The sequence below is a fragment of the Poeciliopsis prolifica genome, unplaced genomic scaffold (assembly GCF_027474105.1).
Source record: "Poeciliopsis prolifica strain line A6 unplaced genomic scaffold, Auburn_PproV2 SCAFFOLD009, whole genome shotgun sequence".
Classification (NCBI taxonomy): Eukaryota; Metazoa; Chordata; class Actinopteri; order Cyprinodontiformes; family Poeciliidae; genus Poeciliopsis; species Poeciliopsis prolifica.
This window is the reverse complement of record NW_026562384.1, coordinates 9,813,916-9,931,631: the sequence shown is the minus strand read 5'-3', so window position 1 is coordinate 9,931,631 and position 117,716 is coordinate 9,813,916. Positions and strand designations below refer to the sequence as shown.

Here is a 117,716-nt window from a genome sequence, read left to right as displayed (position 1 = left end):
CAAAATGAATTTTAAGAATCATTTCTCCAATTAATTTTTCTTTTTAACATCTCCTAATTTAAAAGGTCAAGAACAATAAGGGCAGGTAAATTGATTGCATTAATGGTAATTAAAGTTAATTAATGGCAAAGCGTGAAATTTCTAAGAGTCTGCAAAGTATTCACTTCCAAGTCTTCAACAGTTTCAGTAGGAATATTATTATAGCAGACGTTCAGGAGGAACTTCTGCTATTTTTGGCTTGAAGTGCAAACCAAACAGCCACATAACTTGACACAATTAGTAAAATGATGTCAATGTTAAGATGTTTTACTGTTAGACTTCTAATGTTAGTACCACAGCAGATGGAAAAAATACTGTATTAATTATTTTGTCTATAAATGTGACTTCTCTATATATTTTTATATTAAGCTGTGAGCCATCAATGACACGTTTTAGTTCTAAAATCAGAATACAAATTTATTCAAACTACAGAAAAACAACTTTATTTGACCTAATTTATGTAATGTGAAGAGTTAAGACTGACTTTTACCGTGCTGAGGTGATTATGCCACCATGTCTTCGATCTACTGCCGGAATAAATGCCGTTAGAACTGAGTGTACCAGCATTTATGTTGTGTTCAGACAAAAATATTAACAATTTCAAACTGAAGTTAAATGTAACTAAATATCCTCTGATTTCACATTTTTATCCCCTTTTCTGCACATTTAAAATATTTTTAAATTTCTTAACATAAAAATCTCACTAAAACTGTTCATATGTCATTTACTTTGAACATTTATTTTTTCTTTTAGTATTAAACAACCTGAATGTTCCCCTCTGCTGTCATCGTTTGTTAGTTTTCAGAGGTTGTAAAGTTTTCAGAGGAAACTTTGTCTGATAAATTGATTATTTGTGAAGTTTGTGAACTGAGATACCAGATAGGAAGTTCTGACTTTTGCTAGAATCCTCCCAGGTTTTTCTGATTGCTCTCTTCCGGTTGATGACACAGAAGACAATGAGACTATCTGATAGGAAATGCCAACTACTTGTTGATGAGCTAATTTCCGTATTACTGATAACATTTCGGAGCCTCTTCCGGAGCTTTTAACAGCACAACCAAGAAATTCATCTAATTTTATTTGAGTTAGCAGTTCTCATAATAAAAAGAAGAAGTGATTCTTTGCGTCAGACACAGCAAAGTTTCCTTTTATGGTGATATTTGATTGCAGATGTTTCGGTGGGTTTAAAAATAAAATCCTGTCAATTTGCAGATAAATTATGAGAAAGAAGACAAAAATAACAGTCAGTAAAAAAGTCATCTTTGTTTTTGTGGAGATAAACAGAGGGAAGTTTAAATTCTAAGTAAAATAAAAATGGAGTTTATTTTGATCCTTAATGCATCAGAGCCGATTTGTAATACATGCTGTTTTGCAGAAGAACTTCTTTTACCAGTTTAACAAAATCAGAATCAGCCTTGTTGAATTCACCTAAACGTTGAAGTTTGTCAAGACACAAAATATCACAAAATACATTAAACAAAAACAAAACATTTAACACAAACTGTAACTGGTAAAAACTTATGCAAGGCAAGTTGTATGTTTATTAATTTTTGATTTTGCTCTTAATATAAACAAAGATCTCTAATTTGTAATGAGCACAAGCCTTTGCAGTGTGTCCACAAGGATGGACCGTATGCATGCCAGTGGACCTAATCGTCACTTTATTGTCAACTGTCCTTACAGACGGTTCCTGTGATTCCAACAGTAAGCTTTGCACAGTTATGAGGAGAGTTCAAGCTAAGTATGTATGTCTCGTCGCGGAGATTTGTTCTAAATGAGGAACAAGACTTTCACTGCCACAGTGTTTGATAAAACTGCAAATTGAAAATCATCATGACCTACACAGACAGAAGTGCAACACACTGGTCAGGCTGTGATGCAAGGGCAGGCAAACATGTTCCACTAATCAGCAGAACGTTTTAGACTCAATTCCAGGACATATCTTACAAATCTTAAAAAACCCATTTGCAACTTTATTACCATATATAGTAATTCTGACTTGCGACTTATGATGCTGATCCTTTAAGAACTAAATGAAAAGATTAAGAAATGTTCTTTTCTTTTTCTCTGGGAGGCACGCCAGAGATCCAGCTCCTTAGAAACAGATTATAAGAAGAAAATTATGTAAAACTCGAACGAGAATTAAATTTTTCCATAGTAGATTCTTTAAAACACAGTTTGTGATCTTTGAGAAATTAATCAATTTGTAAAATAAAAACATTTGTAGTTGATCCCCCAGCTGCATTTCAGTGATTGTTTGGTTTTCAACCAAACCTACAGTTGGAGATTATTGTTCAGTGACAGTACATCTGCATGCTTCAGGAAAGATTATACTTAATACCTGATCTGAGCTGTAGATGCATGAAGGTAAACAATTTACTGGCTCATAAAACCTACTGTAAAAGCATATATTGACCGTCTTTTCTCTGTCTGGGGGATAATGCTGCCAGTAGACTTTGGCTGGTAGGCTGCATCCTGTCTGACTGCATATGATGCAACTACTTTGTGGTTAGTTTGTAAATCTGACTAACATAATTGTATCTACATCTGTGCTATCATAAATGACACTTCTTGGCAGATCCCCCATCGTGGATACTGGCCAAAGAAAGTGCTGGCACAACAAACAGAATGTATATTTATAAAATGTTTTGTGACAACTGCAATGCACTCAATTCCATTCTGCGCTGAAGAAATTCAAGCCTAGAGTTTCAGGGAGTGAGGAGAAAAAAAAACTGACACTCAGCCATAAACATTACAAAGAAGCTGACCTCAGACAAGCTGCCATAGTCATTAAAACCATGACCACTAACCAGCGTCTTAAAAAAAAAAAATGCAAGAGTTTGAAGATGAGCTCCCCCCCCCTTTTTTTCCACAGGAGATACAAGCTCTTGATTTAAATTGGATAATTGTATATGCAAACACATTTATATACAGTAACATTAAACTGCCACTGTGAGCGAAGCACCAGAAACCAAATTTAGATTTAAAGAGGTATAAAAAGCTCTGTGCGAAGAGTAAGCGTCCTTCCCAGCCACATAACTCCTCCAGCAACAGAGACATGCTTCGGGTTTATTGTCTGCACAGGAGCCGTCAGCCGAGGCAACGTGGGGCCTAAGCATCTCCCGCATACCGCAGAGGATACAAGTTTCCATCATACAGTTTATCCCTCAGGTGACAAGTCTGCGCTCCACTCGGCGACAGAGATGAGCGCAGGGCGTCAGGATGGCTCTGTCAGATGGATGAGTATGGGAACTGTGTGTGCTGATGGCGGTCAGTGTTTGGGATGAGTGGTGTGGATGTCACTGGCAATGGAGTGGAATCTGAAATAAAATCAAACAAGCCCTAGGGCTGACTTTGAAAAAAGAAAAAAAAAGTCTATCATGGTACTACTCTGCAGAAAAATTTGCTGGCATAGTACTTTTCAACCCAAGTGGGGTGTGACAGCTCGCAACACGATATTAATAAATTATTTGATCCACCCGCCCCCGAGTAATGGAGCCATAATGCATTAAGAACTCCAGTGAGGCTGAAGACCCTGAGCAGTAAAACATTTGACCACTTCTCATATGAGATGACATTCGGGTCATGTGAGGACAGTGAAGTGGTGATGAGGTTAATATTACTGTTACTGGTAGCCAGAGGGAAGGAGAAAGAAGAAAATGAGAGGACGGAGAGTGAGTGCAATGCATTTCGCTTTTTTGGCACATCAAATTACCTGCTTTGCAAAATGCAATGAAGAAGCAGCCCGCCCACTGCTAACAGCTTCTCTAATGGTGTTGCCTTTAAAACCTTTATCATTAATTCATTGCCAAGAAATTTCCAGAAGCAAGGGTTGGAGCTTTTGTTTTCAGCCTAATAGTGAACCAGAGCACTTGAGATCAGTGAAAGTCCAAAAACAGCTTTCTTTCTGAGGATGTTGAAATAATTATAAAAATGGAGTTATAGGGTAAATGAGCTCAAGTTTAATTTCAGACTATTCAGAATGGTAATTTGCTGAGAATGGAGCAAGTAGGGTGGTAATCAATGCTGGCGTTTTCCATTGTGTTTTCTGTCAGAAATGGATGGTTTGATTAAGCACATGGCACATTCGAGACTAGAATCTGAAATTACTTTCTGTACCACTTCACGAAAATTGAACATAAAGGAAAAAAAAGTAATTTCTTTCACTGTATTTTTTCAAAGCTATCGCCACACCCCAGCCACACCTTTGAAGACAACAATCCCAATCACCTCTCATCTGTGTTGCATCCATCAAAAACTCTTGTTCCTGCATCAACATCGCACAAAAAAAAAAAAAAATCATCTTCCAAATCAACACAATTAGGCGTGGAGAGAAATGTGAGGCACGTCGTCACATCTCAAGAGCTTCATTAGTCCTCGCAAAAAGACAAGAAGATGACAGATGGGATGCTGTGTGTGCAGATTTGGGTGGAGCCTGAGCAGGTGTACTTAGCAAACCAGTTACCATGAAACCTAGGTAGAGCTTGTCCTCGATAATACAATATCACTGGGCTTATTGTTGACTGCAGGGTTTACAAAAACGAGCAGAATGGCCTGTTAATGTCAGACGCAGACAATGTTTGGCTTTGTTTACCAGTGGTTTGACCTCAGTGGCATCATAATGTCTACCACCATAAACAAAAGCTTTTTCCATCCAGTAGGTCTGGACAATAATAGGGTTTATTTCGATTGTTCCAACAATGCAACATTAGTGCTTTATGAACAGTCTTTAAAAATGGCATCAAATTTGTCGTTAGCCTTAAGCAAGCAAGTTACAATTACGCTAAATTTGTGTTAACTTCCTGATCAAAATTCACTTTGAACCCATTCCTGCTGTGAAGGTGTGCTACTTTTTCAAGTATCAGCCGATCCTTGAAAGATGAGACTCCAGTTAGTAATGGATAAGAATAGTCACCGTCATGTTGGCTCCCCAGTTAGTCTACTTAGCTGCCATTGCACAACTATTTCCAGGTATCAGGTAGTTTCTATGAAGCCTTTAATAAGATCCCTTACTTGTAAAAGAAAGGCATTATGTCACTATTAGGCCATATTCTCAATTCCAGTCCTTAGGCCTCACTGGTCTGCATGTTTTAGATGTGCCTCTATGCCAGAACAGCTGATTCAAATGATTGCATGACCATCAAGAACCGCAGAAGCCTGATTGTCACCCAGATACAATCCAGGTGTGTGGCAGTCAAATAAACAAGTCATCAGAGCAGAGGAAGACTATTTGTTACTGTGATGGAAAATCATCACATGATTTTAGGCGTTTAAACCCACTCAAAGCGAAATTACTCCAATCTGTGGGGAAAGCTGCAGTATTATTGAACATTAAACAATTCCAGCTAAGTTTGTGTCTACTTTTTCAACCACACAAGGTCGGTAATATTGCACAATATTACGCTGCTGGCTGTATGAATCTATATAATCAGCTGTAACTCATCAGTCCACTTTAACAACTGGTTTTACACTCACTGGTTTTGTCTTCTCAAAAACGCCGTTTCTAGATACAAGAGCACAAACTGTTGGTAGAGAGCGTGTTCTGTCATGTCTTGCCTCAATGAAGGATATGAAAGTCAAAAATACATTCTCCATGTCCAAACTCTTTCAAGTTGAACAGGGTAAACATTTAAATTTTGTGCCAGGCTGCCATTCTGACTGAGGCATAGTCTCATAGTTCTTTGGTAATTATCCACACAGACTAACAATCAGATGATTGGTGCTCAGGAAACATCTTCCAGTTTACGAACAGTCTTTTCCCAAAGCATTTGCGGTTAGTTGCTACAAGCTGGCAGAACAGTTTAAAGAGGAAGTTAATTTAGCTAAAAAGCCTACTGTTCTGAGGACTTCTTTACTTTTACTAATTCTTCATTACAAGAACACAATGGGCCTTTTATCACCATTACAAACTTACCATCAGAGATCTAAAATTAAAGGATTACAGTGCAAGCAAAAACCTGAATATGTTATCAAAATGTGAAAAAAAAATGGCAGAAGTGGCAAATTACACAGAAGAAAGAAAAAACAATGAATTGTTTCATCACCAGCTCCCCTCCACTTCTGCTACAAAACCATCTCTGGATTGATTCAGTAGCTGGAAAGTTTGCCACCTGCTGTGACCCCAGCTGGCATCTGATGAGTCTAATGCACTGGTAGGTCAATATGGAACAGGAAGCCTTTTACTCCAATATCATGAATCTCAAAACTAAGCCTTTACCTTTTTATTATTTGCTTAGATCGACATGTTCTTTGATGGAATTTGAGTGGGGGGGGTGGGGAAGCATGTGGTGCATCTTTAATGTAACAATCAACGGCTCTCCGGGGAGTTATTGAATACCTCAGACTGCTGGAGTACTTCAGGAAGATTCCGCAGCTTATAGAAAAATGGGTACAGCCAAGTCTGTGACCCAATCAAGTTTAACTACGACTAAGACTCAATGGCTGGCTTTTTCTTAATTTTCCAATGAAAATAAGAAATGGTCTGAAGACTTGAAGACTTTCCGATGTTTGAAGGAATAGAACAAAACCTAAAAGAGTCAGAAATGAGAGGTAATAATGTAGTTTGATACGGACCCCGTTGAAAACAGTCCATAGTTTCAAATTGCTTCCAGATGCTCAGTTGCCTTGCATATTTTGGCCCTATTTTGCCATTCTTTCAATCTTTGGGCTTCCTATTAGTTCTCATCTGCCAAGCCACCACCCAATGCATTTCTGGGACTGACTGCACCATTGGAAACTTTGGGTACTTTTGTCTTTTATTTTAAAAAAAAGCACAGCTGAACCACAGTTTATGCTCTGTATCAAATGCCTGAAAAAAAAAACACCAAAAATAAAAATACAATCTTCACACTGCTCAACTTTATAGCAAAACCTGGCTGTTTCTTCTAAGACAGTGAACACATCTCCAGAGTGAGGATTTTCATGGCAATTCAGTTACACATAAGGCTGAGAATCCAAACAGGATCCAATGTATGTTGTGAATACTTTCATCCCTACAGCTGTTCAACAAACGTCATAAAAGTTTTGTACAAAACCTCAGCAGAGCGGTGATGGACTTGCACCCTGAAATGCAGTTCACATGCTGCACACAGATACAGACAGCTGTGATGGAGTCCAATGGGACATGCTGGATGTGGAAATGTTGGTAGTGCACACTTTCCATGAAATACACGATGCTCGAGATAGTTTAACCCATGTCTTATAATCATTGCATCTTTATTTTGAAATAAAAATGAAATTATGATAAATTGAAGAAATGTGTAACACTGACTGTTCTCACACAAGATAGGATGTCTTTTCTGCTTCTAGCAAAAATAATAATTTATCACAAAAAGAGTTCTTCAGGCGCCTGTAAAAATCAGAGCTTTTCTTCCTTTCAAATATTGTTTTAAACAAACGTTACGATGAACAATACTTGTAGGAATTGGTCCATGTTTATGGGAAAAAAATGTTTATGAGAAAAGGAGATTTACTAGAATTCTCTTTGCTGAGTTTTATTTGCACAAATCCCTCTGTTCCACAACCTGGAGGGTTTTAGTGTAGCAGTAGATTTTCAGTGATGCACAGACAGCTCTGTAACCTTGGGCTGTTTGGAGGAAAATTGTTTTATCTGCAAAAACATCTCATCGTTATAGCAGTTACATTCTCAACTTGTCAAGAAAGTTGAAAAATTGGATGATAGAATTTGTTAAAAATTATTGTCAGGGGGTCGGAGCTTTACAGAATGCATGATGGGGAAAAAAAAGTCTTTAAAAAAAATTTGCGTACATTTATATGGGTCTACAATTTTCTATGATTGACTTGTTTTGTTTGTGTGATACTAAGAGGGAGCAAAGGTCACTGTAGGACAATTGGGAAACAGTACTGGGGATTAAAAGAGCATTAGTGGAAAAATAATTGACCTGAAATCTTTAAGCCAAGACTACAACAAGCATTCAAATCTAACAAGTCATGAATGATACAAAAATTGAATGAACTATAACCAATTATGTACAGATGCTTAAAAAAAACACATGATCTAACTGTCACACCAAGTCTGTGCTCTTTTCTGCTTTTGATTTCAGCAAGTGAAGACTGACAGTGCAGTGAAACAAAGTTCTGCTCCACACAGCATTAACAAAGATGTTGTAAAACAGCCTTCGAGATTTTTATTTTCTTGCTCGGATGTTTCAGGAATGTTTTCATTCAGACGTCCAGACCACCTGAAGGCTACCACCAGGAGAAAACCCTTTCACTGCCCTCATAACAGACATGGAGGGGAAAGGAAAGACATCCTCATGATCGCGATACGCTGTCAACTAACATTAAAGCGCACAACAGACATGTACAGCCCTCTGGAAACATCTGTGGATTTGTTGAGGATTGTCAGAGAGGAAGGATAAACAACATGCTTACAAGCGTCTCAAACCTCCATAACCAGAGCCCTTGTAATGCATAAATCACAAGGTTGTGGCTGTGGATTAAAGAGGACCAAGCGTTGCATGGTGCAAGTTGCAGGAAGTACATGAGTCAAAAGAAAAACTAACTTTCTTTGAGAAGAAAGTGGAGCATGAGGAACACTGAAGAGAAAAAAAAACAAACGCGCAGCTAATTGAGACGTTTAGTTCAAAGAAATGCTTCAGCGATAACTTGAGCTCAGAAAAACACGAGAAGGTAGAATAATGGTCGCAAACAAAGTGGAGCAGAGAAGAAAACATGCAAATGGGGGAAACAAGAGAGCCAGAAGAGAGAAACCCCTGACAAAGGCAGCAGAACACAGTGAGAGCACAGCGGTGCCGAGCACAACACACCAGAACAGGCTGTAATTGTGTTGTGCGGGACTGACCCCAGCGCATCCCAGCAGGCACTGCATGATGAATGGGCCTGGCATGACTACATCCCACACATCACCCTCCCTCCTCCACCTACCTCCTCCTCCTCACATGCTCTTTTCTCTTCCTCGCTTCCCTGTCACCACTATTAGCCCTCCTTCTGTCCCTCCCTTCTCTCTCTCCTCATCGCCCCCAAAAACCACACTCCATTCAGCCGCTGCCATCCCGCAAGATTAATTTGCATTCAGGGTACTTAGTCCTCGTATTGTGTTCTGACACAATGACATATTACAGTGCATGGCACACCTATTAAACATATAGTCTAGCATGAGGAACAATGCTTTTTTTTCCCTCCTTTTTTCTTGTGAGATATTATGATGGAGTACAAATGTGTAGAGAAGGAAGCATACCAGGGTATGGCTTGATTGGTTAAGAACACAGAGCGGCTGACACAGGAGTCACTGCAGAATCATTACAAGAACAGTTAGATAACCTCGATTAATGATTCACTAGAGCCAAACTAATAAAGTGGGTCAGACTGTGTGTTGGCAGTGGTAGCGAGTGCGCAGAGACCTTCAGGTTAGGGCCGCGTGTGAAGAACAGCAGCAGCGAGATAGAGCTAGGAAAGGAAAATTAAAGAGGGAGAGAAATGCAATAGAAGTGTTGGTGTAGCTTGACTCGAGGCCCTGAGGAATGAGACAGTAATGCAGTGGAAATGGGCTTTTTCCTCTATCTTTGCACACTCCCATTCTCCTTCCACTGATCCATCGTGCCAAAGTCCATAGGGAGTGAAAGAAAATAGGGAGGGGGGGTGAGACGAAATTTAATTTGCTACACGGTCTGTAGCTATCACCCACTATGCCTCGGGGCCCAAAAAGAAATAGATTCTGGGATTTAAAAGAAAGAAAAAAGTTGAGCGAAATAGGGAAATAAAAACAGAGGCATTTGGAGACAATGGCGCAGAGGGTGGCTGGGAGAAATGAGAGCAGAGTTTAAGAGGGGTGGGGGGTAAGTAGGTAGGAGGACGGTTATGTAGGCCAGATATTAACTACATGGTTATCATAAACCGGCTCTGAGGCCCGGCCATCTGGGGAGGCCATGGGGTTGTTCAAACAATCACATCAGCGTGGAGGACAGTCGCCGCTCCTCACAATGCAACAATCAAACTGAGAGGTAGCTGAGGGGTTAACAAGCCATTACTTCACCCTGTTGCTCTCCCAGGGGGGGAGGTGCAAGATGGAGCTCTGTTGGTTCTTCAAACCCCACAGCGCACCTTCGGGCTGTTAGTTGACAAAGAGGAGCTTAGTGGATGGACGGCAGCACAGAGGCCTGCCTCTGTTGGGGAGAAAAGAAAGAAGCAAGGGCGTTGACTATAGAGACAGTCGTGGATTATATTCGAGTCCCATTACTCGCCTCTAGCTTTTCACTACCTGTCACACAAGCACTCGGAAAACTAAAACAGTAAAGCCACAGTCTTACTGACTTCAAAAGGCTCCTTTACTGTGGTAGATGAGCAGCAAAGCAGAATAAAGGAATAAAAGAAGAAAGAGGAATGTTAAAAGAAAAAAAATGCTGTAGCAATGTGTGGTGGAATATTAACATGAATTTCAGTGTTAGGGTTTAGACTTGAGAACAGTGCTGCACATTTGCTGGTGTCCATCTGCAGTGGTCATTGGGCCAGAGGCGCAGTACAAAACAGTAGTGTTTTTGGACTGTGTGTGGAATCTGGAGAGAACCAACACATGTGCAGGCAAAAATGAGCTATTTTCATGCAGAAAGAAGTCAACTTTTTTTTTTGTTGCAACTACTTTCTTATTGTTCTTAAACTTGAATAAAAGCCATCTAAACTGATATTGGTAAAAATGCAATCACAAAAGTTATTTCCCCCCACCCCCCGTAACAATACACAATCTAATAATTGCCCACCTCAAATAGCCAACCTAATAGAGTTAGGTTGTGGAATTACAGAATGAATTAGTTATCAGATCTCTGAATTACTGCCACAGCTTCACCTCAGCCCATTGAGATCCAATAAGCCCAGGTTGGGCTGCAGCTGAGAGTTTGGGGGCCATTACCAAGAGAAAACAAACACAGACCTTTGGCTGGGCTCACACAGCCTGGTCCAGACACCTGTGTTCCATTCACCGCTTATATCCGGCCACTTAACACTTCACTGAGGGGGTAGACTGCTGTTTGTGTTTGCAGGCTTGTGCTGCTCACTGAAGTTCCTTAAGTTAAGCTTTGCACGGCCTAAAAACTCCTCTGTAAGGACAGAAAGGTTCTGCTGTTGGGTTCTCGCGCTCAGGGCAGCCAGCTGTCGAACTACCCGACTGTCATGACGGACCCCACTTGTAGCTGCCCCTCTGAATAAAAGTGTTGAAAACCTGGCAAAGCGACTCTCATTCATCCTGCTGTTGTCTTTCAAAGTCTCCAGTCTTCCTTCTGCCCCATATGCCTGTACTGACCTCCAGGTTGCCAGCACCTGTCCCGCAGAGACAGGGGCAAGCACTGCACACACACACACACACACACACACACACACCAGTACCACCCAGGCTGGATAAGACAGCATTGTTGCGGATCACTGGAGGGGTGCACTTGAAGCTGCCAGAACCTCCATCCTGGGGTCTGCGCTTCTTTCCACCCCAGCAACTCAAGCTAGAAAGCGGGTAAGTCATCAGCTTAAGTCCATTTGCACATGAAATACACTGATCTAAAATGGGGATGATCCATATCTCTGGCTAAGCACTTATCTTTGCAACACAACAATTAGGTTAGATTGAAGGCTGAGCTCTTCTTATGTATTAATGTCCATTTGTATCCCAGGATGACTCCCACTGTTCACAAACCAACCTCGCTCAGAAACGGCAGCCGACTGGACATCAACCAGCGAGCCGGCGCTTTGGCCCAAAGAGGCAGGGGAGAGGGGAAGAAAGGGTGAGTGAGAGAAATTCAGCTACATGTTTACAGCCCTGGTGGGACCGTAAAAACGCTCGCAGATGAGAAACTGAGTGAGGTCAGAGACATGCATGTTTTTAAACAAGCGCAGTTGTCCTGCAGACAATCAGTTTCTGTCATCGCAGGCTAACAAAGGAAATCCAAAACCCCTGCTTGACCTTTGCGTAGGCGTCTGCTCCTGGCTTTCTTCTGAGTATCACTGCGAACTAACTGCCAGGTAAACACTGAGCGTCAATTTCCACCAAGGCAGCATCTGTCCATATCAGAGAGCTCTTTAAAGCCTCAGGATAAAGAGTCAAACAATGCAAAACTGCAAAATAGGAAGACGAGTCACACTCTCACTTCTCACTAAACCAGGTAGAGTTCTAGGAATCCAATAACTTTACAAACACTGAAATGCATCCTTTTATCACATACTCCACAGTGTGCCTTTGAGGCTATTGAAGACTATAACAAAAAGTTGAATTCAGCAGATGCATTTTGTGGTGCTGTGTAATCCCTAAGAGCAATGTCTGACCCAATCCATTAAAATCACAGAGGTTAAAACAGTGCAATAAAGCCCTTCTTGGTGTGCAAGAATACAATACAAGAGTTTATTTCAAAGACATGTCTCGTTACAAGTTATTAAGAAAAGGAGGGGGGAAAAAATTGATTTTGCTTATTGATAAAAATATGTAAACATGAATACCATAACAAGATGTGCTGGTAGATTTTATACATTTTCTTCATTGATTAAGCCACAGAAGTTGAATTTCCTTCAACAGAAAATTTATTTTTTACAGTTTTCATTTTTTGAGACACCATTTTTTCAGGTGTCTATTATAGAATCTCTAAATATAGTGCATGTTACAGGATTTATTTTCTCCACTCTAGAAAATATTTCATCAAAAAAAAATCCATTGGTATACTCTACAATGAACAGTCCAGTTACAGTGAACCAGATCTTTTCCCCTTTAAATAAAACATGTATCTGACATCTTTAGAGCAACTTACAAAAAACACAATAAAAACTTTGTAAAGCAATCATAAAACTGTGTATTGGCTCTTCCTGGTCAATATACATACTAAAATTCAAGATAAACATTCCTGCCATAAGTGTTTTTTTGTTTTTTTTTTTAACAAGATAAGAGCTGACTTCACCAAATCTGTGTGAGAAAAGTTTTAACTTTCATTTCCTTTTCTGATTTTCTGTCTTTTTATTTGTTTTTTTTTTTTCCCTCCAGACCATAATCAAATGTGATATTTGTTGAAGGATTAATTCTCCAGTAAGTCTCAAGGTGTAACAGAGCAGGAGTGTACACCACAACAGACAAAGAACTTGATGAAGTCCAACCTGGGACACAACACATTTTTTGTCATTGATTTTATTCAAAGTACATGTAAAATAAAAGCATTGTAAATATTTTATCTCATACTCCACAGAGTGCCTTTGATCACTTTTATGGCCAGTTGCTCATTGAACATGTGAGACCCTCTTTTTTTGAATGCAAGAGGGACGAGTCATGAACTAATTGTCCAGGACACTGAAAGCATTAAAGGGTTCACCGATGTAAAATTATAAGTTACTGCACTTTCAAATGCTTTGTCTCCCACCGTTGGTCATCTTATCTTAGCAATCTGCATAGCATTAATGGCTAGAATAATTGAAATTGCACTTTTCACGTGTATCCGTTAGAAAATGTAGATCCTTCTTATAAAGGTTTCAAAAACATTTTCAAACCATGCATTTTTCACAATAGACAGGTTAAAAACTCAACGAAAAAAGAAGCCATCGAAAGTCACAAACAGATCAACATCAGCCTTGATGTTATCTGTGGAAAGTCTTGCTCTCTCTTTATGCCCTGAATATCTTAACATGTTCTAAAATAGTTTTTTTACATACTGTTTTATTTTAAAACACCGAGGACAGTGTCAACTAACATTGAGTCTTTTTCCTCCCAGTAATATGTTCCACAATGAAGAGTGTTGTCAGGACCAGGAAGTGGTCCTGACACTTCCTGGTCCTGACAACCAGGAAGGGTTGCCAATTGGCAAATTTTTCCAATTCGCCGATTGGAAAAAAGAACCTGCAAAATCAGCTGCTTTCAGTCACCAGCCCATTTCTCAGCACATCTCTAATTTTTGAATTTTTTGCAAACCAGAGCCGTAACAAGGATTAGCAACTTAAACTGGTTGCCAGCTGATCGGTGTATCAACATTAGTAAAATTAAAAACTACATCCAGATTACTTTAGTTAAATCTCACTTGTTAAACTTTGCTCTCGTGTGTGCAGGATCGCATTCTTTTAGCGTGAGCTTTTCCAACATCCTATTTGGAATAACATTGCATTCAGCTTGAGGCATGGACAGGAAAGGTTGCACACAGTTTGAAGCTAGGTAAGAACACATGTGTGGTATTTGCACTCGGCCGAGGCCACCAGACAACTGCATAAACACACAAAGGCCCTTCCACCGATCTTCTCCCTATGTTCAGTTCACTGAACTTTAAGTCTGATAATACAAGGTTCAAGGCCAACACGCAGAGATGGAAAATATTTGCTCATGCACTGCAACAACATTATCAAAGCTTCCTTTCCCACAAAGTGGAAAATCTGCACCCAAAATGCGACTTGTTTGACGCTCGCCAAAATAAAAGCTAGGGAAATCTTCATTAAAGCAGCTCTCAGATAAACATCTCCGACTCTGGGTCTGATAAAGGACCCTTCTAAACAACTAAAAGGACAAAGGAAAAAAAAAAAAAGAATCTAATCGGATCCATTGAATGATGGCACTTACGATGAGGATGGGGTTAGAATATCCTGCAGTGGAGTGGTGTGTTCCCATTACCGCATCTCTCCATCTCTGAAAATGGCTTCATTAACAGGGCTCACAGCCGAGAGCTCCCTAGCCGAGCTCATGAACGCGCAGTAGCCCGAGGGTCTGTTGGAATGGCTGAGGTGAAGTCCATTAACACCCGACAGCTTGTTTTTTTGACCGCTAAATAAAATGGGGCGTTTTTTTTTTCTTTTCTTTTTTTCCTGTCTGCTGTAAAAATAGCCTTTAGCTCAAGAGCCTGAGAGCAAGGAAAACTCTGTTCAAAGAGCAGAAATATATGTGAAATGGTGACATAAAACCAGGTGAAGCTATCAAGTGCAGTGATGTGGCTTCTTTTTGTTATTCACCTGACATCACCGGCTGGAGAATTGCTGATCAATGTGGCTGCCACGAAGGGCCTCATTAAAACAAAATGGAGGCTAATGCGGTAAAGAAATATTGAAAATAGAGCACCTTAATGGGTGACATAATGCACCTAACAATGCTGAGGGGGAATGGATGCGATAAGCTGAGCTGCTGTATTCACCAGATCATCTTCTGACAAACATTAATCCATATCTCACATAACCTCTGGCACATTTCTGATCTCTGAAGCAACCAGAGCTGGCCAACTGTGAGCCCCATGACACAGTGCTTCCTTTCCCAGCACTTAAGCTCCAATCATGTGGCACCTGATGAAACGCTACACGCCGGTCACCATTATTGGTCTGGATACAGGAGCCCGTGGAATGTATCAGATTCCTGCCTCGGGGAGGAGATATGCACCTTGGAAACATGGCCGCATCTCCAACAGCTAGCCTGTCAAAATCCACACCTCTTTCTGTCTTGCTTCCATTCACCAAAATGACACCACTGGGCAGCTAGATTTAATCTGCCTCATCGCCCCGTTGTCAACAGGTTTTCTTTCCCCGTCCTTCATCTCCATCCTAATTGTTATGGCAAAGCTGCTAAAACGTTAAAAATATGCCTTTCATTAGATTTAAAAGTCCCTTTAATATGATGCCACAAAAAAACTGGTGGAGTGGCCAGAGTTTTTACCATGAAGTACCTCATTGTTGGCACTTTCCCGGATCTTGCTGCGCACTGCCGGTTAGCTGGCAGGGGGAGAAAAAGAAATGCAAGTTTGGAAGAAGAAGTTCTTTAAAGGGAATCTAAACTGAATTTTCTACGATGAGAAGTTTAGTTTATATATGCTTTGAGAGAATGAGTTCAAGCATGACTTTTGAGTAGATAACAGGAAGGCTGAGGAGAGAACAGCTAAGTCTGTCACAATAAGCAACTGACCATATGATCAATTAAAACCAGCTCAATAATTTCCATTTGCATGATTGTTTTTCTTGACTGTCTATCAAAGACGGGATGACAAAACATTTAAGTCTGGTGCACTGATCTCAATTGGTCCATGTTTGTTTACAGAGATTTCAGTATCCATTTTATGTGTTATTTAGTTTATTTGTTTTGAACTTCAAGTTCCAATGTTAAATTTTCATTGGAAATTAAACTGTTAACCTTTGGCAGGGTGTACATGCATTAACATGCCATTACCTTTATCTTACTTAAATCTCAAAATAACAACATTACTATTTATCACAATAACTTCTAGGACAATTTATCGCCCAGCAAAATTAGTTATCTTGACAGGTCTAAGTACAACAAACATGCTTTGTTGTTTTATTCTTTTGACTTTTTAACTACTGTCATGAAGAATGATGGATTTCCAGTAAAGGAGCTGCGTTCTCCAGCATCTACACACAGAGATTGTTGATCTAGCAATCAAAACTGAAATAATCACAACGATTAGATGCCAAATCCAGTTTAACAAGTCAACTCAGCAACCACTGTAATAACAAATCATATTTCAGCGATACACACACACACACACACAAACACACACACACACAGTGTGAGAGTGCTTTGCTGCTAACGCAAATAATTAATGAGCACTCAAAGCATGAAGGCTACGGAAAAAAAATATTCTAAATGCAAATCTTCTTACAGCTCCAGAATCGGCTAAAATCTGTAACAGCAGGTCAAAGCTTTACGAGAAACCAGATGATCAGAAAATGGCAACAGGATTCTGAACAGTGCATCTCTGTTTAACACTATGAATAACTGCAGACTTTATGTTTCAATAAAATTTAATTACACAATATAAAACATTCCTGTTTTATACCTTTGTGTAAATATCAATAAAATATCTTAACTGCATTTTTACTTAAAGTTGTGATTAGTTGCTCCAGCTCTAAAGTGTACCCTTTGCTCATCTGCTGAAGGAAGCTCACAATGATTGAAAACTACTTTGCTCTCTGGTGCAACAATGGCAGCGCATATCTCCTCTTCTCCAGAGAGCAACAGTTATGCCACGCTGTACTCTGGCCCATAGTATGGAGTATCTGTGAGTCACTGGCCTGCGTAATTCAGTCTAGGGAATTATGACAGTGGAAAATCATTTCCCTGGGCCACGGATAGGAGGCCACAGCTAATCGTTCAGTAATCTGATCTGCCCGCATATTGCGGCGTTCAGCCTCGCCGTTAGCCTGGCCAGCCGGTCACACATGTGGACACCCCCCTTAGTGCCTGCCAACTGTCTGGTGGAGACTAGCACCATTCAAAATAAAAAAAAGACAACTCTCCAGGTTTTCCTGAGGATTACAGATGCTATCGGATCATTGGCTAATACTGGGTTTTGCTGAGCTGTTTGAAATGTATTTACTCCTCTGCACCCCTCACGACTGTTAAGCCCATGCTCAGGAACTGAAATACAAGCTGCTTCACAGGGAACAATATTACAGCCTGCCTCTTGCATTCTGGTAGATTAATCCAAGAGTTTGATTTTTAATGAGGAAACATCTGAGTTTGTCAAACAGCGGGATATTTTGGGAGAGCTTCCAGTCGTAGATACTACTATCTAGCAGAGCAAGAAGTGCTGTAGTAGTATATGAATAAGACCCATCGGAGAGGAGTAGCGAGGCACAAAGCCGCGCTTATACCCAGCAGAGAAGACGGAGGAGGGGGTTCAAGTTTTGGAAAGATGCCTGGCTTCAGCCACACTCTGTAGAGAGGTCTGCTCCCCACACACTGAGAGTGCCTACAAGGGGCAGTGACATGGAAAAATACAAGAGCTGGCATGTTGTGGGCCCTGTAGCTCCCAACAATTACTCTGCTTAGCATTAAATGTGATGGTAGAATTACTGCACCTGCACGCGATTACACCGACATCCTGATGTGGAGATAACAATGACAGACGTTTTTCTTTTTTTTTATTCTGCTTCCCTTTCAGCTGCAAGAAAACATCAATTTCTTGTCATGCCTCTAGAGTCTGACAACCTATATGTTTAGGTAAGACGGTGCAACTCAATTGCATCACATCGCCGGTCTATCCAAGTAAAGAACATGCCGATATATGATCGAATGCTTGCAGCGGCGGCAGTGGCAGCCTTCATCAACTAATAGCGCCAGACCACAGCATGCTTGGCAGCTAGCAGGAGCAGTCAGATGGAGGTTTAGAAAGACCAGACAAACAGTTGGCACGAATAAACAGACCACAACTTGAGATTCGGCTCTCTGCAAATTTGACAAACGAATGACAGTAATCTCCAAATGGAATAAGCCCACATGCCCCCCCTGTCCGCTCAATCCCCTCCAGCCCCAACACTAACAAATACAGGGAGGAGCATGTGATATACGACACATGGCTGGAGGATAACAATAATGTGAAACACTGATCAAATAATAAATCTTATGAAACCAGAGGGACGAGCATGTTGCGGTTGCAAGAATTTGCTCCGCAGCTGAGGGCAAAAACGCAGGGAAAAGTCCTTGTGACTTTGCCAAATATATTTTGAGCGTGAGTCATTCTTCTTCAGTAATCTCTTACAAGTGTACGCGCGCATACACTTGGTGTATGCGCGCGTTTGCATGCGCATACACCCCCAAGGCAAAAGATTTCAAGCAGGTCTGGACGGCCCTTTTTTTTTTCCTCCTACAGAGCAGAGTCAAGTGTTTGTAGTGTTTAATAGATGCAGCTCTAGGAGGAGGCAAACATTTGCTCATATTTTGAACCACAAAAAAAAGCCATACTGCAGGTACTTATCAACCTGTAGAGACACAGACAAAAAGAGATTGCAAAAAACATATTAAACCTGGATTTTCTTTTTTTGTTTTTGTTTTGAGAAACAACACTACTTTCAAAAAAAAAAAAAAGAAGAAAAACTCATGAGGGGGAATCATGTTCTATAAACAGCAGTTATTTGTGATTTTGCCTTGCTCATAAGCAGGGAATTTAACTGAAATCCAAACTTAATAATTATAATCCTAAATTCATAATTCATCTATAAGATTATTCAGCAGCACAGAGTTCAGGTACGCTGTAATCCACACATTATTTCAGGAGAAATCCGATCATTTGTTCATTCTTGTACGAATAGAAATGAGAGTTACATATCAGATATTTTGCTTCCTATCTATCAAATGCATCAAAACTAACAACTGGGGGATTTTCGGTTAATGAATGCATTAATCAACCCCGTCTGGCCTGATGCAGCCGAGACCAGAGAAAGATTAGAGACACATGCTCTCATGCTTGTAATTCCTTCCTTTTCTGTGGGATCGAAAACTTTCTCAATCAAAAAATCTGCAGCCAAATCTCCTCCCATTTATTTATCACAGTTAAAAGAAAAAAAAATCCACATATGTTATCGGCCGGGAAACTCAAATCAACGCATCTCCACAAAAAAGAAAAAAAAATTTGGCATGTGAGCATATTTTACCTCTTGTCATGTTTCTTTTTCACCTTCATTAAAAGCATGAAAAACTCCAGCATATTTTAGTCGATAAACACATCCACCACCAAAAATACCTCAATGTCAGTCTATTCATTTATTTAATGTGTGTGATAAAAACAAGAAAGATTGATACTCTAATGGTGCCAATATTAAAACTCAATAATTAGTGGTTAGAATCAAAACTACTGTCTTATATGCCACATAATCTACGGGACATTTTCTTCCTCCTTGTAGATGTCATAATCTGTAGAAGAAGAAAAACACTTGATGTATAAATGGTGCTGTTCTACAAAAAAAAAAAAAAAAAAAAAAAAAAAAAAAGCCAATACTAATTTAAAAGGCAATAGTGCAAATTAATGATTATCTTGAAGTGTTGGATTGTATGATCTTGCTATTATTTGGTAGTTATGATAATCCTTTGTATTAATTATAGTGTTCTGACATAAGACCCTGTTAAAAATGCAGCCAACATCCTTTCTGTTATCATAGTTGATAATTGGGCTAAATCCCCCAGATCAATCCCAGCCTAATGGAAAGTTACAGCACTCATTGCATTCCTTTTCTAATCTTTTGTCCACCTCTTTCATTTGCAGGCTAACTGGATGTTAATATGAACACAAAGCAGTTTCTCCACCTATACGGTTACACTGTGTCTCGGATTCCTCGCCCTAACTCGAGTCGAGCAGATAACGCTGTACACATCCAGGCTGCAACAAAGTTGCAAAAACAAGTTGCTCGGGTTGTCGCGTTGCTTTGATTCGCCCGGGCTGCACTACGGGGGACTCGACTCCATAAAGGAATCCCGACGATAAATCACGGAGCGCGGCAGCCGGACACGCAGCTCTATCCCGGGGCACAGACAGACGCTCCGACCCGACCAAAGCAAAAACAATAACGCTAGGCTTTCCCCCCACGGATCACGCTGCCCGCCGAGGCAAACCGAAAAGCCGCGCCGAGCCTCCACCGTGCCGCCGGGGCTTTTGTGTTTGCAGCCGGGGAGAGTCGGGCCGAAAAAAGCTGGCCTCACCTCCGTCTGCGCCAGACACGAGCCCCGGCCTCTGAGACCGAGCGGCGGAGCTGCTCCGTGGTGTAGCAGCCAAACAGGAGCAGCCCCGATCGGGCTCGCCTTGTGTGTCGGTGTACTCGCCTCGTTTAAGTAGATTTCACTCCGGGCGGAAGCTGGCTTGGTTGAATGCGGCGTTAGAGGACGCTGGCAGCATGTCGTCGCTTCGGCTCGCCGTCGGCTGTGTTGTGGAAGCGGCACAGTGGCGGTCTCGGCCGGGAGAGATCGGGAAATGTGAGAAAGCCCCTCTCTTTCTGCAGCTCTGAGCACCGGCAGTAGCCCATAACTGTCTTCAGGAGGCGCCAGCGCGGCACATTTTTTCCTTTCACGTACGCATGCAAGCACACTGAAGTCCTCCGCAGCTCTGGCTTATCTGCATCCGCTCCTCGTCACTGCTCAGATTATAAGGGCCTGGACGTGCTGTGTATCCCACTATTGTGGGGAAGCATTTATGGCAAATGAATGCAGGAATTACCCCCAGAGGTTTTTTTTTTTTTTTTTTTTTTTACATTTGCGTTTCTCTTGAAAGTGCGTTAATATACAGACTGTGTCAGGGGCGCCACCAGAAAGCTTCAAAGGGGGCCACCAATACTTTGTATGTCAGCAAAATTTTCATAAAACTAGTTTTTTGCAAGCAGACTATAATTTGTAAACAAAGCCATGCGGGGTGGGGACCATTGCTTCTTCGGGACAGAAAAGACAAGTGCGGGAGAGAGCACATCCCTGCACAAAACAAAATCTGGAAGTCCTACTGTCTGAATTTCTGTTGTCCACGTTTGTGCTGTAATTACAACTGCAATGCCATCTTGAATGTCGAGAGCAGCTCATTGAGTGCAGGTTTTGCAATTTGATATATCTGATGTTGGAGCAGTGCCAGCAAATGTGTTCTGCAAGCTGAATGAGACGAGATGCTCTGCGTGCCCTGACCCACAACATGCTGGCAGCAGCATCGCTAAGCAAAAAAAAAAAAAAAACAAGGATAAGGTACGATTTCAGCACAGCCAGGTCACGCAGTCGTCGTGCAAGCAACTCTGAAGGGCTCCTTTTTACCACAGTTTTATTTTTCCTGTAGATGGTTCAGTGTGGATTCATTGCATGCCGCACCAGAGTTTATTTGGAAGCGGACCAAGACCACCTCAAAAAGTGGGTTTTGGTCTATTTTCATATGGTTTGAATGGATGTCATTGAATTACAATGAACAGTAATTTTATTCAGCTGAAAGTTCACATTCATGACTGCAGAATCTGAATTATTCGTTCAAAACAATAACGAAGAATATTCTGAGAATATTTGAGTCAGAGCAACTTTCAGTTCAACAGAAACAAAGCTGGCATGATTATTTTTGGACGTAAAGAGGAACAAGCAAAAGTCAGTGCACAGTTGCAGTTATTACAGATGCTAGTGAACAGACCCAAACTGTGTCTTCATGAGTCTGCCTGAGACGTCGATCGGACAGCTGCAACTGATCCAGTTCTAAGGCCTTTACTCTGGCTCCCTGTAGCTCAGAAAATAGACTTTAAAATCACTGAATGGCTTATGACCAAAATACATTAAAGACCTGTGGTCATTATGTCGACATTCCAGATCACTCAGGCCTTCTGATTCAAGCCTACTGTGCATTCCCAGAATCGGATCTATACACAAAAAAATCAGCATTTAGCCTTTATGCTCCAATATACTGGAACAAATTTTAAAAAAACTACAAAATTGTTGAACCCTGGGTTCCTTTAAATTGCAGCTACTTCTTATTAATCACTCTTCCTTATTTTGCTACTGTAATGCAATGGGTTTTTTGTTTGTTTGTTTGTACATGGTCCAGTGATTTATACAAATAAATCTCACTTAAAGAAGATGAACGCAAGGTTCTAACATACTGAAACAGCAAACCTTGTGACTAAAGAGGTGTGTGTCTTTTATTTTTGAGAGATTAAATCCCAGACAAAGTCTTCCTTGAAAACAACTCTGGCTGTCTCCTCCATGTCACATGACACTTTGGAGAGCGTCACATGACTTTTGGAGAAGGCGATTCCCAGGACTTTTATTTCGGTGCCATGATAAAATGAGATCGAAATAGTTTTTGTATTTGTTCCGTGTCATTATAGTATTATTACAGCCAAACCAACAGTTGTCAAGTCTGTTGCAGATTATTTTGACAGAGAAGACTCTTTGACAGCTCCCTGGGCTTGTATCTAATAATCTTTGCCCTTTGACTCGACAAAGGGCAAAGATCTAAACTTAAGTAAACTTCCAGGATTTAATGCCCTGCGGCTGTAATCTTTGACATCGTTTGCCCCTCTAATCTGAGGTTTGCACAAAAAATACACTCTGACCTGAATTAGTCCAGGTGGACGGATAAATGGCAAGAAGATGGCTAAATTAAAAATAGACGACATTACCTCTGAGGGACCTGTGAATACATCTCTTCCTCTTGTCCATCACTTGCATGAAAGTTGAATCAGTAGTTGAAACTAGCCTGATTTCTCTCTAATATCTAAACTTAGCTTACATAAGTTGTCACCAATGGACAGCTTGTCATTTTTCTCCGTTAGTTCTGCTGCATTGTTGTGCACTATCAGAAAAAGAAGATATCTAATAAAAAATAAGCTCCTATGAACACATTGCTCTGACAATGTCCCATAAGGTTTTTCTCTCACCCATTCATTCTCTCGCTTTCAAAATACAAATATGCAGACAGACAGATAGGGAAAATCTCTTTGTATTACATTTGTATAACGATGAATAAGGTTACGTTTATAAATTCATGCTTATAAAGATTGATACGTAATGTAATTTTAATTCAACGCTTCAGATAGCCATATTTGTACAATTATTTTTGAATCAGAGCGACACCTGAAGGCAATGTGAGGTACTGCGGCTGTGATTTCTCTAGCTTGAGCTGTTTAGCTGTGAAGTTTGGCTAACACTTTCCAAAATGGCGACCTCCCTAGGCTCTAACACCTACAACAGACAGAACTGGGAAGACGCGGTATGTCCAATCAGTGTCATGTTTTTCTACAACAGTGAGTAGGAATGAATGAAATATGTAGCAGCCAAAACTCAACACTTAGTAGCTCTTAAATCCACATCAGTTTGAGGAGTAATATTCGCTAGCCATTGTCGGCTAGCTATTGTAGCGTGGCTGCTATCTTGTTTAGCATCGATCCGTATGTCGCGGTTGGCTGCTATGTGAATGTTAACTGAATAGAGATGAAAACGAGTCCATTGTCTCAGTGATAAACAAGAAAATAAATAACTCCCCAGATCGATTTCTAAAGAAATATCTTGGGATTTCTTATGAACGCGGGCTGTATTAGAGCTAGCTACTTAAGCTAAAAAGGTTAGCGGTAGGAGGCAGACAGGGCTAAAATAATCGCAATCTGGTAAAATCTCACATTCAGAATTTGTATTTAAAATACTGAGCTCACAAATGTGCAGTGATATTATAATTTAGTCAGATGAATTAATAATTTTGACCTAGAAATGTAAATATAGTATCCGCGTGGCCCTGAGAGGGAAATACCTAAGCTAACAGTTTGGCATTAGCACCAACTTTTTCAGATAAAGCCGCTAAGCAAGATCTCGAGTTTAAGTCTGTTAAAACAAGTTAGGGCATAAAACACAGCAATACCTTTTTGCCCGCTTGTTGCAGTACTTCTTACAGCAGTTAATACGTTTTTTTTAGCGGCCAGGTGTTTGATATCTTAGTTTTTTAAAAACACCAGACTACTAAGGGAGTAACCTTAGAATATGTAGTTGACGTTTTAAATCCCTAGAGCCGCTTATATTTAGATGTTTGGCTGATGGTGTGAAATGGATGGATTAAATCCTGGTCATGTTCAGCTGCAAGCATTTTGACTGAAACAGCATCCTTCAACAGATGGCAAAGTGGAAGAGAGCTTGAATCAGGACTTGTTCTGGTCACTCATTTGAATATGCCTTGATACTGAAGCAAAAAGTGAACTCCGGAGTATTGACAAAATATAAATAAATTAACAGGTGAAACGGACACATTAGTTCTAGCTTTGCTGAAGACAGAATCTGGTCCATAGTAGAGATAAAAATGGAAAATGTGGTTGTTTTCTTGCACAAAGATCCATTGTAATTTTTCTGTTCTAGGATTTCCCAATTCTGTGCCAGACATGTTTAGGGGAAAATCCTTACATCCGTATGGTAAGATTTTATGTTCCGGATGCTGTGCTAACTGAACTCATGCTTATAGCTCTAGAGATGTAAACATGTCCGTGCTTCGTTTTACAGACCAAGGAGAAATATGGAAAAGAATGCAAGGTATGTTTTGCAACTCTGACCTTGTATTACACTATGTAATGAGACATTTTTATAAACCAACATTTGGATTGTAAGAACATGTCTGAGGTTTTCATTTTCAACCATCAGATCTGTGCTCGGCCCTTCACCGTGTTCAGATGGTGCCCAGGCACACGGATGCGTTTTAAGAAGACGGAGGTCTGTCAGACCTGCAGTAAAATGAAGAACGTTTGTCAGACATGCCTTCTTGACCTGGAGTATGGTGAGTCTTTGATTACATACTCTAAGTTTGACCAATGCGATATGTTTTAGACAACATAAGTTGGTTTTAACCCTTCTGTTTTATCTTGTGACTGACAGGTTTGCCTATCCAGGTCAGAGACACTGGCCTCACTGTTAAAGATGAGATTCCTAGGTCTGATGTGAACAAAGAGTACTACACACAGAACATGGAGAGAGAGGTAGCCTTGCAAAATAACTGCTCTTTCAAACAAGTTTTTATAAATGCAGTAACTATAATTAAGCAAAATGTTTATTTTCTCTTAATTTCTGTTTATAGTTTACCATGTAGTATCAGTGTCAGAATTTTTTTATAATTTCCTTTTTCAGTAATGATTTTCCTATTAATATAATTTGTCAAAATTGCTTTATTGTACACTTTCTAATTTGTTTTTCTGACTTTTCAGTTTTCAGTGATTGATTCTGTTTAAATATGTGTTTTCAGATAGCCAATTCTGATGGCACCCGACCAGTAGGCCAGCTTGGTAAGGCTCCAAGCTCCAGTGATATGTTGCTGAAATTGGCCCGAACTACGCCGTATTACAAGAGGAACCGGCCTCACATTTGCTCCTTCTGGGTGAAGGGGGAGTGTAAGAGAGGAGAAGAGTGTCCCTACAGGTGGGCTTTATGGCTAAATCTTATGTTTTTTTTGGTATTTTTTTTCACTATTTTAAGTAGTCAATTAGGCTCTCTTTGTGATTTACTACAATCACAAAGAATTGTAGAATTGTCATAAATGAAACCTATTTTAAAGTCTCTACTCTTGCTGCTTGGTAAGTTGAAGATTTTAAAGTCTTTTTACTTGTTTTCAAAGCTCTCAGTGGTCCTAGCTTGTTTATCTTGTATTTCAGTTTTTTTTTATTTTTTTTTTACTGCATTAGCCCTCCAGAAGAATCTTTTCTTCAGGTAGCATGTGTTTAAATATTTCAAAAGTCCAAACTAAAACAGACAGGGAGACATCTGTTTGCCATTTGTTGACCGAGGGCCTTGAATGACCTTCCTGAAGACAAGAATGGATTGGAGCTTTGTAGTTTTACTGAATAAAGTAACATGCATTTATTTTTGTACTTTTTTCTCTAGATCTGTAATCCTCAGTCAATTTGAAACTACTTTTTGATTTATTTTGTTATACAAATAACTTTTATTTCTATATTTTCACTTTATAATATTGCTATGCACAGTTTTAGTTGGTCTTTTTATAGCAATCCTATGTTGATTATTTTCAACCATGTTCACTTGTAAAATTATCAGCATACATAAGTACACTACTTTTATCATCTACAATATCATTTTTAAGTCATTTGTCAAAAAAGTTTAATTTTTAACTTTGGATCTAGGTTGAAGTAGTGAACACACTTTTTTGGTGTGTTAGCATTGTATAAAAGGTTTAATACAAATGTTTTTTTGTTGTGTGTCGTGTTCAGTCTGACATTTATTTTCTATCTTTGTGGTACATTCTTCAAACTTTTTTATTTTACCTGCAGGCATGAGAAGCCTACAGATCCTGATGACCCTCTGGCTGACCAGAACATTAAAGATCGTTACTATGGCATCAATGACCCAGTTGCTGACAAGTTATTGAAGCGGGCTTCAACTATGCCCCGACTTGACCCACCAGAGGACAAGTCCATTAGCACTCTTTACATAGGCGGCCTGGGAGATACAGTAACAGACGGAGATCTCAAGTGAGTATTTTATTGCAAGAGCTGTTGAGACTTCAAATAGTGAATTTTATATTCATAGCCTTTAGGTTACATTATCTTTTGTTAAGCAAACAGTTTTTTTTTTTTATCACTACAGGGGTCACTTTTACCAATTTGGAGAAATTCGCACCATTACTATCGTCCAAAGGCAGCAGTGTGCCTTCATCCAATTCGCCACTCGGCAGGCAGCAGAGATGGCTGCAGAAAAGTCCTTTAACAAACTAATCATTAATGGACGGAGGCTCACTGTCAAGTGGGGAAGGTAAGTCGCTTCTGAACTCCCGTGCAGCCGCACCGAGCAGAGCCACTTTGAGGGATGTGCTTGTTAAATGCCAGGTGCTTTTCAAGGAGAATGAGAGTAGCAGCCTGAGCTAATCCCAGCATTGCTGTTACAAGTGTCAGTAAATTGGTAACTACAGGGCTGTTAAAAGGTGACTATTACTGACGCAGTGAGAGTCAAAGATTGTCTGTGGCGAATGCTGCTTTCAGCTGCTACGCTGTGTTTAATAAATGGGCGTCTAATGCAGATAGTGTGACTCTTTAGGTCTCAGGCAGCCAGAGGAAAGGATGGTGTGAAGGAAGGAGTGAGTGAAATGGGAACCAGACTGGATCCTGTCCCTGGCCTGCCTGGAGGTGAGTGCAGCCACCGGAAGAATTTGTCTGTAAATATGTTTTACCCAGAACTGTGTTACAGCATGTTGGGCATCATGTTTAAACAAGGAGTTTGTTCTTTCTGGTCTTTTAATACATTTCTAATATTGTACAAAATGTGGCAATTTTCTTTCCAGATTAATCATTAATACTCTATTACTGAAATAATCATTAGGTACAGCCCTAATACATGTAGACCATGACGGGCTTTGTGTCCCCTCTTTCTATCAGCACTTCCTCCACCACCAGCTCTCGATGAAGAGGCTCCAGCAAACTACTTCAACCTAGATCCAAGCTCCTCACCTGCCATTATGAACATTGCTTTACCACCACCTCCAGGAATAAACCCCCCTCCACCAGGTAGAACGAGTGGATGAACAGTGTTAATGATGCAGAGTGAATGCAGATGCCTAAGATGGCAACTTGTTTATTTTTCTTCAGGTTACGGACCTCCGATGTTTCACCCCATGGGTCCCATGGCCCCACCTGTCCCCCCTCCCCTGACAATGAGGCCCCCTGGTACAATCCATTACCCGTCCCAGGATCCCCAGCGCATGGGTGCCCACTCGGCACACGGCTCACGCCACACCGAATAATTGCGAGCGAGGAGTGACCTTAGGCTGTGATTAGATTTCTCTGGCTTTCTCATGTCAAACCTGGTTGGTTGCGTGCATGTTCAAGGCTTCTACGGGCCAGAGGACTGCTTCCAGAAAAAAACACGCTGCACAGGAATTGATTATCTCCTGTTAATACAACCTACAGAGTTGCAAATGAGAGGTGACAGTCAGAGTTTAACTCGATGACTCTGGTCGTACTAGGGAATATTAACTAATAGCAAGCAGTTAAAACAGCCTCTGAGCATGAGGCGGATATGACCAGGACCACATGGAATCATTGTACATATAAGAACTTAGCTTTTGGAGTAAATTTGTTTCTGTCTCATTTTGCTTTTTTCACCTTGAGTTGAATACTGAGAAGTATTTTAAAATCTGTTCATTTTCATTTAGTTTGAGTTATATTTTTTTTATTGGACACCATCTCAATTTTGAGCATCATATTGACTTTATTGTAAAATCTTTGTTATATATTTTCACTTCTCATTAAAATGACACCCCTGTCAATAATTATCTTCTCATACATTTATTACTACATGTTGTTTATGACTATTCACAGAATTAAATGCACAAAAGAAAAACAAGAGAGGACAGATGGGTTTTGATGAGTTGAAATACGTTGGGATCACTTCATACAGTACCTTGCAAAAGTATTCATTTTCGTTGAACATGTTCACATTTTGTCACAACCATGAACTTTATTGTGATGCAATTTTTATACACTGACACAACACTTCATATGTGTGAGATGGCAGGAAGTTGATAAATGGTTTTAAACTCTTCACAAATAAAATCTGAAAAGTGGAGCATGTGTTTCTGATCGACCACCGACACTGACAGAAACTAGCTTTGCACATCTTGATGTTGATACTTGTTACTACTCTTTGTAGCTCAGTCAAAGTAGAAGGAAACTATCTGCAGATGGTAATATTCAAATTTTACCGCAGGGTGTCAACTAGATTCAGGCCTGACCGTTGACTGGACTGTTATAAACACATGAATTCGCTTTAAAACCATTAAAGCTGAATATTTAGGATCTTTCCAGTGTCTATATCCCAGATGAAAATAGCTTTGTCTCAGCATGGAGTTGGTGGTTAGGTCTCCACCAAAAATAGCTTTTTGACTGTAGGTGAAACGTATGTCATGCCTGATCTGACCAGAGTATGCTCTTCCACATATTTATGTATTCTTACTTGGCTTTTTTAGCTCCCCTTCCTGCCGGTCTTCCTTAAAGGCCAGATGTGCAGTGCATGACCTTTAGTTGAATAGTTTCCTTCACCTGAGCCGTCACTTTACAGCACGTCCAGTTACAACGAGACTCCTTGCTGCTTCTCTGAATCATACTTCTCTCTTATGGCCTGTTGGGTACGTTCGATGGCTGTGTCTTGATAGATCACCTCTTACATTGAAAGAAAGTGGATTGGTCAGATCTTTCTTGGACGTACAAAAACTTAGGATTTAGTTTTACAGCCTATCCCTAATGGAGGTGAATACTTCTGCAAGGCATTGTGAACATGTGACTGCCCATCATTGCCTGCCTGCCTCTGTATTCTCACAACACTCATTAGTAGCAAACCACTATTATGCTGGAGTCTTATTTTTTTTCCAACCTATTCTTTCGATTGTTGCAATCAACAGAGGGACTGTTTCAAAGAGAGAGGGTTTGTGCTTCAGGTTTTATCTCATAAAGTCACTCTCATAGCTCATTAGATTCAGGGCTATAGTCTATTCCCCATCCTCTTGGCGCTCTGTTGAAGTTTGGCCGTCGACACATATGGTCTAGGGCGACGCTGGGAAGCTTCTGGGGCTCCACGGCCTCAAAGCCAATAACTGGGATGACTCTCTTGCTGGCCATTGTGCCGCCAAATGGCGTCGGAGTTCTGTAAAATGGGTGGGGGATAGGTGGGGGGAAAGAGGGTTATATCAAGTAGCTCTCCTTGAGGTAACAGGGAAAATCTTTTACATGACACATGATATACACTGCTTCAAATAAGGTTTTTATTTTTTTTTAAACCCACCAGGGTTTAACACCATTAAAACTGGGTGCGCCCTGAACTCAACCTCTCTTCCCCACGATTAGAGTTCAGCTTTAAGACGCTGTAATTTCATAATAATCTTAAGGATGTAAGAGGATCTCTCCACAGGGGGTGCAGTTCCTCACAGGCGGACTGAATCAGTTTGACTGACAGCGTTTCTTTCAGTTTGTCTCGCCTGCCAGCCTCATCTCTGCATCTGCCTTGGCTTCACATTTGCTCTGTCTTGCACGTATGTCATGTGAAAGACGACTCCCTTTTCGTGTGCTATATGTCTTATTGGGTCTTGAAAGCTTATAGACCCCTCTCCCCTCCTTCCTGTGGATCATCTGTCAAGGCCCAGAGATGAAAATAACCATCATGCTGCCACAGTCCAAGGAGCTGAAAGCCAGTCTCTGGATTCATTTTCAACCTGTGGAAACATGGACCGGAGCCGGGGGAACAGATGATAATGGATCTCTTTGGTTAGGTCATCTGCGGGTCTATTTGGAGATAGACGGGCCTCAGCGTCCATGCTTAAAAACTTATGTGTTTGATTCACTTGCAGAGACATATCAGATGATGGAGGAAAGGATTTACCTGTTGAAGCACCTGTAGTTAGCAGGTTGTAGTCTTTGTGGTTGTGGCAGCTGGGTGTTGAGTGTATTCAGAAGCTCTTCGCTGCCTCCCAAAGCTTCCCTCCATGGGGAACAGTAGGATTTGGGGATTACCGTTGTGTTGAACTTCTCATGTGGAATTTCCTTTAGGGGTCCAGAGTAGCCTGGCCAAGAAAAAAAAGCGTGATAGCAGTGAAGCAGGATCCAACCCAAAGTAAAGTTGAGGATGTATTTGAGTAATTTTCAATACTTTCCAGTTGAGAAACTGTTTAATTAAATTCAACCCCCGCCCTCTGAATAAAAATAACATGCTGTTTCGAAGCGGATAGGGATAAAAATTTACATACAAATCTCTCTGATGTCACTCCTGTCAGCAATAGGAATGACAGTAATGAGATCTCAGTGTGAATCCCTGATAATAAAGGGAGCTTAGTTGCTCATCAGTCAGACTGGAAGCAGTGCTTTCTGCCAGGCCAAATATACAACAGCCCTCAGCAAAGATGCTCACACGATAATTGCTTTCCACAAACTGCCAGCTCCCCTGGCTCTGATTATAATAAAACAAATTAATGTGCTGGGAGTGCGATTGGAAAGGTGAGTTCTGGCATATCGTGGTGCAACAGTGTCCATGCATTTCTCAAGTGCTGGCAATGCTGAAAGCCAGACAGCGCTTGTGGCAGGCCTTTCTTCACAGTGTACTACCATTTACCTGGAGCGAGGACATTGGGATTGCCCTTCTTTGCTACAGTCTTCTGAAGGTTCATGACCAGGCTGTGCTTACCGGGGATGGAGAAAGCCTGGTTCTCTTTTCCTCCCTGCGGCACGGAGACTGACTGCAGGGGGGGGCTGAGCTCAAGACGAACCTGCAGGATACACACTGGTTAAGGTTCCTGTAAATTTATCTAACCCTCAAATGGCAACACAAGACCGGCTTTACGCTTTGGCGGTAACAGAGGGGGTAACTGATGCTACTCTGCTTGAGACAGCAATTGTGGGAAAGCTTATCAAATGTTTAACCTCGGGAATACAGTATCCCTACTGAGTGTAATGTACATTTGTATGTTTTTTTATTATTATTTTAATATTTGATTGGAACATAGCTGGAAAAACATCTGCTTTGTTAATAATAAGCTACCAAACAACATTTAGAGCCTCGTATGATAAAGCAATAAAAAATAGTTTGCAATAATGAAGTAATAGGAAAATGACACATGGTTTTCACTCCAGTTCATCCCACACTTTTAAAGATCAGCTTGGAATTCATTTGTGGAGTCTTATTCCAGATTCTCTATTGCATTTATGTCCGGACTGGACTGGACTAAACCAACACATACATGACTTAAGCTTTGATCTGATCATTTTCAGGCGAACTTCTACCCTTCAATCCGTTGCAGCCTCTTGCTTCCACTCATATCCCATCAACTCTGATTAACTTCACTGTCCCTTACTGTGACAAAAAAATACCCACTGTATGACGTAGCCCTCACCCTGGTGGAGGAGATGGACAGACTTAGTTTTCTACCATAAATAGCACGTTGACCACAATTTTCAGTTTTGGTCTAATTTGACCGGAGTACTGGAGCTTGCTGTGTGCTGACATCGCATGCTACAAGCTGAGAAGCAAAACAGATTGTCCATGAGGTGGGATATAAGAGAATTCTGAAATTTGGGTCAAATTCAAAAGTGGTCAATCTACCAAAAAAAAAAAAAAAAAAAAAAAAAATGTAAAAACGTTTTTTTGAAATAAAGGCAAGGCAACTTTAATTATACCTCACCTTTTGGCCGAGGGGAACTCAAAGTGCTTAAGTGAGGCAGGGGACTAGTCAAGGGCAGAGCTAGATTTTAGATGACAATCTTTTAGGAAGATGTCGTCTATATGAAAAGGAATTAATTGCATAAGTTCATTTGTGGATAGACTGGATAATGGTGAAATGAAAGCACATGTAAGTGTAAATTATGTGGAAAATACTGAGATATTCTTACTCTAAATGCATCATTTATAATGGATGGGTCAGATAAGGGTAGGATTTAGCAAGCATTGGCTTCTCCCTGCTCTTCAAGCTGAATAACAAAGTTTTATTTTGTAAAACTTTTAAACTATTCCTATTCCTATTTTATATATTTATTAGATTTTTTTTCTGTGTAAATTAAATAAATATTTTATCCATTATTTTAGTCTTCTTTCTCCTCGCCCACAAAGACCAGTTTTATGGAGTGAACAAACTTAAAATTGTTTATTTTGAGCAAAAAGAATGAAAACTATGTGCTATTTTTCCTCTCAAATTATAACAACAATGCTCTTTGTGCAGTTTGTCACATAAACTCTCAGGCAAAAAAGAATACTTTAACATTCTGTGTCTGTTCTTTTCTATTTCTTACATTGGGATTATAAGGTCCATTGGCAGCGTTCTCCAATGTAAACTTCTCGGCTCTCTTCTGTCTCTCCTGAAACATGCGAGATCCTCGATTGGAGGAAAGGTTCAGCTCTTCCATCATCACGTCTTTTGGTACACTGATCTTCTTCCCCAGGTTCAGACCTGTCAGAAGGGAACACAGTAGTAAGTGATTCACTGACTCATTGTGTGTGTGTGTGTGTGTGTGTGTGTGTGTGTGTGTGTGTGTGTGTGTGTGTGTGTGTGTGTGTGTGTGTGGGGGTGTGTGTGTTCAGTCATCCTCTATTTGTGCCTCTTGATTCCTTCAGCGTTTTACTTATAGTCATTGTACAGTAATACATTTGTAGAAATTCTGTTCATTGTTTTTAATTTATGTTGTTTTTGCATCATTATTTCTTTATTCACTCATATGTTGAAGATTCTCTGTCCATTTTGTTCTCAGAACACAGATTTTTGTTTTACTACTCAATAAGCCACTTGAGGAGTATATTTCTTGCCTTATCCTTTCTTGGAGAGCGTTGCTTGTCTTAAATGTAAAGCAGTTTTTCTTTTAAATTTACAAATAAAACAACAGGATTAAAAATGCTTTTTTCCCCCCTGCTGTCTTAAATCATTTAAAGCTTTGAAAAAGTCAGACTTCTCTCATATCACCACTACTTCCAAATTTAAGTTCATAAATTTGATTCAGCTTTAGCTTCAACAATTTACAAAAAAGAAGGAAAGCAGAAAGAAAAACTAAGGCACTTGGCCAGTCATGAAGTCCCAAGCGCTCTTCTTGTGTCTGTCAACATGAAACAGCTGAGCTGGACTGATATTTAAAAGCTAAAGCATGTGTGCCGTCACTAAGTAGCCATGCAGTTTTTGCTCAGGGGGTTCCTTCTTAGGTTGTATTGCGGCATGATGGATGGCCTGAAATAGCCTCGAGATGATGTCAAGTGCTGTGTAATGTTTGTTGTGCTCCAGAGTTAAATGGGAAACTGGGCATATAAATAGGATCTTTGGATGAAAGACTTGTGTCAGAGCAGATGGTCCTTTTTTACTTGCACATGATAAGTGTTGGGAGAAGTCTGGGCCCATGCCACCCTAGAGGAGCTGCCTTTGATCGGCCTGTGTATAATTCAGCGGTGGGAGTCACGTTTTGCTGAGTTTAGGAGAATAATTTTCAAAGCCTTACTAGCGGACGGGGCGGGAGTACCGAACAGCCAGCTGGGATAGTCCCAGCTGGCCATCCACACATTACCACTCCAAGGATTTCAGAGTATCAGTGTCCACTTGTTTCCGAGAAGACAAGCTACACACTTTGATGTTTGGTTCACACCCAGCTGTGATCTCGCTTTTTGTCTGGCAGAAGAAGGAGTTAAATAAATTGTAGCCTTTTTAGTGTCGAGTTGTCATACGTGTTCACAGGCAGCTGTGGTTCAAGTCCCTCGTTACGTGCACTGAAAGTGTTGACCTGATCAGCTTTGGCTCTTCCGATTTGCAGAAAGTAATCTTCAGGACAGAGACAGATTAGTTCATGTGTTTTTGTTTTTTTTTTTTATTTGTGAATTGACGATGGATGACCATATGCAGTTCAGTCTCTATAAAAAAAAAAAAGTAATTTTCCATTAATTACAACATCATCTCAGCCAGCTGTGGTGTACAGCCATGTATCCTCAGTTTGGAAATTTTTTTTAAAATATTCCTACTGACCTGATGTGGACATAAGTTGTTTGAGCTGCAACAGAGAGAGGACTTCTTTGTGTTTGTGTGCTTCTGCTGCCCTCCTGGCCATATTGTCCCAAAACCTAACAAAACCCCTTGTGTCGCTCCTTTAAGTTCTTACCTCCTCTGGCCTCCTGAGACAGAGCTTTGGCTTGCAACATCCTCTGCCTGGTCAAACCATCCACTCCGGAATGCATCTCCAATGGCTTTCCCTTAATCATGATCAGCCATATAATAAATATTCAGTTGTTTATTTGCATATTTCAAACATGATAGAAGTATAAAATGACACACACGAACAGAGAATGCAAAAGACGGATATTTTTGTACCACGATAATCTTAACATGCTCGAAAAGGAGAATGAAGAGGTAAGAAATTTATGAACTCCTTCTCCATAAACTCATGCCATATTTTCAGATATACCCTCATTATTAAATCAATTAAAAAACAAACCCAGGTTAATTCATTTTCCATTTTATTTGTGTTTACGTTTGTCTAAATGTAAACACCTATATACACTCATATGCCTCAATTTACATGTAAATATTGGTGCTAATTCTCACATGTGTTTCTATATCTTGTGAAAATGAAAAATCCTTATATTTCCTTTTAAATTGTATTAAATTTTGACTTTGTTTTAACTCCTCATTTAACTTGTACCATGATTTAATACCATGAATTGAAATACAAAAGCTCCTTCCTGTTGTGGGTAAGTTACGAATCTTTGAGTTGGAGTACTTGTTTAAGTTCTACCTTCCTTCTCTTACAAAAACATGCCCTGCATGTACTCAGGTAACAGTTAATTTGATGCCTTAAACATAATTTGAGCAAATTAAAATTTTTAAAATAGGATTTGTGTTACATAAATACTGAATAATAGAGCAAATCTTTTAACAATTTCAAGAAGAATGGCACTATTGTTGGTGCCAAAAACTTGCCTCCGGTATGACATTGCATATCAGTTTTAATTTTATTTAATGACGTGCATGTTGTCAGCTCTGACCAGATAGTGTCAAAAATTACACATGGTGTCCCTTCACTCTGTGAAGTCTAATCGTGCCTCATGTCAAAGCGTTGAAATGATTAGAAAGCCTTTATTACCAGCCTTACCTGTGTTTTCTTCTCGTTTCCTTCTGGTTTTGTTCCTCGTCCCCCTACGGATGCGTCTCCTCTCAACTCGGACACTCCTCAACCCTGAAGGAACAGACTGTATAAAACTCATCTCAGGATGCCTCCGGCACTTACCTCACTGGGTTTATTTTAGCAGAGAGCTAAGGCAGTACGGACAAAATGAGGGGGTGTTTTTGTGGGGTTATAAAAAGGTGATTAGGGGGTGGGGGCAAGTGCAAAGATTTACATCCTGACCTCGGGCTGCTTTGATTGTAAAAACCGGATCTCCTCTGCGCGCGTGCTTGTGTGAGCTTGCAGCAGTTGTCCAGACACTATCAAAGCAAGGCCAAGCATCAGGCATACCCACTGCAAACATAGATGCAAACAAGCACACAAGTATTTTTGTGGAGGCACCTTTGAAACTGATGAAGTTGCTATCATGATCATCATTCCTGTGTTTTCTTGTTTAGGACCAGAAGTTGAACTAAGCAGCAGGTTGGTCCTCCATTTTCTGACCTTTCCTACCTGAGTTATTGGGATTACACAGGCCACCATGTTACAAATGCAGATTAACTCCAAATTTGTTTTAGCTTCACCTTTTCAGTAATGACTTTTACATTTGGTTGCCTTATTTAAACTCAAGTGAGTTTTTTTTTTTTTTTTTTCTCACAAATTGATTCCCTGAACTTAACAGAAGCCTTGTGGGGGAAAAAAAACTCTGTCTTTATCTCTGCTGAGATTGGAAATTGATTTTACCCTTGCCTACCTCTATCTCCCGGTGGGAAGCTTCCTGGCCTCGGAAAGTAAACGTTAAGTCATCCTTAGTCACAAATATTCGTCTGCTGATGCACAAATGAGGCAGAGAGGCGGCTGCTCTTTAACGGTTTATTAAGGAGAATTGTTTAGTAGAGAAAGCATTTTGACAAAGAATGCCACTATTCTTTAAACCTTCAATTGTGATTTTTATTAGGACTTAATAATTGCCAATGCTAACGCAAAATAACGATTAAACAAAATAGGACGAGTTGCTTCAAAAAGTATTTCCTTCTGTATTTATAAACTAAAATATTTATGATCATGTTCTTGCCAGATATTGCATGGGGCCTCAGTGAAGCATAGAATAACCAAGATGATCTTCACTGACGGCGATGAGTGCTGGCTTTATGGACATGCCAGTCATGCTAAATATGAGAGAGGAGGCTCCTTATTTCCATGGATGAGATGCAGCTTACTGACAGCCTCTAACAGATATGTAGCTTGACCATCGCACTGCACGCTATAAAAAGGGACTTTGTTGACACTGGAGCCAACGCAGCTCTTGGAACGTAGTTGGCAGAAACTCAAGGTTGACATTTGGAGGAACTGTGGAGACGGCACCAAAAAATAACTGGCTGAGAAGAGATTGTGGATTTCATAGTGCCTTCTTTTGGAATGTTATGTGATAGACCAACACAAAGGAGCACCAATGTAAAATAGATGGTAAATGAGTTGAGTTTAGTTATTTTTTGCAAATACAATCTATATCTTGGGTTTTATTCAACCCCACATCGAATATGAAAACCTCAAATAAAAACTAATGAAATCACCTTATTGGTAAACATATTTATGTGTGTCTATGGGTATGTGTCTCTATGTTGTCCAGTGATGGACTGGCTCCCCGTCCCACTGGACAGAGGCAAAAGCCCCCTGCAACCTGCCTGGACCTGCGACTTTAGACAGTGGAGCTGTTGGGTGGACGAATGGAAAATAAGAACATTATTCTCCTTCCTCTTATTTTTTGTTTTGTTCAGTTGCATAAATTGCAAATGAAGTCCATTGACATTTGTGGCTGTAATGAGAAAACGTGATAAAATTCACCCAGAATACTTCAGTAAGGCCCTGTGAAGGATTGGTCTTTTTTTTTTAGCTGACATCTAAATATGATCATAATTGTTAGAGATGAGAATTTGCTATGTTTACTCACAAGAGGATAAAATAAATAAAACAGAGTTTGTTCCTGAATAAATTTGCATCTATTTAGCATAACATTTATTCACAAAAAGAATGAAGAGCTTATGCTTTTCAGTTTATCTCTGTACCAGAAAAAAAAAATCACATACAGCATTTAGTGGAGAAAGCCAATGTGTTTGATGTCAGAGAATAAGCATATGGAAAATGAATAGGACTCTGTGTTCATGTCCCATAGCGAGCAGTGAAAAGCCACCGGGCACCGACATCTGACACAAGAACAATGAGACTGAAGCGTCTGCAATGAGACCACCTTTAAAAGGATTTGCCCTGCTGGCCATGAGATAAGACCTTATTGGCTGCTTTGAGAGCAGGAGAGAGCAAAAGCTGAAAAATTAAGTGGGCCTTTTATCTCTTTGCATTGAGAGCAAAACTCATTAAAATTCATTTTGCAGCACTGAAGAAGTCATCATACTCTGAACTTTTCCTCACTGCCTTTGGGAGAACGGCTGGAAGTCAATCAGATGGGGAGTCGGCTTGACGGTGCTCAGTTTGAGCTTCAATTTAGAGCCGAATGATGTGCGAACTGCTGTGTGAGAGTCTCATCACGGAGTCACACAGAGCTGATGTCTGCATGCTTGTCAGAGTAGGTACCTACCAGGTAAAATGTTCACAATGAGAAACGACATAATGTACACGCATGGAATATGAATCTCTCTGATGTGTGTCTACAACCCGGCATGGTACGGTAACGTCTTAACTTTCATTTTACTCTTTCAATGAAAGAACCTGGTTTTCAAAGTGTTTTCCTCTGCAGGTGTACAAAAACTGTTTGATTTCCAGCAACACGAAGACAGCCGCGAAAAAGACTCTGCAATGAGCTAATGAACTCCCGCTGAATTGGATTCCTCAAGTTAAAAGGAGAGTTTGCTTATAAAATGATCCATAAGGTTGAAAAAGAAAAAAATATTCAGTGCTTTCTGATGTATGCTACATACATTAGAAAGAAGTCAATGTGAATAAAAACGTCAAATGGTTATACAGCAGGTGAGTCTGCAAAAGGGCTGAGTGAAGAAACCATGAAGAAATTATGTATATAAATGCATTTTTAAAAATATTTGATGAGGAGCTAAAATATTGTTTCTTCCAAACAAAATGGTTCAGAGTTGTTGTCGTGGGAGGAGACAGTTCAAGTTTGTTTCCCTCCAGATTTTTATTTTTACCGACCATTCAAACTGTTTCCCCTCCTGGGTTGAAGGATCCAGTTGACTCTACTTTTATCTGCCGGGGGACATTTTCACTAAGTGAAAATTGTTATGGTTCTCTAACCTTGACCCTTGAAGATTAGGCGGTGAAAGGATCTGCAGCACATGATTATTGGCATAATCATGTGAAGAGCCGAACCTTCCGTAGCAAAGTCATCTTCAATGCGCCATCTCATGCTGCAAGGAATAACACTGTGTCATTGGCTGCTGTGGGCATAAAAGGGGAGAAACTCATGGTGGGGTCACCGTCCTCCTCTGACCTCTGACCCTACTGAGAACCTTTGGAGTTTCCTCAAGCAGAAGATCTGAGGGTGGGATGCAGTTCATATTAAACAGCAGCTCTGGGAAGGTTTTCTGACATCCTGCAAAGAAATTCAAGCAGAAACTATCCACAAATTGTTCCGTTGAGATGTGTTTGATTGAAATAACTTTTGATTCAAAGAATGACCGTTTGCAGTTCTTCATAATCCATGAAATGTTCAGAAAACCCGCTGTGCATAATAATTTGGAACAGTGCATTTTGCGTTTTTTATTTTTTGAAAAATATACTGTTCTCATGGGGAGCATTGTACAGGAAAATTTTATTTTTACTGTAATAATCTCTTTTTCCAGCGATGTACAGAAATCTCAGCAAAACTGCATATCTGTGCTCTCCATACTCAGAATCTACTTAACCCATCTTAAACACTTGATCCTCATTTTACCGATACTAATGTTTCATGCTTCATATTCATCGTGAGAATCAACCTCATCCCAAAATTTATCACACTCTTTTAAAATTCATTGCGTACATTTGCTTGGGAAGTTTCAGATGTTGTAATATATTTGTCACAGTTTGATTTAGCCTGTCCAGCTATTTAAACATCTTTTTATACCAAACTATCCGAATGAGCAGCTGCTCCCAGCCACTGAGCACAGTTCAATCATTTTAAAAACTCCATTAACAGAATCCAATTATTATGACCTGCTAAAATCTAAAAAGCACACTTCATAAAGTATTGTCCTGTTTCTATTCGCTTGCTTCTGTAAAAGCTCCTAATCTAGAAGAGCTGGTAAGAGTGGAGCCACGGCTTTAAACTAAAAGGACGAATGAGATACATACCAGAGTGGAAACCCATCATCTTCTTGGAAACGACAGTGAATGAAGGTCCACATGAACACACAGATATACACACGCACACATACACTACAGTGATACAGATCTTTATTAAAAAGACTATGGCTGAAAAGTAAAACGTTCTAAAAATGCAGCAAGAGCTAAAGTGAATTAGGAGCAGGGAAATAAAAGCCTGGGCAGTGAATCAAATCAGGGGCCCATTCTAGCAGCACTTACCATGCATGAAATGAGCTGCTAATTAGCTTGTAATCAAACAGTGCAGCTCTTGTGAGCCTAATGGGAACCCATTTGCAAGTGAGAGTGTTTTCCTCAGAGTACATTACCAAAACATCTCCTTCCTCCTTGAAAACATTTCCTCATGCAAGTAAAAATCTCTGTAGCTCTGAAGGTTGTTATGGACCGGGCTACAGAAATGTTAACAGCGGCATGTATTTTTTTACATTATCGATGCTGCAGCACACCAAACGGGATGTAGCCAGTCATATCTGTCTTTTTATACAATACATGCTGTGGGCAGAGCTTCTGTTGTAATATTAGATTTCTACTTGCCTTATTCTTTCTTATAAAATTGAGTTATTTGTGATCGATTTATCTCGTGCTCTCTCATGTGAGACAGAAGGGTCTAAGCTCTCTGATGTGTTAAAGACCAGCCTGAACATCAATAGCCTGCTCATACATGGCTCCAGGAGAGACATAAAAAGAAAAGTGGCTAAACTGCGTGTCCACACACTGTGTGCAGTTTCTGATGTCTGATCAGCCCATTTGGCAGACTAGATTTTCATTTTGTGCCATGTGTGTCTGTGGTTGTTTGCAGTCCAAAATCCTGTAGATCCAAAGTTAATGATTTGTTGCTTCAGCATTCATTCTGGGTAAATAACATAACTGTTGAAATGAAAGATGTAAAGATCTGGTTAAAGTCCAGTCCAGGATGATTTCTGTGAAATTGGATAAAAAGTCATGCAAAAGAGGAATCTCTCTCAACGCTTGTACGGTCTGAATTGCATGCTGTGCTTTTTTCATTTTCTTGCTGCAGTTTTTTTCCAAACCAAGTTCCTTGGCTTTTTTTTTTTGAAGTATATCTATTGTGCAGTGTTCTTGAAGATTTTGTTTCAGAAGTCTGCAGTCATTAATAATAGATAATCTGGATCAAAGTCACAATTTCTAACATTCTTCTCATGTCGTCTTGGACTCGAGTTTTCCTGCCTGAAATATTAAAGGCACATCCTCATTGTTGACTTTAATTGGCCCAAATTAATTCTAACAGAAAGCCAAATCAAAGACAAGGCATGTCTGTCGTGAAGACAGGAGCGTAGTTGCCGTGATGACACTTTTGTTGTATCTGCTAATTTTGCATACAGTGCCAAAAGTATATGCATCATCTGACCATCTAAATGCTTTGCGTTGTGTCTTTATCCTTATTAAAAAAGAAACAGCACTGGAGGAATGAAGAAACAATCCCAAAAATGAGCATAAGAAAAATAATAAATAAATAAACAAACCGTGAGTTGCGCAAGTTTTAAAACTAAAATGAAATGCTCTCTTTGTGGGGGGAGTCAGTGACTGTCTGCAGTCAGCAGTCTTCCCCATGTGGTTGGGTAAGACTATAGCATACAATTTATGTATTAAAACTATTTTTTTTTTGGTTTGAGGCTATATTCTACCTTTTAGAAGTGGAATGTTTGCATTTTTCTGAGCATAGCCATAAGCATCAACATTTGCTAAGATAAAAGCTTTGAATGTCACCCCGTTTAGTGAATTTATATTTGTCTTTTTCAACTATATTGATGAAATAATTGAACTTTTTGATGAAATTCCAATTTAGTGACAGACCTGATCTTATTCCGATGAGCATTTTGCTCAGCAGCATTAGCTAGGAAGTCAGTACGTCTTTGAAAAAGAACCACAATTAATCACCGTCATTGAAGATATTGATTCATGATTTTATGACTACAATCAATGATCTCTGACTCAAGATTTTGTATTTTTGTTTAACGTGAGGGATATTTATAGTACTTTATTTTGTATGCTGATTCTTTCATTTTTACAGATTTTTTTTGCTTTTGCAGCTGGAATAATAAATTCTGTTAAAAGTACAACCATTTTCAGTTTCTATCAAGGAACCTAGTTAAACACAGAGCATTTTGTGGGACAACACATATGGACATTAGTGCATCTTTCTCCTTACTCGTAACATTTTTTGCATCACACAACATTTTCAGAATGATTCCACGACTCAGACTTTATGTTGTTTTTTTCATATCAGCAGACAGAATCTAACCTAATCTTTAAAGTCAATATTTAGATATTGTTGGCCCTGTACACTTAAAATTCTTTGCTTGCGTGAGCAGCTTGGTTGTCAATGTGACATTTTATCAGCAGGCCTGACTCTGCCTGTGACTGTACATTCAGCGATAACAGCAAAGCGAGTCCCGAAGGTGTTGGAGGGAGCTGATTGCAGGTGCCAATCTTAGAAAACACCAGAGTGATCCATCTGTCATCAGGGAATAGAAAAGAGAAGCCCGCATTTCGCATCTAAGCTTGTGTATTTATATGCGCTGCATGTTATGTGGTTTGTGAGGAACAGAAGTGAAAATATTGTCCAAATTGTTTTAAGTCTCTAAACCTAGTTCATCAATAATATCTTTTTTCCGAGGTCCTACCGCCACATGATATAAAAATGATTGCTACAAGTGAGATATCCCTGAGCTGCAAGCAATCTCATTTGACCTAATATCAACTTTTTAAAATCTCTGATTGCTTGAAGTTCTCAAGCCATTTACTGTGGCAAGATGAGACTTTTGCTTTCACAAATCCCACCAAACCTTGGACAGTCTCCATGGCAGGATCTGGTGATTGCTGCTTTGAGTACCAGTTTTATCACCTGCTTGTTATGCTCTCACTCACAACAGCTGGCTTTGGCTTCAGGTCTCTTTGCCCCTTGGACAGTTCTAGCCTTCATTTTCTACCCAGGTGTTTCCATTTCAACCTGGTCTGCTTTGCTCCTCTGAACAATCCATTTCATTGCCCTATAGTTAAGTGTGCACAGCAATTTATATCTATCTTGTTCATAATGTATTTTTATTAGGAGGCCAATAATCAATGTAATGCTAGAATCTGATGTGTCATTTAATTTAATTGTATGCTATTTTCTGTATCAAGTGATACCAGCCAAAAACAAATTGAATAAGTACAAAATGTGGTTTTAAAGGTTTGAATGGTCGGGAGGGACATGGCGAGAACTAAAGTGAGAACAATTATTCACAAATTCAGAAAACTTAGAAAAGTGAAAAAAGCAAAAAGAATAGGTCAAGTCCTCCCTCCCGGCGTTGTAAAAAGTCATTGTTCGCTTGCAAATGCTACATAGCAGTTGCTGCCAGATAATGATGATTGGATTGAATTGCTGTTCCTCTTCAATAAATTAAATTACATTTTGAAAGCTGCTTGGTGGATGGAGGTTACTTTTGCCTGAAATTGAAATTTGTAGGACGTTCACAAACACCTACGTGGGGAAAAAACAAACAAAAAGTCTACTAAAAGTGCCAACTTTGCACTAAATTGCCGTTATTTACAAAATCATGCAAAGTTGGCACTTTTAATGGACTTTTAATGCAACTTTTAAGGCAACTTTGCAATAAAACTGTCTATTTACCAAATGACACTCCATGACAGTCAAAGGCATTCATAAAGACTCATTTGTGTTCATGACAGATGTTGTCATGTTTATGTCAGTCTTATGCGCACCCCGTCAAATAAAGTTTTTTTGAAATATGTAAAAGGGCATATAACTTTTCACAGCACTTTGTTTTTCACTTAGATCACCTTATACACACTTTAAGATGTTGTATGATGTGAAGCCCAGAGAAACGTCCTAGAAAGGGCAAACTTCCTCTAGTCTGGGTAATAGATGGTAAATTGTTCCCCTCCAGACTGTTTATATTAGTAAATCACCTTTGACTTAACATAGTTTCTGTAAAAGCAGTGCAGATATGCCTGGAGGAGGCCTGGATAAAAGTCCACACAAGGGGACCTGGAGAGACTCAGCTGAAAACTAGAACAGGGCTTCAGGGCATTGGACTACAACTTGAGGGGTAAAAAAAAAAAAGTAACTTTTTGAACCGAACATCAAACGACCTCCTCACCAACAGAAAGGGTTGGTGATGTCTAACATCAGACTCAACAGATAAATCATTACTTTATAATGTGCGAACTATAGCATGTGGAATGAACAGTGAATGTGTTGTAGGTGAATCACTTCAAGCAAAATTGACGAAGTTTTACGTCCTGCAGTGTCACAAAAAAAACTTCAGGAAGTAATTCTCAAAAATGCCTTGCTTGATTAAAATGGACCTCAACAATCACCAAGGACAGGAGAAACCCACTTAACCCTCATCACATCCTGAGAGAAAGAGACTGATGGCGCGCTCTTAGCTTTGTCACGGTCAACCCTGGATCCCAGCCTCAACCCTTGGAAATTGTTTGGTCAAATGGGTCAAACCATTTATGAGCAGCTGTTCTGTGATTGGCTTCAATTTATATGGGGAAAAACAACTTAACCTGAAAAACTACCAGACAGCATGATGGCAATTTGCAGAACCGTGATGAAAGCAATGTGAACTTTCAAAGAATTGTTGACCTGTTTGCTGCAACACTGGCCTTTATGATACTTGGGCTGATTCCCATATAATTTCTTTCCTTAAAGGGTTGTATCTAGATACAGGAATCAGATTTGTTTTACACATTTCTTCCTTTAGATAATATTTATTACATTTTCCTTATATGTCCCTGTAATGTAGCTGCACAGCACAAATAATAATATGTTATTGTTTGCTCTGTTGCACCCAGTGGATGCTATCGTTTCATCATTATGGATCGCTCCTCTTCATTTCTGTTCCTTATCTTTCATATATCCGTATCATTCAGAAGCTCATCCACTCATAAGAGGAAATCATTTGTCATTTCACTGAGGATATTGGAGGCTGAAATGAATCTCTGTATGGATGCATTTATTTTTCTTGATCCTCAACAACAACATAATTCAGTCATGGTTACATTTTCATATGATTTATATCTTTTATTTTGCATTTTTATATTCAGCTATAGATTAATATAAAATAAATGTTGTATATTTACACAGGGACGAAGTGAAGTTAATTTTTTTGAAAATTTTCACAACAATTCTTTGTGTGTGATTTTCTTTCAGCTCTGTGCCTTTCAGTTATCACAAAGTTTTTCTTTGGTGTAGCTTGTAGTCAAAATGACAAGAAAGCCTATAGTTATTACTTTTACTGTTCTTATCAGTCAGACTACATTTTGCACTGACTGGATTTCAAATGAGCTGCACCTATAGGTGGTGTCCTCTGGCTCTGGGCTGCATCCGTTAGCCGACCGTGTCTCCTTCTGAGATGAACCGATGGACCAGTGGAAGCAGGAGGCATAAAAGAAGGCCAGCAGGAGAAGGAAACAGACAACACAGAAAATGACAATAATCACAATAGTCTGTATTTCCATGTGGTGCCTTTCCTCTGGGAGGAGTGTGGTTGTGGTTATGAGGCTCAACGCTGTTGGGGTAGCATTGAAACTGGGAGACCACGGTTCCACAGATGACATGATGAGACAGGGTGCGTCCTTTGTAGGCTGGGCAGGCTTACTGTAGATGATACCTTAAGGAAGAAAACACACACAATTCAGTTTACCACATGTGCAGAATCAAGGCCTGATTACCTGAAGTCACTTTCAAACAGGCACATTAGAGAGTAACTCAGTGGAGTGTGGACTGTAGCAACTACCCGGTTCTTTAATATCCAGACAGCAACCAGTCTCACTGTCTGTCCAAAACCCAGTCAATCACATTGATTATCAATAAGGTTAATTCAACTGAAGATTAATTATTGACCTTTTTAGGAAGTTAAAAAAAACTCCATTCACAAAGGAGGAAAAGAAGATTATTTATTGGGAAAAAAACATTTAATTCAGCATTGCACCTAATTTAATTATGGATAGTGTTAATCAAACTGAAACCCAATGATTATCATTCTTTATGTGGTGCTTTAGTCCCACACAGCTGCAGACGGTTTTTGTACAAGCAAAATAATGCAGTCTGAAACATAAGAAGAACTTTCAATATTTTCAGAGACAAACATCAAGAAAGATTGGATGAAGTAAGAGTCTATTTTGTCTACTTCAAATAATAAAATCTGGTCTTTTAAATAAAGTGGACAAAGAATCTGGTTGCTACAGAAGGGTATTGATTTAATTTGGCAATAATAAAGCCCACTTTCAAAACAATTTAATGCAGTCTTTAGTTGGTTGTACAGAATTGTATATACTTTTTATTGTATATTCTATTATTTGCTCTAGTTGTAGTGGAAGTAGTAGTCACAGTTACTACAACAATAATCCAAGTAATGATTGACACAAACAATTATAAACAACAGTATGAAGAAATGACTCATTAAAATTTTTTGAACTGATACTTTTCTAACTTCTGGTTAAAGCTAGCTGAGCTTCATTGCTAGCTGGTAGCTAAGGGGGCAGTCATTTTTGTTGCCACTTGTGTAGCTTTTGCTCAGTTGCTCGATCCTTCACACACCACAGAAAAGAATGAAGCCCAAGGAATGTGCAGCTCCAAGCAAAACACCATTAACATTAAATTTTGTATTAAGGGAAGCATGTTAAAGTGCTGATAACCTGCATAAAACAATTTTACACCCCCCTAAGCTCTTCGACATGTTTTACTATGTTAAGCTTAACATGTAACACCATTCATTTTAGAACATTTTCTATTCATTGCATAAAACACTGCACTGACTTTGTCTTTTGTGCTTACCTGTTAAGTTCAGAAGCTGTACTGCCGTCTTTCCGTTACAGGATTCGAGATTTTCTTTTTGTGAGCACAGGTCAGGAAGTATCATAAATGAAGGAAAAAAAACGAGAGGGAGGGCTGGAGATCAATGGAGAGATGAGAGGCGGCTGGAGGACCAAGAATAATGGGAGGGCTGCCATGGCAACGCAGACTTAGGGGCCGCCCGTATGACAGTGACATCACATCCCCTCAACATGTTGTTTTTAATGATGTACAGTTTTATATATATGTATATAATTTTTAAACAAAAGAAAGAGGAGTATAGTTAAAGCACAAACAAAGTGAAAGCTAAAACAATGTGGCCCTCAGTGAAGCCTATGATTTATTGACACTGTCAGGAATTAAAGCTTTGCCGAACCAGAAAGGCCAATGGATAAGCGCAAACAGATTCCTTGGTGGCTGAGAGATTATTCAAACCCTTTGGTGCAGCCACCTGTTAGTTAAAAAAAATAAAAAATCTCAATGCACATTGCAAAATGCCAGCTTACCTTCCCGCCCCTCCCCCAGTGCCTTTGCTGTCTGCCTCCTTCCAACTACCATAATGATCCATTTTTCACAACTTGTAATTGGTGCGGCACCCCCCGCTGAGTCCTCAGTTGCTCGGAGGCAACTGAGGACTGACAATGTTCAGTCTTGCCTCAGATTAAAATCTGCAAGAAGAAAATCATTCACTTTGTGAACGTCTGTTGAGAAACCTAAAGCTCTACATCAAAATATTCAACAAAATGACAACAAAAATGATAAAAATATTCATTAGCACAATTCAATGCGTAAAAGCACAGAATGGACCCCGCTAGCTGTTAATTTCAGAGTGGTTTCAGGTGGTTAATTGCAGCTTTACACAATAGAAACAAAGGGTCCAATACATCCAAATGCAGTTAGGAAGAGCCAAAAAAGGGAGCATGAATGAAGGATTTAGCACACACTAAGGTCTGCCAAACAAAACACAACATTAGGAATAATCACAGGAGTATGTGGGCCATAATGCCTGGAGGGTCTCTGACAACTATCCTCCCAGGAGAGACAGCTAACAAAGACGGAGCTCTGAAAAAAAAAAAAAAAAAAAAAAATCAATGATCTGACCCCATCTTACAAAGAACGTGAAAACAGGTTTTCTCCCTCCCAGTTGCTCAGATTTTGTTTGAGGATTTGCATTTCTGCTTGAGGAACAAACGGCATTCCCAGCTAGAAGTGAGAGTTGTCATGTGGCAGACTGTCTCGGTGAAAACCAATGATGATAGACAGAAATGGTGCTGCAACGTAATAGTTCCAAAATTAACATATAAAACGTTTCATGGAAAATAGCCTATGCCGAAAGTACTCAGTCTCGCTCTGTGTGTAATTTCCTGCACTGTTTGCTCTGCTATGCCATTAAGATTTGAGATCTTGTTTGCTGTGCCATGCAAGTGTGTAATTTTAAACTGTCTTTTCTGCAAGTCTTGTTGCTCAGTTTGTCTCCATCTCACAGCAAAATGTTAGCACTTGTCAGATTAGCTTGTAATTGTCTCACAATGAAGTACGTGCAGTGACATTAATGCAGGTTCTGTCCATCAATGATAGTTGTTTTTAACTGTATTGTATCTCCTGTCTACATCTTGTACTAAGTGAAATGTAAAGACACTTTGACTACATAGGGACAGATTTAATCTGAAAACAAGTCACAACACAGCAGAAATTAACTAATTTTATTGTCAAAATGTGCACGTTACACACACACACAACCTGCTACAGCAATGCTACACACTTTCCTTGGTCACTGCAGCATAAAGGAACACAGCCAAAATGTTTAATTTCAAAACAATGTTGATACTTAAAATACTGATACTAATTAGAATTAGGTACTTCTTCATATTGACTACCTTTGTAAAACATTCATAAAAATAAAAATTCATAAAAACACAGTTATTCCAATCTATGAAGTCAGCTGAATGCATCATAATTAAATGACGTGAAAGATACAAATCACATTCTGTGTTGCTGATGCTCTGATTCATTCTGGTCAGTGTTATTTTGGGATTGGTCTTCACTTCTTCTTGTTCACAATGTTGTTGCAAATCCAGTTCATGCCGTCCTGTTGGTAAAATGAAGACAGTAATTGTGCGTGCAAATTATTTTTATGCAAGTGTTTAAACAGAGTTGTCCTGATTTTTTATTCCCAAAAGTAGTCATACCAGTTAAATTTTAATACATTTTGCAGCATCGCAACCGCAAATTTTGATAGATCTTGCCTGGATATTATATAACTGCCCAGTAGAAAGTAGCTCAAAATTGTGATGTAGAAGAAAAAAAAATTTTCAAAACAAAATTGTTTTATAAAGAGAAATCTGAAAACTGTGGTATACATTTGATTTCATTCTTGTTTAATCAATACTTGGCAGAACCATTTGTTGCTGCGATGAGCTAAGCATCTTTTTGAAAAGTGTTAACCAGCTTTGCACATAGAAAGATATGTATTTTTTTGCTCATTATGCTTTGCAAATTAAGATTTGCTGTCAGATGTGACAGAAAGTCGCTGTCATGTCTAATCCATCCATCCATTTTCTGAGCACCCTTCTCCCTAACGGGGTCGGGAGGTGCTGGTGCCTATCTCCAGCTGCTTTCCGGGCGAGAGGCGGGGTACACCCTGGACAGGTCTCATGTCTAATCAGAAATCATAATTATCACTGAGGTTTAAAGTTTGATGTAATGAGTATACGTTAATCCCAAGTTTAAAATTACTGTTGCTAAAAGGGAAAGCTTCGTTTCATTTTCCAGTATCAGGATTTCTTCTAGAGTTGCCATGTAATCCTCTGCTGAAGTATCCCCGCATTATGATGCACCCTCCTCCATGCTCCACGTCAAAAAAGTTCTGCTTCGGTCTCACCTGAGCACAACACTTTATTTTCTATATATGACTTACAGTCAACTGAGTGTTCTCTAAATGCTTCTCTGTGGGATTAGGTGATTTTTCATGTGTTTGTGCTTTTGCAGATATTCTTCACTTTTTCATATGATAGGTTGAAAGGAACTCAGCAGTATGTTCAATGCAACTGATACTGATTTGTAACCTAACCCTGATTTGAATTTGTGAGCAATCATGAAAACTATGAACTATTTTAATTCCACTTCACAAATATTCACTTCTTTACGTTTTGGACTTTATGTCCCATAAAATTCTGATGATATAAGAGACGTTTGTGGTTGTAATGTGACCAAAATAGCTAAATGAGCAACTAAATGTTGATCCTTACCTGCACTCCCTCCCCAGAAACAGCCGAGCATGCCTGAATTTGCCACTCGCGGTCCCGGTACGTGTGCAGGTTGAGCCCCTCAGCAATCTCACTAGCCGGTGACGCTGTGGCCAGATCTTGCTTATTGGCGAAGATGAGCACTGGAACGCCCTTTAAATTTTCTTCATCGATCAGCTCAGACAGCTCCTGCACATACAGCTTTTGTGAGTCATTTCGACCATCAAAATAAAGTGTTTGATGTAGAATACTTCAAAGTGTATCACCAATACCAAAGTGGTAAATTAAACACAGATAACTATCTTCAGGTCTTTGGTTAGGGATGAGAGTTATGTTAGCTTTCATACTGATAAATAATTAGAAAAATACATTAAAAAATACCCGAACAAATATACAGTTTTCAATTATGGATAAGTCAGGATTTGTATTAAAAGACAGCAAACAAAACAGGGTATACATGAAAATGACAAGTTAATTTTACATAATCACACATGACATAGTTTTGTGGCCAGATAATTACTGAAATATTGCTTTTTGAAATTGTTCTGTCATTGTAAGTTTTAAGAGTTCAAAACAACCCAACAGTCAGTGTAATTACGATAGCAGCATCTTCTACCTGTCGCCATTCAATGCAGTAACATGATCTGACAATGAACAGTTTTGTTGCAGTTTTCTAACAGTAAGCCTTTGATTTTTTGTTTTTATTCCTTATCATCCTCATCAATAAATTAAGAAGACATCATACATTAAACAAGACAATACATATATTATTGTTGTGTTCATATTCTTTCCTGTATTTCAAGTTTCTCAAGATTTCAATTAAAAAGTGGGCAACCCACTAAGCAAAAAAGATTATTATCTTTGTGGAAACTGCTTGAAAGGAATTTTAAATACACATAAACAATCAAACATGATATCTTAAAACATTGTGATGCTTCTTTTTTTGTGGGGCGGGAATCAAACTGAATTTCCAAGCTTACCAATCCCGTCTCCTCAAACCTCTTCTTGTCTGCGCTGTCAATAACATAAATCTGAAAAAAGAAAACATAAAAAGTTGTCTTTTCTTTTAATAGTATCACCATTAATTTTATTGTCAAAAATATGCAGTCTCGAAGAAGCTAGAATGTGCCATATGCAGCCTTCATTGTTGAAATATTTCAGTCTCCAACTGCTGGTGGATTTCACTTCCATGCTAAATATCTACAAAACTGCTAGTTTTACCATAAATCGTAATATTGCACAGGAATAAAGCAATCTGATCTTTTTCATTTGGACATTATGATCCTTTGTAAGTAATTATTTGTAAGTAATTATGTACAAACCGTTTGGTGTTGGAAACATAAGAATGGGTTGAGTTAAATCAACGTTGCTCACCAAGAGGTCTGTGTTTTCCAGATACTTCTTCCAAAATGGTCTGATCTTCCTCTGTCCTCCAATGTCCCAAACATTGAGTTTCATGCCATGAGAGGCCACGCTCTTTATGTTGAAGCCCTGGAAGAAACCACAGAGAGCAATGTGTCACAGCATATAATTCAAAATATGTGCAAAGCGGAGTGGAAGCCTCCTAAAACACATCTCCAATAAAGTTTGCTTTGTCGTTCTTAGCTATGTGTCAGAGAGAGAGTGAGGTGTGCTTTAGAAACACACAGCCAGCGTGTTAATCCGCAGCTGATTTTCATAACATCTCGCCCGTGTTTCACTTGGCAAAGTTTTATAACAACGTTATCCCGAGGGGCAGCCGAGGACCAAATCTGAGGATAAGACCAGAAGGATCAAGCCAAGAGTATGGGCTGATGTGTCAAGTCTGATTTACTTCTACGGACACTGTCGCCGTGTCTTACTGGTTGACATCCTCCCCGCCTGAAGAGCTGTCACACTGGTCCAGGACCTGGCAGGACATCAAATATTTTCTTGGAAGAGTCAGATAAGGGCATCAGATAATGACATTAGAGATTAGATAATTGCATCAGAGCGAGACGATAGGGGGAAAAAAATAAATAAATAGAACTCGGCTTCAGTCTGTATATCTTGCAAGAAAGCGTGCTGGGGAAATACAAATCAGAGCATGGTTTATGTTCTTTTGAAAGGTTATTTAAAAGATGGGAAGATGACATCCATGTCATACTTTTACTACATACACCCAAAAAGTCTGATTATGTTTTTAGAAAGCAGGCCATGCAGTCTGCATGTTACTGGCTCTTAAGCACTTCCTCCTACCTGTGTTGGTGTGATGGTGTTCACGTCTTCCGAGGCCAGGCTTTTCAACAGTGTTGTCTTGCCTGCGTTGTCCAAACCCAGCAGCACTATCCTGACCTCCTGATCTGTGGATCCTTTCAGTTTCTCTATGACAGAGAGTAAGCCCTGCAAGGTGATGAGTGTCAGGGGCAGGAGGTCAGACAGAGAAAAAATATGGCAAGGAAGTGAACTGTGTTTACACCTGTAACACAACAATGCATTTTTTTATTCTTGTAATGGGAGTCAAGGAGCAGAAACTGCTTGAACAGCTAATGAGAAAACAAACATGACTTCTATCAGTAAACTGATAAACCCTCTCTGACCTCTGTCTGATTTGTGGTTAAAGCTTTCTTTCCAACTCATGCTCACAGATTTGATGCGACTGACGCTCCCCCAGCCCCCATTCTGAGAAAAATTAATCTGAGGCTACATTTAGAAAAGCTCTGGCATCAGATGCTCCATTCATATAATAGAACCTTGTTCAATGTGATCAGTCTGAAAGGTTGCGCAACAGTTTTTGTGGCGTAGCAGGTCCGCCACGTTGCTGAGTATTTGCACCGAGAGTTCAACATTTGATTGTTAGTGATGTGTCTAATGACGCTCGTGCGATTTACTCCACATCAAAGAGACAAATGTAACGGTATAATTAGAGCTGAACTCACAACCTGAGGAATTTGGATAATCCGTTCTGACTGAGAATAACAAAGAGTGAGAAAAAAATGTCATATCCTGAATGATTCATCTTCTTCGAGTTATAACCAACCTAAAGAAACACATAGATGTAAGCTAACATTTGACTTTCTATGTCCTGCTCTGGCAGATCAGCTCACCTACCTTCTGAGCTTCTCCCATGTTGGTGTGTGTCCTGTGGCCTGGCTAACAGGCTGCAGCTACATTCTCCAGAGACACTCACACAGGTGTGTAAGCAATCCAGATCACGCAGAGTATCTATCCAGATAATTAACCTGCAAATACTGCTTTTTTTACGCTCTCCCCTTCTCTGAAAACTTGTCTAGGTTAAGTGTTATGTGTGTAAGTGATAATGTCTACCTGGGCGTCAACATCTCCTTAGTGCCACTGTGAGCAGGAAGAGGGGGAGGGTGGATGGGGACTAGGATTAGGAGGCCAGAATTAGCCCTCGCCGTCCAAGCAAAGGCCGCTCCATCCTCCTCCCTTCCCCCCACACCTTGGTCCATCCCTCCCTCTCCACTTTGCAGTGGCTTTACCTGGATTATCCGTTTGCCACCTGCTGCAGGAGGCAGCTAAATAAACAGTTCTTCCCAACCCATTCACATACACAGATTGGAAAAAGAAAATGATCACCCATATGACTGCTGTTAATGCAAGACACTCTGTGGTCTCAGTGTGGAAAAGGTTAACATGTAAACATTCAAGGTTAAATCAGTGTTGAACCAGGAGACTGTTTCTGCTTTCATTAGTCTGATTCCTCATATGGTTGCCTTTTAGAGGGTGACTGGATGGATTTATTGTTCAATATATCCATTACAGGCTAGCCACTGTTAAGCTGCTCTGTGTAGAGTGTGCTTCTGTGAATAGAGCATCCAGGAGGATTAGTGGGAATCTCTATCCTGTATTTGGATTAAAACATTTCTAGACTTGTTTTCCTCAGCCAAACAGGGCAATGTGGAAGGAGCATTACATCATGAAAAATATTCATACAGTGGGGAAAATAAGTGTTTAACACAGCACTTTTTAGGAGTTTCAAATGGGCCCACAGAAGTATGATAAAAAAAAACAACAAAAAAACATGTAACCTGCAGAGATCAAAATATCTATTGGAACAGTGGAATGATGCTAGGAATATTAGTTGAACACAATTATTATCCATCATTTTTACTTTTTTAGCAATGATGGTATCAAGTTGTAAACTGTACTGAAAAAACAGACTCGTTGGGATGTATTGGTCAGGAGTTATTTTGTCCATTTCATCCACACAAGCTGGATTCAAATCTTAAACATTTTGCGGACAAATTGCCAATTCGCTGATTTTTGACTTCATCCACAAATTTTCAAGCAGAGTCAAGTTGGTTGATTGACTCAATCTAGCAGCTTTATTTTCTTTCTTTGATGCTGACTGGCTGTTTCCTTTGCAGAGTATGTGGGATTATTGTCTTCATCACTTTGTACAAGGCAACGAATCTTTGTCATGAACATTTGATTACTTTTCTCCAGTTGTCCTCCCTTCAGTTAGAGGTCTGACAGTACCAGTTACTGAAAAATAACCCCAGGACATGATGCTTTCACCTACAAACGTCACTGATGGGATGACATTTTTGACGTGTTATTTTTTTCTGTACTTTACTGGTTTGTCCAAATCTTCTGCTAATAACCTTAAACAAGATTCAACATACATTTTTCTCCGAAGAGCAATGTTGGAAGATCATCTGATTGGGGCCAGGTTGTGGTGAAAAGATATTCCCACTTCTAGATTATGACCACAGCAGTACCGACTGAAACAATCAGACGTTCAGAAGTATGTCTAACAAAAGACATCAGAATGTTTTGCAACTATGACTCTGTGAAGCTATTGAAAGCCTGTTATTATCGTCAGTGACATGGTTCCTTGTGGAGCATACCATAATAATTAGACACCTTTTTTTTTGGACTAAACCAGTTGAAATTGCGTCACACAGATCAAAATGATTTTTGACAGATTTCAGTTAGATTTTTAGCTCTTTATTTATATTTGCACCTCTTCCATTCAATATATTAACTCTATGCTATTTCAATTCACATTAACATTGTAAATCAAGGTTTTTGTTTATTACTGGGGTTTTTGCAAACATCTAGTGAGAATGTTAACAGTAACCTTTTCAGAAATATACAATCTGAGAAAAAAGAGAGAAAAAAACAACTGATGTGTTCTTTAACTTTGAATTTCTTATCCCCCAACAGTGACACCAAGTGAAACTGGAGACTTTATTTACAGAAGGAAACAGAAAAAGTTCATTGACAGGACAGGAAGCTTAGAATCCATCACAGTTATATGCAAAAGGCCATTTTCTTCAGTATCCTCTGGAAAATGGGATTGGACCAGCATTCTGTGCATCTTGTGCCCTCTGCTCTGCCCTCTGCTTCATTCTCTCCTTGTGTTGAACTGCCAATAAGCATAGGGTAACACTGATTAATAAGCACTGAGTAAGTTCATAATAAGTAGCTTCAAGATCTGCAAACATCATTATAACAGCCATCTCTTCTAAATAAATACAAACGCTCACAAAGAGAGGAAGCAGCAAAGCTAAGTGAGACCAAAACTAAAGGAATTAATCAACCAGACCTTTAAAAGCATCAGACTGTCACATCGTATCGAGTTTGTTTGGTCTCGTTCCAGTTTAATGTTTAAAACATGTGCAAATCTGATTGAAACCCTTATCTTACAATGAAGCTCTAGGCGAAAAGACAAATTAGTGTTAACTCCAAAATGTCATAAATCTTCTCACGCTACTTATGATAAAACCAAGTTTGCTCACCAACTGATAATGATGAAAAATAACACAGATGAAACACTGTGCACTGAGAAATTATGTTTACGGGGAATGTTTTCAGGAGTTTGAGGCATGGCTTAAAGTAACTTGCAGGTATTTTATTTAAATGCAATCAAAATGTAAAAAAAAAAAAAAAAACATAATTTATTTAACAGTAAAATAAATAATCTGAGGCATAAAAAGAAAATCTTTGGTCAAATGTTCTAGGTCATAAAAAAGAAAAAAAAAACACATCAACTTTGCTTGTTTACTTTATCTTTCCAAAGCAGCATCAGTATTATTTTTAAACTGGTGGAATATGTCTATATCTCTATGTTTGTGCATGATGTCAGACATTTTGGAAATTTAGCAATTATTAAAATAATGTTGAGGTGAGCAAAAACAAATAAGACAGAATAAAATAGGTGCGAGGCATATTTGTTAATGATGTCATAATCTATCTATATTTTTTCAATGCATCATACAAAATATGACAAATGAACAAGAACTAGTTTGTATAGGAACTCAGGTCCAAAATATCTAGTTTTTTTATGATGTGTGTATTGTAATCTGGATGAACAACGTTAAGAACTAGTTCTTGCTGACGATGAACCGGGTCAACACTGGATCATAATAGAAGCTCATGCCATCTAGTGGTCAGAGTCTGAACAACTCTCAGTTGTGGTTTTCTATTCTGAAACTATATTTGAAATTCTGTTATGGACCAGAATGAATTGTAGCTCAGTTTATAAGGTCTGTGTAGCAATAACAGCATCATCAGTAACATTATTCATGACTGTTTTTAAAAGCATTATTCATTATTTAACCACTGACGTTGCTAATTGGTTAACATCTAAATTTGTGTCAATTTTTGTGCAGTATTCAAAGTCTACGTTCATAGGTAAAGTTTTAATTTTAGATAAAGTTTTAAATAATTTCAGAGTGTACGGGGAAGTTTTCAGATTTGCATGGCTGTAGTCATATGAATCCACACGGCTCTGTTAATCCAAGACGCACCTTTCATAGGAAATTTATTAAAACATCTTTGTTTGCAAGCCTCTGGGAATTTTACTAAGTTTGCATAGAGGGAGTGTAGGTGTTTACCCATGTTTTAGTCTTTGTGCAGTTATTCTAAGCGACTGCAGACTACAGCCATGTTTCTTCAAATAAGACTACAGCTCCTTCAGTCAGTTTAACATTTTAAAAAGAAAAAAGAGAATTAAATACTTAAACAATCCAAAAAAAGTTCTTACCCTTGTCATTTTTAAGCTTAATCTTCATAGCCACCCCCATTATTAGGATAAGGGCCAAAGCCGCAACCCCACAGACAATTATGATCACGATTGAGTTGTCTGAATGACAGCAGATGGAGATTCACAGGGAACAAGAACAAGAAAAATAGCAAAAGTTAAAATCTTTGACCTTGTTTTCCTAAGAAAAACAATTGAGAGCCATTGTGGACTCAAGACATCTACTTACTCTCTATTTCGAGATGATATGGCTCGGATTCACAGCTGCCACATGAGGTGGTCACAAAGCATTTGTAATCGCCCTTTCTGCTTGAAAGGACTTTTTTCAAAATTAATGTTTTGTTATTGACATGATCATATTTGTCTTTATCTTCGACAATTTTTTTGTCATTCCAGAACCATTCATAGCTCAAGTTCAGAGCAGGGATGTTGTGGGAGCATTCTAGAGTCACGTCATCGCTCTCCTTTATGGTGGATAGAGAACTATTGACATTTGCTTTGAAGTCTGTTGGGAAGAAAAAGAGTTTTAGTAGTGATAGTCTTGGAGGATCTGAAAAGTTTATAGCTTACAGTGATCTGTAAGAAATAGATATATTGTTTGGCTTACTTCTGGATGATAATGATATTACTTCTGACTAGCAGTTTATAGTAAGACCTAGAAAGTTACTTTTCTAATAATTTAGCTCATTCCTTGTCTATGTGGTCCAACAATTATAAGGAATATCAACAGTTACACATTTTTAGTAAATATTTTGAGTCTCCTGTGTTTACCACGTTTGTGCTTACCTCTGTTTGACTTTATTGAACGAGTGACATTAAAACTACAGCATTTCCAATCACATGTAAAATAAACAAGTAAGAAAGAGTGGATATACCGTTAGAACACTCAGTGACGTTAATTTTCTTCTCACAGCATTCTACAGAGAAATAATAAACAAAAAACACTAATTTAAAACACTTTTGTCCTATTTTGATGAAATTGTGGCCATAAATAACTTTTGTTTTTACCTTTTGTGATATTACATCCCTGAGCAGGAGAGGAAGAGAAGACACAAACTACAAAAACAAATAGAATATGGAGGAGTTTAAACAGAATCAAATAGAAATACTTGGTACCCAGACTGCCAAAATGGTGAATAAACAAATATAAGTTTTTACCCAGAAGAAGTCCGAGCAAAAGCTCTCTCCCTGTTCTGATCATTTTCTGTCAACCAAAAGTGATCAATTTAAGACTTAAGTGCAAAGAACATCTCGTAAATTTTAGACTTAGGATACACTGACGCAAATAATTACATTTTTCCCAAGATTACATTATTTCAAGGCTTAAATGTCTTGATTTTACCTGGTTTGTCGCTCAAGGCACAGACCCGTGCATTGCCCTGCTCTGGTTTGCTTAGCCTGAAGGTCTCTGCAACAGAAAAAGCTCGGAAGAACGGATTATGAACTCAGATAGGGATGCAAATTCTTTCATCCCTGGAATTTGGCATCACAAACACTGCCACTGTTTATCTGTTTCAAAGGTGTAGGTGATAGCCAGCCATCGCAGTATGGGTGCTGATTAATGCAAATTTGTTCAAATATTTCACATTTCATATGGGTTTTTTTTTTGCTTTTTGTTTTTTTACAAAAAAATTGAAATATGTGAGGTCAAGTGAGGCATGCACTCACAAAGGAGTACTTAAGAACATCCTGTCATCAGAAAAAAAAAAAAAAACGTTCTCTATGCAAAGGCCTTTTCCCTTGAGCACATAGCGTACAAAGAGACTCAGATCAAGGATACTCCTACTTAGAAATACACGCATTAACAAAAGTTAACTTAATTTTAAGTAGACACATTCAATAAAGACATACTTGGTCTTCATAGTGAGACATATATTCATAGACTGGCCACTAGAGAGTGCTGTAGATTATCTTTTGTTTCCTTATTACTTCTTTGAGTGGATGGAATTCTGGAGCTCTTTTAAGTATGCACAATAGAGACAGAGATTCTTCAAAAGAGTGGAAATGAAGCAAAAATTCACCAAAATGCAATTTAAGCACCAGACTGTTTGAAAGAAACAACACACAGAGAAGGTGACCGCACAGAAACTAACAGACATTTCTTTGTGTGTTGCAATTTGCATGCGAGCCACATCTCCACACTTTGGTCCAGCTGATGAAAATCATGTTGAATACATATTGCACCCTGCTGCCATTTCCTCTTTAGTTTATGTGCGCTGACATTTTAAAATGAAAGCAAAAATCTACTCAAGTGACAACTCGTGTCAAACACCAGCACAGACACAATCCATGTCTTTCCACCAGCAAAAAGGCCACAATATAAGGAAGCACAGAAAAGAGGGAACATGCTTTAACGAAAGTGTGGTGCCTTACTTTTCTCTAAATCTGGTTAAAAATAAACTTTTCTAAGTCAGATTTCATGATCATCTTCCATACTGCAACAGCGAACAATGAAGAGCTGAAATAATGAGTGGGGTTAAGGCATAACTACATCAAGAGCTGCTGTCAGTCTTTACGAAGGAAATCGAGAAAGCACAGGCCTAGGCAAGCTTTGAAATAGCTTTCTGTTAATTACAATCATTTAACAGCTTATGAGGGACCTTTGATCCTGCTCATTTCACTCATTACAGTGATCTAAGTGCCCCATTTGGGAGTTGGTTCTGACACACTGCATAGGGAAAAGATTAGCTGCCAGGACCTTTCTCACTATGCATGTTGTTTTTGGGTTTATCGCATAAGCATTTATTTTTGTGTCACTGACAATCTTTGAGAGTAATTGTGTTGTGTCCAGTTATATTTTGAAGTTTTATTCCAGTTCTTTCCTTAGTTGGTTTGCCAGATTTGCATGATCCCAAACATGAGTCATTTGGGAGCGAATGAGTCGCACATGTAAAACAAACCCCACAGTTTGTGTTCATTTTATTCTTTGGAGCATTATCTGTTTTATTACATTGAGCTTTTTGCCTGCATCAGTCCAAAAGCTCTCTATAGCCAATCTTTTTAGTTTTCAGACATTTCTTTCTTATGACTTAAAAAATTATACATAAAATGCATATTTTGTAATTATTTAGACCACGTTTTGTTTATATTTGGTAACACGGAGGCCCACTTCTATTGCTGAGTTCCAGTTGGAAAAATCAATTGAAACTGGAATTTCCCACTGGGAAAGCGAGAGCAACTCTGACTAACCCCAGTTACAGCTTGCAAGGCCGACTTTGCATTTCAACATGGCTGCTCCTCGTATCAACATTAAAAACAAGCTGTGGGGTAAATAAATGTATTTATTTCACAAGACACACATGAAAAAGTTTGTCTAGAAGCAAAGTTACTCGCACCACCTACAAGTCTAAACAAAATAAATTAAAAGCGGTGCTTGCTTATGGAAATTAAGTCTCTAAATTATGTCCAGGGACACCGCAACGTCTACGGGCGACGCCACGTCGATATACTTGCTTCTCCGTCTCTGTTAACTCTGACGTGACGCTAAACGCAACGCCGAAGTCTGATTCTGGGGTAAGTGTGCATTCATTTTGCAGTTTTAAGAACAGATATTGCAGAAATATTAAGGGTAATGAAAATAAGTTTGTCTTCTCGTGCCACATATTGAAAAATAAATAAACAGTTTTAATTAATGGCGAGCCTAAATTGGCCGCCATTAATTAAAATGAGCCAGTGCCACCTGTTGGTTGTGTCGCGTACTTGAGAGTAGGTGTCGTCCCGAGGAGGTGCTGGATGTTGTCATCTTTGTGGTTTCGTGAAACCGTTTTCTCTTCCTATTACTAAAAATGGTGGCTCTCAGTGCACTTTCTCACAAGTTTTCCGGCCTGGCAAAACGCGTTTCCCTGAAGCAACACAGGACGTACAAGAAATTGCGTATTTTAGTTTGTTGTAACAGAGAGGGGAGAAAGGTGAGTGAATTACACGTGTCCCAAAATATATTGGTCAAATTGCCTCCGCATTATTTGTACTCATTATGAACTTTCCTTACATGAGTTTAGCTTTATTAGAAGAACTCAGAGAGCTGGTGAAATTTGACCGCTTAAATGAAACTTGTCATAAAAATGTTCTGGAGCCTCTTATTCTAAAACGAATCTGATATTTGGATAAAAAAAATATACCTGGATAATATAAACTACATATTTTTTATTTCAACTGGGCTCGTCTGCTTGTTTGTATTGACATTGTATGTGGACTTTTTGAAGTGAAATCTTTCCCCAAAACACGAAACAGCCTTGTGGGGAACTATAACTGTGACTTGCGTCAAAACTAAAACTCAGCTGCATGCATCTCAAAGTGCACACAGCAGCTGAACTGCTCACAAAGCATAGTGAGTCTGCTTACGAGCCCACATCACAGAGTTTCTCAAGATGTAGGTTGAAAACAGTTTGATCATAGTAACCATACTTCCTCTTCTGTGGCTTGTTGCTATGGCGAGACTTCCCTTCCAGGCAGGAAGTGACAGGAAGACCCAAGTGATGTCTGAGTGTTTGTTATGAAGAGTGCTCATCAAGTTTGGGTGGAGCACTTCGCTGTATCCCTTTGACGGAGAGGACAGAGGTGTTTTGTGTGTGTGTGTTTTTCAATCTGGTATCCAGGCTATAATGGCGAAGAATTGCAATTCTTTAGGGATTCCTCTTGCCCACATGGTAAGCGTGTACCACTCTTTTTAGGTTTGAACAGGTTTCTGTTGATTTTTATCTGCGCCCAGTTCTTTTTGTGTTTTGCACCCATTAACTTGTAGGTTTTATCGTTTTAAGTGCTCGCCTTCATTTTAGTACTTCCTGATACCGCTAAGTGTCAGTCGACATTTAGCGGGTTGATGAACAGTTGTCCCATGTTGACGTGTGCCGCCTGCCTTCCCGATCCCGCAAAGCCAGCACCAATCAGGCTGTGTGGCTGCAGTTGGTTGCCGCTGAAGACAGGCCGGTCTTTATGAGCCAGAAGCATAAAGCGAGTCATACATGTGGTCCAATCTGTCCTGTGTAGGCTGAGTTGGCTTGAATTCACTCTCCATTTCCTGAAATGGCTCAGCTCTTAAATAAATGTCTTTTTGTAGATGCCCTCGAATGTCTTGGACGTTTAGCACAAATTTTGCATGAAACGTAAGAATTTCCTTTATAATTTGGCAGCTACCTTCTATGTTTGCATTCCTGTTTCTGCTTAAGTACAGAAAACACAATGTGGGCAAGCCAGATAGTGTTACTTTATTTGATTCAATTTATTGACATTTGTTTGACTGTTTTTTTGACTTCCTTCTGCCATGACTGATGGCTTTTCAGATCAAACAGACAAAAAAGGAAAAAATAAATAAATGGGGAAGTCAATGAGGAGTGCAGTTGCAGCAAAGGTCAGCATATTACTGTTGAAAAATGCTCTTTAAAGCAGTTTAATAGCTCAGACACATTGTGATTAGTTCTATTGGTAATTTGATCTTTGACACAAAAAGCAATTTAGATCACATCTCGCATGCAATATGTTCTGTTAAATTCATTGGATTGAAACTGGTTTCAACCCTTCTGCTTTTTCTAGCCTTTTATTTATTGACAAGAGACTTAGTTTAGACTAATATAAAAAGCTGCTTTTTGTTTTAATGAAATAAAAACAACTGGGGATACAGACAAAATACACAATGCTGTAATTTAAGAAATTCCTCCCACACTGAGCTTAATCTTTTACTATCAGGATAATGATTGATAATGATTCAAATTAAACACAATCGTGTTCAACCAGCTTCATTCATCATGAACTAAGGCTGCTAAACTACAGTTACACAAATGGTTAAAAACATATTTTTAATAAAAAAAATACACTGTGGTCATTTTATGTGACCACTGTGTAAATGAAACATTTACAACTGTTCAGTTGCTCAACACAAATGGTGAATCACCTGGCAACAACTCGGTGCATTTAATCAACCCAAAATGGCGGTTTAATGAAATTCAAAGCAAGGGATTTAGGCTCACAGTGGCACAGTTGGTAGCATTGTTGTGTAGCAGCAAGACGGTCCTGGGTTTGAGTCCCAGCCTCGCGTCTTTCTGTATCTCTCTGGCTACTCCAGCTTACTCCGACAGACCAAAAGCATGACTCTGAATTATCCTTAGATGTGAATGTGTGTGTGTGCATGGTGGTTTGACTCTGTGTTGCCCTTTAATGGACTGGCGACCTGTCTGTAGTGTGCCTTGCTTCTTGCCCGTTGACTGCTGGAGATAGGGATCGGCACATCTCGCAATCCCACAAGGATGAGCCTGAGGTTAATGGATTGAGGTGACAATGAATTTCTAGAATTTTATAAACTGCTGATCTATGGGAATTTCTCCCACACACACTGGGCAGAAAAAGGAAAAAATGTCTACTATGTCATTATTTTTTGGATGACAAGAATATTGTGGAAGTTGTAGCTCACATAACCATTCGACAATCAACGTATATTGAATACCAGATCTACACATTCAACACCTCAAACCATGGAACATATGGTTTACAGCAGCAGCTGGCAGCTAAGGACAGAGAACTCAGGCTGCAACATACACAAGCTCATCAAAACTAAAGAATAATATATTGGAAAAACATTGCCTGGATCAGCAAGGGTCTGTTTTGGAGTGTCATTGATGCTAATAGCACAGGATTAGCATCATTTTGCTGGGGAGGTAAATTCCCTCAGCAAAATGGGGGGGGATGTCCCCCCAATTTAATGTACACTCACTGTGAGTGTATACTGTGGTACACTCATTACCACAGTGTTTGTGTCTTATGAGGTCTACTTCCATGAAATGCAAAATTACACAAACATTATCTGAAACTGGTGTGGAATCTTCAGCTTTTGCATGATGCTATAATTTCAAGATTAAGCAAATTCTCAGAGGAGTAATTTGAAATCTATTCACCACTATGACATATCATCTGAGAGTCATGGTGAATTGTTTTCTTGAATAATTAAGGCACTTTTAAAGTTTGTAACTACCAAGGTGTTTTTACAAAAGTGTCTGCTTGGTGTAAGTCTAAGACTAAAAATGAAAGTGAATGGAAAATATAAGAAACTAAAGCAAATGGTACAAAAACTACAAACAATATATATTTTTTTGAGATTGTACAGTTTGAGCATCTTAGCTTAGACTACTAGCAAACAATGATGGTAGTTATATCATTGCATTTATAAATTAGAACATCGACCTTTATAGTCTGTGGGGAAGTTTTTTTATTTTTTTTTGTTAGAGTGACAGACACATCTACATTCACACTTCTGAGTAATTTTTATTCACCAGCCTGTACATGTGTAGATTGTGGTAGGAAACAGAGCCCCCACATTAGGAAACCCAGACAGGAAAACATAAATACCTCTCACAAATCCACCTCATCTCTCTCTTCTTTTTCATAGAATTACATTGAAAAATAATTGTTTAGCCAAATCTTTGTTTCTTGATCCCAGAGTTTCACAAAACTCTTGTCTGTCAGCTACTGTGGGAGATACTTTTGCAAGACATGACATTTTTTTGTGCGCTCTGAAAGCTGAATGAGAACTGCTGTCATCAGTGTTGCAACCACTTCCTGTGAAAACTGTCCTGGCTGATTGCGCTACACTGACAGAACATGCAGAAAAAAATCTGCAGCTGTTGTTCACATTTCCTTTTGTAAATGTAACTATTGTATGTGGTTGAATGCATTTATTGGTGTTGCAGAAATGTTCATTTTTGTCTAAGCATTCTCCTACAATTAGACAATAAGTATAATAGTAATGGAGCCACATTTTCAAAAGCATATTTCAGAAATTGTTTTTGAAGAGATTGTAAGTCTAAGACAGAATCAGCAAAGTTGATTTGCAGTGAGATATTCTTCCCTACATTTTGTTTGCTTTATAAAGCCTCCTGATTTACTTCTCTATTTGTTCCCAGAGTCAGGCAGTGTCAGATGGAGGTAAGCATGCACATGACCAACCTTTTACATATCTCAACATGTTTGAGCATGAAAAGATCTGATTAAGCCTCAAGTTCCAGCTTTCTGTTTAGCTCTCATAAAGTAGGTGTGATTGTGTTTTTAGAGCTGAACATGACTGCGCGGGGCTGCGGAGGCAGCAGCTCCAGCCTCCCAGGGACCCCAGGAGGGGACGTCAACTCCGCCAACAGTGTCCTGAGTTGGGCCGTCTCTTTTGAGAAGCTGTTAGAAGACCCCCATGGGGTCTGTTACTTTACGGTGAGACAGACTATTTGGATAATAACGCTTTTTTTTTTTAAAGGTATTCCTGCTAAGCTAGGCATGTTTGTTCTTGTTTCTTGCTTGCTTCTCTACAGGCCTTCTTGAAGTCCGAAGTGAGTGCAGAGAACATTTTATTCTGGCAAGAATGTGAAAAGTTCAGGAAGATTCCAGCCACATCTTTGGATCAGGTGTGGTGTCACTCTTTAGCTCCCGTATTTATTTGACTCATTTCGTTGAGTGTTTAAAGCTCTGTTTTCTAACATGCATGTTTTACACTCACTTTAATAAAACAGCTGAGTTGAAGCAGAGCCTCTACAGCAATAAAGAAAATCACATAGATAACGCTGAGTGTAGCATTTCATTGTTGGAAAAGAATTGCTCCTATGTTAATTTTAAAATTATTTGAAAATGTTTTGGTTTTACTGCATTTAACAAAGTAGAAAACAGGTTGCATAGACATTTATTTTCCTATTCAACAGCTTGAATACAGTAAGTGAGAAATGGTGTGTAATCTCCATTGATTCATTGTGGTTTATCTGTTCTTTTTAGTTGAAAGCAGCAGCTCGCTCCATCTACGACACTTACCTGTCTAACAGCGCTCCCTACAGTGTGAACATCGATGACACTGCCAAGACGGAGGAGAAGGATCTGGAGCAACCCACTCCTGACATGTTTAACAAATCTCAGGCTCAGGTTAGCAGAACTTTTACACTCCCATATAGTCACTGGTACATGTATTTATTGCTTAACTCAGGAGTTCAGCCCTAATCCTTCTCTTGTGTTAGATTTTTAAATTGATGAAGATGGACAGCTACCGGCGCTTTGTGCGCTCTCCTCTCTATCAGCGATGCACCTTGGCAAGCGTAGAAGGTAAACATCTACCTCAGCTCTCGACAGAGCCTGTCCGCATGAGGTCATTGGACGACGTGGCCAACAAGAGCCCCTCAAGTGACAAGAAGGTGAATAGCATAAAGATCAAGGCAACAACCCATTATTCCTTTTAAACCTTGATTTATCTCTATAAATCTGTCAAACAGAACAGAAAGACTGACTCCAATAGTCTACCAAGTGGTACTAGTGTCTCAGAGAAACAGCGGCAGAAAAGAGGATCCTGGGGAGGTAGTAGTGGTCGTATGTCAGATTGTTTCTTTCTTTTTTTTTTTATTCTGTATTTTGAGTTTTTCTCTTTTTGTCTATAGATCCATCAAACGGCTCAGGTCCTCTGAAACAGTCAAATATGTCAATCAAATCAACCAGCAGTGTGGAGCTTGGCTCCCTCTGCAGACAGATGGAGGTCAGTACATTTGTGACAAATATTCCAGGAATGTTGCAGATCATATAAATGATCAATTATGTAAGATTATGGTCAAACAAACCATGGTCTTACGTAATCAGCTTCAGGTCTACAATAATAAAATGCAGACCTGAAGCTGGGAAATTCGTCTAAATATTCTCTTTTTGCTCTCCATCTTGTGTAGAACGGTCGGCCGGGTCCCATCTCCCGCGATCAGGCTGCTGGCATCGGGAGCCGTATTGGGGTGGAGGGGGGTTACTGCTGTGTCTACCTGCCTGACGGCAGCGCCTCCTTGGCCCCTACACGTAATGGGCAGCCCATCAAGGACATGCTGGCCAGCCTGTGTGAGAAAAGGGGCTTCCCATTAAAAGATGTCATGATTTATCTTCATGGCAAGGACAAGGTGAGAGCTTCTCCTCTGTGTGCTGCAGCACTTGCTGTTTCAGATGAAGCTGTCAGCTGCAGTGCCACTCTTTAACCATGTTTGGTAACATGTGAGACGATTAACCTCTTCCTGTTCCAACATCCTCTCAGTCTCATCTCAGCCTTTCGTTTCCGAAACCTTTGGTTGAAACTGATGCTGTTTAAAAAAATAAATAATAAAAAATAAATCACTGTTTTTCTTCCTGTCTTGTGTACTTTTCTCTCTCTTTGGCAGCCCTTGTCGCTGGACCAAGACTGCTCCGTGCTGAGAGATCAACAGGTCTCTCTTGAGCTCAGGGTGACATTTGCGTGAGTCATCTTAGTCACTTCCTTTTCATTCTTTTTTTGTCTGCCTTTTTAGTCACCATTAGCAGACTTTCACACCCACTACACGACCACTACAACATGTCACGTCTCACCATATTTGGGGGAAATCCTGATGTTGTTGGCACACATCATCTGCCTTCTAGGCAGGATTTCTTCAAACACATGACCAAATTAGGTCAAATTTCCGCTTCATGTGAAGAGGTCATTAGGTGTTGACTTTCATTTTATGTATCAGCATTGTTTTCACTAGGATTTGTGTGGGTTATTTTTGAAAATGTTATCTTGTCACAGGTTGGAGAATGCCTTTACTGGTAAAACAGTGGGAATCATGGCGAAGTCCAGTAAAACACTGCAGGACGCTCTCTGTTCAGTGATGCAAAAGTACCATCTAAAGCCGCAAGAGACAGCGGTAACTATGGTAAGTGGTTATGTCTGACACCTTAATGTATATAAATCAGTCTTTTATTTAGGAATGGTTACTTATGCTTAACAGTATCACCATTTAATTAAATTTTTTAAACCTTTAAATAAAAATTAAAAATGATTTGCCATGAATAGATACTTGCTAGAATTAGCAGTACACAATTTCCCCTGCAGTTGTCAGAACATAATTTACACTTATGCCAAATAAACTCACATTTTTACTTTTATTGAGTCATAAGTGCCATTAAAATGTAAGCAGTGCTTTGCAATACACTGCAATATTTGGTAGTATGTGCTACTGAAAATTTTATACTCTACAAAGTATGAATATGTGATAAATTGCCTGACTGGCCAAACTGGGTGTACAGTTACAGTGGTGAAAATGCAAAAACTTGTGGAGAGGTAGGAACATTGTATATGTGAAAAGATAAAGAAGAAAGCTTGGAAAATTTTGATTAATTGTAATACATATTGCCATCACAATTTTCAGAAACAGTATTGCAATTTCTCTCATATTATGCGGTCTGGGCTTTATCAAATGCATTTGTTTAGTCTGTTCTTTCAGTAGTGTCCAGCTTGAAGTTGGAAGTTTACATATACATAATAAACGGCAAAAGAACATTTCCAATAATTTATTTCTTTAAAATTGTTTTTTTTGTGACAAATAATTGTTCAACATATGTCATGTTTGACTTACTTCAGATTTCAAAAGAGGGTATTTTTTGATAACAGACATTCTTGTAACGACTGTCCCTTCATTGAGATGATTTAGTCAAAATTACCCCCTTTACTGATTCATTTAATAAGTCACAAAAGCAGACAACATTTCCCCAAAGATTGACCGAGTGTTATTCATTGTACATTGAATAATTTCTTAGAGCCATGGGAAACCAAAACAGAAACAATAATACCAAAGTCTGAAGCTCTAATTTTAGCTCATACAGTAAAGGTATATATAGTCTGTCCATCAGCATATTTCTCTCTAACTGTCTTGTCAAAAGAACCCACTTCTATTTTAGTGAAGTGGGTTAGTCTCATGCAGTCACGGTGAAGTTCGGTGTCTCCCAACTCGCTTCCCTCTGACCTGGACCTGAGGAAAGTCCGGTCCCTGATTTAACTAGAAGAATGTGAAATAGAAAGAGCCTGAAATAAAAACAGAGTTAAGAAATAAGTCCATGAAATGCATCAAGTAGCTTTACGAAATAAGGGTCACTAAATAAAACACCATTATGAAATGAGTAAATAAAAAAAATAAATAACTGAATAAATCTTGAAATAAATTATATATATTTTTAAAATATTTATTCAGTGTTAATTCCTAGAATTAAAACTGAATTCTAGTTTTAATTCATAATACATTTTTATTTTGTTTTATAAATTATTGCTTTAGAATTTTAACTAATTTATAAGTAATTTATTTTTAGTCCATATTCCTGCATTTCCAAATATTTTTATTTGTTTTTCATCTGGGTCAGATTCTAATTTTATATGTGGTATCTTCAACCATTTAGTTAGGATGATTAAAGTTGTATCTTTAATTATACTGAAGATGGGCTAGAACTAAAAAAAAGTCAAGGTGTCAAAATGTAATTATCTTCTATTTAATAAATTGAGTTAAAATTTCATTGATATTCTAATTTCCTGACTATGTCTGCATATGTGGAGCCAGAGTTGAGGTTGCTAGTACTGACTGTCGGCGTACGTTCAACAGGATCTCTTTCTTTTTTGCTGTCTGTTTCAGGTTGGAAGTGACGAGCCTGTGAACCTGAACTGCTCTGTGTTCAGACTAGCCAATAAGACGCTGCGGTTGGAAAAAGCCAAAGGTAGATATGCTGGACTTTTAGAAAATCCAATCATTTTGCTTCAAAAGTGACCATTTCCAATAATTAACACTGGTCTCCATATGTTATTGGTAACACACATCATGTTATGTTCTTTCCTCTAATTTGATTCTTTATTTTTTTTATATTTTTCTGGTGTTTTTATGCCTCATTCTCTGAATGTAGTAGAGCAATTTACTGTCCTGGTTTCTCTAAATCCCTTCATCCATGTCCCTTTCTCTTTATTCTGACTTCTTGCTGAGCTTTTTCTCTGCTCTTCTTTTCTGTGGGTTTGATGTGTCACAGTGAATTTGGTTCGTTTAACACTGTGTCATTTTCAGTTTTCTCATCTCATTTTCCTACATCATATCAGAGCTGTGGTCTGTGCTTCAGCTCCTTTCCCTGCGTTCAGGGAGAGCAAAGAGATTTTACGTCGGAAGTGGTGTTACAAATTTTTCTCTTTCTGTGAAAATAGGTAAAGAGCAGACCATTATTCCCAGAGGAGGGAATTCTTCTCCTATTGCACAGGTCAGACTGCCTTTAATGCAATTGTTACCATTTTATCAGAGCTTTAATGCTTTTCACTTTTTTGTGAATTAGAAGACTTTTTGTCCTCCACTTCAGATTATTACTTTGTTGTGGGTAAAAGTCTGATTAGTTTTAGGAACCATGGCTGCTGGTTGATTATTTGTTTCCTCCACAATTATTGAACATCCCAGTAAAGATGGGTCAAGCTGTCTCTAAGCAACACAAACTGTTGTTTGGAGACCCACAATGCTGTTCAGCAGTTCACCAACAGCGAGCTTTAAAACAGTAAATGAAAAAACAATCCCTTATCTTCTTCCTCACTGATAATTAAAACTAGACAAGAACCCTGTGGTGGTCTTTCTGCCCACCACACACGAAGCCGTAATTGTTTTTATAATACTTAGTGAGAGTTTACACATCAGCATGCTCTAAAGCTGTTTTCTTGGAACCACACCATTAATTGTAAAGCTCAGTCACATCCTGTTTAGATGTTCATTTGTTGTTTTTGTTTTTTTAAATTAGAACTAGAGTGTTGTAAATATGATGCTTGTGTATTTGTTGATATTAAGCTTTCTGTATGTAAAAGGTGCATCATGTCTCTGGGAACTGTTTTCGTCCTCAGGCAGGAGGAGGCCTGGAGCCTCGATCATCGACTCAGACCGACAGAGTCAGGACGCAGCTCAGACCCAATAAGAACCGCGACATGGACGGTAGGGCACCTCACCAGTGTCTGGTGTAGCTGGGTATTACACCACATGCTGTTAGAGGATTTCTCACCTGGTTCTCTGGAGCTCATTTATAGACAAGTGTGTTATGCTAGTGATTTTCACTGTCTTTATTAAATCCATAAACCAAAGTCAGGTCAAGATTAAATCCATTCAAAAGAAATTGTAACATTACAGAAGTTTTAATTCTCATTCAAGCTAAATGAAGCAGGCCACATTTGGAAGCTGAGGGCAAATTGTTTTGTCAAAATCTAGGGCAATTAGAGATGAGAAAGGAGTGGTGTGCAGTACAGCCCATCTTTTTTCTGGGATCGATGTTTCCTGCTGGTAGAGCTGGTTTCTCAATCAGCTTTTTACTGTATGGATGATGGATGATGTGTTGATGTGTAGCAAAAAAAAAAAAAAAAATCTCTTGTCATGAAAGTTACTAATGTTGCATTTGAAAACTGTTGCCGCTGTAATTAAAGCAGCCATTTTAGAAAGCAAATACAATTTAGCGCAGTTTGGAATTTTATTTGTAAAATATTTTTGAATTAATTTTTTCACCAATTCAAAATCTTGCACTGTTTTGTTTGTCCATGGCCTAAGCTATCAATAGAATACTTTTGCAGAGTGCTTTGCCACTTACGTCACTTACATCTTACTAAATGATGATTCTGATGCACATTGCTCAACACTGTTTGCCTTTGAAAATTGACTTGCAAAATTAACATAATTGTCTTGATTTGCATCAGGATTTCTGGACATGCTGACAAAAGCTCAGTGCTGCAGAGTAGATGACCAGCGAGGCCTTCTGACCAAAGAGCAGCTAGAGATCCCTTCATTCCTGCAGCTTTCTTCAAACCAGGGACAGAATACAGACAATTCCAGTCCAACCAGCGCTTCCACTACCGACTCCAAAACAGAGTCGGGGGACAATGCAGATGCTGCGGCTGCAGCTCCGGCTTCGGTTTCGGCTGCGGCTGCAGCTCCGACTTCGGCTGCAGCTCCTGCTCCGGCTTCGGTTTCGGATCCAGCTGCGGCTCCGGCTCCGGCTTCGGCTCTGGCTCCAGCCAATAAATCTCAAGAAAGTTCTGATGCTCCTAAATCTGAATCTAAAGACTTGAGGGAAACAACAGTTTGACGCAGAATTGCGTGGAAAGACAAAGTCTTAAAACCCAGTTGAATATCTAACAGAAATGTGATCTGATTTATGTAAAAAGATAGTTGTTGGTCCAGATGCACTTTCTTTAATGAATAAGCTCATACTCGGCAGTATTTTCTTTGGCCTCTGCCTTTGATCAAATAGGATTTTGAAGGCAAATCTATATGGGTGAAAACATTATGGCAAACATTTGTCTAATTTTTAAAACACTACAGATCTTCATTGGAGAATGTTTGCTACGAATCTATACTGCACCCATAAATGCATAAAACGTTTGACCTTAAAACCCTGAAATATGTTGTACAGATGAATTCACCCTCGAACCTGCAGTTATGTTTTAATGTTAACTCTAAAGCATAAGTGTATATCTGCAGAGGAAGCATGGACTGTCTGAGAAGCCCTTTTAAACGTGCCTTGCATGTCTGTGTCTTATGATTTCTAAATATTTTATGAAGATTAGCTTTTATTACTTGAAATATGTTTTCCTGTGTGGGCACTTGTTTCTTTGAAATGTATGTTTTGCATGGTTTGTTGTGAAGGCACTTTGTGAAGCTCTGGTCATGTCTCGTTCCCTCCCACTTCCGACGGCATTTCAGGATCCCTAAATTGTTATTGGGGTGACAGATTCAGTGTTATGTTACCTAGCAAAACTTTTAACCAACTCTGTTAATTTGTTTGCTATGAAAGGCGTTTTATTTTTCAATAAATCCGAGGTCTGTTTCTGCCTGAAAGAAATGGCTTGTGATTTGGTTTAGATTATACATTCAGCACACTCTAAGATGACTCGAGCTCAGTGGAGTGACTGGATGAGTCATGCTCAACAATACAAGACTGATTCGTCTGAGTACCTGCAAACTCTTTTTATACACCCATTTTTTTTTTTTTATCCTGTGAAAGGAAAACTTCCTTCTTCATGTAACGTCAGTGATGATCTATGCAGAGTTACTATTGGTTCCTTGGATAGGTTTATAGCCAATGAACTGATTTATATTTTCCAAGACTTGTTGCTGGATGGGGGTGTGCCATGTTTCTGTGATGGCGAGGCTTTATTCGAGTTACAAAACCCATTAGATGACTCATGGATGATGTCATCCCCCTGGTTGACGTCAGCAGTGTATATATTTCATAGTATGTGGGAGCACGTGGTTTTGGAATGCATCCCATCTAACATGCTTGTTTAGACCATTGCATGCAATTGTCCTGGTTGTAATTAAGCATGAGAGAAAGGAACGGCACTACATCGATGTGCAAAGTGTTCAGACACCGTAGCACACCTGGCATTTGCGTGTTTGTTTGCACGTCGAGTCGTGCGTGAGTGAGTGGTGCGTCGGTGGAGCTATGAATGGGCAGAGAGGGGTGTTCTCTCACACACACCGTCACAGCTCTGGGATGAGGAGTGCCATCTACTCTACTGCACGTCTGCTGTGCTGCTGAGAGGAAAGAAGACAAGGGGAGAGAAGGAGGTGAGCGTTTTGAGTGTTTCCCCATGAATGTTTATTTTTTTTGTTTGTTCATTTCTAACAGGATTTTTAAAGGTTGCTTTTGCAGAGTGTATTTGTTTGTCCTTGTCACTCCCATCTTTCATCCTTCTTGCCTGTCTGTCCGACATCACATCACTGAGCTTGATGAAATGCATTTATCCTGTCTGATGAACCTCATGGTTTCATTTCTTTTTTCACTGCTTCATTTGAATGGAGTTTATTGCATGCTTTATTTGATTTGAATTTAAAACTGTTAACACTTAAAAGTATTAATGATGGATGCAGAAGGGCTTTCTTAGAAAACAAATCAGTGACGGATGCCTGACTGATTAAAATCATTTCACATTCTTTTTAGCAGTTCTCGGGCGAAAGACACGTGGCCCAGCTGTTGGTCAGACAGGGAGCAGCTGGGCGACTGACTAAATTCATCCTGTTGGGGTGCGAGGTCAGGGTGCTGAGTGTTCACCTGAACGTGGGAAAACAGATGTCCAGTTACCATCAGTTTCTATCTTCTCACAACTCCAATGTTAACAGAATCTCTGGCCGCCTTCTGACCTTGGCGCTTCGATCATCTCTGTGCATAGTGAAATAATAATGTCAGACTGAGGATGGGAGTTCTTCGTCTTGACAATTTCCTCTACTGCTAATTTTTTATTAATAAAATTAACTCTAGCTATTTGGGTATGAAGAAGGTTGGATGTTGGGAGATTCTTTATTCAAAGCCACCATAAGGAAAATTATTTAAGGCAAAGTTACTCCATGCCACCAGGAGCTATAATATAGAGTTTGACTACTGGAAGCTAATCACACATTTTAAGCTCAGCCTCTTCCTTTCATATTTTAATTCTTGGCCGGGGAGTTAATTACTGCTGACCTCACTCTTAAAAAAAAAAAAAAAAATAGGGCAATATCTCTGGAACAGCTTAGGTTTTCATTTAAATTTGATCCCCAGAGTATTTTATTAAGAGTCTTAATGCTTCTACTTTGTTTTTGGCTTCATCTTCCTCAAAGTGTTTCTGAAGAAGTGGTGTAGGATGTGGTAGGAGGAAGTGTTTAACCAGAAATACTGCTGTTTTCTAACATTTGGTTGAAGAAATGTTCACTCTCTGAACATTTACAAATTTTACCTGTCAAGACCATAAATTCAAAGTAGACTATTGGAATTTTATCTAACAACCCTGTGCAGAAGCGGGTATACGGGCTCAGCATACAAAACACTTCGCTGTGAGATACTTCAAGCTCAGATTGAAATGTTTTTTTTGTTTTCTGAACTATTTTAATCTAAACCCTTCCATCATTCCATCCCCACAGCATGACGCCGTCACCACCATCTTTCCCTGTTGGAACGGTGTGTTCAAGGTGATGTGCAGTAGTTTTTCAACACAAAGTTTTGAATGTTTCAGTCTTATCCAACCAGGGCACCTTGTTTGTTTTTCTGTTCTCTTTGTGGCTGCATGTCTCGCCATTTTCCAAAATATCCTGTTAACACATTCTCTCACCCTGAGCTGCTCCTGGCAATCTTCTCCAATTAACGCTTTCCTTGAACACCTTGTCAGTAAAGGTCGACGGTAATGACCTGGATGGCATTCGTGCCATACTTTTATTTTATGATGGATTGAACTGCAATCCACAAGCTGTGGAAAATAAACCTTTGAGGCCACCATAGAATAGGAGTTAGCATAGCATCCTTAAAATAACAATAAAAAACAGGGACAGGGAAAGTAAAACCAAAGGGTGCAAAAGTAAATCAGCATACACAAAAACAGGAAAAGGTTACAGCCCCAATTTGCATAAAAGCCAGTCTGAATAAATGAGTCTTTAGCTGCTTCTTCACAGGCAGAACAATGAATGCAATTCATTCCACAACCTTGGAGCCACCGCTCTACAAGATTTATCTCCTCTCGTCTCAAAATATGTGTGGAGCCACTAAGATCCTCTTCCCAGAACATCTCAGACTGAGAGGAGGCTCTAAAAAGCAAGAGATATTTGCTATAGATTCACTCTAAAAGTGAGAACTAAGATGATAAAATAAGTAATAAAATGTATTGATAGCCAATGTGAGAAGAGTAAAATAGGACTAATGGGCTGTGTCTTTTTTTTTGTTAGTTGAAAGCCTTGCTGCTGCATTCTGTAGTCACTGGAGATGGTTACGATTCTTCCTTTTCAGTCACTTAAAGAGGTTGTTGCAACACACAGTCATAAAGACACATTGATGATCATCTTCAGCTTTTGGAAGCAGAAGTCAAATTTTGACGGAGAAAAACTGTTTTCTGATGAACTCTCAAAAAAGATGCTCCAAGGACAAAGATAGCATCAAGCTTTCTGAGTGTGTCTTTGGTGCAATACATCAAAGTGATGTTTGATTTTCAGATATTTGGCTCTCAGAGGCAATAAAGTTTCCATATTCTCACAGTTCATCTGCAGCTTGTCAGAAAGCTTCTGTGTAAAACTTGTAAAGCATTTTTATCAAAGTGTAAGCTGTAGATATTCCAGCCAGCCATTGTCTATATTCGCTTGTCCTTGTAGGGTCTCCTTCATCAGGCAGGTCTCCTTCATCAGGGTACATGCTAGAGCGACACATACACATCCCTTAAACCACACACACCAATTAAACTAAGGCATGTGTGTATGCGGGAGGAGAAGATGCAAGCTCCATGCAGAAAGACCTCAGACTGGGATTCAAACTCCTCATCTTATTGCTGCAAAGCACCTTTGCTATCTTTGTGTTATCACTTTTAAATATTCAGTTGGTTTAAAATATGTGATGCATGAAACTTGTGGTACCTCACACAGAACTAGGTGTTTCTGTGTGAAGTACAGAACTATCCGATGTGTGAAATCCATCTGTAGATTAGGTGACTTGTAAAGGGGATTTTATTTTTAGTCTTCAAATCTTCAAAAACAATGGGATTTCTTATTTCCATTTCAAAATTATGCTTTTATTTTTTTGTCACATAAAAGTCTAACAATGTAAATAATCACTATAAGAAGTACGTCTGCAATGTGAGATTATTAGATGCTTGCTTACTTTTGCAGAGCATTGCTTGAATCTTCAACCCCTCATAAGCTTACAGAGATTATTAAATGTTTGTCCTTTGCTCAAATGCTTTCATCAGTGACATGTTTCTCTATGTTTCTGTATTTATGTTTCTGTATTTATTTGAAAAATTTAACTTTCCTTCCTTCAGTTTAGCCGCTCGCTTTACATACAACGAATAAATTTCTTTATTGAGACAAACGGAAAGTGAAACAAGCCAACAAATCGTTTTTATTTAGGTCATCTCCCTGAATGAGCTGGCCAGAGACGGCACTCAAGACTCACTGAATGCCTGCCCTTCTATCAAGGCTGAAATTATTCTCCTCTGCCTCCTTCAAAGCCCCGTAATGCACATTTAGAGGAAGTGTGCAGAGCTCAGCTGCTGGTTTCTTACCCCTGGCTGTGCTAACTGAAGCCTGTATGAAAAAAAAAAAAAAGAGTCAGAGCACTCCACTGAGTCACTTGTGTTGGCATGTTTTAGGTAGCAGGCAGGACCAGTCCTTCAAGAATGCCTTTGTGTCGGAGTTCCCTGCAGCATCGAATGTTAACCGGCTGTGACCACTGACGTCAGGCGTCACAGTGGGTGAAGGAACTCCTGTCGATCAGTTGCCATTTATTTTTTATAAGCTCCTGAACAGAACAGCAGGGTGATAGTTGGGTTTTAATCAAATCCTTTCCTTTTGTTCCGATAATGTTCTTATGAGGTCTCACTTAAAGAGATGCATCTATTCTGTAAAACTTTATGCACCTAATAAATGACAGATTGAAATGGTCTAAATGTGAGCACAAATTGTGCTAATTTCTCATAAAACACAATAGTTTTCTTTGATGAAAAAGGCATTATTTGTACTTTTTTGGAATGCTAAAGTGTTTGCTTTTTTTTTCACTAAAGCAGCTTTGCAGAGAAGCTGAGTTTAGAAGCTGTTCTTCATCTGCCAATATTGGTCTTAAGTTATAATGAAAAGCTGTAGACATACAGAATTACTGGCAGATCGTTTTTTTTTTAACTTTGAGAGTTTTTTTTGTTGTTTTTTTTAATCTGTAATACAGATCTATATGCTGCAATAAACCACATCTTCAAATGTGAACTCAGACCTGCCAATAATATTTCATGCATCTTCGATGGACGATGCGAGAACTGACAGAGAGAACAGAAACTGTCGGTCTGTTATTTTGTTGTTTTTTTTTTATATATAAAGAAGCTTTCTCTCACACCGTGACCTAAACCCCCAGGTGTTTAGTCCCTTGGCAGCAGGGCTCCTGACGCCAGCTGCGCCTCTGGCTGTGACTGTTGCTTTATATTCACTGGAGACTTCGGCTTTTCTAGGACTCATTGTTTGTGTTGCATTGGTGTGCATGAGTGAATGTTCTTTCCCCCCCCCTTTAGAAAACCTGTCCTCCTTTCAAATATCTCCAAAGCAAATAAAATCATTCTAATCTGCATCTCAAGAATTTCTGCTCCCTATTTGCATAATGTCTTGCATAATGATTGCTGCAAGGTTCTTAATGAGGTAATTAAACTAAATGTGAGCATTATTTGAAACTTTCTTTTACAGATACAATTGGAAAGTTGAATGTGTGATTAATCCATTCATTACAGTCTCTCCTCTGTAACTTTGAAACAAATTACTGTGCTTAGTATTCTGCCTTTAACTTGCTACAGCCACTGTTCAGCTTGTTTTTGTGCTGAACATTTCATCTGCTCAACAGTTCAAAAATCCAGCTGTTAGCATTCATGAGCTCACAGAAAAACATAGTAGTAATGTCTAAACGTATCAAATAAGGTTGTCATGAAGTCAAAAGTCAATAAAAAATAAAAGTGAAAGGATTTTTCACTTTTATGACACAAATCCATTAAAATTAAGTTTTAAGCTGTCTGTGAATTATTACAGAAACTTATTACAATTGTTAAAACCCCTGAGAATTTTTTTTAAAGCCAATTCATATATAATTGCTGTAATAAAAGTAGGCACTGAAACAGTATCTACTCGTTCCATTGCCTTGGTACCATGGACTTACAGGTCCTGCTCCACCTGGTCTTCTGTCATCTGTTTCTCATGTGTTGCTGCTCATTGTTTTGCCTCTGGGCAAAAGCAATGAGCAGCAACATATTCACTGAGAAAACAACACGAGGCCTGAATGTTTAGTTCTTTGTATCTTATGTTGGTTGATGAAATAATTTTTAAAAAGTAGAAGAAAGAGGAGCAAGAGGCAAAGGGAACATATCGGGCAATTTATTGAAAACATTTAAACTCAAACAGGCTCGTAACAAAGTGATCAAACAGCCAAAGCGGTAATAAAAGTGTCAGAAAAAGGTCCTAGCTAGCACGCCACCCAAAGGCTTTTGATGATTACTTAAAAAAAGTATGTGTTCAGACATGCTGGAGACGAGTTTTTCCAGTGAGAAGGGAGGGAACGTTGTTCAATGTGGTGACGGAGCTTTGTGAAAAGTTTCTACAAGCTGAAAGAGGAGATCATCTCCTCAAACCTCCATTTAAAAAACATCAAGAGGACGTGCAGCATCTGCATGTTGTCTACTGTTCCTCTACAGAATGTTAAAGTCAGGGCTGAATTCACTGTCTGAAAAAGGCTGGATTAATATATAAAATGTATGAATTTAATTATTTGCTGTAGTCAGGATGGTGATTGTGCCATGCAAACCCAAAAGCAGCATTTGTGTTTGACCTTAAATTTTGATTTGTGTTTTCAAGCGCTGCTGTTTACACTTTTCACATGCGATAACCAACAAGCATCAGTCAAAAAACATCGGGGGACTTGGAATAATACAGCATGTCTTTTTAAATTGAAAACATACTTCAATGAATGAAAAAGTGTTCCTTCATTTCACTTACAAAACTGAAATAAGATTAAGAATATAGGCAAAAACTGTTTGCTTCCCATTGTGACTGAGCATAAGAAAACAATTCATTTGGTACTGCTTCAGTGATTAAAATGAGTGCGACAATGAAAAACTAAGTCAGAAAGACCATCTAGTGGCAAGAACCTGCAACTACACACTCAGCACCTTGCTTATAGATCATTTGATTGAGCATTTAATCACTTCTTACATTCAATTAAGCAAATAAAATGAAATGAATAGAAATGTTTTTGTCTTTTTTTTTTCCAGCTTTACTGTTGTCCAAGAATTTTCAAAAGCACAAGGTCAGTCTTTAGCACTGAACTGGAAAAATCTCCACTCAGCCATGGAGCAGAAGACAAATGAGGTGTGTAAAAAAACATTTTACTCCTACAGCATTTTGCTATTCAGACCTGGTCTTAACCAGATCCTTCCTCTCTACAGTGTCCCACCTCTACCTCTCCTCAGAAGCACATGAAGAACAGGTCTAAATCCACAGAGGAGATGCAACAGTCCAGGAAGGTGAGCAGCAGATGGACGCATTGACGTTTAGTCCCTGCTTAGAGCTGATCTCAGTTTTTTATCTTCTTGAACAGGCATTTTCCTCACAAAAGTCACTGCCAGGCAGGCCTGATCTGGAAAAAGTGAAGGTAGGTTTTGTTTTCCTGTTTGGCAATTGTTCTCTTGCTCTTTTCTACCATTCTTGTGGCTTAATTACCACTGCTATGGTAATTAACATCTATTCTGAAAAGGCATTAATTCTCAGTTGGTTTTGCAGGAGTGTCTCGATGGCTCTGACACGCCTTCGTCCTCCACAGAAGAGTTGAAGTGAAAAATGGCATCGACATCGAGCCATATACAAGTTAAAGTTACACATATAAAATGTACATATGTCAACAAAGAAAATGCCAAACAATTCTGATCATAGATGACTAGAATCTACTCAAGCTGTGAATTTCATGCTGAATCAACCTTAACTAAAGTCCAAATCTGATGAAGTTGTGTCATTGTGCTGTGACTGATATAACTGTAATTAAAGTGAAGTGATGTTGGACAAATGCTTTTTTTCTGTTTTTATTCACTGCAACAACTAAGTCTTCCAGGGTACAAATACATTTGAATTTAATGATTTAGGGACTCAACCTTTTATTTTAAAGCCGCTTTTTCAGACTTGATATGATAAAACTCGTGGTGCAGTATTATGGGGGCTGGGCAAGAACAGTGAACTTTTTTGTGTAAATAAAAGTGGTCTTTGATCAGCTGGAAAATCTGCAAATAAGATGAAGGGAAGACTATACATGGGACAAGAAAAACACGGAAGGAGGGATTCTGAACAGGTGAGTCCAAAGCTGAACTTTCAGATTTGTTCACTGATGACTGCTGTGTCAACCTGGCTGTGATGTCAGCAAGGAGGTGGTGGAGTCATTCTTTGGGCCGGAATCATGGGGAAAGAGCTGGTGGGCTTCCTCAATTCACAATGAATTATTAGCCAAACCTAATAATTCATTGCTGGGTGGGATTCCGTAAAGTATCCCACACAGCAAAATCACTCCTCTGCAGACACAAAAAGGAGACATGTGCTTTGTTAAAGCCTTACCTGGCCTTCCTCAGAGTGAGCTTAGACCACAGGTGAAGAAGAGCCGAGCAGGACTGATGGCTGACCGGCAGGTGTGTGCAGAATGGCAGGATGAAGACACTGTCACTTCGGTTTGTTTATCTCCAGGTTGACAGGTGGCAGCATCCTCTCAACGACTTCTGCATTTGGAGAGGGGATTAGCTGCTGTTTGGACGGCTTTCTAACCAAAAAGGCCTCAGAGATGTTCCACAGCTTTATGTGGGTTTAGAAGTGACTGCATGTGAGTGAATATCCATGTTTCACTCTTTCTCTGCCTGCAGTGTTACCAAATCTGAAGAATTTTACCTGATTCAGCCATTTTACAAATAGCTGAAAAAACACCAACAGCAGAGCTTGCCTCTACGTCTCCTTCCCTTTTTTTCCTGCTCTCATCATCATTTGGCAAGCAAATGTGTTGCTGAGGGTGTTATTGACTTGTGCTCCACTGGGTTTGTGGATGCAGGCATGAGGTCAGCAGGTTTGCCAGATCTGGTTAGGAGAGCTGCTGACAGGGAAAAACTCAAACTGAACTAATTATTAATAATTATATCACCCTGTTACACAGGCTAACTCTGTTTCTGAGAAGAACACCATCCGTGAGCAGTGGAGTGGAAAGGTAAATGTGCACTTCTGTGTGTGAGGCTGCCAAAAAATTCCCCTGATAGCTCTTGTCCAATCAAAACATACTTAAACTTGAGCGCCCGAGGTTGAGGGGAGTACCTGTACCAGCTGAAAGCAGATTACTCTCCAAAAATTTGAATTACTTTCACTGGCTTATCTTGAAAAAGAAGTGGTCAGCTAATACACCGTCTCCAGTCTTTGCTATGTTCCACAGCAGGATGAAAACGGCTGCGTGAGAACATGTGGACCAAAACAGTCAGCGGCATTCCTCCAGATTCACCACTAGGTGTCAGATTTCTCTCAGCGTTCTCATGTTGGATCAAATCAAACTGGAAGCTTCATCTTTAAATCCACTTATCTGGCACCAAATCAAGTGACAATTAGACCGTCTGAGAGAGCATCAATCATTACCGAGTGGAGTACATACCCTTTTAACTAATGCCTCATTAACTTATCTCTTTGTGCTATTGATTAACAGTGTTGTCTCAAGTTAATCACCAAAGGAACAGGTGCCCCTCTCAACACTTTCAGGTCTGAGAGCGTATTTAAAGTTGATTTACTCCCCAGCTTGACGCTTTGCATTGCAGGTCTCACACAGAAGCTGTTTGACACCAGGTAAGAAGCTGCACTTAACAATATCAATGAATATGATCTTTGTGTCAAGTTTGATTTACCTATATTTTTTTCCCATCTGGAGCAGTGTGAAAGAAAAGGTTTCCTTGTTTATTGCTGTTTTGGTTGCACTTAAATGTGCAGATTTTAATGCAAAAGCAAATGAGGTTTTCAAATGATTTCACTCACTAAGGGAAACATTTACTCAAAACCAATCTGGGCCTACGTCAAAATTTAATTGAAGTTGTAAATAATAACTTATTGTGCCATCAAACATTTGGAATAATTAGCAATAAGTTCTTTATCATCAAGGAGGAATTAAGGCCCATTGGAGCATGCATTGATGGCCTATTTAAGGCAATGACACAACATCTTTGAATTTTAGTTAAGAGTTAGACATGACAACTAGTTCCTTTTTGAAACCATTCAAAGGTGATTTTGCAGGGGTGCTTTTAATCATTGTCTTGCAGAATAATCCAAGTGTGCTTGAACTCGGGGTCAGTGAGTGATGACCAGACATTCTTCTTCAGGACTTTCTGGTTCACAGCAAGATATGTGGTTGTCCAAGGTCCAGAAGAGGCAAAGTAGTGATACAGTGTTCGTACAATGCTTTGTGTTGCTGGCTTATCTTGAAAGTTTTACAACTCATGTCCCATCAGTTCAGATCAGACATACATTGATAAGTTTTATAGCAATACTCGCATGGACCTAAAACTTGATTATGTGTCTTTCAACAACCAAATCTGTAGCATTCCTGCTGCAGGAAGACTTTTGAAATTTCATTGCTTTTCTCTGACCAGATTGAAAAGAAAAACTTGCCAACAGATGAAAAAGATTGATCGGCCAGACAACCAGCAACACTCAGATAGCATTCAGTGTGCATTTACCAACACTAAATATGACCAGAGACTGAGCAGCTTCACCCTCTCCCACATATTGATAAACATGTACAGATGCTAACAAGGCCTCTCCACCCATTAAGAACTGCTGGAAGATGTCGCATACAATGCTAATGATGCAGTGACTGTAATTACTGTGATTTTGCCTGCTGTGATTACTTCCATCCTCTGCTTTTAAGGGACACGTTTTTTTTTTTCTTTTTCTGCCTTGAAGGCTCTAAAATACAGCTGATGTGCAGAAAGGGAAAAGGAGGCACTCTATGCTTAAAATAGGAAATTCTTTAAAGGCAGTCGTAGCTCTTTGAGAGGTGAAGGGTGCCTTTGAGAAAGTAGAAATAGGGGAGAAGTTACACTGATACCAATGTTTTCTCACTGATTCTGAAAACGCTTTCGTTTGCCAGGAGGTGTGGCATTCAATCTGACCTCAAATCAAGAAAAGGTGCCACTTAGAAACAATGTGGGAGGCTTTTGTTCTTTTGTAATTGCTTGTCTGCTGCCGGTCTCAGCGCCTCTGTGAGAGATGGGCTCATATACAAGGAATGCTGGTCTCCACTGATTTCTTTTTACTGCTGCAGGTGGCTGACAAACACATTCGCTCTCATCTGTTTCCTCTACACTGGTGCCATCCTGTGACTTTAATTACTTGAGCATCTTTACACAGGCTCAGAGTGCCACATGTTTTCTCCCTCCTCAGCTGCAGAGCCCTGTGGACGGGACACAGGTCTCACTTACTGTGGAAACATTCAGCCTTTTACAGTTTTACATGCACTCGTCATGGACAAGAAGGCCATAATACACTTTCGTGGTGGAAGGAATTTTTTGGCTTTAGTTATTTATCAGATTTATTTTTATGACTGCAAAAAGTGTCATCAAGATACAAATTACTTTCTGTATGTTTAATTTTGACCATGTCTGGATTGAAAGGGAAAAGACAATGGTATAAATTAAAATCTATGTACCCAATTATTGTTCTCAAAAATCACTTGAAATGCAATTTGTTTACTTTCCTTCAGAGAAAAAAGGAATGGTTCTAATAAAAAAAGAAAAGCTCTACATTCAAGACAACATCCATGTTCATAGTGTTTGTGTATGTGATTCTGATTGGTAGGTATTTTGAAAAGCTTTAATGTCACCACTAGGAACCTAAATATGAACCCTGTGTTCTCTCAGGCTGGAAGATGCATGTGGTTCAGATTTCCTCCCAGCCCAAACTCTCACTGGAGGAGGACAGGGAGTCTGGCATCGGATCCACTCTTGACCTCACTGGCAGCTCTGAGTGCTACAATGAATGTCCCAATCGTCTCCCGACTGTACTGTCAATAAATACAGGCAGTGTACACACAAAAAAAGGTATAGGGATCAAGAGGAGATGAACACTTTCATCTCTTGGTGAGGCAGCTGGCTTGATTTCCTTAGAAAGGCGGATTCTTGTAGATAAGAAACATGCACAAGAAAGAGGCAAAATGCCAATGGGACTTTCTGGCTCCCCAGTAACTCAGCAGGTGCTTCCCTGTGCATGTTGTACATGTGAAAGCTTTGTTCTCATACAAGTACGACATTTTTTATATTCAGAAGCCAGATTTCACAAGAAAAGGAGACATGCTAGCTTGAAACTTGCTGTTTTCTGCTTTTTCTTATGGGGAAAATAGGTCAGTCTTAAGCTATTTATGCCGTGATGCAAGACTAAACCTTTCCCTTGGTCTTTGTTTCCAACAGAAAACTCTCTGCACACCACAGCTGTGAGTCCAGGCCAGATCAAGCAGCGTCTTATCAATCTATCGAAGATCCCTCTCCTTTTCATCCTCCTCTTTCTCTTCATTTGCTCGTTGGACACGCTGAGCTCTGCCTTCCAGTTAGCAGGAGGTAAGTATAACCCTCACTGCAGGCTGACTTTGACTCACCGAGCTGATGTGTGACAAAAGAGTGACTCAGTGAGGGACAATTCACCGTCCCACTGTATCATACTGCCAAGCCATCATCTCTTGAAGGAGAGGAAATAAGCAGTGTGAATGTTGTCATTCCTCAGAGTAATCAATTTTGTGTTTTGTCTATGTTTGTATTTTTCCCTCTGTGTGTGTGGGTGGGATATTGGACCAGGTAAAGTGGCAGGGGACATTTTCCAGGACAATGTTGTGCTGTCCAACCCAGTGGCAGGACTGGTGGTGGGGATCCTGGTCACCGTCCTCGTTCAGAGTTCATCCACCTCCACCTCCATTGTTGTCAGTCTGGTGGCCTCAGGATGTGAGTAGGCGCATGAAAACCTGTGTAAATGTTTGCGTGTCGGAAGATGAGCTGATTTAAACCGTAAGTGAGATTTTGAAATGGAAGGAACAGAGAAAGATAACCAGCCTGGAATATATTTTGCGTGTTTACTGCATTGTGTACTTATCTCCAGGCAAATACTTTGCATGCATACATATTTTAATGAATGGACCAATATTCAGACAGCAAAGAACCCTGGGAATTGGAAACTCCCTTTATACATTTTTAACAACGGAGCTTCTCAGAAATTGGCTTCGAAACCCAACTGACTGCAGGCGACACAGCATTATGTTGTTTGATTTGCTATTGGTATAGATAATAGAATCTAGATTAATTCCGCGAAATCAGCTGGGATTAAAATATGTATGAGGTACAAGAGGTAAATTAGATTCTGTGCACATTTATATGAATGCAGTGGTACAAGTAAGTGTAAAGCAGATGCAGAGCCAATTATATTTTCTATCTTGAAAAATGAACTAGCAGGTAAATCTCTATTTATGAACATTATTAGCACCTTTATTAAGCTTTGATTAGCTTTGACCAAATTAGTGTTGTCTGAATTTAAGCTATGTGAGTGTAAAGGTATTGACTGTGTACCTGTCAATACAAATGTATGTTTATGTACCTTGGTTCACATCCAGTAACCTCATACAGAGAAAAAAACAATCACTATTTTGTGTATTAAAACTCAGAGAAAAAAATAAGGTGTAAACACATGTCCATGTAACATTTATAATTAACGTGTTTTTCTTGTAAGTTTGGACATAATGCATATTTAAAATGAATTCTAGCAGTGCTGAGGAAGCAATGTAAATAAACAATAAAAAACAAACTGAATGGATTCTTTTAAAAATCTCGAAAATCGTCTGTGATAATTCATGAGGTTTACCTTTTTAAAACCTCAGATATTTAGTTTGGTGTTTTCTTGACTATTGAAGCGAAAGTGGATAGCATGATAAGAGGGGTTTAAAGATGTCTCCAAAGGACTTGAAATCGGTCATTCCTCTGTTTAGAAAATAGTTCACCGCTGTCAAAACACACGGGCTTGGCTGTCAAAGCAAATCTGCTCTGAAAGAAAACGGCCAAATACTAAAAGTCTCCAAAATCCATAAAATGTCAGAACAGGACCTCCAGCAGGATCTCTGCTGTGGAACATAGTAGCTGGAAGTGCACTCCTGTATGCAAACAACGATGCAACAGAAGACAAGTGGGAGGAAGAAAATTCTGCTCTATCTGAAAAACACGAAGACCAGGTGAAAGTTTGTCAGGGAGAACAAAGATAAAGACCAAGGATGTCAGAACTTTTTTGAAGGATGTTATCTGGAGTGTGTGAAAACCAAAATTAACGCAGAACATCTTCCTGAACACACCATTTCAGCTGTCATGCTGACCATGCTGAACGTAAACCTGTTGGAGGTTACAAATGACCAGGGTGTAGATTTGCCTTGCAGCCGGAGTGATTTGCATCAGGGAATATTCATGACTATTCAGGCCTAGTTAAAGTTCAGACCTAAATCAATTTAAAAATCTGAAAATTGTTGCTCACTGTTATCTCCAACCACTTTGGAGACGACAAACCACTTTGAGTAGTATATAAAGAAAACTTTTGATGTAAATATAGCAAAAGTATTGCATCAATACTGCGTGCCTTAATTTTATTATTCAAAGCCTTTGAAAAAAGTACTAAATTTATAGTTTTTCTCCTGCATCATAAAAATATGCTATTTCTGTTGGTCTGCCAGTCCCCAAATGATATGTTGCTTGTGGTTACAAGGTGAGAATATGTGAAAAAGTGGCTCTGCATGATGTCAAGTCACACTATGCCAACTGTGAGTTTTCTCTCTTTCATTCAGTCCAGGGATTCTTGCTCTCAGGCTCCACATTCAGCCTGTAAAAATCAGTGACATCATGCTACAGAAGTTGTCTCTCTGCCCCTTTTAAAAGATAACATAAATAAATAAAATAAGATTGCTGATAATTACCAAACTTGGAGGAAGGTAAGGATGTTTGCCTGCATGATGTATGTCCTCTCTGTTCTCCCCATTAAAGATGCCCTCCACGTTAACCTCTCCCGTAAAGCTGCCTCCTTTCATTTGGAAATCACAACCATCTCTCATCACCATTAAAGGAATGGGTCATATGTTGCAATTATTGCTGCCGCAAATGGTTTTCTTGATAACTTGGACGTTTCACGGCAAAACAGCTCCTTTTGTATGTGTGAGGTGCCGCATCGTAATGACCTTGATGCAGCTTGTGAAGAAACCTCTGTTCTGTCTCTCCTCTCTCGCAGTGTTGAAAGTGAAGTTGGCCGTTCCAGTCATCATGGGCACAAATATCGGCACCTCTGTCACGAACACCATCGTAGCCATGATGCAGGCCGCAGAAAGAAACGAGTTTCAACGGTGAGTGAGCAAACGTAGTGAGTCAAAGAATGAAGGAAACACAGGAGCAGAGTAGAGGGAAATGAAAGAGACAAGTAATGATTATATATGTGGGGGGGAAAAAGAGGAAAACAAGCCGGATGAAAGCAGAGGAAGCACTGGCAGCTGCTTGCTGCTTTATAATCTCTGTATCAGTGTGAAAGTGACAACAATGGCATGCATCCAGTCTAATTCTACCCCGGCAAAAATCTGCTATGAAATGATAACATACTGAACAGATGGCTTATTATTTTATCTGCATGATTACATAATTATTTATGCCAACATTTTGCAGTAAACAACGTCACAGTCAAAACAGACATGCTCATTATATCACTCATGTCTGGAGAACTGCAACTGTAAAAATCAGATTAACAAGCTATTGTTGAAAGTAGATGATCAGCCTGATGCTGAGTGACCTTGGTGAGCAGAGTTAATGACTGCGACCCTCGGCAGGGCCTTCGCCGGAGCAACAGTCCACGACTGCTTCAACTGGCTGTCGGTGCTGGTGCTGTTGCCCTTGGAGGTGGCGAGCGGGGTCATTACCCATCTGTCCCAGTGGCTGGTCAGTGTCTTCAGACTGCAGCCTGGGGAGGAAGCACCTGAGCTACTGAAGGTCATCACTGAGCCAGTCACCAAGCTCATTATACAGGTAAAAACCTTCGCTTGGCCGTGTTTGCAAATATCCTGTCCAATAAAACGGCTCAATAAACAGTTGGTGCCATGTCATCCTTCATTAGTTGAATGTTGCAAAAAGTGTTGAGATATTAGAGGACAAAAGTACGGAACATCCTGATGCTCACCAATAAGCATCAGGATGTTCTTCACTCTGGGGTAGCTGCATTAAGTCACCAGAGAAATGATTGTTAATGTAATCATTCTTTGGTTATATGATTGCCATTGTTTTATCTCGCTACATCATGACGCATTACTAACCAAAGACCTTTCAACACGTCACTCATTGCCAGAAGAAAATGTGGCTTGCAGGTTTATACCAAATTTTCCATTTCAAAATGTCATATGAAATTTACCTGAGTTCTCCTCAGTTTTTCTGCAAATACATGGAATATAAAAACATAAATCCAGACTAAAGTGCTCATGCTTTATTCAAACCACCAGAGAATGGATGGTTGGACTTTATATTTATTTGCTTCAGTGAGATACAAACCCTTAGAAATACAAATAAACCCATTTGTTTATATTGACAAATGGGTCAATATAAACTCTGCCAATATATATATATATATTAATAGAGTTGGGATGATGTATATTATATGCATTGTACATTACATATACATTATCACCCCAATATTTATAATGAAAACTATTTCACCAAAAAGATGGTGATACTTATCTAGCAGACACATCAAAGTTTTCATTGACAGCAACATAAATTCAAACTGGAGTAGATGTTAAAAAGAAACATTTTTTTTTTCATTCTTTAACCTTACTGCCCTGAAATGTGCTGAAAAAATGTCTCCTTTTCCCATCAGCTGGACAAATGTGTGATCACAGGGATCGCCATGGGAAATGAGGTCATGAGGAACCGGAGCCTGGTGAAACAGTGGTGCCAGGATGACACAGTCTTGGTAATAGCTAGTTTGATACACATACACTCTGTGGTTTATTTAACGTGGCTTTCATGAAGCTCCATCTTTCTTTCTGCAGTCTGCTGCCAATAAAAGTGCTGAAGAGTGTGGTCTCGATTCTCACTTATCCTCAACACATGTCAAGTGTGGGTTTGTAGTTTTGCTGACACATTAGTATTTCTTTAAAAAATGAAATTCAGTATAATAAAACAGTTACTATGTCTCTTTGCAGGCCGACATTTGTTTGCATCTACAGAACTGTCAGACCTCACAGTGGGTCTAATTCTCCTCGCAGCCTCTCTGGCCGTCCTCTGCACATGTCTGCTGCTTCTGGTCAAACTGCTCAATTCTCTGCTTCAGGGTCAAATGGCAAAGGTCATCCATAAAGTCATTAATACAGGTGGGCTCTCTCTGCAGGCTGTCATATGTTGTTATATTCATGCTGTTATTAACAATCCTGGAAAAACACAATGACATTTTTCTAAAGATACAAGGTAGATTGGGTTTCCTATTCCAGTTTGGCTTCATTGTTGATCAATAGGCCGTGTTAACCTACAGCCAGATTTGAGAGTAATTAATCCTTTAGAAAACTCTTTATGTGGTTGTATGTTTTCGTGGATTTAATTTCTCTCGCTTTTCTCCGACCAGACCTGCCATATCCATTTGGATGGCTGGCGGGGTACATCGCCATGTTTGTAGGCGCAGGGGTTACGTTTGTCGTCCAGAGCAGCTCCGTTTTCACCTCAGCTATGACTCCTCTAGTTGGTGAGTATCGTGCATTGATTTCATGCTCTTATCAAAGTGACCTCAAATTATTGTAAATTCTTTTGTGAACTGGAACGACTTTGCATTACAAATAAAAGAAAATGCAAAGTCTACTTCAGTTCAAGAACTGAAGTCACTCTCAGTCCCCCGAGGTTACTTCTGCATAAATTTACCGGGAGTGTAAAATGATAGAAATTATGGAAACGGACGTGTGATGTGCTTAGCAACGCAGGACTCAAAGTGAACATCGACACGTCATGAATCAGAAATGAATAAATGCCACAGATACTTATTTAAAGGCTAATAATCAAAAACCCTTCGCAAGAAAACTTTTTTTTTTTTTTTGCTGCCATTATATGAAGCACAATCAAAGTTATATAATTTTATAATTTAGTGGCAGCATGGAAAATAAATTTGGAGCATGAGACAAGAAATGCAGCAAATATCCATGTGATGCAACAAAAAAGACATGAGAGAGCACCTGAGCAGGCTTTTATAGAAGGTGGGGCTGGAATATCATCGCATCTACACCAAACTCCTACTTACCTTTTAAAGAGCTGAGCAAACCGAGACCCACACCACACATTTTATATTACGTACCACTGACATAAACAATAACTTTCCCACTCACACAGCAAAAAACTGTTTTTATGAGGCTAAATCTGTCAGAAATCTATGTTTTTCACTCTTATTCTTCATGCTCCTCTGTTTTTTTCTTTTGCCCTGCTGCATATGTGCTTCTAACCCATAAGATATTAGAGCATATGATATGTTTTCATATTCCTCCCACGTAGACCTCAAAACTGGAGCTACCCAGCACCCAAGTGAAGCTGTTTTTGACTAAAATTGTTCACACTTACAACAGGGCTGGACTGGACCTAGAGTCAAGATTATTATGTCTTTTTAATCTCTATCTTTATTATTATTATTACTATTTTAAATATATATTCTTTTCCTACTCATTATTTCCTTTAAAATGCGCAAAAATTCAGTAATCATTTCAAGAACCTATACTCAGAAAACGTTTTGAGCATTTACTTCATTATGAAATTGTCTCTCCTGTAAGAAACAAAAACAACATAGCACGTGTTTGAGCTACTAAAAGATTAAATAGGTAGAACATCAACAACATAAAGGCACAGAAGTTCCTAAAGTAATTCGGATTTAAAGTATATTCTGAAACATGACAGCCCATAAACTGAGCTTTTGCTCCCAAAGCCATAGTTTCCTGTACATATATAAATTTTAACACCATGGCCTCTAAAAGGACATTTACTACAAAAGCAATAAATTGCCAACATACAGGTATATTGTATTTGATACTTATGAACTATTGAGTTCATTTTAAGGAAGAAAATTTGATTCGTAGATAAATATAAACACCTATGACTGCATACATCCACTGACGGTGATGACGGAGTCAGTGGATGTAAGAGCACCTTTCATCACAAGCCCAGTCTGTGGACGGCTGAAGGAAGCATGTAAAATTGGTGATGACTGAGTCATCAGCCTGCTACATAGTGATAAATAAGAGATCAGCATAATCCCCACATCCAACAGAGGTAATTAACTAAGCTTAAAATGAAAAGGCAAAAACAGCTTTTAATACAAAAATAGATTTCTGCTTGTCCTGCATATTGGATTTCAACTCAGGCTCCCAGTGAAATCACCTCTGACACAGAATGATGTAATAAAACCAAACTGCAAATGAAGAGCAATGAGACATCACTGACACAATTTCTGGTATATTTTTTCTTTCTTTCTGTCTTTCTACAACATATTTTATTATCCTATCTGCTAGGAATTGGTGTCATCAGTCTGGAGCGGGCCTATCCGCTCACACTGGGCTCCAACATCGGCACCACTGCCACTGCCTTACTGGCAGCTCTGGCCAGTCCTGGGAACAAAATAGTAGCTTCCATTCAGGTTTGTTTCTGTTTTATTAGAGACAACTAAACAAAACAAAAATGTTATGATGGTAGGATTTTATTTTGTATGTATGGTGTGTGAAAAGAAGCGGAAATGTCCTTGCTTTTCAACTGTTTGCCTTTATCCCACCTAGATTGCTTTGTGTCACCTCCTCTTCAACGTTTTTGGCATCCTGCTGTGGTATCCTGTTCCATTCATGCGTCTGCCCATCAGGATGGCTTGTGTTCTGGGGGAACGCACGGCCAAATACCGCTGGTTTGCCATCCTGTACCTTCTCTTGTGTTTCCTGCTCTTTCCATCCCTTGTGTTGGGCCTTTCCCTGGCTGGCTGGCAGGTGATGGCTGGAGTCGGGGGTCCTTTTTTGGGTATCACTCTCTTCATTGCAGTAGTAAACACGATGCAGGCTCACAGCCCCCGACATCTGCCCACCAGACTCCAAACCTGGGACTTCCTGCCCAAGTGGATGCATTCTCTCAAACCTCTTGACCGCTTGATTGGGAAGGCAACTGTCTGCTGCAGTTTCACTTGTGAGGCAGGTGAAGAGAGAGAGGATGAAGACCCAATCTCACCGGACACAATATCTGTCAGAACGCAAGATGAGTCCGCTTCCTGCCAGAAGAAAGAACGGCTGGCTTACAATAACCCGGTTCTGGACTGCTTGGAAGAGATCAGACCAGGTGTGCCAGTTTTTAAATTAAAAGGCTTGGAGAGGTGCAACAGCACTCCACTGTAGTTGGACTAACAACAAACCGCATTTTGTACTGTCCTTTGAAAATCTGAAATTTCTAACAAACCAGGAGAAACAAGAGAAGCTTTCTTTTTTCTGAAGTCAAACAATAGTCAGTGTGAAATGTTATCTTGCCTCAGCTTGTTTCAGCTGTGATATATTTAAAAGTGTTCAATCGATTCAAATGCAGATCACTGTGTTTAAATGTCCACTTAAGCCATAAAGCTGTCAAGAATATTAGGCTCTCCAAGCCCATTGTTTTCAATCTAAATTTAGATAAATGTGGTTCAAAGGTTGAACCACATTTAGACATGAAGAGGCATTTTTTCAACATATTAAACTGTTATTTAGACAGATACTAAAGCTGCCTTTTCTATGCTTTCTCAATATGTTGAGGAGGATTAAAGCCATCAAAATATCCATTAGTACTCACAATATGACAAACATTCATAAAATTTTTACAGATTTTATTTATTTGTTAAAGAACTGATGTGCAGTTCTTCTCACTTTCTGTAGGGGGCGACACTTACTAATAGAGGGAAGGGTGTCCTAACTTTTTCCCCTGAAGAAAACATATTTTTGTTTATATTTTGGTGAAAGAAATGAGTAAAATATGCTAATCTTTTACCTTTTAATGATAGCATTTTTTTTCAGAGATCATTTAAGATTAGACATAGAAATGTCAACATTTCTCAAAGAACTGAGAACCGAGGCACTGTCAGTTTTCATGATCAAATAAAACACAACTTTAAATGAACAATAATTTTGCAATTTGTAATTTTTTTATTAAATAGACCTGAAATGTTACAAAGATTTCTTCTAAATGAGCACACAACAGCAAAGGAACACCGTTTTTCCAAGAAGTTATAAGCCTCTAAGGATTTAATTTGAGAGGTGAGAGAGACTAGTTCAAAGAGACAGAAGTGACATCCATCAAAGGGTGATGAGGCCAGGATGCAAATTAGGGACAGCTGCAAAAAAGATCTTCATGTTCCATGCCAGTTGCTCAACTGGTAGCACTACCAAATACACATACTGGAAATTCAATTTTTATCAAACGATCTCCGGATAAAGCTTGAGAAAAACCGCCAGATGGACTCAGAAAGCAAAACAGACGCTGGAAGACGTACAGCTGAGGGCTTAAACGAATTAGCACCCGTGCCTCCGGATTTACTCACAGAGGTAAAGAAACGGAGACGTACCGCACCATTAAGTGTTGCAATGAGCAAACAAGCTGAAATAAGTGGCGTGAAACCAACTCAGTGGGGATCAGGGTACTGCAATGTATCAGTCACTGTAGTGAATGAGTCATGTCAAATGTTAAGTGTGCAAGTGTTTTTTATTATTGCAGTTAAACATCAACATATTGTAACTGACAAATATATCATTTATTTTTCTGTTTTCCTTATGCGTGAGCGATGTTCACAACTTATTTTATTCAGGAAGGTTCTGAATTGTTCTGTAATTTTTTTCCTAGTCAAGTTTTATTTACAGCAGTTCGGTTGCAAATCTGTCGAGGAAAAAAAAAAACTAGGTGCAATTGCCGTAATATGGAGCTTATGAAAGGCTGCTATGATGTAAGCAGTCTGTTAAAATTTGATCTGCATTTGAGGTTATTTCTAGGTGAATGAATTTGCACAGCTGCTAAAAGGAACTGAAGAGTATCTTCACATGAATTATGTCTGCAGCGACCTGTCTGTATGTCCTGTGTAGTCTGTGTCTTGTGTGTGCTCACTAAGTGGGTGAGTGTGCACATTTCATTTGGGAGGTGTTGCAGAATGTGTGAATTTGTGCTTTGTTCTTGTTTGCAGACTAACAATTGATCATGTGTTTCAGGAAAGTCGACAACTCTAGTTTGCAGTGACTCTTCAGCCACGAAGCTGGTCCGACTGGTCCAGTGACAAACACGAGCTGTGCAGCAAAATGTTAATGTTGACTCAAATCATTTCCCACAGACAGGTGCTGCTTTACTACTGCCGACCAAATTGTCTGTCTGAAAATTCGATGACAATGTCCAGATTTTAGGAGCCGGTTGAGTGATGCAAGAGGTTCCAACAAGAGGTTGATGAAATATTTACATTGATATGTTGAAACGTCCATCGTAAAACATTTCACAAGGAAAGAACATGCTGAACAGAGAGAAAATTTGATTTCAAAAGCATTTTTCTTTCAAAGCTAGAATACATAGATAAATAATGCAGGCAATAGTTGAAAGCAAACAATTTCTATTTAAAGCAATCTGATCATCGACATTGCACTGACTTTATGAACACCGACAAGACTATAAGATATACAAATTTTCTTCAAACATCTCTCGGATATTTCAACACTAGGAATGTAAAGAAATTGTCCTTTAAGGTATAGCACCTTGCAAAAGTATTCATACGCCTTTTTCACAATTTGTCAAAAATGCAACCACAAACGTAAATGTGTTTCCTGGGTCATGTGTTGGAGACAACACAAAAAAGTGGATAATTAATAAGTGTAGATGCCCTTCCATAAAATTTAGTGTGACCAATTGTACCTGGAAAGCAACATCCACCTTTGTGTGATGCTGAAATTTAATTTCAGCATTCGCCCACCTGATATTCGCTTGTGTGGAAATCTGAAAACTGTCTTCCTCTTCACAGTAATGCTCTTCATTGTGAGCCTGAAATTAATATTAAAAGCAATTCAGTTTGTTGTACTGTGAGCAAATGAGAAAAGGAGGAAAGTTCACGTTGTGTCGAGCGGTTTATCACTGAACAACACAGGCTTGCTGCTGTTGATATTGAATGCACCACATTCTATTTAAGAGTGGGAACTGATCACCATCAGGGTTGCATATGCAGCACAATCCCATCCCAGAGCATCATCTGCAGGATAGAAATATGCTGCTGCAGCAAGATTCTCATATCACTAGTCACTTGAATTTCAGCAGCTCTGGAATAGTCTGTAAAACTAATGATAGACGTGAGTCAAACTCACTTTTTACTAACAAATGGCTCAGCGAAATTGGTGAAATACATCAAAAATAAAACTACATAAACATAATTATCTCTTTTTTGGTGAGACTTTTCACCTCTCTGAGTACTTCAGTTTGTCTTGTCATGCCGACTGCAAATTAAAGTTGGAAGAAGATCGATGACTCTTTTATTAAGTATCTTCATATCAGATTTTTCCTCTTATTTCCTTTATGCTTCCTAAATGCGTCTTTTTCTGAAAACTTAATTATCTTCACATTTTGCTCCAAAATGATGTTCAACAGGTTGTGTAAAATACACATGACTGGTTCGTGTCACACCTGATGCAGTCGGAAGATTATTAATATGGTAAATGAAAGTAGAAAAAATATAGAAAAAGAGCTCAATTTTATGACATAAAATTATCCAAATTACAAAACAAACAGCAAAATGTTCATGTTGTGGATTTTTATGTCATTTTTATCTCACGGCAGATGGTTCTGTTTCTGAGACCTCGTGATATTAATTGCACAATGTCACTGAGCACAGCCAGCTGGTAATCACTGGCAGAATAATACAGAACAACACAAACGTTATACTGGTCTAAAAAATTGGTCAGATTTTGTTAGATTTATATTTTTTCTCCCATTGGGAAAGTAATAAAGGGATACTGATAAATACAACAAGGACTGAACAATGAATGAGTCCCAATGACTGAAAAGGCCAGAAACCTTATTTAGCTAATTAATGTTACTTTTTTACATTTTATCCTCACTTATTAAATCTAACAGTTTCTTTGAATAGAGAAAAATGTTCCATTTTTTCATTATTATCATTTTTTTTACAGTGTGCTTCCTGTGAGCTTGTAATCTGTCACATCCAGCCTCCGACTCTGAGCATTAGCGTGTGCAATCTCATCAGTTTCTTTTTCCAATAAATCGTAACCATTCTCTTCCCTGCTATTTCAGCCCAGTCCAATTTGATCACGGTTTTAGTAAAGCCACATTCTTCACATACTAATTTTATAAACCCTTTCAACACCAATGCCAACAGATTTTGCCTGTGAAGCATTTTCATGTTCACTACCCAGGGACTGATTCAGCAATATTCTATCCACAGCTATTTCTTGCTGTGCTAGCTTTTGAATACATTCTCAGAGAGACTGCAAGATTCCTAATCTAAATGATCATCCAGAGAAGCTATTACTGAAACAGAAAAACTCTGAAGAGAAATATTTTGGATCCATCTACCATCATTAAAATGGGAATATGCAGTGAAATCCCTGTGAATTATCTCATTTCAGGCAGGTTTGACTCCCAATAATGATGGCAAAAATGTGATTTTTCTTATGACTATCATGGATCAATCATGCAACTAAATCAGTTGGTTTATCCTCTACATTGTTCTAAATTAGTTGATTTTCCTAATAACTGTGGTGTGGCCATGCTAAATTGAATCGTGAAGCTGCATCTGAATGAGATGCAGCTCAGTCTCTTAGCTTTCCACAAATTTGATCCTCATGCCGACACATACTTACAGAGAATCAGACCTCGCTGACCATGGAAGAGTAACTAAAAGCCTTTTAAAATAGGTCAGAGAGTTACCTAAACAAACGTTCGCCTGAGAGAGACATGAAGAATGCAGGAGAAAATGTCGTGCTGCAGTTAGGGTCACCTCTCCTGTCCTCTGCTACCGGGAATAATAATTAGTGTCCTGAATTTAAATCAAACCCATGCATGCGGACTTAATCACCACTTTAACCTTCCATACATTTATGTTTTAAGTAACGCCATTATTGTGAGAGTTGTTCATTTTTTCAGTGCATAAATGTGGAAAAGCACACACTTTGAAGGAAGGTCATACTATGAGGCTCATTATGAGTTCAGAAATGTTCCATTAAGACTGAAACCTTCTCATAAGGTAAAGCACTTCAAAAAGTAGTTAAATATAAAATTATAACTATGAATAAGAAGGAGTTTGTAATATATAGATAAATAATATGGAGGAAAAGTTTTTAGCTGTTTGTGCTTCTTTTCAGAGCAGTATAAACTAAATTTACCTGCACCAGAAAAAGTAGCTTCACCAAATGTAAATTTTTTTATGACTGTCTAAGTTCTTTGAGATATGTTCAAGTTGTAAAATAGATTAAAACCACCTTTTGAAAACACTTTCAACAATTTAATATCCGTATTAAAACATCATAAGTACAGAGTTAACTAAAAAAAAATTGGGAAAGAAAAGAAATCTATACTTTGAAATCTTATCCACAAAGTTGAGATGTTGAAATGATGACAGAATGGACCATCTGGTGCATGTTTACTATGGATTTCTGAGCAAGAAATCTGCAACGGTGGAGCTGTTTTTCAGTCCCTTCCTGCTTCTGCTTTGCCCTGCCTTGTTCACAGAGAGTGAAGGAAAACAAAAACTTCAGTGTGCAGTTTGTTGCCCAGTGCTGGTGACTAGCCGCACCGGATGCAACAGATGGGCCAAACCTGGGACGTCACAGAGCAACACGCACAATTTTTTCACACCTAAATTTTTCAACTCATGGAAATAATTTCACTATCAGTTCCTAATATTTGACTAAAAATGAAACGCAATCATCATGGGAACAAAATCATACAAGTACGTCCCACTAGTTTGGCCATAAATTAACTTTGACCTTCCTAAGTTTGCTTAAAATGAACTTTTCCAGTTTAATTTCAAAAGCCACACCAAGGCCAAATTATTACAGATCTCAAAAAGCAAGACATCATGCTCCAGTCTAAAGAAATGGAAGAAAAGATGAGGAACAGAGTCATTGAAATCTATCAGCCTTGGAAATGTTTGCAAAGTCATTCCTGAGACTGGGGAACATCAGTGAACATCAGTGAGAGCCATTATCCACAAATGGACATTGCATGGCATGGTGATGAAAACAAGTGGATAAAGCCCATAATTCTCCCTAGCACTTTGCAATATTCAACATAATTTTTTTTCTTTCCAGGAAAAACAAGAGTCAAAGCAGTTGCTGTCCTGTAAAGGCCCAAACAAACAAGAAGTGGTTCAATAATTTTAAATGTCCGCAAAGGAAAAAAGATACAGCTAAAGACCAAATTAAGTGACAAAAAAAATAATTTAGTAATTCGTCTTGCAACTGAAAATAGTTCAAGTTCAGTTTTGTCATACAAATACTGAAATAATAACAAGTTAGGTTTATCTATAAAGACAGTATTTGTCCACAATCAGACTATGGAGGGAAACATACAAAAACAGAAAATAAATAAAATTATTCAAACTTGATCCCAGCTCCAATTCACTGTGGTTCTAATTCACTGCAGCCTCTGCCTGGTAACGTACGTTTTTATGAAACCGAACCCAGCTGGTTGCATAGAAGGACTGGCTCGTTCGCTCCTCAGGAGCCTGTAGAGACAGTGGGCAGTCACCACGTGAATCTGGCTGTTAAACCCTGCAGAAATCCCAGAGCGTTCACCAGCCAACTTTTTTTATTTTTGTAAGGCAAAACTAAACCTTGTGGGTGTGTTCCAACATTCCTGTCAGGAGTTTTTCAATTTGACCCACTTAAGCTGAAGTATTACCCTGCAACATGTCGGGGAACACAAACATGTGTCCACTTACAGGCTATCTAAAAATACTTTTGTCCATTGCTGTTTTTTTGCTGTTGTTTTAAGTAAACCCTTTACTGAACGGGATTTAGGAATAGCATGACAGGAGCTCAAAGAAATGTATTGTTGATGGAGGAAACAAATCCCTCTCTGCTTCTGTAGTACAGAAATCACCAAGTCTGAGCCACTCAGATAAATAAAGTGACTTATTGCACCGACTCGGATTTCCCTGCACACCACACCCAAACAAGCTTTTGATAATAACTCGCACCAAAAAACAGAATCACCAGAGACCTTTGCTTCTTCGTCTCCCAGTTGAAAGAAAGCGAGCGATAAACATGGAGTTGTGGGAATGAAGCTGTCTCTCTACCTGCAGGGCATGGTGGGTGGTTGATTTGAATCACACACTTTAATGCCGTCTGTGTTGCAGCTGGTGTCGTGAGCAGGCTGGATGTTAAGGCTGTTTACGGTTTTGCTGAATGCCAGGTGATGCAGTGATGTCTCAGTCCTTTTCGCCACATTTACAAATTGTGTCATTAGTTCTTGGTTTGAACAGGAAACAGTGGAAACGTTATCATCCTCATTTACGTCCATTTGTGACCGTCATATCACACCATTCAGCCTTCGACTAAAAGCAAAAAAAAAAAAACGTATCAACAGCAATGCGTGATAAATCATAGAAGTACGTGAGTGTGTGCATCGAGTGTGCATTATGGTAACCTTGAGGTCGCGCTCAATTTGTGCTGTGTTGGAAAATAATTTAGGCAACTTGGATCCCCAATGAATCCTATCTTAGGGGTTGATATGTTGCATTAACCTCTACATTGGTTTGCACAAGTTCAGTTGTGCACAAACATTGCGTGTCAATAAAGCAAATCCAGGAAAACAGCATATTGACTCATTCTTTGTAAGCACAACAATAACAACAACAACCCCTGCAAATATAGCTGAACTGACTCATATTCTCTATTAAAATGAATTAAATTTCTGATACATTGAATGGGAGGAAAAGAAAAATGATTCTAATTTTCCTAAGGTATGCCTGGTTCTGAATAATTTGATGAATCTGAACATAAACTGACTTGTATCGGACAGATTACGTATTTACTGGAGACAGAAAAGATAAAAAAAAAAAAAAACAGTTTGGTGTAATATACAGCTGTCAAGGTTTAACCAGTTTTGTGTAGAAATAAATAAATGAAACACACCTCGAAGTGGTTTCAGTGTTAATAATAGAAATGTCCCTTTTGAAGCTGAGATTTGAGCAGTGATCCAGTAGGACTTCCAAGAGGAGGAGAGCATCTACGAGAAGGTGAGTTGGAAGTTAAATTTTTAAGGAGGCTCTCGGGGGCTTGGATAAGTACTTTTGCAGGTATCCGGTAAATTATTCCGTAGCAGTAGAGATGATAGTGTGGGTGGAAGACCAAGTTGCACCGGGACTTTACCATGAGCTCCAGTCCAGAGAGAGACACTCACAGAAGCAGTTTGTGAAGATCACTGCCAGTCGAAAGCCGGGCATGAAACTCTGAAGGTTTCTCTCATGGAAAAGAAAAGTGAGACTAAAAGTGTTTTGCCAGAATGCAGCAGTGAGAGAGAGAGCAGACAACAGGACAACCAGAACCACGAGGTCAGGAGAATCCGATTACCCATCAAGTCGAACATAATTGAATTCTTCTCAGTGGAGATGAGATGAAAAACAAAGTCTCTGACATGTATCAGTCTGGAAAAGGTTACAAAGCCATTTCTGTGACTTTGGGACTCTCGGGAACCACAGTGAGAGCTTTTATTCACAGATGGAGAAAACATCAACCACTGATGAACCTCCCATTGGATGGCTGCCCTACCAACATCACTCCAAGAAGGCATGAATTACTCATTTAAGAGGTCATAAAGAAACATGATCATCAGCTAATGCACTGCAAGCTTCACTCGCCTCGGTTAGGGTCAGCGTTCAAGATTTAGCAAAAAGAAAGAGACTGGACTAAACAGCATGTAATGAAGACTTCAAAAGACCAGCAGTCAGACATGATGATGGTTGTGTGAATTGTCTGGGACTGCCTTGTTTCTACACATGTTGCCCAACCAAGCATTAGGTTTACAGGGCTGGATAGATTTACCCTTAATGGATCAAATAATAAATTAAAAAGATGATGAAAACCTTATTCAAGTTGTAATTTGTCTGACATTAAAATTCATTTGGCAATCTGATACATTCCAGTGTGACAAAAAATAACAACAAAAAAATCAACTTCTTTCACAGCACTGTTCTTGTTCTACAGGCTCAGGTGAACATTTCCAGTGAATTTCATTGAGTCTGTTATAAATTTTCAATATTTTTTATGGAGCTACATTCTGGATTAGTTGGATCAAAAAGAAAAGTAAAGTGAATAGAAATCAAATCTCTGTACTCACTTGCATGTAATCAGAGACATTGTTATATTGGACTGGTATGTAGCATTTATTCACATCTAAATATGTCTAAGTTACTGTTTAAATAAAAAAGTAATACACTGTTCAGACTCAATGAAGCACAGACTAAAAACAGAAGAGATCTTCTTCAAATGTGTATTTGTTCCAGCTGGATCCAGGTCAGCTGGATTTCACATCTAGAACTCATTTTAAAGAAAGGACATGTTGGTACCGGTGTTTTAATGAAAGGGTTTTTTCTATATCCTGCTCTTGCTCACACTTCCTGCTGGTTGGGAACAAATCACACACGGCACAGTCCACAAAGCCAACTGTGTTTCCACGGTCTAGCCACTGTTTACACAAGAAACACAGTTAATGTCTTCTAGTGAGGACACACAGGAGACAAGAAGGTGGATTTCACCTCTGCTTCCCTCGGAAAGTTCAGGCTGAGTTTCTGCCAGCTTCGCATGCGATTCAAAATCTCTCATTGTAAATAAATAAGCAAGGGCAAAGGTGATAAATGCTGTGACACTATTTGGTCTTTCTCAACATGCACATCGCAGTGAGTTTGATAAACTTAAACCTGCGCAAAGTATGACCACATTAACAGACAGATATTAACGCAAAGGAAAACCGACCTGATGTCATTGTGACATTTTTAACTGTTTTCTTATTTTACTAAATCCTGTTTATATCCTGTTGTAATTATACCTCTTGAAGATGAACTGGTTATGTTATTTCTTTGTGCCAAGAAGTCCATTTTCTTCTTATTTATATTTTTCCTTGTCTCTCTTCCTGGAGGTTTCCCAGCGATTCCTCCAATTTAATGTCCTTTGTCAGTAAGCTGGCTTCTCCTTAACCTTCCTGCTGCTGAGGTGCCTTCCTTAATGATTTAATAGATGACTTGTTTCATCCAAGCCTGGATGGTTTCAACCATTCACTGTGACTCTGTAACACTTTGATTAAATATTCAAAGAAACCTCAAATCAGCACTCTCGCCTAGCCTCATGAAAAGCATTTTAAGAATAAGATGAAACTGGGAAAAACTGCAGGATAATTTTAATGGCCTAAGTATTGGGTCCAAATCAACATACTTATTAAAACCTTGCAGGTATGCTGTTTTTAAACAGCCTGGCTCCTGTTTATTTTCCCTTGGCGTCCACTTTGAACCCTTGGCATGGCCCATATGAATGAGTTTATTTAGACAAATTATGGAAATAAATAATATACAGTTTAACTGAAATCTCCATTTCTGAAATATACAAATGTAAGTTAGAACTGTGCTTGTTCATATTAATCTTTCTGTTCAAAGTGTGTAAATATCACCAATAATATTTTTTTTAAAAGCAATTAAACTAGACACTTCGCTTCACTTTTCCTGTGCGTAATGAGTGGAAAGAGATGCTTAAAATACTCCAGACACAATTAGGAGGAAGTAGAAATGCTGAAGAAAAATGTTTGGTGGAAGAACTTGTAAACATATTCCCCTGAAAAAAGGAGGATTTTAGTCTTGATGAGATGCTTATCTTAGGAAAATAAAGGTTAAATTTAATATATATTTTTATTGTCCTCAATAAGTGTTTGAATTCTTTTTTCTCCTTTATAAAGTTTAGCTCACTTTGTTAATTCAGGATAAAAAAAAAAAAAACAGAAAAACTTTATTTTTTCAGTCACAGTCTATCCCATCAGAGGCTGGTCGGCCCTGTTGCTTTACTTTGGCAGGGCAGATTTATGCGACAATTTAATTAACACACATAAAAGCTTTTCTATTTATTATTTGATTTGTTGTGAGTTGATAGGATCTTACTGACCTGTCTAAATACATCTATTTATCTTCTTCCAGACAATTTAAAAAGAGAGTGAACTCCTAACCCGCCACGAGGCAGGTTAGGAGTTCATCCTGTGTTTCCCTTGTGATCCGGCCAGGCTCAAAGAGATTCTCCTTTGTGATACGGAAAACTCAGACTTTCACTTCAACACAGCCAACTAAGCCATAAAACCTGGCCTCAGTGCATTGTCTGGATCGACGGCAGCAGACAGTGTTCCACATTTACTCAGCCAGCTCTCAGTTATGAAGGTAATAATGTCTGATTGAGCCCAGGTGTCAGCATAGCATCTCGCTGTCTGAAAATCTGCGAGGAAGCTTGCAGGTTGATGACGACTGTTTCATTGCAGTGAGAATCCACAGAGAGGTGACCTGATGGTGGAACAGAGGGGCAATTTATCACAAAGATGCCATCAGTGATTTCTAACTGCTGACAGAACAAGATTCATGAACTTCTTTGGGCAAAGGCAGCCAATATTATTACCTTAGAAATACGAATGTCTCTGTTGACGACAAAATTACAAAGCAGCAAAGTCACAGTAATGATTTACCGCCAGGTTCTCCTTGAGGCAGAAACTATAATCGAAGCTAAAATGGTATTTCTCAAGCCACACGTTACATGTTTTGCTTTGCATTTACCAGGATGCTCAGAACATCTCAGGTAACTGGTCAGTTCAGTTCTGGTTAAATCTACTTTTGTTGTTCTGTCTGAGGCCAAACAGCAGCGAGTCGGCATGAAAAAGACTTAAGGTGATTGCAACAGGCAAACAGCTAAGCCACAAAGCTTATCTTTGCTGCAGCATCGAGCCTTTTATGTGCGGTTTAGATTTTCTATTCACAAAAGAAAAAGTCTGAAAACAAAAAGAAATAGCTACACCACCAACACAACTATATTAACATTAAATTACTAGTCAACAGACTGGCGACCTGCCCAGAGTGAATCCCGCCTCTCGCCTGGAACGTCAGCTGGAGAGGCACCAGCACCAATACAATCAAATCTTTTTGATTACACTTTCGTCAGACTGACTCTTCAGGTTCTGCCTCTCCAGAAAAAAAAAATAAATAAATAATTGTCTTAAGGAACAGCTTTGTCAGAAGGTGCACTGAAAAGACCATGAAAGAAAAAGCGCTCTGTCTGCAATTTAACTTTCCCAGAAACCTTTTCAACAAAACTTGTCAGCGTTTTATAAAAAGCACTTGATGTTCTGAATCCTTTGAATGCATTGCTATTTAATTGCTGTCGGTTGTTTTCTCTGAAGTGTAGGATAGTCTCACTGTGGAGTGAAGCGTGCTTCTTTTCTCAGCTGGGTAAACGTCAATCCCATCCAACCTTTATTTCTCTGTCATAACCAAAGGTTATGAAATTTGTTAAACATAATGAGTGTTATCAGTGCACATGGTCCATCAAATTACTCACCAGCTCACAGACAATGCATTTATTTATACCTCAGTTCTGTATAAATGATCACTTCATTGGTCCTAATGGTTTAAAGCATTTACATGCAACATCCACTTCACACTTGTCAGAAAAAACAATAAATCACATTTTCTTTATCATTAAACATAAGTTCAGTTAGGGTTGAGTTGTACAAGACATTTTGCCACCAAGACTGAAATATGTTAGATTTTGAATAGAAGATGTGTTTGTTTTAAATAGTGGTGAAGCCCTATTTTACTGCTGTGTCATGGACGTGGCATCACCTCTGCTCATAATATTTATAGTTCTTGACCATTTACAGCAAGGATAGAAAAGAAAACATGTTTAATACATATTTCTGATTCAAATTGTATTTAAAAAGAAACTGAAATTTGCTAAAATTAGTAATGACAGTTACTAATTTTTACAATAAAAAGAGATCAGGTATAGGCAACAACAGTGCACAGTTCATGGGCATTGCATGTGTATTTTATTCTATTTAAAAGCAAAATCTGCTTGTTTTTTTTCCTCCTTATGAGCTGCTCTGAATGTACAACTCATATTGCCTTAAGGACAAGATAACAGTAGGTGGAACATTGTGTTCTACTGTGGAACAAGCTGTACAGATCAGTGTGGAAAACGAACCCTGGGGACTTCAGAAAGATGACTTCATTGCACCTCACATTGTTTTACTGTGGAGTCCGTTTAAATCTACGAGAATCTTTGAAACCAGAATAAGGCAAATACGTGGTTCAGTATATTGTTTATTCCCCACAGCCAGAGAAAATACATGACTCATTTTTTCAGTACAGTAGAGAAGAAAAGAATGAATAAAATGATCTAATTCAACATCTTCCAGCTAATTACCAAAACTCCAACACTTGGATCGTATTTTGATGGAGGCTGTTTGGAACCAGTTGATGGCATTTTAATAAGAGATGAGATTAAATATATCTCTTCGTGCTCTGATTGAAAACAAAGTTCTTAAGATTTAATTGTTTGGTCAGATGGCAAACAGTGACTCAGATGAAAATCCTTAACATTTATTTATTTTGAGGGCAAATTTCACTCAGATCAACTGTGGTTAGTGATTAGTTGACTTCCCAGCCCAGTGGCTGCCCTGAATTTTATATGTTATCAGATTAAAGATAGATAAAAACCTAACTTCTTTGGCATTCATTTTCCTTAAACTTTTCTGTATAAGTGCTCACTATTTTTATTGATTTATTCCAAAATTCCCAGTGGATTTTATGTTACAATCAGATGACATCAATACTTTACTAATGTGTGTGAACGTGTGGTTATAATTTCCATGTTTTAAACCATCTAATCCAAATCTGATTACATTTTAAACCTTTTAAAAAGTCACATTCACAGTGGTTCAAATGTTGACTGTTTTGCTTGTAAATGGTAGAAATATGTTATGGTCTGACTTCTTAGTCTGTCGTAAAAGTCAAAAACCGTTCATCTAATCTGATGACCTCATCTAATCTGAGGTCATCAAAACCTCTCTGCAGAAACATTATTATTAGTTTTGTTGGTCTTCATGTTTCATTCCCTTTGTGATATGATGTGCTTTTTTATCCATCGCTTTTAGATTAAACTTTTAAACAGCATATAATCCACACACATAGTTTTGCACAGTATTTTTTGAGGCCACTCGAACTTTTATCCATGTTGGGAAATATTATACATATTCCCACATTTTTCAGTGGTCAGAATAAATCCTCACAATCCTCTCACCTGGCTTTGAGTACAAAAAACTCCAAAAACAAAGCATAGTTCTGGCTTTATCTTAGCAATTATATAACCTGAGCCATTCCTCACAAATCTCTGCTAAGCGTCACCTTCTGGCGGAAACACCAGGCTTCTTTGACACAATAAACATGAAGGCTTACTTACATTGTGGAAACAGAATAACTTCACAAAACATGTAGCGAAAGCGTGAACCGGCTCAAAACCCAAAAGACAAGAATGTCCAAAGAACATGCAATTAATTCTATTAGAGCAGTGCAGTGCGGCTCTGATTCAGGCTAAATAGATTCATTGTGCTCTTCCTCATGCTTCACACTTGGTCTTTGGCAACCATAATGGAGGTTACACAAGAGATTTGTTTTGTAATGTAATGATAAATCCTTTAAAACAGGATTCTTTTAGTTCAACATATAACTTTTGAAATCTTTCATCAATTTCCCACTAAACCTAATAATCCACACACAGTTTGCCATTTTATTATCTCTCCTTCTTTGATTTATGTGTCTTGCTAGAGTGTATTTGTCCTTTGTGGCTGTTTGGTAAATGCACAGTTACCGTTTTATTGTTGCCTCACTGTTTTTATTGCATCTCATTCTTTTTCATAACAGTACATCTTCTTGTTTTAGGTCAAAATAAAGAGGTTGCAACGAGCGCCATTGGAAGAAAAAAATTATCAGTATTCCACACATTGCTTCTCTTGCTGTGTTATTATTCTGAGGTTCAGTCATTTCTGCTGCAGGTAACAACATAAATCAAAAACTGCTTTCTACAGTTCTAAGACTCATCTATAATGATTGGTGTGTACAATTAGTATTTCCCTTTAAATGACATGTGGAGTGTTATAATCAGACTCAGCTTAACTGATTAAGTTCTGAGCAGTGATGAAATTATGATTGAGATTCCAGTACTCCATACGCTGAAGTGTAAATGCTTAGGCCTTACTAAAGTGATTTTTTTCTCGACTGCTCTAGTGCCGTTTTATCATCCAGTGGCTGTGAGAAGAGAGCGCTCTTCGTTCAAACGGATCAGAGGCCAGACCACATGCGTTTGATCTTTAAAGGTCAAGTGGATGTGTCTGCTTGTCTCACTCACTTCATCTAAACTCAAAGAAAACAGTGGCTCTAAAAGAATAATGAAAAAAAGAAGACAACGTGTGCGAGTTAAATTCCGAAAAGAGGATCGTTTAGAAATAGGCGCAAAGAAGAACAAAAAGCAAGACACTTACTGAGAAAAGGTTTTGCTGGTCAGAAAGAAGAATTGAGTTTGTGTTTTCGAACGTGAAATGACGCAAAGATCATAGCTATAATATAATCCATATCAGTCACAATCTGATTGGGATGCTGCCTACCCTCCTATTTGCAAATGAAGACAGGTTGCAACTGCTGCTACTGTCTGCGATTTCCAGTGCAGATATGCAAACAGGCAGATGGAGGCAGATATGTTCAGATGCTGTTTTTGGGTCCCTCTGTTCTCGTTGTTGACAGATATTTGGCAGCTCTTGGCTTGACGAGGAGTTTAATACATTTAGCCAAAAAAAAAAAAGAGAAAGAGACAGATCCAGATGTCACAGGAGAGGATGTTTTCCAGCCTGGACTGAAATATTCTTCTCTTGATGGAAATTGTATTTTTTTATGCTTGTCTAAAGAAAATTATATGACTGGTATTAATATTTCTCCAACAGCTGGGGTGACAGCAGGCACATTTCATTTAACTATTAGCATTTTAGTTAATAATCCTCAAAGGAAACTCTGTTATGTCTGTGCATGTCATGAAAAATTTAACACGACCTTCCAGTAGGTTAAAAAAAAAACAGTTCAGAAATTGACGTAGGTTTATGTTTTAGACCAATATCTAATTTTAATTTTATGCATGTGGTCTTTTGAGTGTTGATCTAGGTGACAGATTAGTACTTTTAGAGCCATCTGCTCACTCAAGATGTTTTTTAAAAGGAAATAGGAAGGGCCCACATTTAAGGTCATTTTAACCAGATGAACACTGTGTCTGTCAGTATGATTCACATTTTTCCACGTCATCAAGAACTTCATCCTCAAACTTCTCTGGATTAGATAGAATTCGCTTGATCACCTTCCTACTTACTAGCACAATCACAGCATGATGAGTGTTTTGACTTCCGCTTTACCCCCATGGAAGAGCCACAGTGACTTCCCATGCTCACAAGAGTGCAAGCAGCTCTTTCTACAAATCCTAATTAAGTCATTAGGGACACAGGAACAAAAGCTACTTTGATCCCTTCCAAAATAATTCATCAGTTTTGATGATGGGACAAATTGGTGTGAAGATAAATAGTCCCCAAGAACTTAAAAAAAATTTATTTCCAGCTCCTGAGGAGCCACTACTTCACTACATGCTACTGACTTGTGCTTCCTCAAAGTACTTCAAAATTCTCCATTTTCTGTAACAAAATGTGTAAAAGTTTAACTATTATCAGGATAACAACTGCCAAAGCCATCCAGAAAGCCTTGTTTTGATCATGAGTGCAGGCAGCTACCCACATTATTAATTGGAAATTAACAACGCGGTTGTCAAAACAAGCAGTAGAAATAATGTCTTACAAACTCACGAGGAAAGTGGAAATGAGAAGAGGAGCAGGGATGGGACGTTGCCACTGGAGTTCACACTGGGAGTCAGTTCCAGTCTGCAACCCTCCTCACAAACTTGTGTGAAACTGCAGACTAAAGAGCTGCCTTCGCCTGATACGTCTGCTTATTGTGTCACTAAATAACTGATTGTTTTCAACTACACTCACAATCTCTCTTCTCCTTCGCAAATGGCCTGCTAATCCCCGTATCTCTGCCTTTCTCTGCCTGCGTGGGATGAAGCGCAATGAGCAAGCTGAATCTACTTTAATTGACACTTTCCTCCTGCACTGTGGCCCAGCTGTGAGCAATAGATGAAGGACATACCTGGCTAGATTTCCAATGAGGAATGAAATCGTCTTGCTTAATAGAATGAGTTTAAGTGTGTGTGTCTCCGAGTGTATGTGACTATCCTCACTTGGCCTGACTTCAGATGAGCACTGGCAGAGCAACAACTTGTGGGATGAAGTCTGCTTATAGACTTTTCTCTCCTTTTTTGAGCAGTTGAGTAGGCAGACGTTTTCACATATAAAAGCTGATTTTGTTTTTGAACTTATTATTAATAATTTGCCCCAAATGAACTGTCAAAGGTTGACGACTTCTCAATTGAGTTTCCATTGCAAAACAACAGATGAATTGCAGGGCGACAAATAGTTTCATACTTTTGATTTGGGAAACAATAATTGGACAAACCATTCAAAATTCATTCATTTTTCATTTCTTTCATAAAGTCCTGAATATTTATTAAGACTTTTCTGTTTTTGTTTTTGTTGTTTATTGCCATCTTTTATACAACCTTACTCTGTCAGAGGTTATATTTAAGGTCTTTCATGTCTGTGAATAATCAAGTGGGACCTCAATGGTAAAATTGAGTTTGACTGTCCAAACAATATAGTCCCATTTAATTCATAATTTAACAAAAGGGGCAATTGGTTAGACTGATTGAAATAGTTTTGCTCCCTAAAAAAGCAAAACTATTATGTAAAAACTGCAATTTGAAATTATTTAGATGCTTTGTCTGGTATTTCAATTTGTTTGATGATTTCAAACATTCAAATATGACAAAAAAAAGAAGCAAAAACAGACAAGATAAAGGGGCAATGACTTCACAGTAGACCTAATAATGGCAAACGTATGAGATCCATCTCCTCTTGAAGTAATGTAATGATTTGCCACTCAAGGAAAATAAAAATGTTTTTTGCTGAATGAAAATATTTATGGCACATCCAGTAAATGGATTTTCCTTTTGAACAGGCAGATAAACAAGAGGATTATCATAAAGTAAAACCTAAAAAAGGTGTATGCGATGGGGTTTGGGTGATAGTAATCAGACTTGAAGAACTGGCGCCTATTTCATGTGTCATTTTTAAGATTACATTTATATTTATTTGCAGATTTAGAGCTAAAACTGCCCAACTTTTACAAATCACTGTTGAAATAAGACGCAAGGATTGTCTGGTCTATGGCTTGTAACACTGAAACTGCCACGCTTCCCGTGTTACAAGGAAAAAACAAAAAGACATCTCTTTGACAATGCTTTATTTAAGCTTGCACATAACTCCTGATAAAGATGACTGATATCAGAATTCAATCAAACCAGAAGTAAGAGCTGCATTGTTATGAAAGAGCAACAGCTTAAAGATAAAAAGCTTAAGAAGTTGCTGTCTAGGAGAAAGTGGCAATCAATATAATTCACCTGCTTTTTTTTTTTTTTCTCCAACTCCAAATTAGTTTTCTAGGTGATGATGTTGATGGAACTGGCAATGTTTAGGAGTTGAACTGAGCCCAAAGGTGCAGAGGTCCTGTCGTTTTGATGGTGATATGTGGATCTTTGCGTGGTTTTTGTGTTCAGATGCTTCATACGACGCGTTTTAATTATTCTAAGTCCGAACTTTTTCAAGTCACTCACATCAAAGATTAGATTTCCTTTTATCTCTCTGGGACCTCCTTGGTAAAAAGATGTGCTTTGTTTTGATGCAGTGCAGAACAGAGCTTGCAAAGGGACTCTCGCCACTTGAGGCTGGAGATTTAATTGGAATGCAACTCAGTCCTCCCTGATAAGTTTCCTCTCTGCGTGTATCAAGAGTCACCCAGTTCCATTATATCTGTATGTAACTCTACAGTCTTTATGGATGAAAGCTTGTTCATGATAGTGAGAAATATTACAGCTATATTCACGTAGCTCTGTTTTAAAAGTGACAAGAATGTGCTTCTTCAATCTGGCACCAAGAACATGCCAATACACCCGTGTTTAAGCTTCACCTACAGAAGGAGACTGACGTCAGCTACCAGTAATAAGCTAACAAACTGAGGGGAACAAATTTTCAACTGCTCAACTTTTTCATTGCTAAGTAATTATTTGCTACTGAATAGTCAGTTCAGTGCAGTTCGGGCTGCAGTTAGCCAGACGCATTAGTTTATACATAGCTCTGAATAAGAGTTTATTTTTATCTTAGCCTAAACATACTCAGTCCAGCCGATTACAGCAGTTTTGGAGAAGCACTTCAAAAATCTGGACATCATGATCATCTTATTGTGTTTGATTTTTACTTTAATCTTGCAGAGTAAGAAGCTATAGATGTCATATCATCCTGTGAATATACTTAGATAGTGTAGTTGACAACTAAACACTTGATTTACAGATATCTTCTGTTTTAGCTGCTTTTGTATTTAAATGCTTCATGTCACTAAACTATTTTAATATCAAACAAAGTTCACCTGAGTAAATACAAAAATAATTTGTAGATGGCGATGTCATTTTTAAAAAAATGAAAACAGGTATTCAAATCTATCTGCCTGTTTGAAAGGGTAATTGCCTCCATTGCTAAATAGCAAATTAATCGTTTTATCTGGGCATATTTTAGAATTAATTAATTACTTAAAGAAAACCTGTCTGAAAACTTCAAAAGGGTGAGAATATCTATAAAGGCAACATACCAAGCTCCACTCTAAAGAAAGCTTAGATGAAAAACAACTGATAATATTTATCAGTCTGGAAAGGTTTGCAAAGCTATTTCCAAGACTTTGGGACTGTGGTTATTATTTATAAATGGATAAAACATTGAATAGAATGGGAGCACTGACTGAAATAACTCTAAGTGCACATCAATATGTCAATTCATTAAAAAAAAAAAAAACAGAGCACCATTTGAAGCAAAATGTAGATATTGCTTACCCAGGTAAAGGTCAGCTTGTTCAGGCTGGTGAACAAGGTGACCTTGTAAGCTTCTGACAAGGTCAGTTCATTACAATGCAATAATCTGGCTCTGCTTTGTGTGGATGACTGGATTTGAATGGATTCTGCTTTCTAGTTGGAGAGTCTAAAGGACTATGTCCAAGACCTTAAAATAATATTATTACATAATTTTTGTATTGCGCAGCGGCGCAGTTGGTAGCACTGTTGCCTTGCAGCAAGAAGGTCCTGGGTTCAATTCCTGGCCTGCGGTGTTTCTGCACGGAGTTTGCATGTTCTCCTTGTGCATGCGTGGGTTCTCTCCGGGTACTCCGGCTTCCTCCCACAGGCCAAAAACATGACTGTCAGGTTAAATGGTCTTTCTAAATTCTCCCTAGGTGTGTGCGTGCGTGTGTGTGTGGAATTGTTTGTCCCGTCTGTCTCTGTGTTGCCCTGCGACAGACTGGCGACCTGTCCAGGGTGACCCTGCCTCTCGCCCAGAACGTTGGCTGGAGAGGCACCAGCACCTCCCAACCCCACTAAGGAAAATGGATGGGCATAATTTTTATATATTCAGTGTTTCTGACAGAAAACAAATGGGTCATATTTCTTTCTATTGTTAGGCATCATGTTGGCTTTAACCTTGCTGATTACTTCTTAATGGTTATCATGCAGTTATCAAAATGGAAATCCTACAAGTAACTTAACAAATCCCACTAAGCTCCTTGTACCATTCCTCAGCATGTCGGCGTTTAGATCTTGAGTGTTTTACTCTGTGCTTGTGGAGTGCAGAGGCGACCCAAAGCAGAGCAGAGGCTTTGCTTTACTCTTTTAAAGAATATCACTTTATCCAATGACACTTTTACTAAACCACCGGACCTGATGTTTACCTTAGTTGCACTTGAGGTTTTAGACTCTCCTCCCATTTAAATCTACTTAGTATGTGAGTCTTCTAATGTGATAATGAACATAAACATTTTCTGAATTATTGCATTTTTAAAAATATATTGTATCGTGGCGCCATGTGGGAAAGTAAAAATATGCGTCCCTCTTTTTTAGTATCAGATAGGGCTCAGAAAAATATTCTAACAACAACATCTGACTCACACTCAACCTAAAAATATGACACAAATGTACAAATTCACACACATACCTGCCCTCCTCCTCATCCTCTGCCAATCAACTTTCCTCCACAAGGATAATTTATGTTGCTTCAGCCTTGATAAATTATAGCATTCAGAGCAATCCTGAGATAAGAGTGTAAATAAAGTAAAAATGTAAAAAATATGGACATCTTGAGGAAAGTGGGCAGAAAGGAAACATGGTCTTTTGACTGTTGACATTTTGTGAGATATGTACAGGAGTTTGTTTTAGCATGTTATGGCTGAAATATGAATCTCCATGTCTGTTATTCTCTCATTTGCCCGACTAAGTATTTAACGTGCACAGCTATGTTGAGGTACATGTCCAGACCTGCCTCGTGGTCTTGAAGAAATTTAAATAACTTTGGATATATCCGGCCAAAGCATAAATACCCTTCCTATTAAATGAGGACCATTAAAAATCATAACTAAAAGTAAGTCAGACTGGTTGTCAGGTAGGTCGTTATTAAGATTCGATCCAACATTCCCAGGGACAAACCTTCACTGAAATTAACCCTAATTGGCTGAGGAGCAGAAAGTCCCAAAGCTGCTGGGAATCTAGTGAATTTGCTTCCTTGTTTCAGCTGGCTTCTTTTCAGACCTCCTCTTTAATCCCAATGGAAACTAAGATCATTTCTTTGCCCACAGTTTACTTGTCATAACTGAAAAACTGGGGATAGAAGCTAAAACTAGTGAAGATTTAAAAACAAGTTAATAAAAATGTTCGGGTTACAGACACAATAGTTTGTACAGGATAAGACCAGTTGGAGCTAAATACATGTTAGCATGGTCTATACTGACATGCACAGCCCATGTTAGCTCTCTTTAACGACAAAGACTTCACTAAATGTTTTTGTCTCCTGTTAATCTTCAGTGAGCATTTTAAAATGCATAATTTATATAGAAATATAATATATAAACATAGCACTTTCTTTTATTAGGACCTGCATTCCTAATAATGCAGGTCAGTTTTGGATTTTTATCACTTAATCCAAACCTCAATGAATGAAGTGAAGGATTAAGTTTCATCAATTGTAATGATGAAGCATTATTACAACTTCTGCCCTGGATTTTTCTCCCCATCATCTTTGCATTTATCTTAATATTGCAGAATGAAAACTCATTCTTGTCATTTAAAAAAAAAAGAAAAAAAGACAACCACCATTTCAGACAACCCTTCCGGTTATATCTGAAGCAGAATTTGGCATGGATGAGCTCCCAGAGCCATTACCGAATCCTGTTTGGTGGATTTTGTGTTGAATGCAGGCACTGGGAGATAAAATGCCACAAATTTCTACAGCGCTGTCATTTTCAGGCATTGTTCTCTAAGCCATCCAACTGCTGCATAATTCATATACAGCACCAGGGACCCATTCCTGTAATAAGCTGGAGTGACATGAATCCTCACCTCCACCAGTAAAGAGCTGGCTGGTGTGTGACAGGAAGTCGGCTTATAGCAGCCAAAGGATGAGAAGCACTGTAAATAGTAATGTTGAGTGTAAATAGAGCCACATGCTCATCAACTCAGCACATTTTTTACTCTAAACTTTTAGTTTATCTGAATATGAATATGTACTTGTTTTTGTGAAAGGTGGAAAATTGATGCCAGCTACTAGTTTCTACTCTCGACAGAGGTGTGAAAGAAGAAGAAGTGAAAGAAAAGGAAATGGAAGAAGACGGCAAAATGAATGCTGGTACAGTAGGGATGCGATAATTAAAGGTCAAAATTTTGGAAAACACCCCACAAGCATAAACATTTAACCACATAGGGCCAGTCCGTTAACAAATTAAACTGGATTTTAATGAGGCTATATCGTCTAAAGGTCAGACAAACCCACCCGGATCTAAACAGTAACAAAATACAAGCCATTAAAACATCCGTTTGGGCGTCTTTGAACAGTAGGAATTGGATATTAGGTGACTATGCTGTTACTGCATGAATCTATTTGTTTTTCCACTTAATTCTGATCCTTCCAAATTAAAAATGTTGCCCGATATGAAAAAGCATGCAAAAAGAGTGTAAAAATGAATTATTTTTAAGAAGCAACAAGAGTTAGAAACATACAAAGAACCAACATATATTAATTTTAGTTTGAATCATACAACTGTCTAACACACAAGTGTCAGCAGTTCAATTTTTTTAATAAATTGCTCTCAGTTTATGACTGCAGAGATCCTCTCATCCATGTGACCCTCAACACAATGCAGGTAAAATACTGATTACTTTCATAGCTTAGGAGAAACTACGTAAAGCAAAAACATCTGAACTGCTCCTTTTGGATGCCGCATATTGGAAAATGTACAGCGGAGATCCCGTTATGGAAACTTGAACCCTTTACTTTGATCTGACCTCAACTGTTTTCCCTTGCTTCTTGTTTACACATGTATTCTGCATGTTTTACAACGATAACAAATGAATTTGGCAAGCCCCTCAGGCTATTACTATAGGGAGTTTGTCCACTTTAAATGAAAATAACTGCTCATGTTACCCTTGAGAGGCTAAATAAACACTTCTCCACATGAAACTTGTTGCTGGGTTTGATTACTGAGCTTCAAGGCAAAGGGATCCCCATACATAAACCATACACAATATAAATGTGTAACTGCTGCACATTTAGGAGCTGTGCTCGCTAAACTCTCAAGCACAAATAAAGGGAACAAGTCATCATCTTGATCCTGATTTGGCACATCAGGGACTTAAACTGGTTGAGCAGTTTTATAAACACTTGCCAAAGTAGAACACATTCATTACAAGCATAAACAGATTTGAACAGATGTGCCCTGTCTCCCTCCTGATTTCCCACTATTTCTAATTCTTATAGGCTGTACCAGTGCACTGACTTTTGGGTAAGCATGTGCTCTATTCGCCTGAGGCATCAGGGCATGTGAGGTTAAAAGACGCCTACTCAGTCTTCTAATCGAAAATCACAAACACCCAATGAGCTGAGCCTGAAGAAACATCAGTGATACCATCTGACATGGGCCTCAAATACAACTGTGCATATGCGTAGAAGCAGTGGAAGCAATTCTGTTGATCTAGGATGTCTTTCTTCTTTCCTTCAGTAAACCACCGTCTGATTTTCTTCTAAAATGTTTAAGAAGAGGTGGTGTCATTTCTGAATCACAAAAGTTACTGTGGATTGATGAAAGATGTTGTAGGTAATAATTAGGATGGGCCAGAAATCAAAGGGGACCCATACCGACGTTCATAACACAAGATTTAAGCACACAAACAAGAAAATATATCAATACAGATTCACTGAAAAAAACCCATAAACTATTATTTTTAAAATGCTTCTACAGTGATGGTTTTTCCTAAGTCTTACAAGTGTTATCCTGACAACATTTCATTTAAATATTTTATCTGTGAACGATAAATGAAGGACCTGATGAACCTGAAGTAGTAAACTCTGGTTATGTGAACCAGAGTTTATGCTGTGGTGTGTACCTGAGATTGTTAATTGCAGAGTGAGAAAACTCACTGATTCTTAGGCCTCCTGCTGGCCATCAAAGGATGTGACAGGTGCTCGTCTCCCAAGTACCGTTTGATCTTCTGCGTTTAATGAAGAAATAATTGCTTAATTGATATCCTTCAGAAAAAAAGAAACACAATTTCCTTTCCTTTAATATGGCAATAAATTGGCTGGAACATGAGCAGCAGACTTGTGAAGATTATTTCCATACTTCCCACTGACTTGTCACACATGAAAGGGTTTGCATATTTTTTCTATGCATTTTCTTCATATTGAACAAAGCAGATGGCTCATGTTTTTTTCTTTTTAACTTATTCTTAATTGGGCTGATGAAGAGCTGATAGCAACAGTAAACCAGTTCACTTAGCTGTATAGTGAGCTCTATTTTGAAGTAACCATTAGCAGTGTAGCTATGTTTCTTGTATTTTTTGTGTGTCTGTTTTGATAAATTCACATCTATGAACGTGTCTTTATGAAGCTTGGACA

The 117,716-nt window shown here is 38.9% G+C and overlaps 6 protein-coding genes and 1 long non-coding RNA gene across 14 annotated transcripts; 4 read left to right on the top strand and 3 right to left on the bottom strand.

The window, feature by feature from the left end:
• The first annotated feature begins 23,371 nt into the window (after nucleotides 1–23,371).
• rbm22 (RNA binding motif protein 22) lies at nucleotides 23,372–28,288 on the top strand. The gene is made up of 11 exons (XM_055034427.1): nucleotides 23,372–23,453; nucleotides 24,584–24,637; nucleotides 24,725–24,754; nucleotides 24,863–24,995; nucleotides 25,094–25,194; nucleotides 25,458–25,630; nucleotides 26,497–26,697; nucleotides 26,813–26,977; nucleotides 27,260–27,348; nucleotides 27,598–27,726; nucleotides 27,808–28,288. The coding sequence occupies exons 1-11, from the start codon at nucleotides 23,400–23,402 to the stop codon at nucleotides 27,960–27,962; spliced, it is 1,284 nt and encodes a 427-aa protein (XP_054890402.1). The 5' UTR covers nucleotides 23,372–23,399; the 3' UTR covers nucleotides 27,963–28,288.
• A 202-nt stretch (nucleotides 28,289–28,490) lies between these two features.
• LOC129362720 (myozenin-2-like) lies at nucleotides 28,491–35,972 on the bottom strand. Of its 6 annotated transcripts, XM_055034433.1 has the most exons (7): nucleotides 34,828–34,912; nucleotides 34,695–34,719; nucleotides 34,400–34,582; nucleotides 32,989–33,146; nucleotides 31,319–31,472; nucleotides 30,593–30,773; nucleotides 28,491–29,860 (listed from the first exon to the last, which is right to left on the bottom strand). In XM_055034433.1, exons 4-7 carry the CDS (start codon nucleotides 33,103–33,105, stop codon nucleotides 29,677–29,679), a joined length of 636 nt encoding a protein of 211 aa, XP_054890408.1. In that variant the 5' UTR covers nucleotides 33,106–33,146; nucleotides 34,400–34,582; nucleotides 34,695–34,719; nucleotides 34,828–34,912; the 3' UTR covers nucleotides 28,491–29,676. The 6 variants fall into 6 exon arrangements, with proteins under 6 accessions (XP_054890408.1, XP_054890407.1, XP_054890404.1 ...); XM_055034432.1 differs by lacking the exons at nucleotides 34,400–34,582; nucleotides 34,695–34,719 and adding an exon at nucleotides 35,818–35,968 and having other exon boundaries at nucleotides 31,391–31,472; nucleotides 34,828–34,918; XM_055034429.1 differs by lacking the exons at nucleotides 34,400–34,582; nucleotides 34,695–34,719 and adding an exon at nucleotides 35,818–35,967 and having other exon boundaries at nucleotides 34,828–34,918.
• A 12,706-nt stretch (nucleotides 35,973–48,678) lies between these two features.
• On the bottom strand, nucleotides 48,679–53,556 carry arl3l1 (ADP ribosylation factor like GTPase 3, like 1). Its single transcript, XM_055034757.1, has 6 exons — nucleotides 53,305–53,556; nucleotides 52,453–52,596; nucleotides 51,610–51,726; nucleotides 51,216–51,266; nucleotides 50,239–50,424; nucleotides 48,679–49,079 (listed from the first exon to the last, which is right to left on the bottom strand). The coding sequence occupies exons 1-6, from the start codon at nucleotides 53,320–53,322 to the stop codon at nucleotides 49,032–49,034; spliced, it is 564 nt and encodes a 187-aa protein (XP_054890732.1). The 5' UTR covers nucleotides 53,323–53,556; the 3' UTR covers nucleotides 48,679–49,031.
• A 1,595-nt stretch (nucleotides 53,557–55,151) lies between these two features.
• On the bottom strand, nucleotides 55,152–58,655 carry LOC129362741 (allergin-1-like). The gene is made up of 7 exons (XM_055034456.1): nucleotides 58,548–58,655; nucleotides 58,364–58,409; nucleotides 58,214–58,261; nucleotides 58,081–58,122; nucleotides 57,435–57,710; nucleotides 57,209–57,307; nucleotides 55,152–55,588 (listed from the first exon to the last, which is right to left on the bottom strand). Exons 2-7 carry the CDS (start codon nucleotides 58,404–58,406, stop codon nucleotides 55,497–55,499), a joined length of 600 nt encoding a protein of 199 aa, XP_054890431.1. The 5' UTR covers nucleotides 58,407–58,409; nucleotides 58,548–58,655; the 3' UTR covers nucleotides 55,152–55,496.
• Nucleotides 58,656–60,659: 2,004 nt separating this feature from the next.
• rgs14b (regulator of G protein signaling 14b) lies at nucleotides 60,660–72,802 on the top strand. Of its 3 annotated transcripts, none has more exons than XM_055034732.1 (15): nucleotides 60,660–60,718; nucleotides 65,095–65,116; nucleotides 65,241–65,392; nucleotides 65,491–65,583; nucleotides 65,945–66,088; nucleotides 66,181–66,354; nucleotides 66,433–66,514; nucleotides 66,595–66,689; nucleotides 66,874–67,092; nucleotides 67,348–67,421; nucleotides 67,731–67,857; nucleotides 69,604–69,685; nucleotides 70,158–70,210; nucleotides 70,833–70,920; nucleotides 71,670–72,802. In XM_055034732.1, the coding sequence occupies exons 3-15, from the start codon at nucleotides 65,249–65,251 to the stop codon at nucleotides 72,056–72,058; spliced, it is 1,764 nt and encodes a 587-aa protein (XP_054890707.1). In that variant the 5' UTR covers nucleotides 60,660–60,718; nucleotides 65,095–65,116; nucleotides 65,241–65,248; the 3' UTR covers nucleotides 72,059–72,802. The 3 variants fall into 3 exon arrangements, with proteins under 3 accessions (XP_054890707.1, XP_054890705.1, XP_054890706.1); XM_055034730.1 differs by lacking the exon at nucleotides 60,660–60,718 and adding an exon at nucleotides 60,941–61,113; XM_055034731.1 differs by lacking the exon at nucleotides 60,660–60,718 and adding an exon at nucleotides 61,653–61,851.
• Nucleotides 72,803–73,227: 425 nt separating this feature from the next.
• Nucleotides 73,228–80,512, top strand: LOC129362782 (uncharacterized). Its single transcript, XR_008606268.1, has 5 exons — nucleotides 73,228–73,542; nucleotides 79,725–79,821; nucleotides 79,899–79,976; nucleotides 80,051–80,104; nucleotides 80,233–80,512. It is a non-coding gene; the product is annotated as an uncharacterized LOC129362782 (long non-coding RNA).
• A 1,764-nt stretch (nucleotides 80,513–82,276) lies between these two features.
• Nucleotides 82,277–93,691, top strand: slc34a1b (solute carrier family 34 member 1b). The gene is made up of 12 exons (XM_055034706.1): nucleotides 82,277–82,305; nucleotides 84,372–84,551; nucleotides 84,918–85,064; nucleotides 85,299–85,442; nucleotides 87,754–87,865; nucleotides 88,340–88,535; nucleotides 89,377–89,472; nucleotides 89,552–89,618; nucleotides 89,705–89,872; nucleotides 90,121–90,237; nucleotides 92,039–92,163; nucleotides 92,300–93,691. Exons 2-12 carry the CDS (start codon nucleotides 84,380–84,382, stop codon nucleotides 92,897–92,899), a joined length of 1,944 nt encoding a protein of 647 aa, XP_054890681.1. The 5' UTR covers nucleotides 82,277–82,305; nucleotides 84,372–84,379; the 3' UTR covers nucleotides 92,900–93,691.
• Nucleotides 93,692–117,716: the final 24,025 nt, after the last annotated feature.

What these genes read in the sequence shown, in the direction of transcription:
- rbm22 (XM_055034427.1), top strand. Translation starts at nt 23,400, where the DNA reads ATGGCGACCTCCCTAGGCTCTAACACCTACAACAGACAGAACTGGGAA. An exon ending in CCTTCTTGACCTGGAGTATG is followed by an intron (nt 24,996 to 25,093) that starts GTGAGTCTTTGA and finishes TGTGACTGACAG; the next exon opens with GTTTGCCTATCCAGGTCAGA. An exon ending in CTCACTGTCAAGTGGGGAAG is followed by an intron (nt 26,978 to 27,259) that starts GTAAGTCGCTTC and finishes GTGACTCTTTAG; the next exon opens with GTCTCAGGCAGCCAGAGGAA.
- LOC129362720 (XM_055034428.1), bottom strand. Translation starts at nt 34,927, where the DNA reads ATGATTAAGGGAAAGCCATTGGAGATGCATTCCGGAGTGGATGGTTTG. An exon ending in ATGGACCTTATAATCCCAAT is followed by an intron (nt 31,473 to 32,988) that starts GTAAGAAATAGA and finishes TGTATCCTGCAG; the next exon opens with GTTCGTCTTGAGCTCAGCCC. An exon ending in AACTACAGGTGCTTCAACAG is followed by an intron (nt 29,861 to 30,592) that starts GTAAATCCTTTC and finishes CCCATTTTACAG; the next exon opens with AACTCCGACGCCATTTGGCG.
- arl3l1 (XM_055034757.1), bottom strand. An exon ending in TGGAAAACACAGACCTCTTG is followed by an intron (nt 51,267 to 51,609) that starts GTGAGCAACGTT and finishes TTCTTTTTTCAG; the next exon opens with ATTTATGTTATTGACAGCGC. An exon ending in GGTTTGAGGAGACGGGATTG is followed by an intron (nt 50,425 to 51,215) that starts GTAAGCTTGGAA and finishes CTGTATGTGCAG; the next exon opens with GAGCTGTCTGAGCTGATCGA.
- LOC129362741 (XM_055034456.1), bottom strand. Translation starts at nt 58,406, where the DNA reads ATGATCAGAACAGGGAGAGAGCTTTTGCTCGGACTTCTTCTGG. An exon ending in TTTGCTCGGACTTCTTCTGG is followed by an intron (nt 58,262 to 58,363) that starts GTAAAAACTTAT and finishes TTGTTTTTGTAG; the next exon opens with TTTGTGTCTTCTCTTCCTCT. An exon ending in GGGATGTAATATCACAAAAG is followed by an intron (nt 58,123 to 58,213) that starts GTAAAAACAAAA and finishes ATTTCTCTGTAG; the next exon opens with AATGCTGTGAGAAGAAAATT.
- rgs14b (XM_055034730.1), top strand. Translation starts at nt 60,991, where the DNA reads ATGGTGGCTCTCAGTGCACTTTCTCACAAGTTTTCCGGCCTGGCAAAA. An exon ending in CAGCCACATCTTTGGATCAG is followed by an intron (nt 65,584 to 65,944) that starts GTGTGGTGTCAC and finishes TGTTCTTTTTAG; the next exon opens with TTGAAAGCAGCAGCTCGCTC. An exon ending in GAGCTCAGGGTGACATTTGC is followed by an intron (nt 67,422 to 67,730) that starts GTGAGTCATCTT and finishes ATCTTGTCACAG; the next exon opens with GTTGGAGAATGCCTTTACTG.
- slc34a1b (XM_055034706.1), top strand. Translation starts at nt 84,380, where the DNA reads ATGCATGTGGTTCAGATTTCCTCCCAGCCCAAACTCTCACTGGAGGAG. An exon ending in CAGTGTACACACAAAAAAAG is followed by an intron (nt 84,552 to 84,917) that starts GTATAGGGATCA and finishes TGTTTCCAACAG; the next exon opens with AAAACTCTCTGCACACCACA. An exon ending in CAGTCTGGTGGCCTCAGGAT is followed by an intron (nt 85,443 to 87,753) that starts GTGAGTAGGCGC and finishes CCTCTCTCGCAG; the next exon opens with TGTTGAAAGTGAAGTTGGCC.